This window comes from Sphaerodactylus townsendi, linkage group LG14 (genome assembly GCF_021028975.2).
Source record: "Sphaerodactylus townsendi isolate TG3544 linkage group LG14, MPM_Stown_v2.3, whole genome shotgun sequence".
Lineage (NCBI taxonomy): Eukaryota > Metazoa > Chordata > Lepidosauria > Squamata > Sphaerodactylidae > Sphaerodactylus > Sphaerodactylus townsendi.
Window position 1 is genome coordinate 13662606 of NC_059438.1, and position 144179 is coordinate 13806784.

At 43.0% G+C, this 144179-nt stretch overlaps 3 protein-coding genes across 23 annotated transcripts; 1 reads left to right on the forward strand and 2 right to left on the reverse strand.

Moving 5' to 3' along the window:
* Positions 1-6811: 6811 nt before the first annotated feature.
* LOC125443417 (AKT interacting protein) lies at positions 6812-20318 on the forward strand. Of its 5 annotated transcripts, XM_048515518.1 has the most exons (11): positions 7021-7121; positions 9647-9733; positions 11339-11457; positions 12381-12586; positions 13715-13779; positions 13881-13981; positions 14764-14852; positions 14945-15043; positions 16140-16247; positions 16982-17042; positions 19134-20318. In XM_048515518.1, exons 3-11 carry the CDS (start codon positions 11416-11418, stop codon positions 19239-19241), a joined length of 879 nt encoding a protein of 292 aa, XP_048371475.1. In that variant the 5' UTR covers positions 7021-7121; positions 9647-9733; positions 11339-11415; the 3' UTR covers positions 19242-20318. The 5 variants fall into 5 exon arrangements, with proteins under 5 accessions (XP_048371478.1, XP_048371477.1, XP_048371475.1 ...); XM_048515521.1 differs by lacking the exons at positions 7021-7121; positions 9647-9733 and adding an exon at positions 6812-6906; XM_048515520.1 differs by lacking the exon at positions 9647-9733 and having other exon boundaries at positions 7010-7121.
* Positions 20319-21837: 1519 nt separating this feature from the next.
* Positions 21838-42928, reverse strand: RBL2 (RB transcriptional corepressor like 2). The gene is made up of 22 exons (XM_048515517.1): positions 42529-42928; positions 41272-41402; positions 39052-39252; positions 38353-38417; positions 36562-36690; positions 35750-35910; positions 35595-35659; positions 34257-34443; positions 32863-33029; positions 32492-32601; positions 31850-31953; positions 31265-31402; positions 30928-31092; positions 30475-30586; positions 29126-29401; positions 27705-27982; positions 27210-27386; positions 27028-27099; positions 24682-24775; positions 24121-24326; positions 23563-23727; positions 21838-22988 (listed from the first exon to the last, which is right to left on the reverse strand). The coding sequence occupies exons 1-22, from the start codon at positions 42769-42771 to the stop codon at positions 22818-22820; spliced, it is 3417 nt and encodes a 1138-aa protein (XP_048371474.1). The 5' UTR covers positions 42772-42928; the 3' UTR covers positions 21838-22817.
* A 765-nt stretch (positions 42929-43693) lies between these two features.
* On the reverse strand, positions 43694-117586 carry CHD9 (chromodomain helicase DNA binding protein 9). 17 transcript variants are annotated; one of them, XM_048515501.1, is made up of 40 exons: positions 117155-117586; positions 107823-107914; positions 101255-102836; positions 90270-90607; positions 78525-78636; positions 78268-78414; positions 76814-76882; positions 76666-76721; positions 75429-75546; positions 74951-75037; positions 73706-73855; positions 72995-73116; positions 72294-72537; positions 71407-71583; positions 71074-71217; positions 69955-70210; positions 69126-69336; positions 64859-65054; positions 64274-64441; positions 63483-63656; positions 63094-63204; positions 62169-62365; positions 60635-60834; positions 59960-60119; positions 58950-59039; positions 58391-58494; positions 58187-58304; positions 56823-56880; positions 56544-56586; positions 56214-56424; positions 55402-55604; positions 53805-54707; positions 52719-52882; positions 50876-51148; positions 49986-50154; positions 49445-49584; positions 48911-49132; positions 48147-48275; positions 47843-47947; positions 43694-47096 (listed from the first exon to the last, which is right to left on the reverse strand). In XM_048515501.1, the coding sequence occupies exons 3-40, from the start codon at positions 102680-102682 to the stop codon at positions 46230-46232; spliced, it is 8664 nt and encodes a 2887-aa protein (XP_048371458.1). In that variant the 5' UTR covers positions 102683-102836; positions 107823-107914; positions 117155-117586; the 3' UTR covers positions 43694-46229. The 17 variants fall into 17 exon arrangements, with proteins under 17 accessions (XP_048371458.1, XP_048371457.1, XP_048371461.1 ...); XM_048515500.1 differs by having other exon boundaries at positions 52719-52879; positions 63483-63662; XM_048515504.1 differs by having other exon boundaries at positions 49986-50127; positions 63483-63662; positions 117155-117585.
* Between the last annotated feature and the right edge of the window lie 26593 nt (positions 117587-144179).

Below are 144179 nucleotides of genomic sequence, written 5' to 3' on the forward strand. Positions count from 1 at the left end.
GGGGAATCAAACCCGGTTCCTCCAGATAAGAGTGCACCTGCTCTTAGCCACTGCGCCACTGCTGCTCTTAGGTCACAACATGCCCTTTTAAACTACCTTTTGAAATGGTTGCAGGAATCCAGAATGAAAGAGAATCCATTCAAAAGCGATTCGGCTGGGAAGGGAGACCGGACGTCGGTCTGATTTTTTCCAGAAAAAACTCTCTTGCAAATGCAATAGACGTTCGGCTCGATGTGCATCCAGATGTGATAAAACTGTTGGGTGTAATTCATGGGTGGTGATAGTTATTCTTTTCTCCTAGCCCTGGCATAGTGGAAGCGAACGGGTGTATGGTGAGCGTGTGGCACACGTGCCCAGTGTGTTGTATCCTTGGAGGAAAGTCTCATGCTCGTTCATCAAATCGTTATGCAGCGTTTCTGCATAACACTGCGCGCCTAAGGCAATATAACCTTTTTGCCCATTCTGATTAGCAATAGCATGTCTGCCAAGGGGGGAAATGAATATTAAAAGCGCCGGGAAAAAAAAAAGTTCAACGACTCCAGACCCTTCCATTTTGCAGGAGGCAGCCGCTTGTAGACTCTCCTCTCGGGTTATAAATCCATGTGAACCTCTCTTCTTATTTTGTTCTTACGGGGGCCCATTAAATAGATCATAATCAATTACTCCTACAAGTCTTAATCGATTAAGTGGTCAGTGCAGACTGATGTGTCTGAGAGCAACGGCCTGCACTCAGTCAACCAGTCCCAAAGACTACAGGGCATGAATAGATTGGGCATGAATAGATTACAGGGCATGAATAGATTAGGCCAGGTTGATGCGGGGCAACAGCCGCCAGAAGCCGACCTAGCGTTCACATTCCTGCAGAAGTGAGCTCCCAAAGGCACCTGGTGGGCCACTGCGAGTAGCAGAGAGCTGGACTAGATGGACTCTGGTCTGATCCAGCTGGCTTGTTCTTATGTTCTTATGTTCTTATGACTGTTCTCCCTCATTTGGAAGTAAATCCCGGTGAAGGAAATAAATCTTTCTTCAGGGTTGCGGCTCAGTGGTAGAACATCTGCTAGGCATGGTTCAATCCCTGGCAGCTCCAGTAAAAACAACCAGGCAGTAGGGGATATGAAGGACCTCAGCCAGAGACCCTGGAAAGCAGCTGCCAGCCTGAGGAGACAATACTGATTGTGAGAGACCATGATTCAGCAAGAGACAGCTTCATGTGTTCAAGGAGGTGCTTGTGGCTCAGTGGTAGAGCATTAGATTCAATCCCTAGAGAGGTTAATAAATTTAGAAGACCCCTCACTCTGACCAGATGGGCAGCTCTACCCTCAGATACATCAGTCTACAATGACCACTTAATCGATTAGGAGTAATTGATTATGATCTATTTAATAAATAAGAGAATCTACCCATGTGCTCTTGGAGAAGTTGAAATTAAGGATCATGTATTTTCTCATTGCACCTTTCATAATGACTTGTGTACCAAGATCATTACTCTATTAGTCATGCCAGCTAGGTGACCTTGGGCTAGTCACAGTTCTTAGGAGCTCTGCAGTGGTGGGATCCAAAATTTTTACTAACAGGTTCGGATGTGTTGGTGGGATTCAGAGCAGTGGTGGCACTGCACACCACGCTGCCTCCAGTCCCTATTGGGCAGGGAAGTTGCTTTAGTAACCTCTTCTCGGCACTCAGAAAAAATTAGTAACCACTTCTAGAGAAGTGGTGAGAACTGGTTGGATCCCATCTCTGGAGCTCTGTCAACTCCACCCATTTCACGGGGTGTTTGCTGTGGGGGGTGGGTGGGGAGGAGGAAAGGAGATTGTAAGCCCCTTTGAGTCTCCTCACAGGACAGAAAGGGGGATATAAATCCAAACTCCTTTTTCTAGAAAATACTGATCTTGGTAGACCAAAAGGCAGATTCATGAGCTTTACTGAACTAGATCTTTTCTTTAAATTGTGGTGTTTCCAGTAAACACAACTTTAGGATCCTCTCCATGCCCCTTGCATTTCATTCTGCCTCCACAATGTTCTTTTGGTGCTTTGATCATCAAGATGTGATTTTTAAAAAAAATTATGCAGCTTTTTAAAATTATCAGCCACTTACACGTTGCTTAATATGTCATTTCATGGGAAGGTAATAAAGAGATGAAAGAAGGCAAGTGACTCTTGTGTAAAATTTGGGTTGCACATGTAAGGGAACAAAAGCTAAAAGAGAAGGGAAAAAAGACTGGGAAAAGTTGTCTTATGTCACATCAGCTCTGAAATTATGCAAGCGTGCGTTTTTTAAAAAAAATTATTTTCAGTCAACAAATTAATTTTCACAGGGAACACAGCTTCAAATTGGTTTCCAGTCTGGCTACAACCCGTCATACAATTACACCTATAAATAAACTTGGTAATTATATTAGGGAACACGCTTGATCAAAGGTTGTTTACAAGGTTTGTGTTTGCCAAAGTTGTAGCTGATCACATTCTCATGCAGAAAGGGGGAATTATACAGGTTAAGATGATTAGTCGGGGATATTCAGTTCTAATCTAACCCAAGCATTGTGTGCTTATGTGTGCGTTTAAATTGTATTAACTAAATAATTCAGCAGGGAAATGAGAACAAAAAATGCATTCTGTCTTCAGATTCTATGTCGCGTAATTTAAATTCCAAGTATGAATAGCACATTCTTTGGCATTCAAATACTGAATAATGCAAGGAAGGGTGAGCATTGTAGGTATATCAAATAAGCATATAAAGGGATGGTACTAAAACCGTGATGGAGAGGTCTGTAAGTCTGTGCTTCTTTAGTGAACTTCTGGTAGTAACATTAGAGGTTGTAGCCAGCCAGATTTTCTGCGGGTGAAAGATGGACAGAGGTCCTCTGACCACCAATAGAAAACAGAGAGAGGGAGAGAGACTGTGCTGAGGATAGCAGTAGCCAACCTCCAGATTGGGTTTGGTATTCTCCCAGAATCTCTACACTTCAGAGATCAATTTCTCTGGAGAAAAAGGCACCCTCCTCAATCATGCTCTTGGTAGCCTCTTCAACTGAACTGCAAGGCCAAACAGGGGCATAACGAGGCAAACTGGACCCCTGGGCAAAACTTGAGTTGGATGCCCCCCTCCCCCCCATGGGCAGCCACCCCACAACAACCCAAAACATTTTTTTTTTTGCACCAGGTCATTGGTGCCTGCAGGGGGTGCATTTTTAGACACATCTGCGCCAAAATGACACATGGGCACCCCGCCGGCCAATCAAAGGGCAGGAGGAGGAGGAGGAGGAGGAAGGGCAGCGGCCCAATCGGCGCGCTCTCTCGGGACTCGTCACCCCGGAGGCGACGGGAGGGACGGAGGGGCTCCCGTCATTGGCTTCAAACGCGCCCCCCACTTGGCCTGGCTCCCCCGGGACCCCCCTCCCCCCCCCGTCCTAATCGGGTGCCGCAGCTGAGAAGGAGAATCTGCCCCACAGTGCTCGGGAGAGCTGATCCCTCCCTGGAGAAACACGCCGCCGCTGGCCCCCACCTTCACTTTTGAGGCCGCGCACGTGGATGTTATAGGAGGATTCCGCTATCTTCGAGCATCTCTTTGAGCTTGGCCGTTTGGACAATGGAGCTAGAGCCGCCTAGGGCTCACCTTCGCGAAGTTCCCCACGTGGAGGTTGTAGCGCCTCCGAGCCTCTTTGGGCAGAAGATGCCGCTGGGTATGCTGCTGCTGCCCTCCGAGTGGCCAAAGGGGTGAATTACAAGCAACCCCCCTCCTCCGACCACTCGGCATTTCTGCCAGGTTATGAAGTTGCTGCAATGGCGAATCAGGGCCTCTTTGAGCAGGAGCCGCTGCCGGAGGGCTGCCAGGCGTGAAGTAACGCTTTCCGAGAGAGTTACAGCGCTCTCGAAAAGCGTGCTAACCCTCTTCGAGAGCGTGGTGACGGTCTCGGAAAGCATTACCACGTTCTCGAAGAGGGTTAGCACGCTTTTCGAGAGCGCTGTAACTCTCTCGGAAAGCGTTACCACGCTCTCGGGCAGCCCTCCGCAGCGGCTCCCCTGCTCAAAGAGGCCCCGATTCGCCACTGCCAACCTATAACCTGAGAATACAGTGGTCGGAGAAGAAGGTGCGCTGCTCTTCTGCTGACCCGCTGGAAGAACGGCAGCGGCTTCACCGGAAACTCGAGCACTGGCTGCTCTGCGTGAAGACTCGTGCGAAAATAAACAAGGCGCCTAAGCGCTCTGAGCTCGTGTCAAACGAACCGCCAGCTCAAGGCTTCGAGGAAGATAGCAGAATCCGCCAACATCACGTGCGGCCTTCATCTGCGAAAGAGCCAGTCGCTGCATGGCGTGTCGAGGAGGAACAGAGACTCTCCGGCGAAGACGATCTCCTTCTCGCTGAAACGCCGATAAGGCTGAAGGTCGGAGGCTCAAACCAGTTTGAAGCGGCACGCGTTTATGAACGGAGAATCCAGGCTCCGTTAACCAAACGACGGAGTCCTCGTCGCCTCCAGTGACGAGTCCCGAAGAGCTGCGCCGATTGGGCCGCTACTGCTCCTCCTCCTGCCCTTTGATTGGCCAACACAGGCGAGGCTCCCATCGAAAGCGGAGGCGTCCCGGGGGCCCCGTGAGCGAAGCGGCCGGCGGGGAGAAGGAGGGGACCCTTCTGCAGGGTTGTCGTCGTCGGTGTGGGGACTTGGCCGCCCTCCCTCTCTCCCTCCCTGGCCCTGATGGGCGGGGAGGGGCTGTCAGTGCCACCAAACTAAGATTTCCATCAATTCCAGAAGTTCTGTCCAGCTGTGCCAGTTACCGAAGGAACAATGCCTACTATCAGCTGCACCGACAACAAAATACCGTGGAAATGCTTCAATGGCGAACAAATGAGCAACGGGGCATATGGGATGATCAACTTGAAAGGAAATGGGTATTGCACAAAGAGTAAATCACCTTTTAAACTCATTATATGCAGGGATCACCGAATCATTGATCAGAAATGCTGGCACTGAAAGGTGTTTTTTTTTATCATGCCAGTAGAACAGCTGCAGAAGACCACCTAGTGGTACTGTGAAGATTTAAAAATTTAAATACGTTCAAAATATTTCTTCACATTTTGTTACAATTCTGGATACACATGGGAAAATTGTGACTCTCACCATTATATGGAGGGAGCTGGGGGGGGGGGCAGGAAGCGCTGTCGTGCAACACCAGGAAGTGACATCATGATGCTCAGATTTTCTCTTTGGTGGGGCAGGGAGTGATGTCATGCAACACCAGGAAGTGTACATCAGGAAGTGACATCATGATGCTGAGGACTTGCACATCTATGATTTACCATAGAGACATGTGAATTCCTAGAACACGATGTCATCATTTCAAGGTACAAACTGGAAGTGATGACATACGTTATCATGTGACATCACTCTTCATCTCTTGTTCCCACTGGAACAAAGAGACCTAGTAGGACTCAGAAACCTGGAGTATGGCTGTAGATGCTGCAATATTTTCTTTCTCCTTGCCCTTTGATCATGCTCCTGCTGGTTATGAGAGGCAGTGGTTATGTGGTTATGAGAGGCAGTATGGTATAATGGTTTAAGTATCAGATATGGAAGATATCTGGTTTTTATTTCCACTCAACCATTGAAGCTTTCTGGGTGTTCTTGGGCAAGTCACATACAGTCTTACCTTCTTAACTGGGCTATTGTGAGTATAAAATAGAGGTGCAGGGAACAATGTAAGCTGATTTCCCCTACTGGGGACTAGAGGCAGAATGAAAAGTAAGTAAGTAAATAAATGATTCAGTTGCATGTGAGCATTCATCTCCTTTGATGCTTCGATGCATAGAGGGACAGGATGCTTCCTGTCCCTCTATGCTGATCTTTTTGCTAGTGTTCCAGATCTAGCGTTATACAATGCTGCATCTGTCGTCCCCTGTGGGGGGGGGGGGGCACCAGAAGTCTTCCTTTCCCCATTGGAGCTCCTGTGCTCTGGATGCTGACCTGTGGCATGCTCATCCCTCTCCTCATACCCACCTGCAGGGAGGCTGAAGAGTGGATTATGGTAGTCACTGAATCACAGTTGAACACACTGCTAAGAGGAGGAGCCAGGAAGGAAATACAACTTGTGAAAATTATGGAAACTTCAGAGGATTTGGGAAAATTTCCAGCAACAGAAAACAGATGGCATAAATGTATTGTCGCAGGCTTTCACCGCCGGATTCAACTGGTTGCTGTGGGTTTTCCGGGGGCGGTGTGGCCGTGGTCTGGTGGATCTTGTTCCTAACGTTCCGCCTGCATCTGTGGCCGGCATCTTCAGAGGTGTATCACAGAAGGAAGTCTGTTGCACACTGTGTCTAGTGAGAAGGGAATGCTCATCAGGTCTTGATGAATTTCTCAAGCCAGAGTGGTGAGTTGCACACTCTACGGCAAACATGCAATAATAATAATAATAATAATAATAATAATAATAATAATAATAATAATTAAAAAAAGAAAATGAACTCCTACATTCGCCCTAACTGCCCTGGTCCCACCCCCTTATCAATTTCCACGCTCCCATTTGCAGGCCCCCATGTCTTTTAACGCTTTCTCCCCATCGACTGAGTCCCTCCCGTCAATCAACGCCACTCTCTCTTTTTCCCGCCTCCTCCGACCGGTCAACTGAGGGCATCCAATCCCGAGCCGGCGCTGGGCCCTCGCGCGACGCACTCTGTCGCTTAGCAACCAGGGGCCGGTCCAAGGGTGTCCTTAACTCACAAGGGGTGAGCGGCGTCGATTGGCTAGCGAGGAACAACAAAGCCCCGACGGTGGGCGGGGCCAAGTTTGCGATTGGCTGACGGGCTGGCCAATGGGAGAGTGCTCAACCTCTGCTGGGGTGCGCGCCAGCCGAGGGTGGGCGACGGTGCCAGATGGGGGCGATCAGGAAGAAGGAGGCGGAGCTGCAAAGAGGGTGAGCCGAAGGGGCGGGGAGGAAAGGTCGTTATGTCGGCGCTCCGCCAATAGGCGGTGGGAAGGAGGTTAGCGTCAAAATTGCGCATGCGCGGAGGGGAGCGGCTAACTTTATCTACGGTGGCCGCCTAGGGCCATCCCTCCCATCTTAGGAACGCGTTTGTTTGAGCTGACAGCCCGGCCTGCGCTGGAGGCGCTCCGCGGTGGAGGCGGCAGGTTTGCTTCGGGGCTGGGGGGAAAGGGATGGAGGCTGGTGCCAGGCGGCTGCATTTTAACTCTGCTCTTTGAAGCTTCACAGGCAGAAGTTCTGCTGGTGGAGCTGGCATTTCTTGGAGGAGGTGGGGCGTTCCTTGGAGGAGTTGCACCAGCTGAATGGCTGCCGGTCCCCAGGAGCAGGGCCAGGAATCAGGTTATGGGTGTTTCCATTGTGCAAAAGCCTAGCAGACAGCAAAAACCTTTCCACCAAAAACCTAGCAGACAGAAGTTCGACAGGGGAAGATATTTACCTTCATGATAGATAAGGCAGGAAGGAACAGGCTCATCTGCCGAAATCCTGCAGCACACACTCAAGCATTGGCCCTGCCGCTTTGGCAAGCTGGTGTTCAGCAGGTTTGGCTTCCTCGCCACTGCTACAAATACTTCACCTGTGTAATATCTGCCTGCCCAGTTAAAAGCGAAAAAGTAACACTTTGGGTTTAGAGTCTTTTGGTTTAAAAAGAGAGGGTAGCTTGAATTGGGTCATGTGTCTTTTAAAGGAGCAGTTTGACAAGTGGGGGGGAGGAGGGAGGTGTGTCCTCACCTGGGCAAAGCCTTCTGGCAGGACTGCTTAAAATCAAGCAAGAGGAGGCTGTTTATGCAAGAAAGCTAATGAGAAAGGGACGTGACCCCCCTACCCTCTCAGGGTCAGGGCCATAGTGTACCACGGCATTCTTCTTAGGATCCGTAGTACCCGTCTGATAGAGCATTGAATTAGGAGCAGCGAGACTTGAGTTTGAAGCACCACTTTGCTGTGAAACCCACACTGGGATAACCTTGGACCAAGACCTCCCACAGCTTATTTGAGGCCAAAACAGAGCCTCAGGTACACTGTTCTAATTTCCTGGGAAGAAAGCCTGGCTGAAAACAGGAATCTGTTGGAAGAGGGGCTTCCTCCACCTGCAGCACAGGTGCAGGGCATCTTGCAGGTAAGTAAGGGAAGGCCAGTGAAGAGTGACCATCATACCTGGAGGGCCATTTTTTTGAGATGGAGGCTGGCCTTTTGCTGTGGTGAGTCAGGGGGTTTTGGTTCAGGAAACAGAAGGGATGGGTTGCTAAGGAAAAAGAAAACAGGGGGGGGGGTTCAGCAAGTGATAGTGAGAGACATAGAATTCCCTGAAGAAAAGGTAGAAGCGAAACTAGTGCCTTTTAAATATCGCAGGGGGTGGGGGGGTAGGGGTACTGTAAAGCTACTGCAGGAAGCTACTCTCTTTGTCTGCAGGCAGGGTTTGGAAGAAATAATGGAGCTGGGTGTAAGCAATGAGTAACATCCATCACCTGAATGTGGGGCTAAGTGTCATTGTTCTGTAGTATTGACATAGGACCAGAGAGATTGGGTTCAGAGAGCTCGCTGCGTGACCTTGGTCCTGTCCTTCTCAGCTGACTCTATCTCACAGGGCCGTTGTGAGGCAGGAGAGGTAGAACTCTGTATCCTGGCCTTCTTGGAGGACTTGATTGGATTTTTTTTGGAAGAGTGATTATATGAGGTTTAAGCTTCATTTGGTACAGGTGACCTTTAAACAAAGGATCTTGCAACTAACCACATAGATAGATGTTTAGGCATCACAGTCTGCTCTACAATGGTACTGTGATTTGGCTGTTGTGGGCTTTCCAGGTTGTGTAGCTGTGATCTGGTAGTTTTTGCTCCCAGCTGCATCTATGGCAGGCATCTTTGGAGGCACGCCACTGAGAGAGCAACAATGACCAGACTACAGCCCCACAGCCCAGAAAACCCACAACAAGTCAATTCATTCTGGCCATGAAAGCCTTCAACAATACATTGGACTTGTATTTATTGATTTTAAACAGAAGCTCTCCTTCTGTGGAGGTTTTTAAACAGAGGCTGGATGAACGTATGTTGGGAGTGCTTTGATTGTGTGTTCCCACATGGCAGGGGGTTGGACTTGATGGCCTTTGGGGTCTCTTCCAACTCTATGATTCTATCTGAAGATGGAGGGATGAAAACATCCAGAGGTTGGAGTTTGAGAAGCGTTGCCATAGGAAGTGATAAAAAGAGGCGTGCCAGCGTTGTTTTGTTGCGGAGCCAGCAGACGAGTCTAACCAGTTGACTTTGGCCTATTTTTATGGTGGATGCTCAGGAGGTGAGCTCATACCTCCTGAAGATGGAGTGGTGGATGCAATGCTTGCAGTGAGTATATATAATTCACGGGAGAGGGGGCCAACGCTCAGTAAGGTTTGCCAAAGGGGTTGAATAACCACGTTCAGATGCTGGGTGTGTCTTCTGTCAGTGGTATCCATCTGACATGAATAGCTGCTGGGCAGCAAAATTGCTTACTGCGTTTATGTCTGGTTCCTGCCTTTGCATGGCTGTGTTCCAAGTTCTTTGCAAGCCTTAAGAGAGGCAGTGGAGTGTAATGCTTAGCCTGTTGGACTAGAAGAAGAAGAGTCTGGATTTATACCCCACCTTTCTCTCCTGTAAGGAGACTCAAGGTGACTTACAAACTCCTTTCCTCTCCTTACAACAGCTAGGAGACCGCCAAACAAGTCCAGGGCCACCATGTAGGGACAGGCATGGGTGATCCACCTCTGCTGGCACTCCCTTCCCCCCCGAGGTGAGTGGGTGAGGGCTGCATGGAGAAGAAGAATTTGGATTTATACCCCACCTTTCTCTCTTGTAAGGAGACTCACGGTGGCTTACAAGCTCCTTTCCCTTCCTCTCCCCACAACAGAGGGAGAGGAAGTCGGTGGGGCTGAGAGAGTTCTCAAGAACTCTGACTAGCCCAAGGTCACCCAGCAGGAATGTAGGAATGTGGAAAGACATCTGGTTCACCAGATAAGCCTCTGCCACTCAGGAGGAGGAGTAGGGAATCAAACCCGACTCTCCAGATTGGAATCCACCTGCTCTTAACCACTACACCACGCTGGCTCTCTGTGATAGCCCACGGTTTATGAAACACCCTCCCACAGGACCAGTGGTTAGCACAGAAGCCTTTGAGCAGCTGAGCCCCTTGTCTCATACTTAACAAGTCACTAGTAGTGTTGGACTAAGAGTGGAGAGACCTGGCTTTCGCTCTCCACTGGGTCACTGAATTCCCTCCAGATGGTTAGGCCCAGGAGAGAAGGGGTTAACGATCTGTGCTGTAAACGAGACAGCTCTCAGAACAACAGAGGCTTTTTCCAGAGAGTGCAAGAGTTTGTCAGCGTCCCTGTGCACAGTTGAATTCACCATTGTGAACTGGCCTGCTGAATAATAAAGCCTGACGCATGCAAATTGATACATTAGAGCAGGTCTGCAGTTCAGCTTTTCCCGGAGGTACTGCCTGCCTTTCTTCTAGTTTGGGGAGGAGGCATGAATGTATACCTCTGTGCAAAGCTTTAACAACTTACCTTGCCACGATAGTTAATGCTCTGGGCTGAGAAATGCATAAAATTCCGTGAAAGCGAATCAGCAGGCCCCTCCATTCCAAGACAAAAAGGAAATAAACTTTTTGCTATCTTTTATACAACCCAACTCGGAAAGGCAGTTACCGGTATGTGCCAGTCAGAAAAACTAATACAAAAACATATGATCCTATAAGTGACAGACTACAACTCCCATCATGCTCTACCTTAAACGGAGAATACTACTTGTCCTTGCTTTAACATTGTGACATAAATTCACTAGAAATAACGGCAATCCCTACAGATGCAGCACACCACTTATAGGTGTAGAGAGCCAGCATGGTGGTTAAGAGCAGGTTGATTCTAATCTGGAGAACTGAGTTTGATTCCCCACTCCTCCACCTGAGTGGCGGAGGCTTATCTGATGAACCAGATGTGTTTCCGCATTCCTACATTCCTGCTGGGTGACCTCGGGCTAGTCTCAGTTCTTCAGAGCTCCCTCAGCCCCATCTACCTCACAAGGTGACTGTTGTGGGGAGAAGAAGGGAAAGGAGCTTGAAAGCCCCTTTGAGTCTCCTTATAGAGTAGAAAGGTGGGGTATAAATCCAAACTCTCCTTCTATTTCAGACCATCTGTAAGTATTTCAGGTGGTGGGAACATGTGGTGTGTCTCTTTTTGTCTAAGGCTGGAGTGTCCAACCCTGACCCTCCAGGAGCCAGTGGGAATCATAGTCCGCAAATATCTGGAGGGCCAAGGTTGGACACCCCTAATCTAAGGTGAAATCATTGTATGATGAAGAGGGTACCCAGCTGATTAACTTCACTTTATGTTTCCAGGATAAGAAACCACTCCAGACAGCCAGTCAGTTGGAAAGCGTAGAAAGATTTATCACCCTCTCCTTGGAAGACACGTTATGAATACTTTCTGGAACATGTCTACAAGTTCTGCGCGCAAGGTAGAGTATGAACAACTAGCTTCATGAAACATATTCACGGAAAAACAGACTCCGATGGAATTTAAATTGATTTGTTGACCGGAGTTCAAATAAGTTACGCTTCAGGAATTCATCCTAAAGTTTTCCTGCCCCAACTGTCTCAATGGAAGTTGCTTCTCCAAATAGTCTGTTACTAGGCGACTGCTCCCCCTCTGCATTCACAAGGTTGCTCCATGTACCAAGGCCACACTCCCAGAGAACAGTCTAGATATGCCCAGCCTGGGAAAGGCATTGCTGAATGCCCCCACAACGCGAAGGTCTAAGATAAACTACAAGCAGGAACAGTCAGGATACCACATCGCCCTCTCCTGGAGATATGACAAGACCAATTGGTGCACAGACACGTCTTGACAGCTATCCGGCTCAAAACTTGATCTGAAGTTGCAAGAGAGCTCTGGTGCCATCCCCGACAACTGGGAAGGGTGGGGTTTGGAAGACCCTCAGTGTGGTATAAGGCAATTAAGTCCACCCTCCAGAGCAGCCGTTTTCTCCAGGAGAACTGTTCTCTGTTGTCTGGAGTTGTAAGGCTGGGAAATCTCCGGGGCCCAGCTGGAGGTTGGCAGCCTTCATTCCTGCCCATGAAGTATAGTTCAAAGGGAACATTTGGCATTTAAGAACAGGCCGACCTCCATCTGAAAGGTAGCTCAGAGGCCTTGATCTGGCTGCTGCCAAACCTCAGCAGCTCCCACAGTTTGGCAGAGCAGCCAAATTCAACAAAGTAACCAGATATATGACAGTAATAGTTAGAACTGCCAGAATTTGCTTTATTCACATGAAAGTTCAGATCGGTGTCTTAGCTCTGTGCATGGTTAACTGGAGTCTTCGTCTGTAAATACCACCGGAAACTAACGTTTTCTCTTTCGTGTTTTGCCTTTTTCCAACAGAGGCCTGAAACAGAAGAAAAGGCCCTGGCTGGTGAGCCGAAGAACAGCCCTCCCCGCACCGCCCCCAAAAAGCAGCTGCCGACAATTCCCAAGAATGCCGTGCCCATGACCAAACCCGCTTCTCCTGCCCTTTCTGCTCAGTCAACAAATGGAACGCATGCCTCTTATGGACCTTTCTACTTGGAGTACTCCCTCCTGGCAGAATTGTATGTCCATTGGAACGGAAAAAATGCTATTCTGTGTGACCTCGGCTGTGATGTTTTGTAGCCAATCTATGCTGCTTCTTAAAACGGAAATGTCTAGCATTCTGAATGTCACCCGAGTCTGTTAGTGGCATTTGCACTACTTGAGCTGTGGTGGTTCCCCACGGGTTGATCTTCTCTGTGGGCCTGGAAGCTGGAATTCTTTAGTGCTCTCCTCTTTCCTGCCGAAATGCTGTCTGAAGCTTGACTGCAAAGCTGTAATGGACTAGTCCAGGGGCCATGCTGGCAGGGGCTGATGGGATTTGTAGTCCATGAACATCTGGAGAGCCGCAGGTTGCAGACCCCTGGGCTAGCCCAGCATATTGCCTACGATCCCTTTCCAGGTGCCTGCCAAGTGACTTTAACAGGTGACCCTTGAATGACCAATGAGGGCACACGTTTAATCAGCACTTTCTAGACCTCTGTAGCTACGAATGGACTCCCCCTCCCATACAAAATGACACTTTCTCCAATAATCTCAAAGTAACTAGTTCCAGCTGGGTTCCAGTTAGTGGAGATGAAGAAGAAGAGTTTGGATTTATATCTCCTCTTTCTCTCCTGTAAGGAGACTCAGAAAGGCTTACAAATTCCTTTTCCTTCCCTCTTCACAACAAACACCCTGTGAGGTAGATGGGGAACTGTGACTAGCTCAAGGTCACTCAGCTGGCATGTGTTGGGTGCACAAGCTAATCTAGTTCACCAGATGAGCTTCCACAGCTCAAGTGGCAGAGCGGGGAATCAAACCTGGTTCTCCAGATTAGAGTGCACCTGCTCTCAACCACTACACCACGCTGGCTCTCACACAGTAGCCTTAAGTAGACACACACAGATGACGCACACAGTAACCTTGAATAGGCAAGAATTCACAGAACCAGCCTGTGTTCATGAACTCCAGCAACCAGTCAAGAGAAGCGACATAAGATTTTTCTGCTCGGCTTTTAGCTTTCAAAATGGGCTCTCTACGGATGCCTACCTCACAGAGCTCTTGTGAGGATAAAATGGCAGCGAGGCGAACAACGTCAGCCACTTACGATCACCTTTAGGCACATAAATAAACAGATGCGTAATGAATAACCTTTTTCCCCCCTGCAGCACTCTGGTCGTGAAGCAGAAGCTGCCGGGTGTCTACGTGCAACCCTCTTACCAATCAGCATTAAGTAAGTTTGAAGGTGACTTCTGTTTTTCCCCCCTCCCTGTTTTAAAGCACTTTTCCATTTGCACCTGCTCATTTCCTCCCTCTCCTCCCTGCCCCCTCCAGTGTGGTTTGGAGTGATATTCATACGGCACGGCCTGTATCAGGACGGTGTGTTTAAATTTACAGTCTACATCCCTGACAACTATCCAGACGGCGACTGCCCAGTAAGTAAAGCTGCGTAGGGCTTTCAAGACCTGGGCAATGATAGATTCTATGATAGACTAGCGGTCCATCTACCCTGTTTCCCCTAATATAAGACATCCCCGAAAAATAAGACATAGCAGAGGGTTTGCTGAAGTGCGAAATATAAGGCATCCCCTGAAAGTAAGACGTAGCAAAGTTTTTGTTTGGAAGCATGCCCGACGAACAGAACACAGAAAAAATAAGACATCCCCTGAAAATAAGACATAGCACATCTTTGGGAGCAAAAATTAATATAAGACACTGTCTTATGTTCGGGGAAACATGGTAGGCCAGCATCCTATCTTACGTGGTGGCTGGCCAGTCCTTCTGGAGGTAAACCAACAGAGTCCGAGCCCTTCCCCTAATGTTGCTTCCTGGCACTGGTATTTCAGAAGTTTTACTGTCTCTGAACATGGAGGTTCCCTTTAGTCACCATGTCTAGTAGCCACTGACACTCACAAGGGGATTTTCGGGCAGTCGCGTTCTCTGAGTTTAACCTGTGTCACAGGGCTGTTTGGAGAATAAAATGGAATTGAGACAGCTAACCATGCACAGCAGCCGTGTAGAAATGCCTGGGCCCCTGGGAAGGAAGGCGGGTTTTAAAAATCAAACAGGAGCCACGATTTTGTTGCCCTTGCCCACATCTCCCAGGAGACCAAGAAGTTAAGCAGTTTATGCTTCTTTTCTATTAGACTGTTTAGCCCCCCAGGCAGGCTCGGTTTCAGCTTGATTCTAACATTCCTCTTCCTTTCCACCCCTCCAGCGCCTGGTCTTCGACCTGCCCATTTTCCACCCGCTAGTCGATCCCGTCTCGGGAGAACTGGATGTGAAAAGAGCCTTTGCCAAGTGGAGGTCAGCGGAAGGTCTCGGAAGCTCAGATTTGGAGGCTGGAGCTTTGCCGGGATGCTTCGCTAACCGTGGTTTTCTTGTGCTTCTTCCTAAAGGCGAAACCATAACCACATATGGCAAATCCTGATGTACGCCCGCAGAGTTTTTTATAAAATTGACACTACCAGCCCTCTAAATCCCGAAGCTGCTGTGCTGTAAGTTTCTGGTTTGTGGTTCGGTCAGGCAGACTTGGGTGGGGCAGGCTTGCAAGATCTTGCCAGGGCCTGGAAACCAACCAGGGTTGGACCTGCTTGGATAGGAGACTGCCGAACAAGTCCAGGGCCACTATGTAGGGACAGGCACGGGTGATCCACCTCTGCTGGCACTCCCTCCCCCCCCCCCCGAGGTGAGTGGGTGAGGGCTGCATGGAGAAGAAGAATTTGGATTTATACCCCACCTTTCTCTCTTGTAAGGAGACTCACGGCGGCTTACAAGCTCCTTTCCCTTCCTCTCCCCACAACAGACACCTTGTGAAGTCGGTGGGGCTGAGAGAGTTCTCAAGAACTCTGACTAGCCCAAGGTCACCCAGCAGGAATGTAGGAATGCGGAAATACATCTGGTTCACCAGATAAGCCTCTGCCACTCAGGAGGAGGAGTAGGGAATCAAACCCGACTCTCCAGATTAGAATCCACCTGCTCTTAACCACTACACCATGCTGGCTCTCTGTGATAGCCCCCGGTTTATGAAAAACCCTCCCATTAGAAGTCTGGCAGGCGCCAATATTATACATCTTTCGGTGCTTGCTTAAGTCCTTTGTTTTCACCTGAGGGATTTGACTGATTTCTGCCCTCTGCCCTCAGACTACTGGCTTTTTGGAACTTGCCCTCCCCCTGCACTGGGAGTGTTGGGCTATTGGTTTTAACTGTTCTTCGGTATGCTTTAAGAGATACTTTATATGGGGTTGATGATGATTTTATTGTAATTGTTTGGGCTGCATTTTTGTACTGTGTAATCCGCCCTGAGGCATGAGCATCAACCAGCTGAAGGAAGCAGTACTTAATCGAAAAATGTGGAAAGACCTTGCATATCAGGTCGCCAAGGGTCGAGAACGACTGAACGGATATCATCATAACAATCCGCCCTGGGATGCATTTGAAGGGCAAGATAGCAGTTTACTAAATAAATAATTTATTTTGGGGGGGGGGGTCCAAAAAGCTCCAAAATGTCACCGTTTCTTGCAGCTTCATAATATTCTCAACCAACGGGAAATGTCTCAAAGGCACGTGCTGTTTGTTCTGTTGCTTTCCTAGGTATGAAAAGGACGTCCAGCTTTTCAAAAGCAAGGTGGTTGACAGTGTTAAGCTGTGCAGCAGCCATTTATTTGATCCACCGAAAATAGAGGATCCCTATGCAATTAGGTAAGGGGCTTCATGCCATTTTAATTCGTCGCGTGTGGCTGCATGGGTACAGATGGATGTTCTAGCCTTGCGCAGCCACCAAAGACGAAATGTGGCCATGGACATCGGCGAACTGAGATGGCCTTAATTTCTCTTCACGTGTGCTCACAGGCTTGAAGGACTAAATGTTGCTAATTCTTCAAAGGTGCTTAAAGCTTTTTAAACACTAGCTTACCTTGTGTATTGTGTCATCTTATTGCTAGCTGTTCTACTGGGGGCGGGGTGGGGGGGGATGCCAAAAGTTTATTTAGGAGAAGTTGGTAATTCCCAAGGATGTAATTCGTTTCAGAGAGTTAGCCATATGGGTCTGTGCTGGTAGAAGTAGATTCAAGTCCAGTAGCACCTTGAAGAGCAACAAGGTTTTTTGGGGGAGTGGGTATGAGGTTCTGAGAGTATCTGGTGAACGGTATCTGAGGGCGGAAGTTTTGACTCTTCAAAGCTCACACTATGGAAATCTTGTTGGTTTCTAATTGTTCTTATTTCTTAGGCAATATTGGACTTGAATCAAGATTGGTTTCACAGTCATTCATAGTTCTGTTTACAGAGGGGAATCTGAATCTGGTAGAGGAGTTGTTTTCATGCTCTGTGATGCTGATTTTTATTCTTTTTTTTTTTCACAATGCCTCTTACATTGCTGGTGGTGAATTTGGGGGAAATTCCAATATAATAGGTCTCTGTTTTGCTTGCGTCTTCAGTTTTTCACCGTGGAATCCAGCTATACATGATGAAGCTAGAGAGAAGATGTTGAGCCAGAAGGTATGGAAAAGATCCTGCTTGCTCGCGAGCTGTGGTGACACCCCTCCCCCCTGCTACTCTACACCTTGCTATCACTGTGAGGCAGATTTTCCCAACCAAAATCCTAGGGGTTTTTTTGTGTGTAAAGAGACCCTCTTTAAGCATTGCTGAAATCCTTGTATAATGTAAAGAATAGCTCAACTTTCAGTTTTTCTACTGTCTAATACTGTCTGAAAACTCTCCTAATCAGTACGCAAAAGCAGCCCTTAGCTTTATTCCCTCTGTTGTCCACTCCCCCCATGCTACGCAAAGTAAAAGCAGGACAAGTGGAGGAAAGCACAGACAGAATAAGAAAAGAAATGAAAGATTCAGCAACCCAGAGAGGCTCCTGAAAGGGATGGCCGGGCCCAGACATTAAGCACCCTCAACATACTCCTTCCTTTGCCCTGGAGAGGTATGTTAACTTGGCTTGTAATGAATGGAGTGCCTTTCTGGATCAGTGCTGAAGGAAAGGGTTAACTCTAGCTCTTTCCTCTTCCTTTCAACACTAGTTGTCTTTAATAGGATCATCCGCCAGTCTGGAGAGGATTAACTTGCTCTTGTTTATCATTGCTAGGGTTACATGCATGTCTGTAGCATCCTGCAATTCCCTCTGGGGCTGGGAGGGGGTCCTTACTCCCTCAAACCCTAATCCGAGCTGCCTCCATCCTCAAAGGCTGGAGTCTACTCATTTACCCACTCAGACTGGTGGATGAACATATTATGACCAAATAATCAACAGGTAAGAATTCAGACCGCCCTGTTTCCTGGCAGCATGTCTGAGCTTTTCCCAGGTTGATTTTGCTGGTGGCATTAAATCTTCAAGCAGCCTGCTTCCTAATAACAGTTTCGAACTCTCCCACAACTTTTTTCAAATCTTTTTTTTAAAGGACTCTGCCTCAGTACTACTGGATCACAGTGCCCAAAAATATAGGAGCAAAGGCTTTGGTACGAACGGTCTTGCTTGTTTGTTCAGTTGGACCGGCCTGTCGCTGTGAAGACCAGCATCATGAGAATAGAATCTTTTAATTTTCAGCAATCAGTGCCTATCTTAACTACACGACCATAAAAAAAAACCCCCGTATACGTACAGGTTGCTTTTTTTTGCTGATGTGCTCAATTGACAACGCAAAACATTAGCGGGCGCACAAGAAAGTCAGTCCAGTGGGGAGAAAAGCAAACTCAGATACCAGATTTAGACATGTAGTTCTGTGATGACCAGGCGGAACGGCTGCAGGGGAGACATACTAGCTAATTTAGGGAGGGGCATTTGCTGTCTTGCCTGTATCTCTGCTTCCGGCAGATGGGACGACCCCCGCTAAGGAGCCACATCTGGCTGGGGAGGAGCTAAGCGATAGCTGTTCATCCACTTGGTGTTTGGTCCTACGGTACGCAAGATGGCTTATTAAATGGGCCTAAACGAACCTGCTCTCCAACACAACTCCTAATTCCATTTGAGCAGAGATGTATGGCCTATTACCTCCATACCTTAACGAACCCACGCTCAAGGAGAGCCCTTACCATTGCGTGTTTTAACGTTATGCCCTCTGCCCTATTAAAGGGTAGGTTCAGCAATTTAGATAAATCCACAAGGTTATGCAGTTGCAAACTTAATGTGGTTGAAACGCTGACTCACCAACTCTTCCACTGCACCAGATTTGATAACATCAGATCTAAATATACCAACCTACATTTTTTCTTCCAATCTGGGCTGCCTGATCTGACTAGGTTATCTCTATTGTTAAACAACTTGGACCCTGGTCTTTGTGAAGAGATCGCCAATTTCATTGCGGAGATAGTTGAGAGTTCCCAGTAGAACGTATTTGTTGCGCTCCCCGTGGGGCCTTTTGTCTATCATATATCCATGCAATTGTTCCCAATTCATGTAACTTTTTTCTGACTATGCCAAAAAAGGCTTTTGTATGTATGTATTAAATGGGCCAGGATTAACACTGTATCCGTTAGATTCATCTGAGTCACTTTTAGTTGAAGATCTTAACCTTGGGAGGCCATCTTCTGTACAAGTGGGACATAAATAAACTGGCAACTATTTCTCTTCCTACCACTTCCTAGAAGTCCGAGGATTCACAGTGCAAAAATATGCAAGTGTCTGGCCTGTCGTGGGTAAAGCCCGGCTCGGTGGAGCCTTTCAGCAAAGAGGAGAAGACTCTGCCGACTTAAGTCCTGCAGACCGGGAAGAAAAAGCACTCAACACTTTCTGCAGGAAAACGGAATGTAACAGAGAGCCAGATGGCAAAGCAGTGGATTTTTTTTTTCCTTCTCGACTTTGGATTAGTAAAGAGTAAAACGCTAGCGGTGACTTGAGTAAACCCGCTCAAGCGGATTGGCTTGGACTCTTCTTGATGTTTTCACACGTGTTTTAACTGCAGCCTGCAAGTTGGGAAGTAGCTCATAACTTGGCGGGGCTTTTGGTAGCAGAGTCCACCTTGGGTGGCAGATATCTTCGTATGCTGACATTCTTAAGTGGGTTACTTTTAAGCTTTTATTATTTTTCCTTCAGGACTAGGTGGGTTTTTTTTAATTTAAAAGAGCAGGCAGAAGATACTTTGTTGCAGAGGTAACTTTGTGTTTATGTAAACTAATATAGAGTAAAATACTATATTTAAAAACTTTTAAATGCATTTGGTTTCTACTGTAAATATATTAGGATATGGAATTTGTAAATAGTGGTTTTCGGATTCCTTGCTGCCCCATACAATGGCAATAAGGCTGAAATTGGCATGTACCATGATATGTAAACTGATTTCTAGCATTGTCGCTACAAGCTGCCTTCTAGCGTAGCTTTACCCCCATCTTGAGATCCACAAGTCAATTGCCTGCAACCATCATATTGTGGGGAGAGAACCGAACTAGATCTCGTTCCCTGCAAAGAATGGACACATGGCAAAAGTTTCAACAACGGTCAAGAGAATGCAGTGTTGCCTTTTTAAAATCTTCCTCCTGTTTGTGATATTTGCATGCATCTTAAAATGCCGGTCTTGAGATGTGTTAGGTCTACGCTAGGAGGCAGCCTTAAATTGCTCATTAGTCAGGCTGAACGGCAAATCGTGCCGTCGTGAGTGGACGGTTACCAGGTTTTGTATGACTAGAACAAAAATAAACTCTTTAATAGGGTGAAATTTGTGGCTTAATAAAGTCTTAGAGGGTCTGGGTAGCTTCTTAGCGATGGCAGGCTGACAAGACTAATGTGTGTTTAGTAGTGGCATCTTAAAAATAAAAAGACCAATCATGATAAAACACCTGCGGCTGGTTGTTGTTGTTCAAAAACATACTTTGTATGAAGTCCTTAAATTGGTGCCGGGAAACCCTGCTTCAGACAGGTCACTAGCAAAAACATGGGGTTGTATCTGGCCAGCTCTTCTCCTGCTGGAAAAGGAAAGGAAGGAAGATCCTCTTTGAACACTAAATAGACCTATTTTGAGAAGGGGAAAAAAGTCATTTCCTGCCTCCCCAATGGGATGATGGGAACCACCCACAAGATGTCCTCCATCCCAGGGGAGAACCACATGGACAAAAGCCATGTGGACTGAGGAATTAAAGAAGAGAACTCAGCATGATCGAATGAAAAAGCTGGCTGGATCAATCCTGAGTCAAACAGAGGAAGAAGTATATCCCTGCCTGATCCTGTACTGGTGGAGACCCATGTGGTGTGTCCCTGATGAGCACCCATCTCTTTGAGCTACTTGTAAAAAATCCCTGTTTCTCATTTTGGCATTGATACAATATTGGGGGATTGGGGTGGTAGCAGAACACGTCATTTTGTTTGGTTCAGCTGTACAAGTTGTCTTTCAAAATCTATAAATGCCACAGTTGGCAAACACAAGGCTTTAATTATAACAGGTTGAGTTCCTCTACGCTAGACAGGCAATTTATTGTTTCATGTTAAGAGCTTGTATGGGTATTTAGGACATTGTTTGCTGTCCAGCGTTCGAGAACAGTCTGCTATTGGGTTGGGCTGACTAGTCTTTCCAGTGCTACTCAATCATAAGAACACTGTACCTGCTGTCATTAAATTAATAAAGTTAATCTCCGGTAGAATCCAACCAGAGTTGTGTGGCTTGTCTGGCCCAGAATGTATTATGAGGCTTTTAAAAGACACAATGTCTTCACATTTTCCTGAGAGGAGAAGAATAATTTGGATTTATACCCCACCTTTCTCTCCTGTAAGGAGACTCAAGGTGGCTTACAAACTCCTTTCCCTTCCTCTCCCCACAACAGACACCTTGTGAGGTAGGTGGGGATGAGAGAAGTCTGAAGAACTCTGAGTAGCCCAATCAGCCGGAATGTAAGAGTGTATCCCTGCCTGAAACCCCTCACATCCCCCCAATCCGTGCTTCCACTTGCACAAGACCTTCCACTTGCACAAGTCAACTGATGCTTCTGTTTGCACAATAAGAGACCTGAGCCATCGTTTGTGTCTCTAGCAGTGCCCCTGCCTGTTCTGTGCTACAGACGGTTGTGTCAACAAATGTGGTTTTCTTTTCAGCAACCCTCCTAAAAACTGATCAAATGTCTAATGTATGGTGTTCTTTGTTTCTTCTAGAAGAGTAGACTGAATTAAATGTTAGCTGTCACACCTCAAGTGAATGCTGCTAATCTATATCACCCCAGACACCTCCTCTTCTCCCCACTGCAAAACTTAAAAATTACAAATTTTTGAAACAGCCAGCTAAGCATTTCAATTCATCCGACCACAAGGTGACTGTAATATACAAAAGGTTAACTGGATGGAGGCTAAACAATGATAAGAAAACAATTTGACAGCCCCATAAATGAATATATTTTAAGTTCTAAGTGTAACTACTGCAGACTCAAAATAAATACATTAAGGCCATTTAACACAGGAAAACATGCATTATCTTAGGATGTTGGCTATTAAAATATATTCTCTTAAAAAGTGCCATTGTAAGTAAACAGCAAACTCTTAATCTGCTTCAGAGCTTTCTGCCTAAGAGTTCACTTGACATTGCACAACCAAAAACAACACAGCATTGTATCGGTATAAAAGACCCTACAGTAACCCCTAAAGGGCATCAGGGAAGCAATTAATTTAACCCCCTCCCCAATTGCTGCGGCTGCTACTTCTTGTGTGGTCTTCACTACTGTCCTTCAAGAGTGCTGAAGCTCTCAGGAATCCCTAGATTAAAAAAAACAGCTAAAAAAACCAAAGCCTGGGGTTGAAACAGTTAAGGTCACAGACAGAATTCCATCATTAGGCCGAAAACAAAGATTTGCGAAAAAAAGTGATTATCTTTTTCTGCAATGCAACGTCTTCCAAGCGCAAAAACCACTCGGTTTACCACACAGCTGAAAAACTCAAAATTAATGCTTTCTGTATTAAAAAAAAAAAGCCGGTCATTAAAACACCACCTCCTACTGGATTCATCAACTTTTGCCAATAAGTTAAAAAGTCTGTCACTCGAAACCAAAGCCACTGTTAAAAACGTCCTCCATGTAAAAGCAGGAGGCACAACGTTATTTTGTTCTAGCATCAATGCAGAGGCAAATTTCTACTCCCACCTAACTGGGACCATCGCTGCCGACCCGTCTGAAGCAAGGGAAACTGGAGTCTCTTTACATGTTGCGGTTCCTCATGGGGAAGAAGAAACGCTCCCCCCGCCAAAAAGAGTTAAAAATGCTTCCTCTTGGAAAGTGCCTTGAAAACAGGGAGGGGTTGTAAGCGCTGTCCCTGCTGGCTGAGTGCTAGAAAACAAACTCAGCTCACTGTAACCAGCATCAATGAGCCCCTCGGTCATTGGCCACATCTTGCAGGCGCCGCAGGAGGGCGGTGTGGTTTTCAGGGCACATGCGCTTGGCTGGCGATTCGGCCCCCTCCTCCAAGACGATGCTCCTCTTCTTGGTCACTGTCTCTCCAGTTCTAATCATGCTGTTGATTTCTTGAAGCCTCTGAAACGGAACGGGAAGCAAGAGAAACTTCAGTGTGGCTCCTTGGGGCCCGTTTCGGCAATGTTTGTCTCCCTCCCCAAACACTGGGAAAACTTCCACAGTATAGCTATGCTGTTACCTTAAGCCAGCGTGATGTGGTGGTTAAGAGCAGAACTGTGACTAGCCCAAGGTCACCCAGCAGGAATGTAGGTGTGTGGAAACACACCCGGTTCACCAGATAAGCCTCTGCCACTCAGGTGGAGGAGTGGGGAATCAAATCCGGTTCTCCAGATTAGAATCCACCTGCTCTTAACCACTACACCACGCTGGCTCTTGCCTTACCTTGAACTGGGTGGCTGCGCAAATAAAAATAATGTTGTTTCAGTGGCATGGGGTTGGTTTTATTCTTTTTCTCCTGTCTCAATTTTTAAGTTACCCTCTTTAAGTTACCCTCTCTGCATTTAGCTCTGCCTCTGGTGGCAGCCATTCTGTGGTTGTAACCATCACCCTGTGCCAGAATTCCTAAACTGCCTGCATGCTCAAAAAAGTTCGGGACTCCTTGGGCTACAGGCAGATGCCAGCTCTTGGCTCTCACCTTGGACGGGCTGCTGCTGAAATAGTAGAATATTTTTTCCCGTGGAGAAAGCACAGACTCGTTTTTGTGAGGGGAGATGTAAACAGAGTGGTTCTGAGACAGCTGCACTTTGCGTGGAGAGCTGCTTCTCACAAATGGGTACGGAGACAAGGGGGGAGCTTCACCCTGTGAAGAGAAGGCCACAAAATTAAACGAGAGAAGTCCAAGGCATGCAGCAGTCGGGTCCTTCCAGCTAAGAAAGTATTTTGAACTGTGTATGGATTTGAGCCAATAAAGCTGAAGATCTGCTTCAAATGGCTGTCTTAGTATGCAAAGGGTGGGAAACTATGCTTCTCTTCTTTAAAGTCTCCTTGCTGATATGTCTGCAGGGATGCGTACATATGTTGCTGCTGTGCACACAGAGAAAGTGCACAAGTACACAAAATTTAACTTTTACAGTCAAGATTACAGCTCTTCAAACAGCCTCTCTTGCAGAACTGGAAAACTGTCAGGATAACAATGCTACCTAATATTAAGGCAGAGTTTATTCATTTCTGAGAAGAAGGTACAGTTACTTACTCCACTGGCTGGGGAATACTTTAGGGCAAAGTCTCTAATTCGGTCTGTGTAGACGTTATTGTAAAACTGAATCAGGTCCCCTCGCTCCTCTTCCTCAGTGTCGCTGTTGGCCCCCGTCAGACGCGTTGGAGTCGGGGGAGCGCTGCTGGGCTGGGGAACAGGCAGCGTGCTGCTGGATCTCATCACCGGGCTGGAGTCTCTGCTTGCTACAAAAGGCACAAACTTAAATTATAGTACACCGCAGATCACCCCCTGTAATTCCTTAAAACTCTTCTGAGAAAGCATATAATGTATTTTGTATTCAACCCTTCTGATGTTCTTATTTGGGAAATGAACTCCAGGTGAAAGTTTGTTACCACTGGGGTAACAAACTGGTCCAGTCATCCAGTGAAGCTGACTGAAGTAAGCTTTTAAAAAAGTGGTACAGGGAGAAAAGGGGGCGGGGAAGCATCCTATTTATTTAAACATGTTGCATGTTCATCCAAGTTGCAACAGGTCAGAATGTTCTCCTGTGCTTCTTTTAGCCACAAACCGGAGTGTCATTCAGTTAAAACCACTTACTTCTGTCATTCCTTCCAGCTGGAGAGTTCTGTTGACTGTCGCTGCTCCCTGAACGCCGCCGTCGCCTGCCCTTAATTAAGACGTTTCGATACACCTTCAAAAAGACAACACTAATTTTACCAAACCCCTGTTTCTCCAACCATTATGCCAGACCCATCAGCAGCAATGGAAATCAGCAACTTTACTGCAATGTCTCCTAAGCTACGTAATGCTACCCCTGTGTAAATTAGAAAGTTTTAATTCAATTTTAGGGGTTTGCCAAAAACAAAAAATCTTACTTTTTCAGCAAGCATTTGGTACATTCTGTGCTTTTATTATTATTATTATTGCAGAGATCTTGTTTTAGGCGTCTTAGTCATTAATACTGTGCATCATCAGTTTTAAGATTATTGTTTTTATCTGTGTCTGACTGCCTTGAACTGCTAAGAAGAAAAGGTTTCTACAGAATTTAAATAAATATAACATTATTTATTTATTATTCTACTTGACAACTACATATTATTATTAATTTCATTTCTATACCACTTGTATCTTTATCTTTATCTTTATTAACCTTTAATAGGCATAAATAGATCAAGATTTACACAGACACATTCTTCAGTCTCAAGTATAGTTCAGCAGCAAGGAAACAGACCACATAACCTGATGATTGCCAATCCCCAAGGGGCTCTATACTAAATCACTTCAGATTCTCTTTTTTTAAAAGAAATGTAGCCAGAGCAAATGACAACAAATAATTCCCTACACATCAAAGTGCAAAAATACAATCCAAGTAATATAAAATTGCAATAAAAAATAGATCTGTTTAGCAAGTTAAAAAAGCAAAATGATACATCAATAGGTTTCCTGCCATGCACATTAGATAGATTGGAGACTTTATACTCTCATCTTTTATAAGAAGTTCCTACGTTTGTTCTTTATGTAATCATATTTTATATTTAAAAATTTAATTCTGTGCCAAATAATAAAAAAACCAATTTGGTTTTAGGTGTACTGGTATAATATATGTATATATTTTAAAAAAATACAGTTAAAATTAATAAAATGAGAATAAATTAGCACTTTAAAATGGTTTACTGTCAGGTATAGAGCTACTCATAATGCGTTGTTGTATGAGGCATTGTAATCTCCCTAAGAAGAAAACGTGACATGGCAACAGGTAGGGTTAGAAATTTTCCTCAGCCACTAGTAAAGGGTGAAATTAATCTGAGATCGCTGCGAGATTCTGCATTTATTTATTTTGTGGACACTCCTAGGAGGACATGGGTAAGAGGAGGTCAATGGAGCCACAGCGGCAGTGTCTCTTTGTTGTTTTGGAATTTGGTGATACCTTCTCGTTGGTAGAGGCTGGAAGGAAGACTGTTGAATCTGGCTAACATAAATGCCCGGCGGTGGGCAACCGGTAGAAGTAGCTGCTATGGTAATTGAAACTAAAACTCCATACTTGGGAAGGATGCCCAAAGCCTCGAGGAGAAACAGACTGGAATTTTGGATGAAATTTCAGAAAGCCTGGCGTTCATGGTCTTTCAGTCTGTCTTTGATTTGGCAGAAGATAAAGTTCTCATTGCTGTTTTGAAGGGACAGTTAGGATCTATCTCCAATGTCTCCTAATTTTTTGTTGGTAATAGCCTTCGGATCCATTTGGGAGACAGTAATTATCTTTTAAGTAGGTGTGTAACGGTAATGTCGGCCATCCTTGGATCTAAAGTGGATCTTGAGCTTCAGAATTTTTTATTGTGAAAATCCAAGCTAGGGAGTTTTGACTGTGGATAGTCCACATCTTCAAGACACAGGAGTAGTGAAGGTGATACTATTGGGGACTCCTCATTACTCTTCTCAGAAATGATGGCTTGGATTAGATCCAATTTTCTTGGAGTTGAAAGCGATTGGATCCATATGGGGATCCCACGTAAAGAGATCTTTGGAATCACTCCCTTTGCTTGGAAAATCTTCAGGGCAGCAATGATGGATTGAAAACCCTTCCCGTAATAGAATTGGGCGATACCTGATAGCAGCCTTTTCCCGGAAGTTATGGAGCAAGATCTTTGTAGTGACCACTGGAAATTATATTGGAAATTTAGGCCTAAATATTTAAAAGATTTGACCTGATTAAGATATACCACTTGTAGTCAAAGCTCTATGGACAGTTTACAACCAATATGATCTGACATGCTATTAGACATAGGTGTCAAACTCGCGGCCCTCCAGATGCTATGGACTACAGTTCCCATAGTCCCCTACCATTATCATGCTGGCAGGGGATGATGGGAACTGTAGTCCATAACATCTGGAAGGCCGCGAGTTTGACACCTGTGTGCTAATAATTCAGGCCCAAAATTTGCTTACATGACTCTTAGCTTGTGGTTGGGACCGATAACAGCGCATGATGTTTTGAAATGACGTGTTCTCTTCTGTGACCTAAAAATTCAAGAGGGAAATTGCTTGGGTTATAACTATTACAATTGTTCATAAATCACAAAATCTCTTGTTTTATTTACCATAATCTGTGTGTTTTTGTTAAGCTTTACCTTTGCTATTATGTAAATAGCACACATCAACAGCTGGTCTAAGTGTCGGTCCATCATGAGCTCGGAGCACTGGACCAGGGAGAACTCGAAGCAAGTCCAGATCTTCTTCCTCAGATCATCTGAAATGTCCAATCTGAGACAAAGATCCCGCAGGCGGACACTCGCCAAGTGGAACACCTAATATAAGGAAGGGAGGCCGCGAGAGCTAGTCTATTATTATGCTTTTAAAAACCATCTGCTTCTCCAAAAAAAAAGACAGACACATCTAATTCATCACAAATAACATAGTAAATTAATATAATATAATGTGACTGATAATCTACAGTGAAATGTATTACTTAACAAATGTACAAACTTGCACGAATGCAGAAATTTTATCACATCAGAGTAAACATTCCTCCTTTTCTACAGTCAATGTCTGTACTTTTAACACAGCCCTGCATTTAGAATTCTAGCTCTATACCAAATATACTCTATACCATGAACCGGCTGTACCTTTCTAAAGAAGAGTGAAAGTGAGCCGGCCTTCCGGGACTTTGCACTGCTGCCACCCGGCGGCTGCTTTGCCCGCTGGTCTCCAGGAAGGGCAATCTGTTGGACGGCCACTGGGCCTTGCAACTGCAGGGCTGCCCCAGCCACCTGTTGAGTGCTCAGGGTCCCAGTGAGGCTCTGTGCACTGAGGGGCTGGATGGAGCCGGCCAGCGGCTGAGCCTGCGCACCAACGTTGACCTGGACTGGGATGAAAGTGATTCCTCCGTTTTCATTGGCAATGCCTGCAAAACCAAACAGCACGGAGAAATGAATGCCTGAAACACAAACATGTGAATTTATGTGTTCCGTTCCAGCTCCGCCCCCTCAATATCTTTATTACCATATCCTCCTTTGGATAGGGACCAAGTTGCTTCACCAAACAGAAGAGTTCTCTTTGAGCAACTAATTTCCAAAATAAATAATATACGGCTAATTTATATCCTCCTATTGATTTAGGGTATTTTAACTCGCTTTTCTGCATCTGAGTGTGGCCTCAAAACAGCACCTTATGCTCCCACCCTTCCACACACATTTTTCTTGTTGCTTCATAAAGAGCCATGTAAACTGACCACTCAGTTGCCTATGATCACTGTCATCTTACGGATATGTGATTACCTGTCAGCAGTATATTAGCTTTTGGGGGGAGAGGGGGAAGGAGAGAGAGTCACTAGATCAAAATCACCCAGCAATCACCCATGGCAGAAAGGGGATTTGAAACTGAATCTACCAGATCTTAGTCTACCTCTCTGCCACTCTATGGTTATAATATTTGCCTCTAGAGCCAGGAAGCAGTTTGCAGACTGGAAATCCAAAGTTTAGCAACAGCCCTGACTTGCCCCACATCCTTGGGATCACAATCCAGCATTACAGCTCTTTCGTAAAGAAATGCTAAGAAACATAGTAAAGGATGGTTTCTACAGTTAAGCCGCTGTTCAGAAGTCAGAAACTAACAGGAGCAAGTTGTGTCTACTTCCTGTGCTACACTCCTTATCTTATGTGTTCCTTTTAGGCCATGTTTCTATATTCTGAGCCCACTAACAGTTCTGAGAATTAATGTAAGGGATGTTCCCTTCTACTACAAAGAAGAAGAGTTTGGATTTATACCTCACCTTTTTCTCCTGTAAGGAGACTCAAGATGGCTTACAAGCTCCTTTCCCTTCCTCTCCCCACAACAGACACCTTATGAGGCAGGTGGGGCTGAGAGAGTTCTGAATTAACTGTGACTAGCCCAAGGCCACCCAGCAGGAATGCAGGAGTGCAGAAACACATCTGGTTCACCAGATATGCCTCTGCCACTCAGGCGGAGGAGTGGGGAATCAAATCCGGTTCTCCAGATTAGAATCCACCTGCTCTTAACCACTACACCACGCTGGCTCTTGCCTTACCTTGAACTGGTATCGTAACCGTCTGTCCATTATTTGCTGTTACAGTTGCTGTTGCCACAGTCACTAGAGTCTGCCCGGGCACAGGAGTAATGGGAATCGTATCTGGGGGGACATTCTGCACGGGCACGGTACTGATCACAGGCTGCTGGGAGACCCTCACAGGGGTCCGACTGTTGTCTGCGGGGGTATCATTATCAACAAACAGTCTTCTCCTAGTCGAGTTGCCTGCAGGAGAGCTGTATCTTTCATATAGTGTGGTTGGAGAAGATGCGAGTCCTGGATGGTTAAGAGGAGATGAGAAAAAACAGACCGGGGGAAAAAATCGCATATAATCCAGCAACAGCATCTCCAGTTAATTCCACTCAAGAATTTCAAACAAAACTATCTTGTGAAGTAGTCTGGAAACAACTTTTTGCCCTGGTCATTTCATGCAATGGTATGTTCTCATATGAATATAATCCACAAGGCGAGTCTTGTTATTTGTATCATGCAATCTGTCCTTATCTCTTTCCCCCAACGTGCCCAATACCAGCTACACATGGGTGCATGAATAAGAAATATTCTCTACGTAAAAAATATGAGACATGGTAATCTTGGATAGCTTGTTACAGCAAGAAGTGACAAGCAAATTCAACCACAGACTGACCAGCCCTTAGGTCATACAAAACCATTACTGATATGAAACTGCAGTTAAAGTATTTGGGGGGGAAAATGGAAGTTCTTGGAAACCAAAGAACTGACCGTCAGAAATGGACTGGTGCAAAAGAATCTACAAAGTGGCACTTTAAACAAAAAAATATTTGTTAACAGGGAGAAAAAAGAATATTTTTCAAGTAAGTTGTTAAAAACTGGGGTTTGTTTATAGAACATCAGAATATAACATTTCATGACTAAGTCCAAATTTACAGTTTTCTCTGATATAAAATTTAATAAGAATATATTTTTGTTTTTAAAAAGTATTTACTAAGGCAAAGGCATCTTGTGACATGGATGGATAACCAGGGCTTCCTTTCCAGCCAACTGAGTTTTCACGTAGCCCAAAGAAAGAGAAATTTGCAGAAAACTCTCAGGCTGCTTTTGAATGGGGAGTGTTTGTGTGTCGATGTTGATGCGGGGGTGGGAAACGCCGTCTGCCAAGCAGACACTCTGCTTTGAAACCTTTCTCATATGCATTGAACTAAGTGCCGCGTTGGGGCAGAAACAATGCCACTCAATTCCGGTTCCCAGTATACTTGGGATAATGAGGAGTTTTTGCAACAAACAAGGCAAAAAAATGAGTACTTTGGATAGTCTTTCAAATCCTTGCCGATATGAAAAGCAACTATAAGAATAATAACAATAATAGTTACCCTTTCCCAGAGCTCCAGTTTCAGCACGAACTTCATTTAGTCTCCTAGGAGTTAAAGGAGAACCCAACACACTGTTTCCATCTGGCCTCTCAAAATAGTGAGACGGCATTACCTAAAAACATAAGAAGATTCAAGCAGCTTTAATACTTCCTAGGCCTAATTATTTAGATTTGCTGCCTGCAACCCAGTGCAGATGGTCAGATCAGATTGGTATAAAAAATAAGGACTCCATTTCTCCTCACATTCATCTTTTGGACGTCATAGAATCATAGAGTTGGAAGAGACCCCAAGGGCCATCAAGTCCAACTCCCTGGACTGCAGGAACACACAATCAAAGCACTCCTGACAGATGGCCATCCAGTCTCTCTTTTAAAACCTCCAAAGAAGGAGACGCCACCACACTCCGAGGTAGTGCATTCTACTGTCAAACAGCCCTTACTGTCAGGAAGTTACCTCTTCACAGGTAGGAACTTTATTCTCATTCTCCTTGATCTTTTCCCAGAGTGGGGATTCCACTTTCCATGCCAGGCTTTCTAAAATCTGCTCTTCGATGTGATTCAAATGCTTCACCACTTCTCTGCACAGGCCATCTTCTGCTCTGATTAGAATTTCTATAACCTGCAATAAATATTATGGGCTTAAATACTAAACATGCTTGATTCCATTAAAAACATTACAAATTCAACAGTTTTATTTTTTTCAGTGAACGACATTAAGCTTATTAGCGGCAAACTGAAAATATTTTCTCTTGGTTTGGAAATCAACCTCAAGAACAGTCAAATGAATTTACCTTGTAAAAGTGAAAGACGGGGACGTCAAATATGTCAGTGATTAACGGGAAGCTGTCCGCTGATTTGTAAGAGTAAGTTATTATTTCAAGGCAGCAGGCCAGCAGTGATCTGTGAAACACGTCATGTTCCAGGATTGCCTACAATAAGAAGATATCAGCACAGTATGCAATGAGATAACATGGTGCCACTGGAATTCTGTTTTGCTTTGCTGCAGAATATCAGAGTCTGGGTGGCACTTTAAAGACAGATGAAATTAACTTATGCATTGTTTATAAGAACATAAGAAAGAGCCTTGTTGGATCAGACCAGAGTCCATCTAGTCCAGCACTCTGCTACTCACAGTGACCCACCAGATGCTTTTGGGAGCTCACATGCAGGATGTGAAAGCAATGGCCTTCTGCTGCTGCTGCTCCCAAGCATCTGGATTGCTGGCATTTGCAATCTTAGATCAAGGAGAATCAAGATTGGTAGCCATTGGTAGCCAAGATTGGTAGTTCTTGTTTTGTTTCCTCAGATAGCCCATTTACTTTGAAATAAAGAAGCTGATTATGACTTAGACAAACCACTCCACAAAAATTACTTACAGACAAGTCAGCATCTCCTAGCCTTCTTTTCTCTTGTTCAATGACAGATTCCAACACCTTATAGTAGAGGACCTCAGCAAGACGAAAGTGTTTTCCGACAACATCTGCAAGCATTAAAAAACAAGCAAGCTCTAGTGACATGCACAAAAAAAAAGAACTCCAAAACCTTAATGTAGAGAAAAAAAAGACTGAAATCCACTTATTTTCTAATTCCAAACTGATCTTTAATTCCAAAGTTGCTGAAATAAATTATCTTTTCGAGCACATAATTGAGATTTGGCCTGCATCCAATATCGCCAAAGGGAAAACACGTCCTGAGCCCTTCGGGGGAGGGCGGTATAAAAGTAGAATAATAAATAAATAAATAAATAAATAAATATGATGGGATAAAATAACTTTAAAAGTCACCAGATAAGGATACTTGCCAATTTTCATCCTGAAAGCCAAAGGCATTGTTATCCATCAACCACATTTAAATTCACCCTTCCTCTAAGAAGCTATGAGCAACAAACATGGTGTTTCCCTTTCCCGATTCAGATCTCTTACTGCTACATTCTAAATCCTGGCTGAACTCTGTACAGGCCACACCATGTTCATTAAACACAATAGAAGTGCTTTTATATGACAGCAGGGTTCCTTTACCTTTGGAAAAGGTGCCAGGTTCGCCCTGATGTTGTGTCCTCTGGCAATAAATTTCATACATTTCTTTCACTCTGTTGGCAATCGACAAGGAAGGATCTCTGGAACATGCCCTGTCAAGGAACAAATACATAAGATCTAGATTTGCAAGTGAAGGAGAAAAGGACGAAGTCGTTCCTTATGACACAACAGTCTCCACAGAAACACTGTGTGTAACAGACTTCCCTCTGTGATACACCTCTAAAGATGCCAGTCACAGATGCAGGCAAAACATTAGGAACAAGATGTACCAGACCACAGCCACGCAGTCCGGAAAACCCATAACAACCAATAGTCACAGTGTTCAAAACTGAACACAAAATGGTCCTACTAACCTGAGAATTTGCTCCAGATTTTCGCTGGGGGCATTTTTTAGCCCTGTCAGCATTGTATGAAGCCGGGTCAAGCTGTACGTTGCAATGGAGACGGGGCTCACACAAGAATCACTCTCCTTTACGTACTTTCGGCCAGTAAGAGGGGTGGCTATTCCAAACGATTTCGTCTAATCACAAAAACAAACAAAACATGAAAGGCATTTCTGGAACACAGACTGCTTCAATCAAACATGTTATATGTTAGACCTTTGCAATCTTAAAATAAAAACACAGAGGATTAAGATACCTGCTTGTCAGATACAGTAAAGAGAGCTATTCCTGCTCAATGGAACTATCACGTAGCATCAGCCACATGGGATTTTACTCATAGACGAATTCAGTGTGTACTATCTTTATCTTTAAGTGGGTGAACAGAAACTGCCACTATAGACAGGAGGTGTCAATTCTCAAACATTGTATATTTGTTTAAGCTTTCTTATCTAAACAAATATACATGGTGTCCGTGTAAAACCTTCAACACTTTGAATAAGCACAGCATCCAAATGTGGTCACGCTACACAACAGTTTCTTGCATGCAATAAGACAGCTCAGAAAATCTATTACAGCATTTTTTTAAGTTGACTGTAGCTATCCGAACAACACTACAACAGAAGATTGCTGATACTGTTGCAACATTAGATGCAAATATCCACTTGATATTCTTTGGGAGACAAGGAGAGGATCACATCAAAGTGGAATTTGCATAACTGGATGTAAAAAATTTTGAGATGATATATTCTATTCAATAAAGGAAACTTCATTACTACATACGTTTTTCTTCAGTATTCACCGTGACTGAAAGTTGAAAAGGTTTCATGATTCAAAGTGTTAAAGGTTTTATTTGGACACACAGTATTTTATATAATAAATAAACAAAATTTAGAATCACAAGCATTGCCATTCAACGTGGGTAGATGCTGTTCTGTGCCACTTGTAATCCACCAGACTATTTTGAAGTCAGGGGCAGAGAAAGAAGAAGAGTTTGGATTTATACCCCACCTTTCTCTCCTGAAAGGAGACTCAAAGTGGCTTACAAACTCCTTTCCCTTCCTCTCCCCACAACAGCCACCTTGTGAGGTTGGTAGGGATGAAAGAGTTCAGAGAGAACTGTGATTAGCCCAAGGTCACCCAGCAGGAATGTAGGAGTGTAGAAACACATCTGGTTCACAAGATAAGCCTCTGCCACTCAGGTGAAGGAGTGGGGAATCAAACCTGGCTCTCCAGATTAGAATCCACCTGCTATTAACCACCAGACCATGCTGGCTCTCCACAGAATACATTCCAACCACTCACGGGTGACTATGCCATGCATTAACACAACTACTACGATATGCAACAGATCATGATGTACTCACACGTTCAAAATGTTCCTGCAGACTGTATTTCATTTGTGCTCTTTCTGCTGTTTCCATTCCCGAAGACGTGTTCAGGAACCTCCGCAGAGTTCCTATTTCCTCATCTGCATCATCTCCAAGAAATATACGCTCATCTAGGTTGCCCACTGACAACACATACTCCTCGTAGGCTTTGTTGATAGCTTTACTACAGTGAAGCAGAAAAAGAAAGGGGATGGACATTCAGGTATAAGCTAATAGCCAGCCATGAAGAATGAAACAAGAAGAGGAAGAAGAGGAAGAAGAGGAGTTTGGATTTATAGCCCACCTTTCTCTCCTGTAATGAGACTCAAGGTGGCTTACAAACTCCTTTCCCTTCCTCTCCCCACAACAGCCACCATGTGAGGTTGGTAGGGATGAAAGAGTTCAGAGAAAACTGTGACTAGCCCAAGGTCACCCAGCAGGAATGTAGGAGCGCAGACACACATCTGGTTCACCAGATAAGCCTCCGCCACTCAGGTGGAGGAGTGTGGAATCAAACCTGGTTCTTCAGATTAGAATCCACCTGCTCTTAACCACTACACCACGCTGGCTCTTCAGAGACTCAAGTGAACCAGAAAGGTCTTCCATGTTTGCCTCTGGCTTTCTGTGCCATTGGGAAAGTGACATAGGCTTGGAATCACTTCAAAATAATATTACAGAAGTAGTTCTTTTGCCGGGGGGGGGACAGAGAAGTCAACCTGATCTTCCCCAAAATTAATAAAGCAAAGCCCTGAAATATACACGCAAGATGCGTTTCTCTCCATGGCACATCTTACCATGACAAGCCTCTGAAGATGCCAGCCATAAATGGGTGTGAAAAGTTAGAAGCAAAAACTATCTGACCACAGCCACAAAGCCCAGCAAACCCACAACAGACAGATGATTGTGGATGTGAAAGCCTTCCACAATACCGTCCTCAAAAGATTACACAACCAACCAACCTTTTTAAGCCCTCAACCTGACAATTAGTAACAAAGCTGGTGAGATCTCCTCTCCTGCTGTCTTAGCTATTTACCATTTAATTTCTGAGTTTCAGCAGCGGATTAAAAATGTGCTGACTGAATGGTGAATATAACATAACAGTCTGTTCTGGTTTCAAACAAGTGTCAGACGGGTATGCGGCTTGCAGAGGACTGGATTGAGGGCCCAAGAAAGTATACTAAGGCTAGGATATAAGAGGCAGAGACTTGTTGGGAGTCATATTTAAGAATTAAAACCCAGCCTTCACAAATGAAGGACTTTCGGGAACTAAATTGAAAGAGCTTCAACGTACACCAAATTCTGTTGTTATAAACAATATAGCTCTATCATACTCACAAGCTCTCTCCAAAATGCCCAGGATCTAAAAACCCAGTAAGAGTTTCTTCTTTTCCTTTTAGAATCTAGCCAAAAAAGGAGGACCGGTGTTAAATACAAGAAATGGAACACTGCCAAAATCATTAGGATTGTGCGGTTTTCAACAAGTTGTGTACCTTTTTCTCAAAAAGTTTTCTCACATAAGGCTTCCAGAAATGTTCTTTGATGCCCTTGGCTTCCAATACCAAACCGTCATGCAACGAGCAGAGTTTTTCAATGATGCAAGGAGGCTCAGACATAGGTTTGTAATCTTTGCTATGAATGTCTTCAGGTAACCCTGGATTGGGATGAGGGCAGACAGTAAATATCTTTTCCACTTTTTTGCCCTTCTGAGATTAATATGAAAGCACACACAGCAAATATTATTAAAAAAAAACCCTTGGGCTGCTTATTTTCCCAGTTCATAAAACACAGGAAGTAAGGCTCATTCCGCACAAGCAGAATAATGCACTTTCAAACTGCTTTCAGTGCTCTTTGAAGCTGTGCGGAATGGCAAAATCCACTTGCAAACAGTTGTGAAAGTGGTTTGAAAACGCATTATTTTGCGTGTGCGGAAAGGGCCTAAGAGACTACCTTTCTGTTTTATGGTAGAAATTGGGGGTGGACGGATGGAGTGTTCCTGCGTTAGAAAGTGACACATCCTCCGCCTTTTTGCTTTTCCTCACTTCACTTCCCCAATTTTGTTCTCTCTTAATTATGTTTACAGGAATTGTTATTTTGTCTCATCTTGCTACAGCGAAGTTTGAAAAACAGTAAATATAAAGGGAAAACAAATCCTATGCAATGTTTATTCTTTGCAGAGTCCTTTTCTACACGTCACAACTGCAATATGTTATTTCTTATATTTAATCAAAAAGATCCAATTAAATACTGATTGGCACTTCAGAGCAGTCTCGTAATTTTTTTTTTTACTTTTCACTTTGCTTACCTTTAAAGCTGAGATTCAGAAGATCCTTACGATTTGTGCACTGCAGAGCATTTCCATAGACTAGATCCAGGACACACAACAGAAGGTGGTAGGAATTGACCAAGTCATCACTGATCCTGGGGAAATTGCCTGCAGAAATTGTGATCATGACTCACACTGTATTTGAAGCACAGCATTCTAGGCTTGTTATAAACAAATGCAATGTATGCAAACTGTATAACCATACGATCATATTCTTAAGAGCTCAGTATAACGCATCCATCATCATAACAACCTTATAGCCAAGGTCACCCATGGGAGACAGTAAGCTACAGTTCTCACTGATTATTTAAACTCTGAAAATCAGAATAAAAAATAATCATTAGGCACGAAGTGTGCAGCTTTGCTAGTGCTAGTCTTACCATGCACAATAAGCAGCAAACTAATTCATCTGCACTGAAAGGAGCCAACACGAAAAAACCCGCAAGTCTCTCTGCACTGAAAAAGAAAGTGGTAAATGCTGATCTTGAGACTGGGAAACTTATCATACAGACAAGCCCAAGCTTGTCCTTGAAATGTGGTTGCCGTGATAAAGGCAGCAGAAACTTACAAAAACTCAGTAAACAACTTAACCACTTCCACTAACTGTCAACAGTACATGAAGTCTGCATTCATCAAATCCTGAGCTGCAGAGTTCACAAGTTGCCTACAACAATTCTTCCCTTTTTAAACCTCTGATCTGATACTGCCAACAAAGAATTAGTTGATCATGCAATTTGAACTATAGTTTCTACAGAGTCCACAGTTATTTTCAGTTTTAGTTTCTTCCTCAGTTTTCTCCATGTTTTCTTTCAATTGCACAACTTTTTTTGAAATAGTTTCATTTTTAATGTCTTCTAACCTCTTAACTCAACCTCCTAAACCCAACTCCTCAGCCTAATTTCACAAATCTAAACCTAATCCACAGTAAATCTCCTCTAACCCAGCAGTTCTTAATTTATACTCCACTACCATCCCCCAAGTATGCATCATCATCAAGTTCCCCCAAGCTCCAAGTAAAAATAACAAGGTAATAAAACCCCAAGGTTCATGGTACAATAAACCATGGCAGTAAACGGTTGCAAATCCAATTTTATTTTTATAAACTGTAACAGCAGACTGTATAGCTGTCAAAGAGCTCTGGGAGGTTAGCACATTGAGAATTTTTATCCTATATGGAAATATCAGAACTAATAATGGAAGGACACTTCATTTGCTGCAATTTCAAGTACAAAATAGTGTTGAATGCCTTCCAAGGCAAAAGCACAGTGGGAATTAATTACGAGTTATATAGTTATGAAAAGGCATAGTGCATTTTATTAAACAGTGTTATAATTGGATCATTCAATTCTTACATTTACAGAAAAAATAGGGGAAAGGGTTTTAGTCAGAAGATACTCTGAAAATGGATATGGCACAACAATCCTCCTAGATTAATCTCAACAGAATTAAAAGAAAAAAAATAAGATTCAGAATCAATATTGGACATCATGCAAAACACACTTGACATACAAAACAGACAATGATAAAAGTTGGAGGTGGCATGCTAACAGAGCACGATCTTTTTTAAAAAAAAACCTTTTGTACACATCTTAAAAGTTACCGTAAGCTTTGGAGATTGATACTATGGATCATTTTTCTGAAATTACAAACTATATATTGCCAATTAATGCTTTGCTATAAGGAAGATGACAGATGATATTATTATTCTACTCTAACTCACAAGATTGTATAGTTAAGAACCAAAATTTTAGGCAAATTTTCAATTCTCACCTTTTGCATAAACAAACAGCACCCAGCAAAACTGAAAAACCTCAGAGACTGTGCAAGGTTGTCTCCTTTATAGGAACACAAGCATAAAAACAAGAACAAGTTATTACATTTTTCAACTACACAAGAAGGTACTCCTCATCTATATTCCCTCCCAAGGTCAAGGGGAAATGAAATGCAACACGCCTAGATTTGTTCTATGGAAGCTGCATGCAAATTGTTATCTTGGCCCCTTCCGCACATGCAGAATAATGCACATTCAATCCACTTTCACAATTTTTTGCAAGTGGATTTTGCTATTCCACACAGTGAAATCCAGCTTCAAAGTGCATTGAAAGTGGAATGAAAGTGCATTATTCTGCATGTGTGGAAGGGGCCCTATTTTCTTACTTTAGCTTGAGCACACAGATGTTTTCAGACAAGAGAGACTGAGTAGTATACATAATTTTGACTGCTATGTAGCAAGGGCAGAGTTGTGACAAAATTATCCCTTCGTTTCAGGGTCAAGCTTAGACACATCACTTGGAACAGATAAATGTAACCAAGAATGGAGGTGGGAGATGACCCAATGACCAGGATGGAATATAAAATTATTCGAGCTGCTGAAGTCAGGAGTTACCATGAAATGAGTATGGCATTTAAATCCAAATAACTTCGTTCAGATGGTAAGTGAAATCTTTAGTTAACACAATGAATCCACACCTTTGCTTCCTTCCTCTTTGCTGACGTGGCTGGTCTTCTTGAGGGTGCTTGAAGATATCCTGAAAAATGGGTTCATACTTCTTAAAAATTACAGCAGAAACTGTAAAGTTCCTTTCTAATCTTGCAGTACGTTCTCTGAACTGAGAGGGTAGATTTGCCATATCTTCCCACTTCTTCATCTTGTTAAAAAACTCTATCAAACTGAAGATATTTAGAAGATCAGGCTTATGAAATGACAAATTGAACACATTTTTTTAAAAAAAAAACACAACCTGTCTGAAAATGGCGTGTGATTTTTGTAAGGAAGCACGACTACGACAACAGACATGTATGCTTTCAAGTCTTTCTTTATTAGTCAGCTAGGGAAAACAAAAGTCAGTTTAAGGAGCTCTGACTATATACAGGTGACCTAACCGTTCTCCAAAATGTTTCCCTAATTAGCTCTGCCAATATAGTTATTTATTTAGATTTCTGTACCATCCCTCCCCTTCCAGGCTCTTCTCCCCCTCCCCAACATATGTGCTGTGTTTCTACTTCCAGTATCACTGTACTCTCTAATGGCATTTTGTGTACCTGTTCTGATCATATTGGTACAACATGGCCTAGGAACTTCTTTGTTGGTGGATCCTATGAATGGCTGTGCTATGAAGATGAAACAATTTGTAACATGACAACTATTTTAGATAAATCTGACAAAAAATTAAAAACAACGAAGTGTCAGTATTTAGCTTATTTTATTAATTAGTTGCTCAGTTTTTTGTAACATAAGCATAAGTTTCAGTTTGTACGCAAACTGCACTGGATAGCTTATTCAATAGGCAGGCAAATTCTGAAGAGGAAGGTAAATGTGTGGTGGCTGGGCACAGTGCATCCTTGCTGCCTCTAGAGCAGGGGTAGGGAACCTGCGGCTCTCCAGATGTTCAGGAACTACAATTCCCATCAGCCCCTGCCAGCATGGCCAATTGGCCATGCTGGCAGGGGCTGATGGGAATTGTAGTTCCTGAACATCTGGAGAGCCGCAGGTTCCCTACCCCTGCTCTAGACAGATTCATGGTGCTCAGAAAGAACAGGGGCAACCTCCCTCGACAGCCATGAGAAGTCCCCAATGGGTTGCACTGGACTTTTTGCTGGCAAAAGAGGGTGCTCTCGGGCTAAAAGAGCACAGGAAACTGACTAATTTTGGTTCTGCCTCTGGGAATGTCCCCATCAGCACCAGTTTATGTGCCCCTGAACTAGCATAGATGCCACTTACACCAGCATGAGGGGGCATCTACCCCAGCATAGAAATCACGCTGTTTCCAGAGAAGAAGAGTTTGGATTTATATCCCCCCTTTCTCTCCTGTACAGAGACTCAAAGGGGCTTACACTCTCCTTTCCCTTCCCGCCCCCCACAACAAGCACCCTGTGAGGTGAGTGGGGCTGAGAGAGCACCAAAGAACTGTGACTAGCCCAAAGTCACCCAGCTGGCATGTGTTGCACAAACTAATCTGGCTCACTAGATAAGCCTCCACAGCTCAAGTGGCAGAGTGAGGAATCAAACCCAATTCTCCAGTTTAGAGTGCACGTGCTCTTAACCATTACACCACACTGGTGTAGATGAGGTGGCATCTACGCTGGCACAAAGGTCACGTTGCTTCCAGAGTCCTTTCCCTCTGACTCAGGATTGTACTGTCAAATAGAACTATTTCCTAAAATCCCCTATTAAGATAAACATAAAAAGTTCTGAAACATTTATGTATTACTAGTTGACTTACAGCACCTACATAAGTTTTAAACATTTATTGATAGTGAATTAAAACATGTTGTGATTTTAAAGAGTTAACACCAACAGGTTCCAAGAATAAAATCTTTAATTTGTTTATCGGTCAATTCCAGTAAATCCCACTGTTACAGCAGAGAGTAAGCAAAAGTCATAATAATGGATCTGAGTTACAAAATGACTGAATCTGCATAATAAACATCAAAATTGAGATCTAAATAATTCCAAGGCATGATGCAAAAGCACATAACTTAACAATCTTGAAGACAAGGACGTCCAAGTCAGTTAGCATCTATATCCAAGACCTCCTGAGAACCCAAAATACATCACTTCCACAATGGAAAGCAGAATATAGATGTAATAAATGATAATAATAATCCCTCATTCATATCAAAAAAGTTTCTGCAGCACACGCAATAATCTAAAACTGTTAGGCATTTTTTTAGAAAATGAAAAATTACCTTTGCCCTGAACAGCGTAATATTCTGATTAAGGATACATAGTTTCCTTCAACAGTTCCTCTGCTAACAGTGGGCACCGCTTTTCTGCAAGCCACATACAAGGAGCATGCTAGCCAATGTAGACTGTCCCCCTGTCATATTAAAAAAAATAGGCCTCAGTCATTTCTTAAACACATATACCCACAAGAGTTTCTTCCAGCACAGCCAGGATGAGTGGTTAAGAACCCTGTGATTTAAAGTGCTGCCTCAGGCTTGCTTAGTGACATATTTAATTGGTCCCTGAGAACATGAGAGAACCAGGCCATGTTGAAAATTGTTTTTATAAGTTTCAACTGCTATTTGTCACTGAGAAACACAAATCAGAAGCCTCCTCAGATGCATGAAACGATATGTAACGCATTAGCAAGGACCTGCCAAACAAACGTTATGCAATGCAAAGTTGAGAAATTGTGCTTAGTGCTGGAACGCTACTAAATGTCAAATGCAACCAGAAAATGGTTCACAGAGCCATAGTTGAAAGAAAATATACAGCCATCTTATTAATATAAAGAAGAAGAAGAGTTTGGATTTATATCCCACCTTTCTCTCCTGTAAGGCGACTCAAGGTGGCTTACAAACTCCTTTCCCTTCCTCTCCCCACAACAGACAACTTGTGAGGTAAGTGGGGATGAGAGAGTTCTGAGAGAACTGTGACTAGTCCAAGGTCATCCAACAAGAATGTAAGAGTGCGGAAACAGATCTGGTTCACCAGATAAGCCTCTGCCACTCAGGTGGAGTAGTGGGGATCAAGCCAGGTTCTCCAGATTAGAATCCACCTGCTCTTAACCACTACACCACGCTGAATGAATTAAAATGGTTTTGATGGTTGTTTACCAAAAAGAGCATGATGCTTCTGCTATAGCAAATTCTTTAGTTCTTCTTAGCTGTATATGAAGATGTGATCCACCCAAGGTGAATTTTGCTTCATGCCCCACCCGTTCTTTCCAAGGCTCACCCCTAAAATGCCTATCCACCCCCTCATTACAATTACTTCCTCCACCACATTTGACTCATGCCCCACCCCTTCTCCCCACCTCCAAATGCCCACCTCCTGTCTAATTTCTACTAACTCCTCCCCCAACCCCAAGGTGAATTTTGCATCTGGCCCCACCCCTTCTCCCCAACTTTCGCTCCCAAACACCCCCTCCTTTATACTGACTAGCCCCGCCCCCTCCCGCCTCATGACTGACAACCTTAGGCCCCGCCCCTTCCCCTCACCTCCAGGGTGTAGTTGCGCTTCATGCTCTGGTAATCGAGCCAGGCCTCGGCTCGGGCGCGCTCGTCCATGTTGAGGCTGCCGCACAGCTCCTCGTAGCGCTGCCGGGCGTCCGCCTCTTCTTCCTCCTCCTCCTCCTCCTCCTTCTTCCCCTCCTCCTCTTCCTCTGCTCGCCGGGCGGGGCTGAGGGAAGGGGCGCCCCCTCCGGCCGCCGCCTCGCCTTCCCCTTCGTCGCCTGACAGCATCGCCTCTGAGGGGGGGAACTCGAGCGCCGACGGCTCGAGATGGGGCTGGGGCGCGCACTGCGCCTGCGCCACGGACTTTCTACCCCCCCCCCCGCACCCCCCTGTTGTTTTCTCTGAGCCACCGAAGGGCGTCGCTTTCGTTCCCTCACCCTCAGCCGCGGCGTTCGAATCGGCCACACCGATTGGCCAGTGCGCTTCGCTCTCGGCCCAATCGGCGCACCTGTTTCTGCGCAGGCGCTTCAGCGCGTAAGTAGTTTAAAACTACAATACCCAGAAGGACGGGAAGATAAGGATAAGGCCGGGCCTGTTTGTTGGCTTCACGGCCAGGTGGTCTTGCCTGAGAATGAAAACAAAAAGGGAGACCCCCCCCCCCCTTAGTGTCATCCATCAAAGAAGCGGAGTGGGGAATCCAAGAGGGGACACCGATTATAGAACATTTCCCAGGTCCCCTCCCCTTGGATCCTTAGGAAGCAGTTTTATTTAGGACTATATTAGATTAATTTACTAGCTATCCTAAATTCTGATTTAAAAGTGTGTATCTGTGTGTATATATTTGAAAAACCAAACTTGCATGGACTTATCTCTATAAAATTCTATATCTATATATAATCCTATGTACTTTATATTGTAAGCTACCTTAAATCCTGTAAGAAAGGCACTTACTAAATGTTTTAAACAAATATATTGCTAACAATTTGTGGCAAGTCATTTTGACAGCCCACAGTATTTGAATGTGTAGGTTTTCTCGCTTCTGTTTGCAGAAGGTGATTACCACGTAGCTTACCTGACAGTGAAGTGGCTTCAGGTATTTAAAGCTTTTAAAACGACTACAGTAATTGCACTTCCTTGGTTCTCATGTTTAAACTAAGTTTTGCGAGCCAGGGAATGGCGTTTTAAAATGTACTGAGGCCAACATCATGGGTTGTCAAAGAATATGTTTAATAAAAAATAATTAAACTTCCATTTGCTCTATAGAACATCATAGAAAGTAATTCAATAAATTACAAATGACTTTAAGACGCTTCTTCAACTACAGAAAGCAAATTCAGACTACACAGAACACAACCGGCAAATATTGCAAACGTCCAAAAACAAGAGAACCAAAAAAAAAAACAGGACTTAAACGTGGATCATGAGGCCTGAAACGAAGGGTTAGAAATACAAGGCAATAAACAGCTAAGGTTCTTTTAGTCACTACCAACATACACTTCTTCACCGTCTTCGATATTGTTTGTACTGAAAATTTCAGTATTAATGTGATTCCAATGGGCTGTCTTTACAGCTCTGGACTTGTGCGGCCACATTTTCATAATGTTCAGCTGACGTAGCTACATATTTCTCATCTTCCAACTGATACTGATTAAAATAAACAGGCCTTCAGATTCAAGTCTGTATCAGCTGTACGTTATTTGAAACTGCAAATTGCCTTATTACAGAGAGAGAAGACCACTAGAATGGTAAGCAAATTCACTTGACCATAATTAGGAAAATACTTTATTTCATAAATTTATTAAAAATTATGTTTAGGATTTTCTTCTGGGGGGAGGCATGTAAGGGAGTGGTGCAAAGTGATGGTATTGTTGAAATACTCCATTGACTATGTCAACAACTGTGTCTGGAAAACTTTGGCTATATCATGGATACATACAAGTTAAACAAAAGTGCTATATTACATAGGGAAAATATTAAATATGTAATACATCCTTTCATGATGAAGAATTGCTACCCCTTTCTTGTGGCATGTTTTGACTATTGCTAAGACACTGTATGAAGGACCAACAAAATCAATACTATTTTTCGGGTAGGGTGGGGAATACAGTAACCAGCACAATCAAAATGGTACTTGTATAACTGTGTAAATTACATGTAATACTGCTTCTAGTTAAGGGGTTTATCATTTTGCATGTACAAACTTATTTTAATTGGTAAAGATCTTGGTAAAAAACAACACAGTCTTGTTTACTGTACAAGCAAGCAACAAAACCATATCAAAATACATTTTTAATTATTCCCTTTTTGAAAAGGTTTGCCATCCACTATCAGCTTTTATTCATTCCTTCAACACTTGCCTACTCATGGACCACAAGCAAGATAGCACAAGCTCACACCTACTCTCAGTTCTACCAAGTGGGTGTGCATCTGTGATTCTACCATGTCACAGTAATAGCAGCTTCAGCAGCTCAAGGAATCACACCAAATATCAGATTGATTTTTATACAGTAAGGGTTTAAGGACCTGTCTTCTAACAGATGCTTTTAAAGCACTGTTACCATGGTTTCAAGAAACACATATAATCATTGTTGAAAGTGCTTTTTAGTTAGCGGGCAACTCAGCATAATTATAATAAACTGATAACCCCAAATCTTGATTTTGTGTAACATTTTTTCAATGGAGTCACATCTAAAACCTGTAGAGAAATATAGAAGAGTTTAACGTGCTACATTTCCCCTTACCATTATTAACTGGTAACTACAGATTACATGACAAACACAAATCTAAACGAACACAGCCAACAAGTCATTCGCGCAAGGATATAATCCTTATACATGAAGTATGCAGTGTTGGAAGCGGCACTTTTCGACATTTTTTTTCCAAACTTGGGGCTACAGCTCTGCCACAACATGATTGCTGTAGAAGGAGCAACATTTAAAATTAAACAGGAATCCACGGCGTTGAAATGAAATAGGAAAGGGATATTGTGTGTGTCAAAGTTTCCCTTTACTAAAATTACACAAATGTGCACTAGTACTGAGGAGGGGAAAAAAAATACACCAAGTTAACATACGCAGGGTGCCTTTAAAAAGAAAAACAGGATATATGACGACAAGAGAAACTGATGTAAACTTCCTAAACTAACTCAGCTGAGGTAACAAGTAGCCAATTTAATTGGCTGACGGGGAAACTTTTTTTTTTTAACACAGTTGTACCTGAATCGGATATATCAGCAGTGCATCACAACACTAGAGCATTATCATGTGATTAAAGCAATGGATGGCGATGTAGATTCTACAGCTTTCATGACATTCATTAGCTGCCCAAATTATTGCTGAGTTTTGATCTGTAAATTATAAGCATCAATGAGACTGTAAAACTATATTCAAATTAAATCAATAATGCGCATAAAGAATTCTGTGTTCACTGCAAATATATTAAATATACAGCTCATAGTGAGCGTTTTTTTTGTAAAAATTAACCCCCCCCAAACAAAATTATAATGCCTTTTGCTGTAATTTTTTTAACACAAATGTGTATTCGATAGTACATATAAGTTCAGAAACTTAGGAACTTCAAGAAATTACATGCAAAATGTCTTTGAAAGCAGTTTGCACTTCTAAACAAATACTGAAATGTTCGGTCAGTAAATTATTGATGCACACACTCAACACTGGATTATTTACAATGAAATAATTAAAGAATAGATTCAAAATCAGTTTATAATTTAAGTGCAGAGTCTGGGGTCAGTCTTCATCACTAGAGTCCGAATCCTCAGACGAGGATGATGTACTCTCTGATCCAGAGGAAACCCCGGCTTTCTCTGAACCCTCATCTGTGCTGTTTTCATTGCGAGAGCTAGGCTCCGTTTCCCCTTTTCCTTCTCGATCTTGAACGCTGGAGTTGTCCTCCTTTTTTGTAGACTCAGCTACACCTGTGCCATTGTTTTCATTGTTCTGTACATCAAAAATATTGGACTGGGACAAAGCTGGGATATGGAGATTAAGGCCTGGAGTGAGAAGCATCCCTGGATACAGTATATTGGACAACAGTAAGGGGTTAAGAGCTAAGGGGCTTGCAGCTGCCCCAGCAGTAGAGGACGTGGAAGGAGAACCCGACACAGAGTTTTCTCCACCATTATGTGCGTTTTGGCTCTCTGTCCTCTCTTTTCTTCCATCAGGCTCTCTGGAGTCATTTCCCTTTTTCTCCTCAGGAGCAGATTCGGTAGACTTTGCCAGGAGTCCTCCCATCCCTAGCAAATTTGGTAAGCCAGCCATTCCTGAAAGCAGCATGGGAAACATGGCAGCCATGTTTTTAGCTTCCCCAGTGGTGTTCAGGCCAGTAGGCATCCCCATTAAACCTGCCGTCACTTGCAGCGACTGAAAGTTTTGCAGGTTTCGATGTAAGGCCTGAAGGGTAGATAGATCCACTCCTGAAATTAGCCCGTTGGCTAGCAAAGGGTTGACTGGGACAGTGGCGGCGGTTGAAGCAGCAGCGGCGGCTGCGGTTGCCTTGGCAATCTCACTTTTCGGCCTCCTTCCTCTCCTGCTTACTTCTTCTCGTACAACAGGCCCCGTTAAAATGCGGTCAAACATGCTTTCGGGAAGAAATCCCTAAAGAGAGACATCAAAACTTGGGTTAGCCAATTTACCTTCCAATGTAGCTAAATGTTTCCAAACAAGAATTAAGTGATGAAGTAAGTAACATGAAAGGACATTCCGTTTCAAATTTGACTCATGATCCTGGGCTACACCAACGTTATCTTGCCACTGCGGCAAGGAGACTTCTGCTGGCGCAAGAGGTGCATACCATGTTCAGAAGATTTCTTGTTGAAAGGACTATCAGAACACATTCCTAAGCTCTAACCTACTGTGGGAAGGCTGGTATTAGGAATGTGAAACATGAGGTCCCTGCATGAAATCTCTACCTTAAGACATACAGACACAGTAAACATCTGTATTAGAGCTGGTATTCTTTCAGGCTTCCACATCCTAGCCTCAAACCGTATGAAGATACAGGCAGGGCACAGTCTACAGTACCATTGTAAGTATACTGATACTGCTCATGAATGTTTTAGAATGTGTTTATAACAGGCAATTATAAAACCAGTTACTGGCAAAAGTCCTCTGGATCATTCAAAAACAAATAGTTTTATTCTCAAAAGTCACACATAAACTTAAGTTTAGATATTACCTTTGTTCCCAGATATGGCGTGAAGGCTCACAGATTTTTAGATCACAGAAATGCCCGAGTTAGGAGCTGGCTTATTTGAACATCAGATTTCCTTCTTTGGAAAACACATCTTCTTTGTTATCACACACACCTCCACCCCTGTTTCCAGGCCCACACAAATACTCACAGATTGTTTTACGACGTCTGCCCATTCAGGAGCTACTCCATATTCAGGGTTCTCTTTCAGGAATCTGCACAAGTCCTTCAGTGGAGGCGCGAATGCACCCCCTACCTAAAAGGTAGCAGAGGGAAGCAAACGTTTAGACTGGTGTTTCTCAACTTTGTGACCCAATGCTCAGCTTACAGTCATATCAACAGAGGTGGTTTAAAGAAATCTATTAAAATGATAGCACACTATGGTGACAATGCAGTACAGACAGCTGTACCACTATCAATGATGCTCACCCCAGAAGACAAAGGGAAACAATTACCTTCCTAGCATTTCGCCTGTTGATAAGTTGAACACGTTCTTCTCCAGTAAGGCTGTTAATATCCAGTTTATTAGGATTTCGACAACGGTGCCTTTTTTGTTTGGGTCTGCCCTCGTGAAGCTGAATTTTCTGTTGCAGGAATTTAAAAAAATTAGAGACTTTATTTAACTGTTAAACCTGCTTATTTGATTTCAGACAAGGCAAAGCAAATCTCTCTCTCTCTCTCTCTCTCTCTCTCTCTCTCTCTCTCTCTCTCTCCTGGTCCCACAGCCCTGCCACTCTGCAAATAACACCTTCCCACCATTCTAAAAGAGTTTGTTCATGTGATATGACTACAGTTGAAACACTTGACCATTCTTTGTTTTTATGCCCTAAATACAATAAGATACGCATGAAATACATGAATTCCATTTTCTTGCAATGTTCTCAGTGGCATGAGTGTTATAAGATACCCAATCTCCTGAACAGCTCTGATGTACTCTTTTGTGAAACTGTTGCAAATTTTATACTGGAAATTAGTAATTGTACCTGTATTTCTTAACCTTGTTTTGTTTTAAAATTTTGTCCTGTTTTATATGCCAATAAAGGCTTGTGTTGTTGTGGTACCTTCCCACCATTCTCATAACCCAACCTAACCTCTTAAACTTTACACAATTTTTGTGAACAAAAAAAAACACATTGCAACTAGAAAGTTACCAATCAAACTGTATTGAAATACCACAGCTGAGGAGGCAGGAATAAACTTATTAAAATTAAATACTCACTGGAATAAAAGCCCCTAAATCTTCAACATAGCCAGGGTGTTCTTTAAGCCATTTCTCTAAATCTTTCCTTTTGGGGGCATCATCACCTGCAAGTCTTGTTCCATCTTTCAGATTAATAACTGGAACTGGGTTTTCTGCATCACACAAGCCTTGGGATTGTGTGTATGGAAGAGGTGGGTTTATTCCCGAAGCAACCTGAGGAACACCGATGCTGTGACAAACCTGTGAAAACACAACGGGTTCTGGGAAATCTCTCAAGAAGAGGGGAATGCTTAAAAGAAAGCAATCACCATAACTGCACTTGTAGGTGTCAACGTTGCTGCAAGTGAGGCTTTGGTCCTACAAAAATGTAAGGCACCTATTAATAGCATGCTGGTGGCAGATGTGGCAGAAGGATCATACAGAACAACAACAGCACAAGTAACTGTAGCAGCAATTAGCCAAACTCCGGCCTTGTCCAACTTAAGCCGTAAAGTGAGAAGGTTTACATTGGAAGAGTAAATCTACAGGAAAGATTCAATAGTATTTACTTACGTGGTTGGGTGTTTTATTTTGGTTGACAAACAGAATATCAACTCCTTCCACGTTCTTTCTCCTTCCTCGCCTCTTTTTTATTGCAGGTTGGTCATCAGTGAGTACTCCATTTGCACTAGTTGTTGATTGGTTGGAAGTTCCTAATGAACAAACAATGTAATTGCATTGAATTATACTGAAGACTGAGGATCCTGCTCATAATAAATGTGAGCAGCAAAAAAGTGATCGCAACACCCACATGAAATCAAATGTCTAGAAAAACGCAAGACTCAAGGTGGCTTACAAGCTCCTTTCCCTTCCTCTCCCCACAACAGACACCTAGTGAGGTAGGTGAGGCTGAGAGAGTTCCAAAGAACTGTGACTAGCCCAAGGTCACCCAGGAGCACGGAAACACATCTGGTTCACCAGATAAGCCTCTGCCACTCAGGTGGAGGAGTGGAAAATAAAACCTGGTTCTCCAGATTAGAATTTACCTGCTCTTAACCACCACACTATGCTTGCTCTCTCTGATCAGCCACTATTAAAAACCTACAATGCTTACCTGATTCTGGCAAAGACTTTGGAAAATTAGCAAGGCTCGTCTCTGAGGCATTCTGGAGTTCATGTAGTCGGGCAAGGTATTGCTGCTGTCCTAAAGTGCCTTCTTCACTTTCAAATGGCCTTTTCTGAGAAAGCGCCTGCTTCTGAAAAATTAATTTCAAACCACCTTCCTGTTAAATAAATGTGAGGGTTAGAAGATTTCTTTGGGAAGGAGAAATACATTTAATTAAATTTAGGATGCTGATATGCAGTTTCTCTCTGGAAAAAAAAACTAAAAAACAATTTCCACACGCAGGGAGGTTAGTCATTTCCACTAAGCTGGTTTAGGTAACAAGCACATTTAAAAACCTGCGAACGTATGCACACACGCGCGCACACACACAAGTATCTATACCTGTCTGTATCTTTGTTTAATAAAAAAAAAAACACTAAATATGCAAATGAAAATTTCAGAGAGAATGTATTACCGTTGTTATCTAGCTTAGGTGTGTGCAAGCAGAAGGAAATTAGGAGGGGATAATTATTATTCTGATGGTTGACTCAAAGCATTTAAAAAACTGTAGCTATTTACAAGGTAGCTACATCTGCGTTTAGCAAAGCCAAACAGTCTGGGAAGTAGGCTTTAGTACTAAAAACAGCCCAAGGCAGACCACTGGAGAAAGCACCTTATCAGCAAGGCTTCAAAAGACAAAAAAAAGAGAGAGAAACTAATTTGTTGGAGGATCCTGAAATCATGTTTTTAAAAGAACACGAAATTCCCCAAACTGCCCCCAAATAACCATATATGTGTGGGTGAAGGAAGTAAGATTGAGAGCAGGCAGCTACTTGTAGGTAAGGCATGCCGCACACCGCAATCGCAATCAGGTCCTAGGGCAATAAAAATAAACATACGTCATTGATTTTCACTGTAAACTCCTTTTCCCGTACATGCTTCTTCACCTTTGACATCTGTGGCGATTGATCATTTTCTTCTTTAACATCTGCGCTAGGGGGTGTTGGTACGCAGGGCTCCACGCAGTCTGCAGCGGCACCTGGGCTGTCGAGAAGTTTGGTGGTATAAAAAGAAGCCACGGGGTTGGTGTCGTAACCTCTCCTGGCACACGGCCATTTCCCTTTCAAGACGGTTTGACAAATGCTGTCCAGACGGTTGATCATAACGCGATCCTAGAAGGAACAGAGCAGACTTCAAAAATTCTGCACTTCCCTGTCTCAGCCCTTGAAAAAAAAAGTCATAGTACTTGACAAACAAGAAAAATAACTTTGATAAGCCAGAGGTTCCAATTCTGGAGCCTATGGGCACTGTGGCATCCCTCAACACCTCTTCTGGAGTTCATCAAATGTTTTTCAGAAGGGGGTTGGGTCTTTGCTCATCAGAGTCTCTGAATGGGTACCAGTTATTTGACTGGCTGCACGGATTTTTAAAAACACTGCATTGGTGACAGCAGCAGCTGCTACTACAGCACAAGGATCTTCACTGCAAGAATGAAGTTGTGCATATGCAAGAAAATATTTTTGAATAATATGTTCATTGTAAAAGGCATCCTGTTGAACAATGCTGCTGCACAAAATATTGAAGTGTTAGAGTTATGCACAATCTCACTCCTTGACAGTCTGTGGTGAGTTCTGCCTCCTCAATCAGCCATGCTGTACCCGCACTCACCGCTCTGTGTCACAATTCCAAAGGGTCTGCCAGCTCAAAAAGGTTGGGAACCCTTGCAATAAGCTAGACCTGCCAAGCAGAGTCAGACAGCTTCTTTCAGTTGACAGCAAAACTACATATGTGACATTCTATGACCTCTGGTTCTAGACCAGGGGTCTGCAACCTGTCTCTCTCCAGATGTTCATGGACTACAAATCCCATCAGCCACTGCCAGCATGGCTAATTGGCCATGCTGGCAGGGGCTGATGGGATTCATAGTCCATGAACATCTGGAGAGCCACAACCATGCTGGCAGGGCTGATGGAATTTGTAGTCCATGAACATCTGGAGACCCACAGGTTGCAGACTCCTGGTCTAGACAACGCTCAGGACTTCATTAACATTAGTGAAAATCATGAAGGGAATTTAAAAAAAACTTTTCCTGTCAATGCAAGAGCCATCAATACAGTGGCAAAAGAATAGAGGAAACATCTGTACCCAAGGCTAGCAACATAATATTACTGTCATCAGGGGCAGAAGAAATAGTAACGTTTCAGAAATTGTAGCATAGCTAACTTCTTTCAGACTGAATGACACAAAGAAGCTTTTTGAAGCTCTTTCCAGCAGGATAAGGTACTTCAGCATCTTCAGCATAAAGCAACTATCCTTTCTTATAATAAGTCACAGAATACCCATCCTCGCTTACAACTCAAGATTTAGATGCACTAGGGAAAGGATTTATGGATTTTTGTGTGGGCAGGTATTATTTATTTATTTATTGGGCTTGAAATACTGCCTACCCTCAAAGGGTTCTGGGCGGTGTACAATATAAATTACCATAAAACACTATAAACCCCAATAAATACCGGTATATAGATTAAAACATAACAATCAACACAACCAATTAAAACAGTAGATAAAACAGCAGATGGCAACCCACAATTAGTACAGCCTCTTCCACACATTCTTGGGAGGGGATTGGGCGAAGATGGTAGTAGTCAGATAGTAAAGAATGGTGTCAAAAGCATGCAGGGAACAGCACATCGATGGCCAGCCTCCCCCAAAGCCCAATGATATACATCATTGGTATCTTACCTTTGGCCAGTAGGAAGCAGCCAACATATATCCACCTTGCAAAAGACAATTAGAATTTGGTGTTCCATTGTTCATTTGAAAACTGTCCTGGGTTTCATCCTGCACAGTGCTCAGGGAAGCTACACTCTCTTCATCATACGCTTTCAAGTGAGGAGTTCCTTCTACTGAAAAAATGAAGTTTAGACAATTAGGACTTTAAAACTATGCATTATGTTTTTTTCCAATGGAGCTATATAATGTACACAAATTTGCTTGAAGACTTCCAAAGCTGGTTTTCATAATGACAAGTCATGCTTTTTTATTGCACATGACAAGTTAATGTGTCTGCAGGAGCTCAGGGGCGTAATGACAATTGGGCAAGGTGGGCAGCTGCCCAGGGTGCCACCTTGTGGTGGGCATCAAAAATGCAGAGTTCGTTTTTGGGTATTTTTAGTGGTTTTCCATTTTTTAGGCTAGCAACACCAAAATTTCGGAGTATCTTCGTGAGACCCTACTGATGATACCACCCAGGTTTGGTGAGGTTTGGTTCAGGGAGTCCAAAGTTATGGACTCCCAAAGGGGGTGCCCCAATCCCCCATTGTTTCCAATGGGAGCTAATAGGAGATGGAAGCTACAGTTTGAGGGTCCATAACTTTGGCCCCCCTGAACCAAACTGCACCAAACCTGGGGGGTATCATTAGGGCAGTCTCCTGATGAGATCCTGACAGTTTTGAGACTGTGCCTTCAGAAATGTGCCCCCCGCCCCAGCCTGCAACCCCCATTGACAGGAATGAGGAAAAATCAATACAGAACAAAGATTCTTGGGCAAATTTCTGGGATGCTCCTGCAGGGGGTGCATTTTTGGACATATCGGCACCAAAATTTATCAGACCTCAGTTTGTGGGTCATTTTCACAGTGCATTTCCTTTTGACCCAGTACTGAAGGTAAATTTCTGGGCACCTTGGTGATCTGGTGCTTGGGATTTGTCAAGCCCAGAGGCAAAGTGTCTTACTTCAACCTTCAGCTCTTTCAAATTTAAAAAGAACGCTGCTATTTTTGCATTTCTAATAAGCTTTTCCAACAGTCACATGTCTCTGTGTACTTACCTCTCTTCTGTGCTTCCTCTTCATCACTATCGCTCTCTTCAGATGAAGATGAAGAAGATGAAGATGACGATGATGAAGAGGAAGACGATGACGACGACGCTGAAGAACAAGATGAAGAGGATGAAGAACTGGACCTGGATCGCGAACAGGAGGAGGAAGAAGATGACGAAGATGAGGATGATCTGGAAGAACAGGATGATCTGTCTGAATCTGAGTCTGAATCGGAGCTGGAGTCTGATTCTCTCTTGCTAGCTCTCTGCTTCTTGGAAGCAGCATTCGGAGTTAGGGGCTCTGTCCTTGCCGCAACCATGCGTCTGTCACTGTCTGCTTTCGCAACAGATTTGTGGTCTGCAGAATGCGATGGTGTGCTGTTCTTTGGACTCAAAGGCTCAATCTTTATTCCTATCTGCATATCCTCGGTAGACATGGACTCTTCTCCGGAAGAATGAGCTTCTTCTCGATGCTTTCCGTTCTTCACTTTTGTATCCTCAAGTGTGCTTCCTTTAACATCTAACAGTCTTGCCTGAGGGGTGAGGGGTGAGGCCGACAACGCCATTTGATACTGATGCAAAATCGGGGTAGGAGTTCTTGAAAGTGCTGCTTTGTTTTGACTGTAGTTCCTTTGGGCTGACATGAACGAAAGTTCAGGATCGCGAAGAATGTGGTAGTCTGTTCTGCTAACCCCATGCTTTGCAGCCCCAATCAGCAAATCCCAGTCATGAGTCCCACACTCCCACCAAACTGGTAAGTCGGGATTTGGCTGGCAAAGTTTTAACCGCTCAAACACTTGTGGATGACGAACAGCTTGTTCCCGCACCTTCCTGAGAAGTTCAATCCGATACAAGGTTCGAGATGCACGTTCTTCAGTTATTGGCTGGATGAAAATATTTGGATCCATAGATTCTGCACAGGAAACACACAAACCTCAGCACTTCCCCCCTTTTAACATTTTCCCTTTATCCCCATTTTAAAATAAGCTTCCTGAGAACTAGAAATTGTTTTGCTATTTGGAAGGGTAAAAAAATAAAGCATTTAACATTACAATTAGCAATTTTTTTTAAAAAAAATCTTGCCTAAAGGACTCATTTCTGCCAATAGAAGTATTATTGGCCTGATATAGAAGCACCTCCAATTTACTTCAACACTGGGGGTAGTTGTGATATTAATGGAGCCTTTAGAAGATGAAGAGCTTGGATTTATATTCCCCCTTTCCCTCCTGTAAGGAGACTCAAAGGAGCTTACAATCTCCTTTCCCTCCCCCCCGCCCCACAACAAACACCCTGTGAGGTATGTGGGGCTGAGAGAGCTCAGAAGAACTGTGACTAGCCCAAGGTCACCCAGCTGGCATGTGTTGGAGTGCACAAGCTACTCTGGTTCACCAGATAAGCCTCCAGAGCTCAAGTGGAAGAGCGGGAATTCAAACCCGGTTCTCCAGATTAGAGTGCACCTGCTCTTAACCACTACACCACACTGGCTACTCATGTAATGAGTCATGTGATGATATGACCGCATGCATTTTTAACTGTGCTTCTTCTATACCTGTTTTCATTTCCACAAAGCAAAAAAAAATAAAAATTCAGTTCCACAAGTAACCCACCATCTTTTGAAGGCAGGCGGCAGACTCTTCTGCACATGGCCATAAAAGCGTACAAGTACTTCTCTAAACTCTCGTCCGTTTTCTTATGCAGCCGAGCCATGGCTCTAAACTTGGTCCAATCGAACTGACCCCGATCAGGATCAAATACGACACCAAAGGTGGAAACCACTCTGTAGAAGTCAGCTTCTTCCCTTCGTGTCCATCTAGATTTCAAACAGAAATGAAGCACCACTGAGAAGTCAGTCAGATGATAAGCTGAGGCAACAGCTAGATGTGCTTGTGGGTTGTTATATTTTAATGGAGTATTATTTATTATTGTAACCTACTGTAGATCTGGTTTCAGAGAAAAGTAGGTATGAAATCTCTAAATGAATCAATAAAAACATAAAGAAGAATATGATTTTGGATTTATACCCCACCTCTCTATCCTGTAAGGAGGCTCAAAGGGGATTTCAAACTCCTTTTCTTTCCTCTCCCTACCACAGGTAGGCAGGTGAGGCTGAAAGAGTAAGAACTGTAACTAGCTCAAGGTCACCCAGCAGCAAGCTAGGAGTGGGGAAGCAAAACCAGTTAATCAGGTAAGAGACTGCTGCTCAGGTGGACAAGTGCAAAATCAAACCCAGTTCTCCTGATTAGAGTCCACCTGCTCTTAACTGCTACACTATGCCAATCAACCAATTGACCACCCCCCCAAAAGAAACCACACCCCCAAACCCCTACTGCTAGAAATCATTCAAGTACAGGAAATAAATGCAAATGTTTTTTGTGATCTATATGACCATGGAAACATAATGCTTGTATTTAGAACAGACCTTTGTTGTCTTTCAATTTTGGCAGCCATTTTTGGGTTGACAGACGCTTCTTCATACGGAGTCTGAATCAGACAGGCCTGAACTGGAAACACCGGCTGGATTTGTCGGTTCTTACTGGTACGCTGATGGGCTGTTATTAGGCGGCGCAAACGTGTTGTTAAGGCAGACTGTGTTGGCCAGTAAAGCTTGTCCCCTTCAATCATCTGACCATCTGTAATTGAGAAAACATGAAAGAATAACAACCTTTGATGTTTGTACCATACGAAAGGTAGGCTTGCGTTAGTTTAGAATAGCAAGTGTATGTGGTACCAGTTTATAATAAAATTTTACCTCCATCTGCTATTATGAGGTCCCCCGGTGATGAGGCATCATCCTAAATCACAAATTAAAAATAAACACATGCTCAATTCAGACCATAGGCCACTTGTCCTGCAGATTGTCTTAAAAAAATTTTTAGATCACGACTTCATCCGCAAAAAGTTAATAAACTAAACTAATAAACTAATCCCATAGTTGCTTTGTTACAAGTCTACATTGAAGCATAAAGTATGAGAGCCCACCCCCCCTCCTGTCCCAATTTGTAATAAAAATGAAGTACAAATGTATTACCTCTATGTCATCTTTAAACATGGCTGGTGCTGGTTTATATTCTGGATCATCTACATCTCTGCAGGAATATAGAAGAAGTATAAGCTGTCAAGTATGTCTTTTACCATATAATTTGTTGCTTACTTGATACAAATCACTTCATTTGAGAGAAGAAAGAAACACTGCAAAGCATGGATGTTCCGGTTCTAACCAGTCAAATTATCTTAGATTATGTTAGCAGGACATTAGCTCAATGAAAGACCACTCAAGAGCAATAAGTTCTGGCTCCAATACGTTCATTTTTTTCTACTTCTTGTTGTACAACAGAATCAGACTCTTAGCTCTTGCAATGATTATTTTATGTTTGCAGAGATCTTCCAGTCAACGAAGTCACAGAGCAGTTAGATGTTAAACATCCTTCTAGTTTGCACAGTGTAGTTGCCCTTACTTTAATGTTTCTCAATATTTGATGATGCTACTCTATGAGAAAGCAACTGAGCTCTTCTACATCTTTCAAGTGAGGCACTACATTACAAATGGGCTGGTCTATGAAAAACGTATCCAACATGCAGGGTATAATCTACAGGGTATCCCACAGAGTATAATCCAGCTCGGTTTTGCCTCCAGCCCCACCTCACAAGGGGGACAGGGGCATAAGCATATAGGCAGCACAAGGGAGAAAAAAATCCGAAAATTAGAACTCTGTGTGTCCCTCCCATATAACTACGCTGCCCTCTTCTTGTGCACCATGTAAATTACTAGCAATTGCAAGAGAGATCAAAGCATTTTCTAAAATTATTAGAAGAACTTACTGCAGCCTTTGGGAGTAAATCGAGGCAGAGCTAAGTACTCTACAGCCCTGGGAATTTTAATGGAAAAACTGAACACACGCTTAACGCTCCTTGTAGGGAATTTTTTCACAGATGACAGCTTCTTAAAAGGATGTCATTTCAGGTGAATCATACTCTCTCTCACTTACATGCTCAAATGTTTTTATAAGCACATGAGAAATTCCCCAAAAAAGAGTCTCCTACAGTCCGACCATGTGCACAATGTCAGATCTTCTCTGAGCTCTCTTCTGGCTGTACTCTTCCTTAAATCTATTAGACTTGTGATGGCTTCGATGCAATTTTCTCTGGCTGTAGCACTATGTCACCTCAATTAGCCTTCCCAAGGATGGTTCCTATACTGGCCTAGTTTCAGAGGCAATTTGGCCTGTTTTGTTTTTAATAGGCAGTTGGTGGAGGCTGTTTATTTTCCCACTGCTTTTTGAATTCTTATTATTTATCTACCAAACTTGAATTGTGAGTTGTCTGAACCACTGCGGATGGTGTGAAAGTAGGGGGATATATTTATTGCCAAAATATGTTTGTAGAAAATCATACCCATCAATATAATCATTTGCTCTCTGCTCAGCAGCAACAGCCTTGTCATCGGGTTTTCCTACTCTGTCCAGGAAGCAAAGAGCTGCATCTGCTCGTATTGTATTGTACTTTTCATAACCTGAAAAAGAAACATGCTATGTGAATATGATTTTCAAAACAACCACCATCTGAACAAGAAAAACAAGAAAAAAACACATCACTTACCATGCTTAAAAACTCCTATTAGGAGCGATTTATCTGCCTCAGTATCCCACCACTCTGCCGGCACCTCAGAATGGTCTGGCTCTGGGATCCAGACATCAATTTCACTGAAATGTTTTATCCATAAAAAACAAATGTTACATTTATTTGTTTTTGCATGCACTGACTTGGCCTTTTAAAATAAACATATGGCAGATATCAATACATATACACTGAGCAGCATGCAGGTTGGGAGCAGGAGCACCCCAATTCGAATCATGACAGTCACATGGTATCAGCTAATTCTGGGCAATCGACTCTCATTTGTCTCAACCACCCATTTCTAACATGGGAACAATACTTGCCTGTTGTATGCAGGCTATTATAAGGATAACCAAACAACACTGGATGAGCTACGTAAGTGCAATAGGTTTGGTAGTTACAGGACACTATTCCCCAGTATAAGTAAACATTTATATAGTAAATACTGTCAAAACTCAGCTCATTCAAGTACTCTGCAGAGGAATTTTATTTAACAGCCAGCACAAGTTTAAAAAGAAAGGGGCCCCCAAGCTCAGCTTACCTGGCTTCGACTCCTTCAAAAACCTTTTGGCACTCGTTACCAATGACTTCTTGTTTCAAATAATACAGCATCCTGACTCGAAGTAAGACCCTGAACATAAATACACATGGAGGAAAGGAATTGTTCTTCTATTTTTAACCAACACAATTTTTAGTATTTTAAGAGACAGGAAATACAGCCAGCGTTTTTTTTTTTTCTATCCCCAGGAGTAAGCAATCTCTACAACCAACTCTGATGTAGCATTTACTGTTCATGCGATGCAGAACCAAATTATGTACACGCTGGTTCCACTGGCTTTAAGAGAACTTAAGCATAGCCTGACTCAATGTAAAAACTGCCTCTGAGTACATCTCCAGGCGGTAATACATAGAACTGTATCACTTGCATGGCTAATTTCTACCAATTCCAGATAGTTTCGGGAAGGAAGTTGAATTCTGTAACTAGCATTCTTAAGCTTTAAAACAACTATATATTGTTACTAGACAAACCCCGAGGAAGCCCTCTGAAAAGCACACAATGGAGTGTGTGTCCTTCATGTCCAAACCACAGCCCACTTTAGACTCTGCTATGGAAGGCAATAAAGCAGGCTGCTTGCTCCTGCTTTTAACTTCCAACCAGCTGAGGGTGCTGTTCTCTTGTGAAACATTCTCTGGTGTGGAGGGAACCTAGCGGTCATATCAACCTATAACCCCTGCAATACATTTTGTGAAAAGCTAGAGTATTTCTACCAACTGGAAGAGACTTAGTTTTTACCTCGTTCCCCACACTTCCCCTAAATTCAATTCTGGCTCCCAGTACACCTGCACTCAGAATGCCTGCTTTACTAGTGCAAAGAGTGACATATGACACAGCTACAATGATCATACTACCATTCACACATATAGGCTATTAGCTTTTGATAGGATCACTTATTTGCAGTTCAAAAGGAAGCACATTCAGACCTGAAATGTGACACACGAGCTGTTTACATAAGCTTAAAGACAAACCAAGTTATTTATAGTGTTACTCACTTGTTGCAGTGATGCTTTATGTGCTTTTTATAGCCTTCATCTTGCAATAGATGCTCTGGATTATACTTTCGAAGCCATTCTGCTTTATGTATATCAAAAGTGCTGGTCTGAGTTTTCACTTTCTTTCCTTTTCGGCCCCGGGGGACAGGGGCTGACAAACCTATTAAATGCAAGAACACAGTACAGCGATTGCATGAAACACAGGAAAGGGGAACCATCATGCCACTGCAATCTTCCTTGGCTGTTTGTAACCCATGAATGAACAGCTACAGAATTCCAACCAGCCCAATATATACTGTTTTGTTTGATTTATACTATATCTTTGATCTAAACTACTCCCCTTTTGGAGGAGTGGCGAGGAGTAGAAATTCATGATAAAGTCTTGTTTCATCCATCTAATGCACTAAAAACAGCAAGCCCATAGAGAATAGTCTATTTTCTTTTTAACATTCAATGCTTGCTCCCCCAAAAAGTGTAGATGCTACAAAAGATGGCAATATAATGGCAGAAGCATCTATGCTTATTACAATGTTAAATCAACTTTATCTAATGGATGAAAGACTCTCTGTGCCCTCCTAAGCAGACCTTGTAAGTCCACTGAAGTCCACTGAAGTCCACTGAAGTCAAGATGGGCTCCGAGTGGCCTGCTTAGGGACAGCTCTTCCAGTTCCTTACCTAAGTGGTTCTGCAGCTCCCGAGTCTGCCCATCCTCAGTTGGAGTGATGAGGTCCCATATAAAACTTTTTATCTTTTCATCTCCTCTGTAGTGAACAAGGCAATAAGCTAAGAGTGCTCGGCAAATTATCTCCACATCCTGCTCATTTAGCTGTCTTTTGAACCGTCCGTGGGACAAAATCTCTCTCCAGCGACCCCACCTAGTTAAAATTTAACATCAGTCAACATTTAAAACAAAAAAGAATAGGTCATGCTGAGCACAATCCCTTCCAGGAAGACTCAGATGAGAGTTAAATGTTACAAAGCTAAAACTTCATTCTCCAGCATCTGATTATCCAAAATGCTCGGTTAACTGGCATCATCCATAGGACAAGTTATTCTGCCTCAGTCACAACACTGCTGTGATTTCAGGTGCACATGCACCCTTCTCCTGTTATTCAAGCCAGTTTGATACCTCTGGCTACTTCTGGGCTTCTGACAGCCAATGCTGACATCATCCTTGGGTGCTCCTCTTCTCTCGTTGCCTGTCGAGAGCCACTGGGACCAGTTTTGCCAGATGGCTCCTAGACTGTTGGCCCACTTGTCTGCCTCCCATGCAGGATGGCTCCGTGGCTCAAGAAGGGGAAGAGTTCTGCCAGGTTTGGGGGACTTGGCATTCCCAGTAGGGTGGGGTCTATTTAGCATAGTCTTCTGTGCAGGTGGCAAGCTTCAGTATTCTGCACTTTTGATTAACTGACAACCCTCATTACCCAAGAGAGCCAGGTAGCAGAGCCTTTTACTGTAGTATTTATGTTCTATTTATTTTGGTAAGCAGTCTAAACATCTCCAAAAAAAAAGTTTCTTCTGGCTTTGCAATTCTAATATATAACACAACTAATATTCTCCCACCCCATGAAAGACTATGTCCATGTTCCCAGAGACAGACCGAAACTACCGGTCATATTCTGTTACGTTGTGAACTGTATGCTCTTTTGAGGAATTCCTGTCTCGATGCACACCTTAAGAATGTCTCTGCATTAACCGACAGTGGAAAAGTTCGCTTTCTTTTACTAGACTGCCAGCCTCAGAGAACAGCGGATGTAGCACAATTTCTACTGCAAGCTATGCAACTCCATTTTTCTATGAACCCAACCTTGTAAAATTTTCATTCTTCCTTTTTCCTTTTAACTGTGCCAATAAGAGGTTGATGAACGAACGAACGAACGAACGAATATTCCCCCACACAGCATATTTTGTACTAGCTTACAGTAATTTGTTAAAGAATGTTTAACATATATTTCATATCTTTTGCAATGTTACATTTTTTTTAAATCAATAAGCTCATAAAGAGCTGTACAGCCTCATGCTAAGATTTTCTGAATCCTGGCTGTCATGCTACCTTAAACGCAGCAACAGGCTGCCACAAAACATGGCACTGGAACAGTGCTGCAGCCTCACTACAATATCATTGTTCTGGAGTCAGAGACACCATTAACTGGTAAATCAGCAGCCACATAGGAAAGACAAATTTTCCAAACTAACAGAGCATTTTTACCCGTAGACTAGCAAGTTTTTCTCCACCCTGAAGCATTCTGTTCTTCCATATCCATTGGAGCGGTCATAAGGTCTGCGCAGTTTTGGTTTATCATCCCCTTCGCTCTCAATGTCAGATAATTCAGCAAGCTCATCTTTTGTGGCACTGAATGGCCTTGTTTGTTTCCTAATTCTGGGAGTGTCGATGACCAGGCTGTTCTGTGGAGATCAAATATATATATATATATTTGAGACTAGTCAACAGTTTCAAAGGACACTTTCAAACCTATAGGTTTCAAAAAGACAACTGTTATCAAAAAATTCTATGCATTTCATGTATGAATATTTGACAATTAAATATGGCATTGCTTCTGGAATTATGGTTCTCCAGGTGAAATGATGACTCTGTTATAGAGGAACAGATACTAGATAGATGACTTGAAAACTCCCTCGTGTGCCAACTTGATATCTTCAATTGCAATCGGGGAGGAAGGTAAATTGACATTGCATGCCTGGTAACTGATAACAGAAGCAACACTAAATTGCTTGGCCAGAGAGAGGATTCATGCCATTTCCACGGGTTGGAACTGGTGAAGCAAAGAAGTAAATCAATTCACCTGAGCCTGCCACAAAGTTTAATAACCTTGGCTGCAAAAAAATCAAAGGCAAACATTTTAAATACTCCTAGTTCTACCGGAAGATTAATGCTTATTAGATCTTCCCAGTAAGCAGAAAGAAATCTCCTGAAAGGAGATTTGGGAACCATTTTGGATGAAAGAGTTAAGCCTCCATCATCCCAAAATGTCAGTCTTTCAAGAGTGCTAATTTGACGCTCAATCAGCTACAATTATAATTCTTCAGACTATTAAATGCCTGATTTGGACAATTAAAAATACAAGCATGTTCAAGCCTCTTAAGTTTACTACAAAAACACCATCGATACTTACTCTGCCGCTGATGGCATCTAGGTCTATTTCTGCTTTTTTGGCCCACTTCTGCCAAAAATTGGGATCATCTAATGAAATATCTGTCCTGTTTCCAGATGCAACAAAACTAGCCTGTAACAAATACAGCAGAGTATATAATCAAAACTGAGTCCAATTTTAGGAACTATCCTGCCCCTTATATTTTGAGAGAGAAAGGTCATCTTCCAACCAGCCCCCTTTCATGGCAATTGCGTTAATTACATAATCCCATATTCATACAATTCTGCCTCCAAACAGGTTGCATAAGATGGTGCAGTCACTTACAGACAATTCTGAATGCTTAGATCTCTCTCAGTGTTCTATGCAAAAATGCCACCATGCAAAGATAGCACACCGAAAACTGTACCTACCTTAGCAAATGTTGAGCCCCTCCCTTCAGATTCAATTGTGATTGTTTTTGTGCGACGCTGCAGGATTTGATCAATGTCCTCCTCACAGAATTTAGAGCCCTCGTCTTCCTCATCCATAATGGCTCCATAGGCACCTCTTCGGAGCAGATCCTCTATTTCTTTTTTTGAGAGTTGCTGTATCTGCGCAGAAAACATTTTGATGCCATAAGAGACTTCGATTCAACACAGAAATACATGTCCAGTAACCTATAATTAACCATGCATTTAGACAAGAACAAATTCCTGTCAATAAATCACTATATTTTCGGTAAAGGTATTTCAGGAATTAAAAGAATTTAAATCTTATATGAAGTTCTATATCATTATTTTATTATGGAATGTCTTACTGCCTAGTTTCATTAATATTTGCTGTTTACTTTAGACACGTACAAAAATGGTTTTATTTTGATGATACACACAGAAAGTCTAAAGGAATTCCCAGCCAAATTTTGCGGAGTATTTTTTAAAAAATCATACATCCACTCCTAACAATTCGATGCCCAAAGTGACAGTATTCTCTCTTAATTAGAACCAACTTTCCAATTCAAATCAATCATTTTAAAAAATAGTGTCATGGGAGATGGAAGAGGAGGTTTTACAAAGTTTTATGATGTCATTTAAGTCAATTCTGTACAGCCCTTCCTTACAAAATAACTACACGGGCTGTGCCCAGAAAAAGAGAGAGACAGACAGACAGACAGAGGCAGGAAGAGAGGGAGGAAGGAAGGGGGTCTAGCACAAAAAGTACATACGCCACCAACACTATTCTCCCTTCCACTTATGCTCTGCAAGACAGCCTTGTCCAGGCCCAGCTTTAGACTTGCTCTGTCAAACATTTCTCTTTCATAAGAGTTCCGAGTTATCAACCTGTAGACTTTCACAGCTTTGTTTTGACCAATCCGATGACAACGGGCTTGGGCCTGGAAAAAAAAAAAGGTATATGATCCATCAGATATCAACAGAAAGTATTCTATCATTACTGGTGGTTCATTCTCAAACTTCCCACAGAAATTAAGCAGTTTCAACTAAACTTGTCAGAAGACAGAAAAATAGCAAGTCTTCCAGGTTAAATGATTTACGAGGAAAATAAAAATTTAAAAAAAACCCATTGTGTCCCAACTAAAGGTTGGATCGAAATTAATTTTTTCATCAGAACGAAAATATACCCATCTCCCCTTCCCAAAGGACTCCCCAAAACATAAGAGAACCCTGAAGAACGGCGTGAAGGGAGTTGGGAACAGGAAATGAGAGGAGTCTGGCTCAAACCCTGAGTATATTGTAAGTGTTCCATGCACACTTGCTAGAAATTATAGGGCTAGCTATACAAACAAGATTACCTGCAAATCATTCTGAGGATTCCAATCTGAATCAAAAATTATGCATGTGTCAGCTGCAGTTAGATTAATGCCCAATCCACCAGCTCTGGTGCAGAGAAGGAACACAAACCGATCAGAGTCCGGTTTGCTAAAACGATCAATTGCGGCCTGGCGCAAGTTCCCCCTTACTCTTCCATCAATTCGCTCATACAGGTACCTTTGAAATGCAAAGAAGGAAACCATTAAACATAAGCCTGAAAGTACAACAAACCAGCGTTCCCTTCTGTGCTGTTCAACAGCTATTCAATGCTCCCATGGCAAAACCTCTAATAAGAGTGTGGATCTACTCCCTGTATTCTAAAACATCTCATGCCAACTGCCTCAGGCCTCTGACAAGCCCACACAGCCACTCACCTAACCATCCAACAGAGGTTGCATAAAAGGAGCCAAGAAATAATTCTTCGTGTTCTTGCTCCAAAGAGATTAACAGGCTTGGTAGCTGTCACATTTGTAAATGTTTTAACCCAGCGTTTGGCTTGTCATAAAGCCAACAATAACAACTGATGCATTGTCGAAGGCTTTCACGGCTGGATTCAACTGGTTCTGGTGGGTTTTCCGGGCTGTGTAGCCGTGGTGTGGTGGATTTTGTTCCTAACATTTCGCCTGCATCTGTGGCTGGCATCTTCAGAGATGTATCACAGAGAAAAGTCTGTTTCACACTGTGTCTCAGTGAGAAGGGAAAGTTTAGTGTGGTCCCACGGTGGGGAACCAATCATTAAGTGTTTGGGTGTACAACTGACTGTATCAGATTCCATTCATAGGAACAGAATGCAGTACATGAAGTTTTCTTCCCATCTGAGGAAATTGCAAGGAAATCCTGACCGAGATGATTTTCTGCAGGTGGCACTGTGAGAATGAGCCGAGTATTTATCCCTGCCAAGGGAAGGAGGGATCTCCCAGTTACGGGAAATGTTGTGACAGCAGTAATGGAAAAAGACGGCTTGGTAAAAGACGTGCTGCAACACGCAGGAAAACTATCACCTGTTAAGTAACACAATTAACAGCCTGAAACATGCCAAGCTTCCAGATCAAAATAGAACTCTGGGAGTACTGAAAATAGCATCACTGCCTTCAGTCCTACATCAACAACATCTTGGATGAGGCTGGACATTCTCGGTCCACCAAAAAGAAAGCACCTCAAGTTATAGCAACTACCAGAATTCCATTCTGTGAAATTAAGAGAAGGGAATCCAGGCAAAGATGTTCAACAGTAGCATCTGTTTTTAGGTTAATTTTATTGAACAAAGATCTTAGATAAGGCCCAGATGTAAGAAATATTTTAACTCCCGCTGCTTGGCAAGAGATCTATTTGTGCCTATATCAATGAACATACACTGTTCAGAATGCCCCATACGTATGATCTGGGGAATGCCTGAGTAGCAAAGATGGTGTTCATGATTTCTTTAGGACGCCAACATTATTTATTCCGGTATTTCTATCTCACTTTTCTCTGTACGACTCCCCCACGACATTAGGTACTATGGACTTGGGAAGATAACTGGGACTGTGTTCAGAATGAAATCTGCAAAATAACAAGGTAGTCTATAAAGTCTAGAAATGGCTCCTCAATGACTCAGGAAAAAGGAAGGAATCCATAAAGCATCATCAAGCCACAGAAAAGCTGATGGATTTGAACTGCTGTCTGAACTATTTTTTAAAAATATGGCACCTCTGGAAAAACACATCATATTCCCCTGTTGGAACTGCAGCTTTTTGTAGGCAAGCCCTCTCTTGGATGCAAGACTACTAAAATCTTTGCAAATAGAAGCCTGAGCTCAGGAGGGAATGCTGCCCCTTGACCAATCCCCTCCCTCTCTGTCAGATGGAAAGACAGAAGTTTCTTTCTCATTTGATCGCCCTTAGCAACACCTGGGGCAGTTGCAAAAGGAATTAAGAGACAGTTCTCTGTTTTCATCACAGTAGTGAGGATTGGTAAGGTGCCTGGCTAAAGGTGTACTGATGCAGAAGAGATTATGAGGCAAACAAAAAAAATTACAAGGTAGAGCATCTGAGAGTGTCAAGCTGCAAGGCAGACAGGACTGAACTGGGAGATCCTTCCTCCCATTTGTAAGGGCAAAAGCTGAGCTCATTTGCATAGCTCATTTGCATAGTTTTATCTGAGGAACAAGCTGGAGGAGTAGCCAAGTTTCCGTACCCTGCTCCACTACACAAATACATTACACTGCTGGATTTCCCCAAGATACTCAGAGAACTGCAGACCCAGCAGACAACCAGGAACTCTTCTCTGGCAAAGCAAGCAATCATTTGGCATATAAATCGGAGTGCTTTCTAGGGTGAAACACATTTCCCTTCACAAGTTTTAGCATTAATTATATATGACATTAAACAATGCATATGCCAATAAGACCAGTGAAAACAATACCAGAGAGATTTTCTTCAAGTTAAGGCTAATATAAACCCTTGTAGGAGTGAGAATGTCTAACTGGTTCCCCCTCTATACAAAAACAGTGGCAGGAGCTCTCTGTGTGGGGTCAGCAGACCACTGTATTTATGCAGTATTCAGTCACTAGTTAAAAGGGCCCTACGTTTTCTTCACCACTAATCAGCCATAACGCTGCACAGCAGATAATCTGAAAGGCCGCAGGCATTTGGCAGGCAGCCATGTTCCAGAGTTATGCATTTCCTAACGTGCTGCAATATATTTGCTCTGACAATTCTAACCGAAGGCCAATGTCAAGTGACTTCACACTTCCATGGCTCTGAAGGAGGCGATTCCATCTGCCCGCATGCTGCATGAAGTGCATGGCAAGTATTATGCCTTTCCGCCTAATACAGAAATACAAGTGGGCACCTGCGAGTATCACCGGGGGGGGGGGGGGGATCCTTCACCCCACCTGTGCAACTACTACCATCCCACACAACTCCAACTGTGCTATGGCTCCCTGGCTCCCTCCCACCATCAACATGGCACAGCTCCACAACCAGGCCTGGTACAGGGATGCCCCCATTGGTCTGTAGTGTCTGGGAGAGAGGGGAACCTCCCAATATATTTCTTTTTAAAAATTTCAGGTTTTTTTTTTTTTTTTTTGCAAACCTGCATGGTCTCCCAAGTTTGCAGAACTGTACTGTCAGTGTGTCCCTGATCTGTAGATTCAAGAATATACAGACAGGGCCATACTTTAGGATATTAAGATGACTATGTTATACTCTTATTACCAAAAAGAACTAAGCAGAATTGTAACTTCATCCGTTACCTGCTGGAACATCTTTGTTTATTTTACACTTGGGTTCTAGTGTCTACTTAGTTCTGTTAAGTGGGTATTAGGACCCAAATAGAGGATTCTAGAACAAAGATGGCCCAGCACATGGAGGATTAAGTTTGTTTTGTTGAAAAGGGTATAAATGTAGCCAGGATTAATAACTAGAAACATTTAAAATCAACGCTGCAAGCTAGCAATCCAGTGCCTTAACAAAAATATGTTACACACAGCTAAAGATCTTGCCAAAATATGGGAACCACGTTTCAAACTCTGAAAGTTCAAAAACTCCATCCATATTTTCCACTGGATTGCTTTTCCCCTGTCTGAACTTGATTAAAATATGACAGAAATTGGTTTATTTATACCCCACCTTTGTCCCCAATGGGAAACCCAAACTGGCTTACTCCATTCTCTCTCCTTCATTTTACCCTCACAACAGCCCTGCAAAGTAGTTTAGACTGAAGCATACGACTAGCCCGAGGTCACCCAGAGAGCCTGCGGGGCAACCCTGCATTTCCTACAATCCACTTTATACATCACTGTTCTCTCTCATCCATGGAATTACTAAGGTTCCGACTGAAATGCATTTGACAGTATTAAAATTTTCAGTTGATGCTCCACTGTGCTACTGCTTCAGTTTACAGGGTTGGGCGTTCAGCTGTGATACAAAGCAGAGACTGGTCATTCAGGCCTCGGTCACATGTCGCTTCACTTCTCAGTACCTGGTTACTCACCACTACATGAACAACTCACCACTCATCAAGAGAGGAACAAAGCCATCTAAATAAGTCACCAGCTGTCAATAACCAAGGGACAGGGAATCAAGAGTTGTACAGAGGCAGTATAGCCAGTCAGTACACGCAATCTAAACAAATAATTTTAAGCTAAACAAATAATTTTAAGATACAAATTCTGTCAGCTGAACCTACCTCACCAGGCTTTATTATTGGTAATTATAATACAGGACACAATTAAAATGTACATTTACAATATAAACAGTATCCTACCTTTTATGTATAAGGTAGTCTTCAAGAATATCAAGACAGCGGACCATCTGAGAGAAGATAAGCACTTTATGGCCTCCTGCTTTCATTTTTGGAAGAAGTTTGTCTATGAGAACCAACTTCCCAGCAGACTGGATCATTGCTTGGAGGTGGAAATCAAGAGCAGTTGGACTGTATGTCTCCCTAAATTCTCCAAGGATCTTTTCCTCAGCACCTGCCAGATTGGGTACACACAGAGATAGTAATATGCCTTTTTTTCCACTCTGACTCAGGCATAACTATGCCCATTAAAATCACCACCCTTTGCATTAACATTTTTCACATTAATATGTACTCCCAAAGGGTTGGAACCAAGGGTTCTTTCCTTCTACTAGCTGGAGGGATAGTTACATTTTGCACTAGAACACTGTATGAGAAACAATCAAAGTTAACCCAAAGATGTTCTTCCATTTGCCCAACTTCTTGAAAAGCAGAAGTTCCAAATCTGCACTGTGCAAACTTCACACATGCTTGTTATTGGAGCAGGGCTAGCTGCTGTTTCCCTTCTCCTAATTCTTGGGATCTAACCTATTAGTTATGAGGGTTTCAGTTTCACAATAAGAACAGCATCTACAGTGATTGACTGGATTCAACGTAACATTTACAAAGCCTCTTAAAGAATGTGCAAGGACTTAACTCACCCTAAAAGCAAGGTACAACAGTAAAGCCAATTATTTGATTTATGAATACTTTTCTAAAATCCAACCCAATTATAGTTTTTCAGAGGTCAGCAGTGCTTTATGATACACCAATGGGCCGTGCAGTAACTAAATAACGAAGCTTGACATTTTACCTTTGATAAGATATGGGTGATTGCAGCACTTCCTGAGTTCCATCATAGTGTTAACTAGGTTGGGTACATTAGCTTGGCCAGCACCTTTTGACAAAAATGCAAAGTTCTTCTCTAAAATGGCTCGGTAATACTTTTTCTGGATATTTGTCAGCTCAACTTCAATAATGGTTTCTTCCTTGGGAGCCAACTTTTTCTCTACATCTTCTTTTAACCTTCTCAGCATCATGGGTTTCAAGATAGCTTGCAATTTTTGCACCTATATATATAAAAAACCAAATTAGCTGCAGCCACACATACATATAAACATACACACACACATATTTCATTATATATATAAAACTTAAACTAGCTTCATCCTGTCATGAAGTTCTGAGTCATTTACAACGCAGTGTGGGTTGTACAAGCAGCTTAATTACATCTATCAGAAAACGTTAGAGGGAAACTATTTTGATGGATATTTCCAGCCCCCTCTACACACATGGACAAAAAAGGGGCCTTTCATTGGTTCTGACAAAATCCAGTAAATAACATTTGAAACAGACAGCATGATCTGCAAGAATTATATTTCCATGGTTCAGTCCTTAAGATAAATACATCTTGTCACAAATACAAGCTACAGCCAAAGATCTCTATGCTAATTATGTGCATCCTAGAAGGCACTGCATTTTTAACAGCAACTCCACAAGCTGTATGCCAAGTCACTTTTGAAACAAAGTCCTTCAGCACCTTTTAAAAAAGGTTTCTGTATCCTGGCCAATATATGAATCCCCCATTACATAGCTGATAAATTAGACCCTGCACTGGGAAAAAAAAATGTATGAATTACGATTTTTATCCACAACACCAAATATGGAATAATTTTTATCCACAACACCAAATACCACAACTTCCCAGTTTCTTCATTCTTCATTTGGAAACACTGTAAATTGCATCATTACTACTGAAGACAGTTAAAATAAGGATGCAGTAAGATAGGGTATTTTAGCATTATTTCAAATGAAAACAAAGGAAGAGAGAAGTAACTTATCTACTGCAGTGTGTTGGGCTGACTACCACTGCATTAATAGCCAGCGCATTAATTCTTAATTTTCATTTCTAATGCAATACTTCAGAACATACCTGTTCCTCTGTTTTAAGATCCCCAAATTCCTGCATGAATGTAGATTCAGCTGGAAAACGTAAAGGTTCAAGGAAGTGAAGGAGGCTGAAAAGTTCTTCTACTGTATTCTGCAGTGGTGTGCCTGTCAACAGCACCTTGTGCTCCTATGGAAGATGAATATTTTGCATGATGCTCTAAAATACAGCAGCTACAAAACCACTGAACGTCTTGAACCTTCATTTATTTTATTTATTTATTTTATTCGATTTTTATACCGCCCCATCCCCGAGGGGCTCCGGGCGGTGACACCCCCTCGCCCTCAGCACTTCAAGAAATGAAAAGCAGACACTCACAAGATTCATAAGTTTGAGTCCTTCCAGCAGTTTGCAGTTTTTATTCTTCAGTCTGTGTGCTTCGTCAATAATAACACAGGGCCATTCAATAGCATTGAGTTCTGGACAGCCACCGAGAATCATCTCAAAGGTAGTGATAATGGCTTGGAACTTGTATGTTCCTCTAACAACGCGACCCTAAAACATGGACGAACATTATCTTGAACCTTCTATTTTTTTTGGTGAATTTGCAGCTTTGGAATAAGAAGACTGTAAGTACAGAAGCGCTAGAATAAATACAGTGTGTCGAGCATTCTCTTCCTGCTCTGACCAATGAGATGCCACAGAAGGTCTACAAAGAAGGCATAGTGACCAAATTCCATCCTCTTTCATCCCCCAGCAACTGACATTCAGAAAAATATAGCCTCTGAATATGATCAATCCATTAGTCATCACAAAATAGAGTCATTCGGTGACCTGTGCATGTGTCTAACCCCATTTTAACACCATCAGGGAAGATAATTAGGATCTTCCTAAGAAAGTTTCAGAACAGCTATGTGCGAAACACCACAGAATGAACCTGAAACACATCCCCTAACCCCCCCCCCCCAAAAGGAGGGAAAGAATGAAAAGGCACAACTGTCTTCGCTCATGGCAACCACCATGATGGTAAAGTGCTAGGCTTTCAAATGTCTATTCTGTGCATTCTGTTGTAATACAATATGCAGAGGCAGACCTATTAGATGCCTTCACAATCTAAACGGTTTTCAATGTATTCAGTTAAGGATATGGCCCAATTCTCAATTACGTAAGTAATGCACAAGCAACAGTCTGCTGCATTTATAATGGCCTTTATAATTTTATAATGCATCTCTAATTTTACATAGATGCCAGTGTAAAAAAGTTACCTGCGAGTCCCTGAAGTACATCTCATACTGCTGTATCATTTGTCGACTGATCATACTGCCATGATATACCACAACATTAATATCAGACCATGTGCGGAACTCTCTTTCCCAGTTGGCTATGGTGGAAAGTGGAGCTATGATCAAGAAAGGCCCTCTTATGCCCGTCAGGAGGATTTCATAGAGGAATGTTATTGATTGGATGGTTTTGCCAAGACCCATTTCATCGGCTAGGATGCAGTTTTGTCTGGAGGGGGAAAGCACCAAAAAAATACTTTAAAGCTGCAGAAGAAATATACAATATAATTTTATTTAGAATGGTTCTGGGGTGCTAAGATTGTTAAGCATACATAAGACATGGGAAATCTTAGATGTCTTTGCAGGAAGAGCTTTCTGATGAACCCCAGAACGAATAGCATTGTCAGAGCTAGTAGAAATGAGCTGGGCAATCCTCAAGCTGGAAATCACAATTTGGACGTTCAATGCAACAAACTTTGTGTTGCCCCGTATCCTTGTACCAGTACTGGTATACAATGCATAATAAACAGATGAGGGAAAGTCTATTCCAAAGAGTGAGTAACTAGACCTTTACTCACATTACAAATGTATACAGTTTTCAAGTACCTTCTCTAGATTGACTGCTTGACAACTGAACAAAAGCACAGAAGCTGATAAAACTATTTCACTACGGCCAGAGTACATACCTATTGTACCAGTTGAAAAGAAGCCAGTTGAGTCCTTCCAACTGGTATTCCCTGAGTTGATTGCCATTTTTATAATCCCTGGACTGTTCTATTTTCTTCCATGAATTAGGAGGAGGTCGATCCTTAAGGACAAAGCAAAACATAAATGAAGCATCGCTGCCTCCCACTTGGAGGAATAAACAGGAGGATTTGGGGTTCTTTTGAGAGGAACTTTGTATATGCTTGCAAGTTTGAAGTTTGTTTTGATACTGGAAAAAGTAACGTATGACACATACACGACATCTCTTGAATAACATTTATACGAGGTTAAATATTTGTGACATGTCATGTTAACATTAGAATGACGTTTTTCACTTACCAACTTGATTCGCTCCTGCTCCTTTTCTACAGTTGCTATTATTTATGATCTACTCAGTAATTAAAAGAATTGCATAAAGCTGCAGTTACAAGGAATTGCAGCCTTTCCACATGAATTTTCATCATAGTTATTCGGTCTATTTTGTTGGTATTAATAAGTCATAATCTTTACCGCTCTTGTAAAGCCCTTAATATTCCCACTTGAGAAATGGGAAACAAAGGCCAAGAGGTAATGACTACCCTAAAGCAACATGATTGGATGAAAAAGTCAGGCAAACTGATTGGGTTCAAGGAATCTTACTTGCAAAGGCACAAGGGGAGCCACACATACCTAACTTGAGAGAAATCACGTACATGCTTCCTTACCAGTCGCCTTGAATCGGGTTTTAAAGCATGCAGTTGTTCAAACTCTTCTATTTTCCCTTGATCTACATCTTCTTTTAGCTCCCATGTGCTATCTTCATAGGGTAACGAGCACCACTTTACTAAGTAGTAAGTAACAGGCTGTGGTGGGGGAAAAAACCCAGTTAGGCTCTCAATTTTCCATTTAGTATGCAGAATTCCTGCCCAGCTCCATATATAACTGAACTAGGCACAAAAACAAACAAGATCATTCACATTTTAGGGCATGAATATTTCTGAGGCATATATTGATGGATGGCTGAATGGAACTAGCATTGTACTCCTCAGAAGAGTTACACCTTTTAAAGTTTGTTGAAGTCAACAGGTCGTAACTCCACTTAAAGTAGCAGGAGAAAGATAAAAAACATTATCTGCTCCTTCAATACGGACATGCTCCTTCAATACGGACATCTTCCTTACAATATAAAAAATGACAACCGGAGTATGTATGACAATATAAAAAATGACAACTAGAAATGCAAAGCAAAGTTAAAAAACCACTTAAAGTCAAATCAATGAGTGTTGTTTACACAAAGCAGCCATGATATTACATGGAAGGGGAAAAAAACCCATAGCGGTTTTGATAACTTAGAAAGCGGATAAATTGGTGGTAAAATTTTTAGTAGAAGCAATGATTCAAATAACTTTCAAATAAAGAAGAACTAATTCAGTCCTCAGGAAATCTAACCAGTTAAAATGATGATCCACCATCCTCAACTCCAGGCTGATAGTTCTTACAGCATAGTTCTTACAGCTAAACATAAAATTTTCATGCATTTCCTTTCTTCCCCTCTGGTTTATCTGCGGCTGCTCCCTTTGTCTCCTTCTGCCTCACAACTTCATGTGCAGACTTGACTAGAGATGGCTCAAGGGAAAGGAAGGACGCGCTACTCTCTGCCACTATCCATGTGATTCAAGGGCCACTGGGAAGCTCCATCCCCTTCCGCCCAGGAAGATCACCAACAAGGGAGGCTCAACTGGTCACCTCTCTTTGGTTGTTCTCCTTCCTCTGCCTTTTCCCTTTGTCACTCTTTCCCCAAAACTCAAAGAGCTACGTAGTAAGAACAGAAGACAGAATTTGTATACTCATATATAAATGGCCTTCACATGAGTATATACTACTCCACAGATGACTGTGAAGGATTTGTGGAAAGTGCACTTTAGCTTCCATTAAGTTGTTTCTGTTCAGGTTCATACCTCTCCAGTGTCCTTATCTTCACAAAAGGAGACTTCTAACACCCGATCTACTTCAATATAATCTGGATTGAAAAGTTCTTCCTCCATCTGAAATTAAGGACAACAGAATGATAAGATTACTAACTGCCCTGCAGTAACAGTCACTTCTATAATGCCATACTATATTTATAGCATTTAAAGGCTGTTTTTCTTCTAAAATAGGACTCATTAGCTCTGGATATACACCAACTCTGATATTACTGAAAGTCATAAACAAAACTGTTTATGACTCAAAAGACTCAAAAGCACTGCTTGATAAAATTACCCAAGAGTGACATCATTTCTCTATTTTTAAATCTGAAAATCAACATAATTGCTAAACAGAAGACAAAAAAACCAGAAAGAGAATGGAACAAACTGCTGAATGTCAAGCATACACATAGGCTTCTAGCAACTGAGCTTTCAATTAGCTTTGTAGGGTTTTTAAACACATACTCACATCTGCAAAAAAATGGGCCCTCTGTGCTTGTCGCAGCTTGAAACGCTTGATTTTCTGCTGGATTCTTTTATCCTTTAAAAGTTGTTGTTCTGTGGCCCACTCACAATGGAGGTAGGAGCTAGATTTACAAAAGTACATTAGTGCAAGCACAGGTCATTATATTCATCATCACAATGTTTTGCTTGTTTAATAAGCAGCAAATCCTTTTCTCAAAGAGAAAGGGAGATCAGTTCCTGATATGGTATGTTCCAGAGATTTTATTTGGTATATCTATTTTTCTGCTTTTGTGCTGACGAATGAATTCCCAAGGTCAAGTAGCTCACAGAGTACTGCACACCCCCTTCTTATAGCCTACAATGAAATGTGCACAAGTTAAAGCACACAAACTGATGCCCTGATCCACAACAAGGAGCACCCTCAAAACCTATTTGCAGCGGCATCCAAAACATGTCCCCCCCCCCCCCAGCTCCTCCATACTTTTGAAACAGGGACGCACAGCAGATTATATATGCATAATGCTGAACCTTAGCCTTAGGAGAGCTATCAATGGCTAGGTTTAGTGTTCTGCTCTCAGCGCTGCTATATGGTCGATTTTTTTAAATCTACCATATAGATTCTGCTCCTGTAACTTAAATCAACTGGAAACTTTAGCCCACGTCCTCTTCCATTGCACTAAATATGAGGGAATTAGGGGAAAATATGCAAATGCTCTTCTCTTAAACTGTGACAGGATATCAGATGCTCAAAAGATCTTATACTTGCTAAATAATTCTGATGCTGTAGTTTGTGAATTGTTGGCCAGCCTGTCTTTTTAATTTTGTGGTGTCACTCTGTTAGTGAGAGATTCTCCATTATTATTTTATCTGGGGATTGTTTTAAATTTGTTTTTTGTAACCTACCTGCATCGTCTCATATGCCAATAAAGGCTTGGTTGAAAAAAACAAGGAGCACAATTACACGTTCGACCTGTTAATTGCTGGTCTGAGGCATCCCTAGATAAACAAGGACCTCCAGAACCACTGCTACATAGGATATGCAGCAGCCAGCCTGTTTGGCAATCTCCACAAAAGGGCCATGCCGGAGCAGCATGTGGCAAGGCAGCAGGCAAAGACCCCAAAGCACAACTCCACAACTCTTCCATACAGCCCTCGAGACTTCGTCTCAAGGTGATGTTATAAAAAAGCCCACTAGCTTTTGATACACTGACTCACACACACATTTAAGTGGCAATACTTACTAGTTTTTGTATTTCACAAAAAATTCCTCTGCCTCCACTGTTGCTCCCCCAGGAATCTGAAAGAGTATAAAGCATTCTGTTTTCTAAGATTCATTTATATTTTTATAAAATTATGAGCCAAAATACTCATATTTCCATATTTACTCACTTCTTTCTTGATGATCCTGGAAGATAAAATTTTATCTACAATTGCTGCATCTTCTTCACTTGGATTCTCCTAAATAGATCCGAAAGGGGGAGGGGGGAGGGAGGGAAGTAAAATTCTGTAAATTTCTGAATGTCAATATCAGTTGAGAAATCACCTGATATTGATTTGGATACTGCACAAAAGATAACACTCTCTGACTTCCCCGTTAATTCCTGTCAATGAGCAGGAAGAAGAAGAAGAAGAAGAGGAGGAGGAGGAGGAGGAGGAGGAGGAGTTTGGATTTATATCCCCCCTTTCTCTCCTGCAGGAGACTCAAAGGGGCTTACAATCTCCTTGCCCTTCCCCCCTCACAACAAACACCCTGTGAGGTAGGTGGTGCTGAGAGAGCTCCGAGAAGCTGTGACTAGCCCAAGGTCACCCAGCTGGTGTGTGTGGGAGTGTACAGGTTAATCTGAATTCCCCAGATAAGCCTCCACAGCTCAGGCGGCAGACCTGGGAATCAAACCCGGTTCCTCCAGATTAGATACACGAGCTCTTAACCTCCTACGCCACTGCTGCTCCCAAAAGCACATTATTCATGGAGCAGTTCAGTTCAATCTCACTTGGCTATTGAGAACGTAGCTTTGTTTAATGAAGAAAGCCTTACAAACATGCATCCATTCTATTGCACTGATGTGTCATCCTTAAATTTGCCACATATCAACAATCAAGACTGCTTAACTACTTGCACATAGAATTCTTAGCATCAGTTGGTAATATGCTGCTTAAGAAGAAGAGTTTGGATTTATGCCTCACCTTTCTCTCCTGTAAGGAGACTCAAGGTGGACTACAAGCTCCTTTCCCTTCCTCTCCCCACAACAGACACCTTGTGAGGTAGGTGGGGCTGAGAGAGTTCTGAGAGGACTGTGACTAGTACAAGGTCACCCAGCAGGAATGTAGGTGTGCAGAAACGCATCTGGTTCACCAGATAAGCCTCTGCCACTCAGGTGGAGTGGGGAATGAAACCAGTTCTTCAGATCAAAATCCACCTGATCTTAACCACTAGACCATGCTGGCTCTCAAGCAAGAGAGCTGTATGAATGTATGCACACGAGCTCTCAGTCTCACACCCAGTGTTCCAATCTTTTCACCAAGTATCCTAGACTGCATGGGATACATGACAATACAAGGCTCTCGAGTTTAAGACTGTCTCTTGTGAATTACAGTTTTTACACATTTGCTTTATTCCTCCCACAGCTATAAAGAGGTGAAGTGAGTAGACTGGATCCTCCAAATTCCAGACTGTCTGTGGGCAGTGGTTTGAATAACATATGACAGGAGAAGCGCAATGAACTTAATGGAAAAATGGAATCAAACTGTGTGCATTTGTGTGGCTTAGACAAAGACAACCATGTAAACTAATCCCTTGAAAACAGAGCTGAAAGAGGTAAACACTACAAGTGAATTTCACTTACAATGAATAACTGTAAAGGCTGCTCAGCAGGCAAAGGGGCAGAATTCTTCTTAATTTTCACAGAAACTTTTGCTTCCTCTTCAGATTGTTTTCCTTCGCCTTCTTCTGCATACTTCTTCCGTTTAACCTGACGGTTTGATCTTCTCTTCTACAATGACAGAAAGGGGGACAGGGATATATGTGTGCTGTTTTGCAGTAATGGAACTAAGTTAACATTCCCAGAAATATTTGAAAAGGTACATGTTTGTTTTTGAATACCTGAGAAGTTTCATCTTTGAATGACTGCTGAGAGGCCTGCTTAGCGTCAGACATTTCATCTGAAGAGTCATTTTTCCTCTTCTGCTTTTTACCCAGAGTAATAATAAGCTTGCTGTTCAAAAATAAAAAGAAAATTAATCACGTGCATTAAAAATATTAGGCTTTCAATCTTAATCAGAGGAATTCTGTCAAGATTTAACATTTTAAGTGTTTATTCCTCATCATCCCCAATGTACTGAACCAAGAAGAAAGATCCAGGTTTTTCTTCCTCAAAATATTGCTTACTTTGGCAAGTTAGTAGGTGACAGCAGAAGAATATCTATCCATGTTTGCATATATACTCAGAAATCCTAGTTATATGACACATAAGATCAAATGCTACATTGCAACTGGTATAAAAATTAACACAAATTACATAATTTTAAAGTATTTTTGTACATGTTCCAATAGAACAAATACACCCATAACATTTTCAGCCTCACAGTTTGGATTTCAAAACATCAAGAGTTACAGAAAGCATTTCATCAGTACAGACTGATAATGACTACGGAATTGTAGGGAAAATTATATTCTTAATGTGACAGTGCTAATTATTTCTGAGTTTATAGTCAAAGGGTTGTAGAAAAAGGGGCAATATTAATATCATTCCATCTGGTTTTAATCAGAGGGCTGCAAATGTATATAATTTTCCTTATTTGAAATCTGACAAGTGCTGCTTTTCAAATGCATTCCCAGAATAATCACATTGTGATTACAATCAAACCCAAATTCAGATAAAGAGATGTCCTTACATGCATACTTTTCATAATGTAGATTTGATAATTATATACTAAGCTGCAGTGAGAGAATTGCTTCAGAATTGAATTTTCTGCAGCATCACAGACACCCCCCCCCCCCTCCGCTGCCCTTTATTCATTTGCCTCAATTATTACACAGCAAGAAGCTGTAAACATTACTGGCCACTGGTTGCTAATTTATAGTAGCTCACACAGAAATCAAATAAAGCTGGTTAAATGGGTGATGCGCCACAATTACTACCTGCGCTGCAAGGGCTACCGACCACAATTAAAGCATTTCATTAGAGCTTATGAAATTTACATAACCTTACAACTTCATTTGAGAAAAATATGTACAAAAACAGAGGGTTATGGAAGTTCTCGAGTTATAAACGTGGAAGATGTTATCATCAGCCTCATTATCAGCTATGTAAGCCTAGTTCCAAGCTGAAATACAAATTGGAACTTCTCAAACTAACAAACAAAGCAAACAAAACAAAACAAAAGCCTGGTCTAAGTGGCAGTGCTTTAAATATGAGGAAGTATGTTCGTACACTTATCAGTACGCAATCAAGCTGGTATCAGATTTAAAATCCACTTTTTTCCCCATGAAGACTTCCATAAAATTGTTCAGTTTCCATCTTCCGTTCAAACTAAGCCAAGTACATGCAACTGATAGAAATACGTATTCTTCTGCTGCTTATCTGTCCCTTTGCTGTTCTATAAATAAAAAATGATTAAAACAAATTCAAAAACCCTTTCAAAGAAGTTGCTCTAAACCAAGTTTTCCCTTTGGACATCTAAAAAGAAACCTGAAAATCTAGTGAAAATCATTAGCAGGGCAGATACATGGGATACGATGCAGAAAATCTGAATCTATGACCCTCTTAAGACTGTAGGAAGATCTGGTTTTCAGTGGAGAGACAACACCTTCATCAGTTTTCATACAGAACAAATTTCAACCTTGTGGCCTGAAATCAGGGGCCACAGACTGTGAAGTTAACTGATTCATGTGGGTGAACTTGATTCACTGATTCATGTGACTGGCATTAGTTTCGTTTTATTAGATGTTTTAATTAAATTCTGTAAGCCGCCCTGTACCCTCGGGAAAGGGTGGCCTAGAAATCGAATAAATAAATAGTCCTCTTTATGCCTAATAGGTTTCTGATTTATACAACTGGCTCAGTTCCCTAATTATAATATCATGTGGCACTTCCTATCTTATAAAGAACGTTGATTGACCTATTATGTACCAGCCCTTGCTTCTGACAGAAATTATTTACTTTCATGAGGTGTGGATAGGACAGAGAAGGTCTATGACACGAGAAAAAGAGAAGCCAAAAGAAGAAGAAAAAATATTTTCAACCTGCAGCTGTGCACAAAAATCAATCCTGCCTTCAGGCTGTAAATCAACTCTTAATCAGGTTCACAAGCATTAAGATATTAAAAAATAAACACAGTATGATTTAACAGCTTTACAGTTTTTAGAAAAAGTTCAATATTTAAGGAATTTGCTGGTTATTCTTTAAGATTAAGCTCAATATGACCTTTATCAAAACTAATTTTATGGTTACAGCAATAAATCAGTATGTGCTTTTAGTAAAGAAATATCTAAACAATGAAAACATCTTTAAATCAATTTAAATTGCTGATATACATCAGTCTTGATTTTAAAATTCGTGCACCCTGGCCTGGATCCAACAGAATGTTTTCTTGGATGGCAGAACTTTGGCATGACTTTCCGACCTTTCCCTTCTCACTGCAGCCCAAAATGCTGCCCCATTCTGAGCTGTGGGAGTGGGCTGGGGAGGGGGGGGGGGAGAGAACCAAGAAAGTCCTACTCCATCCCATTATCTTCTCTCTTTAGTTCTTGAAGTACTGAATAGAGATAAAAGTCTTAATGAAAGTACTGGAGGTATAAAAATTAAGAAAGAGACTTATAAAGGAAGAGCATTTGCAGATGACTTGGTACTGGTTAGGGAAAACCCCTTAAAGCAATGGTTCTCAACCTTCCTAATGCCGCGACCCTTTAATACAGTTCCTCATGTTGTGGTGACCCCCAACATTTATCCATTTTACAGATGGAGAACACTGATGCAGAGAGTCTTAGGCGACCCCTGTGAAGGGGTCGTTCAACCCCCAAAGGGGTCCCGACCCACAGGTTGAGAACCGCTGCCTTAAAGAGAGATTAAGAGAGAATTTGTTGCATTAGTAGGTTTCAAAATTAACAGAAAACAAAAGGTTTTCGTAAAAATGAAATTACAAGATGAAATACAGTTGACAAGCAAAATTAGCTTTAAATTGGAAAAAAGTGAGGTATCTGGGTATTGCTTTGACAAATATTAATTATATGTTACTTCAAAATAATTATGTTAAACTAGGGAATGATTTTTTAAACATCTGTCAAGGTGGAATAAACTTCAATTAGTGTTGTTGGATAGAGTTTTTGTGATTAAGATGAATGTACTACCCAGAGTACTGTTTTTGTTCCAAACAATACCTGTGTTGGCAACTGATACTCAATTCAAACATTGGCAGAAGGAATATATCAAATTTTGTTTGGCAAGAGAAAAAGCCTCAGATTAAATATAACACATTACAAGATGCAAAGCAAAGAGGAGATCTAGGTTTACCTGATCTCACATTATATTTTGCTGCCTATTGTTTGGTGTGGTTGAAAGAATGGGTTATGCTGAGAAATAGAAGATTGCTGGAGCTGGTAAGACATGATTTGAGATTTGGATGGCACCCCTATTTATTATATGAAAAAGTTAAAAGGGGGCATTTCCAGGTGTCGGTCCAGCATTAGTCAACTTCCTGAACACTCCCATTTATCAGTCCAGACACGCTGGCAAAATCAGCAGGATGGATTTGATTTAAATCACTAGTCAGTAAGATTTGATTTAAATCACAATTTTATACACCGTCTTATGGTCTGTCGCCATTATAGGTTTTCTTCCTCTAGGGAGAGAATAATGTGATAAACCTCACATACAAAGATTCCAAGACCTGCAGAGTATTCTGCTCAAAGGGTTCACTCTCACTTTTACTGTTTGCTCCTCTCTCCTTATACTTAGATCCTTGTGTAGATCTATTCCACTCTAAACAATCTTAGCACTTAAGAGGTAAGGGCTGAATCTGTGTACATAGATTTGCAAAGGAACAGTAGGATTAAGGTCATTTTCTCAACTCTGCATGTTTATTTTGTAACATTTTCGCATCCTCAGTTTTGAAATCACAAAACTAAGCCGTTGTATTAATATCTTCTAGAGATAAGAATTGCATGGCATTGCAAATGGATTGATGGAATTCAATGATCCCAAAATCTAAACACTGAATGAATATACAGACTCATGTGCCATAATTAAGAACTAATCCTTATTTGTATTGTCGAAGGCTTTCACAACCGGATTCAACTGGTTGTTGTGGGTTTTCCGGGCTGTGTGGCCGTGGTCTAGTAGATCTTGCTCATAACATTTTGCCTGCATCTGTGGCTGGCATCTTCAGAGGTGTACCACGGAGAGAAGTCTGTTACACACTGTGTCCAGTGTGCAGGCACAGATGCAGGCAAAACTTTAGGAACAAGATCTACCAGACCACGGCCACATAGTCCGGAAAACCCACAACAACCAGTAATCCTTATGTCATGATGAATAATCTCTGGACTACAATGTATCTTAAAGAGAAAACTACTTTAGATAGATTTTTCCTCAAAAAGCATTTCATTGAAAAAAATCCAATTTTAAATTTTAAAATAATTGATTTTTATCCACCCTGAAAATTAGTGGTGCAGCTCATTCAGATGCACAGGCCACTTCCACGGGCGAAGGAACAGCACTGCTTTCGGTTTGCAGCGCAACAAGGCTCCTTGGAGGCAGTGTGGCGGTGCTGTCCCGGCCTGCACTGCAACTACTACTCCCGCCCACCCCGGAGTTGCACTGTATGTTCCTCAACGCAGGTTATCGAGTCTTGCAAATCTGTAAAACATTACGCACATAAAATGATGCTCTACAAAACAACTTCCCTCCAGATGTTGAGAGGAACATGTGATTAGGCCAGCACACACACAGCACACACACACACTTACAAACCATACAATTCTTGAACAGAGCACCACAGTATGGAAACCATTTCAAATGGCCTCCATGTGGAGCAACACAAAAAACATTCCTCATTCTTCCAGGTAAGGGGGCCAAGAATCACAGCTGGTTACTCCAATTGTTGCAACAAGTACCTCAACTTCATTGTGCTATGGGGGTGGGTCTTCAGACCCTTCCCCCACGTGAAGAATATCGACACCAGGATTTACTGCCAAAGCCTGTGTGTTTTTGGTAGCAAGATCTTGGTGAAACTCACTGAAGCAGGCAACATTTCTAACAAAACTGTCGACCAGGGCTAGCTAACACAATCACTTATATGCGAAACAGTTATAATACTCATAGGCCCCTTCCACACACGCAAAATAATGCATTTTCAAACCACTTTCACAACTGTTTGCAAGTGGATTTTGCCATTCCGCACAGCTTCAAAGAGCACTGAAAGCAGTTTGAAAGTGCATTATTCTGCATGTGCGGAATGAGCCCTAGTGTGTGTTATTATAATGCATGATGACTCCATCAGGATTCGCCCTCTGTTCTCCTCCTGCTTGTTCACTCTTCCACATGCTCTGCAATCTCAAACTGAAGATTCAATTGCAGCTGCCACAATGCAGGTATTTTTCCTACTAATATATCAGTAATAAACAAAACAGTTACAATCCTTTCAGTTTATGTGGTATGGAACATGGCCTTCACAGCAGAGTAAGTCTGCTTACTCTGGCTCATTCCGCACATGCAGAATAATGCACTTTCAAACTTTTTCAGTGCTCTTTGAAGCTGTGCGGAATAGCAAAATCCACTTGCAAACAGTTGTGAAAGTGGTTTGAAAACACATTGTTTTGTGTGTGCGAAAGGGGCCTCTGTGTACTGTCGAACTGGCTGCTATGGGTTTTCCAGACTGTACCGTCTTCAGAGGCATGTCACAGTGAGACCTTCGACGTGGAGAGAAGTGCATCTTAATGTGACATGCCTCTGAAGATGCCAGACATGGATATGGGCAAAACTAAGAAGCAAAAACTACCACCACACAGTCCACACGACCCACAATAGCCACCTGCTTACTCTATTTTACAGTTTCTCGTGTTAAAGACATCAAAGCTAATAGGTCTGTATTGAATCCCACTTCAGTTCTAACACTGAATCTTGCCCGTGCATTTGCTTTCTTGCAGCCAAAAATATTCACTTCCATCTGGGGTCATCTCCATAAAGAACTGCTAAGCTGGAAAATGTGACTAAGGTATCATGTACAAACGTATAGGGCACCTGAATCTGTGAGGATGATACTGTCAGAAAAACTGCAAAGGCAATCAGATATGCCGCTTTTCTGTTGTTGTTCCCTGGGACCTTTTACATGGAAATAAAAATCCATCTATCAGGTTAAACTTAAGAGGTTCACCTGAGCCACCTGCACTCCTTTTGTTAAACAGAAATACCATGTTCCCCTGAAAATAAGCCCTATCATGATTTTTTGAGGAGGCATAAAATATAAGCCCTATTCCAAAAATAAGCCCCACTGGTAGTTACAGATCAGGATGGTGTGATCCAGCAGGGTGCTCTGGGCCAATGAGCATGCAGCTTGCATCATATGCGATGGGGAAGCAACAGGGCTGCCGAGAGCCCGCCTTATTAAATTGTGAAGGTACCGTATTTCCCCTAAAATAAGCCCTACTCCGAAAATAAGCCTTAATGCATCTTTTGGTGCAAAAATTAATATAAGACCCTGTCTTATTTTCGGGGAAACACAGTACATGACATTTGATTATTGCAGAGCAATCAGGTTTCATCTTTCAACCAACCAACTTATCTCCCCCCCCCCCGCCAATTGTACCTTATAATTGTTTACACATGTCCTTTTGTACCTCCGCATGAGAAGGACAATCTACTTAAATTCTCAAAGGAGAAACGAAATTTTCCACATAACAGTTTTGGCCTTTATTGAAATGGGAAGAATTTCAGCATCTTCTGAAAACTGAAAGACTGCTTTTTATTAATGACCTACATTAAATGAGTCTCTTTGTGCACACCCAGAGGGCTATAATAAGAACAACTGTATTTGAATGTCAAGCCATTTTGAAATGACAAGGCAGGAAACCCATTCAAACATTATTCCAACAGAAGCCTAACTCTGAGACTTTCTGCTGCAACAGCATTACTCTACACATTAATAATGAAGAATCCCACAGAAAATAGATGCCAGCTTTGGACCGAAGCAATAGGAAGCCTAATTAGAGCTACAATAAACTGGATGCTGAAAACATTAAAGACATATGCCATAAAACAAAGATTTCCGCTCAGAACAAGCAAATTAAGGTGGGTTTGTAACCAAATTTAGTTCTTAGATGTCTGAAGGGTACCCAGTCAACCAAATTAATTTCAGCTGGCTTCAAATAAAAAACCATGTCCCTAATTGGGTGGCAAAATCCAATACAACTGGATAAACTGTCTTGCTATGATAAATGGCATTGAGTTCCACATGCAGAAGGAACAAAAGGAAGCTTAATATTCCAATTACTGAAAACAGCAAACAAAAATCTTTGCCCTTCCTGTTTTCTCTCCCAAGTTGAATTCAAAGATCCACAGCATACGCATTATAAATTTTATTATTTAAAATGATAAGGAATAGGACAAGGGAACTGAAAAGGCTTGAAGTCAGTTCAGTTTTTTCAGAAATAACCCTTTTCCAAAATAGGCAGATAAATAATATACTGCAGAACCCAGTATTCAAAGGAATTGTCATTAATATAGGATTATAAATTGACACACCACAAAAGTCAACAAAGCAAAAAAAAGAGAATCAGCAGACCGACTTGCACAAAATGCCTGCTTCGGCCAACGACAGATATCCCCATATCCTCTATACTTCCCCTCCCTTTTTCATTATAAAAGAAAATTGTTCCTTAGTCATCACACTACTGCTGCTGCAGCCTTGCCTTCCTGCCAACTTTATGAGTCATAATTCCAAAATGAAGGTCATCTAGATTCACACAAGCACATGTGGGGATGCTTGAAACAAAGGAACATGAGAGGCCGGCTAGACATTTGTGTGACCATCTCCGTACGTTTACAGTGATTTTCAGCTTGCAAACGTTTTCCCATAACTACCAACACACACAGGAGAGGGTTTTTAAACAGTCACCATGTAGGAGCCAAGATCATGAACTAGAGAGCCCCTAGATTCAAGTCACATCAGTCATAGCCTTACTAGGCAATTGTGAACAGGCCACCTCCTGTCTCCAAGAGCCAGTGCTCAATAGACCGTCCTTTCTATCTTGGTGGCCACGCATGGCCTTTTAAGATCTGTGCAACAAAGCTGACTGTCTTGGTTTGTCAGACCCCATTTTTCTTCACAGATGCCTGTGGCTACACTCTAGATGATGCTGAAATGGAGACTGTCTTACATTGCAGCAGAGAAGTGAGGAACTGGTCTAGTAGTTAAGAGCAGGTGGATTTTAATCTGGAGAACTGGGTTTGATTCCCCACTCCTCCACCTGAGTAGCAGAGGTTTATCTGGTGAACCAGATGTGTTTCCGCACTCCTGCATTCCTGCTAAGTGACCTTGGCCTAGTCCCAGTTCTCTCAGGACTCTCTCAGCCCCACCTACCTCACAAGGTGTCTGCTGTGGGGAGAAGAAAGAAAGGAGCTTGTAAGCCAATTTGAGTCTCCTTGCAGGAGAGAAAGGTGGGTATCAATCCAAACTCTTCTTCTACTACTTCTTTTTTCCACTCTCACCCTAAGATTTTAGTCTTTTGGAAGAGACTGCAGAATCTACTACTAAGCAGACAGGATGGCTCTACTGGACTTCAGTGGCTTGTTGACTCCACCAGGACTCCAAGATACATACTCTGGCAAGGCAGGACATGCAAGAAAGCCCTGCATAGGAAGTTTCAGGGAGAAGTTGAATCATACCAGGGAAACAGGAAGTGGCAAGTCAAGACAATGCAGAGCTATGAAAAGGCACATGGAATATTACAGGAACTGGGAGCTCATCTGTTCTGAAATCACTAAATTAAAAAAAACTATCAGCATTTGGAACTACTGTAATTGTTATAGCATGTTAACATGCTTATTTTTTTACATCATATAGTTTTTTACAGAAGGACAAGTTTTTCAAATGTAAATAACTTACATTAATTTAGAAATTAACCATGAAAGTTTTGGTTCTGCAGGGACAATCTGTAGTTTGGGCCTCTTAATAGGACCAATATTTGATTGCAGTTTGGTTGCAGAGATTGTTTAACTCTGTAAGTTTTCCATCAAGACTTTAAAAAAAATATTTCAACAGGCTTTTAACTGTTTTCTGCATAGGTTTGTCTCTTCTTGAAATATAGATTGATTTGCTGTTTTAGTTGCTGCTGATGCTTTTTACTTAACTTCAAGCTGCTTTAGTTGATATGTTATAATGTTTTAGCGTCTTTAAAGACATACATAAGAACAAAATAGGAAAACAAACAAACCCAAAAAGTAAACAAAAAGTACATAAAAACAAAAAGGACATTAAAAGGTTGCTGATTAATTCTGCACCAAATATAACCTCGTTTTAAAATGTACTACTTGTTTTTGTTCTTTCATTTTAATTATAAAATTAATTCTTAATTATTCTTATTAATAAGGTTCACACTTTTCTTTATCATATCTATTTTCTTGTTCGTCTATTTCTCAAATCCACAAACCATCAATTTATTTTTTCCCATCTGGTACAAAGAAACTATCAAGTGTTTCCAATTATCAACAAATTTAGCTAAATTCTTTTCTCTCATCAAAGGAGTAAGTTTAACTATTTTTGCCAATTCCAACAACTTGCCAAGTCATTCTTCTGTTGTAAGTATAGATGAGGTTTAGAGAGACACAATATGAAATTTGGATGATATGACAAAGTTCAAGTCAATCAGGATTATCATTATATTATACGTGTCATTCTGAGAATATGGAAGAAGTTTAAATCTAAACGGTGTCTAAAAACACCTGTGTGGCTCCTGCCACAATAAGCCTTATATACACGAGAAAAGATATCTGAAAATAAGTAGATAACATATTATTTTAGATTTTATCCACAGGCTTTACTGATACATTTTAGATTAACTGTCCTAGATATGTGTTTTAACACAATAACGACAAAGCGGAATGAGTCAGAGGCAGCTCTGTACTACGTACACAACACTGCATGCTAATATGTTTCTGACTTTCACTTGAGCCAACACTGTGTATGTATAACTGTGTATATAACTATGCAACAATGTACTGACAATCTGTAACTATGTATATATATACACACAGTTACAGATCGTCAGTGCACTGTTGCAAAAATCATAGGAACTCTTACTTGAAATTTACCTACAATGTGAAGAACTGTGTGACAGGTATAGCTCTTTAAAATTGCACAGCATAGGAACATGCTCAGTTCTTTTACACTGACATATGCTAAATCCCACACATTAAAACCCAGCAGATCAGAGATGTAGTTTTAACAGATATCAATGTATGATGGGGTCTGTACTCTGTACTCAAAGAAAAGGACTGAGGCCTTCATCAAGGCCAGAGATGGTGAAGAGCACTTCGGTCCACTTCTGCAATCTGACAGTCCGTTAAGAAAGCAAACCTGGAAGTCTGATTACAGGAGGCAACTCATTTGGTGACATATTACAGCACTTCATTTTAACAGACTGTGAGATCTTACACAGTGCCTTTATTTACATGTTAAGCACATGCATTGATAGAATGGAACTCTATAGGCCTTTACAAAAAAAAAAGATCCCAGGAGAAAAAAAAGCAAATTAAATAATGTGATCAAAACTATAAAATCAAAAGACACTTGAAAAATGATGCAGCTGTAGAAATAATAACGCTAATACTCGTAACTCAGTGCAAGATAGATATCCTCCATTTCAGATAGAAACAGAAGTCTCAGAGTACTACCCTCATTTGTTTTGACAGAAGCTGAAATATGACATTGAAATTTGGGGCAGTGAGATTTCAAATAAAACCACAAAGAGTTAACGCCAGCAAGAACTGAGTTGATTAACAAATACTCCACCGGAATAGAAAGAAAGATAATACAAACCTGAAAATATTTCAGAATGTTGAGAGAATAAAGTATATATTTATGTGGAAGCATGCATGAAAAAATAATTCTTGGAATTCTGATATTTTCCAAACCCTGCCGTTAACCACTGGGAGGGGGGTCATACCCCCCAAAAAAGAATCGTGACTTTTAATCCAGATTCTTCAGTCGTTACTGAAATTCCTATTTTAAGAGCTTTCAGATAATGATACTTAACTTGCCATGTTGCATGGAAACTCTTTTGTCTCAACTTTTTTGTTCAATTTTCTTTCTACAGTACAGTATTCTGTTCCCCTCAAGTGGATCAATTAAAAAAATCAAGAGGTAGGTATTCCCATTATTTTAGTGGCACCAACAGGTTTTGGAAACTTAAGTACACTGTGGACTTTTTGCATGGATGACTTACATTTAGTGTGAGCCAGCAAAACTGAATATGGACACAGGAAATATGCTGAGTGTATTTATTTTGTTTATTTATTATCTCATTCAGTTATTCCTTCTTGAGCCCTTGTGAACAATTCCTCACTGGGATGTCATTCCCAGACTTCCATGGTTGCAGGCTTACACATGTTTGCTTGGATTCAAGTCCCCTGAAAATCTTAGGGCACTTTCACACATTCAATCCAGTTTCACAATTGTTTGCAAGTGGATTTTGCTATTTTGCACAGTAAAATCCAGCTGCAAAGTGCATTGGACGTGCATTATTCTGCATGTGTGAAAGCGCCCTATGTCTCAACATAAACATTGTTACATGTGCAGTTAGGGTACTAAACTTCCAAAAAGAAATTAAAAAAACAAACATTTGTCTACTTACCCAATTTTTGCTCTTTCTTTAGTTTTAGATGAGGAGCCCGTTTTGGGTTTTTTGCTTTCTTTATCTTTAGGTTTCGATTTGATTTTTCTACCTTTCTTCTCTTCTCTTCCTTCTGCTGAAACACTTGGGAAGTTTTCTGGACTCATTACTCGTGGAATGTTTCTCTCCCCTCTCTCTTTTGCTTTTGCTATTGCCTCTGATATGATGCGATTAGCTTTCTCCTGCTTGCTTTCAGATTCCACTTTTTTTTTCTGCTTCTTTTCAGACATGGACTTCACCTGGGTATTTGGCAACTTAGCATATGTCCCAGAACCATCTGCCTTCTTGCTGGAAGGAGGCTGCAAGAGAAAAAATGAGTAGTTTAGACAACTATATTTTCTTATTTTACAGAGATTTTGCGATACACACAAAATGATATTTACACCCAAATTCAAAAATATTTACATTCTAGCTTTACCACCAACTCCTGTAGGAGTCAATATAACACATCAACTGTTTGTAAAACAATATTTTCCAACATGCATAACTTCTCTCTGCAATTTTGTCATTTTTACTAAACCAATTTGAGAAAGGTATAGTTATTGGATTTTTCAGTTATAGCAAAACTGTCACATGTTAAGACACAAAAAGGAGGAAGGGGACACAGAGAAGTCTAAACATTAGGAAAATATATAATCAATCTGCTATTAGTAAAGATGGATGAAGAAGTAACACAGGTTTGTGGGTCCCCAATAGATTGAAATGTTTACAACCTTGTTAAAAGAGGGAGTTAGATACATATACATAACCCACTAGTTTAGCAGTCCTTCAGGAAAGGTTGCAGAACTTCCAGCCTTCAGGCATCAACGCCAATGGACAATAATACCAGGTCTGCTCTGCTGTACTTATCAAGTTACTCCAGTTTTACTCATTTACCCGCCCTGCATTCTCCATTCTTTTTCACTCCAGCTGTAGTAGACACATTATTCTTTCTTCAGGATCAGTAGCATAACATAAATAAAACCACATATCTAAAGAATGTAGCTACTTATCAGAATGACTTTTTCTTTGCTTGTAACTTTCATGTAATATTTTTTCTTTTTAGAACATTTATTTTTAACTCAAAGAAAAACCAACAAACACCATGTAAAAAGACCATCCGAGCGTTTAAAAATGCACAGGGTTACTTTGCTTTAACAATCTTGAACTGGAAAAACAATAGATACAGAACCTACGTAAGTGAACAAGCACACGGCACACAAAGCAACGCCAAATACTAAATTATACAGACTTATATAACATAAAAGCTAGCATCATAACATACTCTGTACCCAAGCACTGTTTTACAGTCAGACTATTTAAGTAAAATTGGCTTGCACAAGAAAACTATGCTTATTATACTAAAATTGTCTTGGTTAATTTGTTACAAAGCACTATTTGTTAAAAATTTCATAACTGATCACATGGAACAGTTAAAACAAAGCCTTTGTTAGGTTGTTGTCTTTAAACATACGCAGATTGAAATTCCTCATTCTAACATAAGCAATTACAGCAGGCTGTCTGAATTTCATGGAGGACATTGAAAAAAAAAACACATAAGGAATTGAAAGAATTTCCTATCCAAACACACACAAACACACACACACAAAAGCAGATATAATTCTGTTAGGTTCTCACCCATAAGTGTGCCTCTGACTACAGCATGGGGGGAAATCACGAGGAATTTCCGAACACATTTTGAGGCCAAATCCAGTTCGCTTCACTGGATGCATTTTCTATATATGCTTCATCAAAGCTGCACAGCGGTGCTGCGGCACCAGGAAAAAAGCAGGGCTTTATGGTAGCAAAGTAAAATGCCACCTCAAGGCCTGCAGGCTACAACAAATCACCAAGACTCGAGAAAACAGCAACAAGCTCAAGATGGCGATGCAGCACGACTCCCGCAGCAGCAGCCAGTAATAAGGAAGGTTATTCAATCCCATTAGCCTTTTAGCCCAAAGAACCCCTCCTCCTCCCACTCATTCAAGCTTTCACTTACCCTTCCTCTTGGCCTCTTCACTGAAGACATTTTTGGCATCAGACAAAGGCTCGCCCTCTGATTTTTCACCACCCCAGGTAGGGCTCAAGAGAAAAGCATTGAAAGAAGATAGCTAAATGGCCTATTTAGCGAGCCGAAAGCCAAGGTGTACACAACCTTCCACAAATAAACATTGTGATTTATCAACATATTCCTTCCTTGACAAACATGCGTCCCCTGTTCTGCCACAGCAGGAAGAACCGGCAACCTCCGCGAAAGAGCGGAATTTCAACAATAGCTGCAAGCAGATAGCCAGATTCCAACAAAACACAGAAAGAAATGAATGCACAAAGCATCAAAATGCATCAGCATGAATATTAGAGATGTCGTTAAAAATACTGACTCCTTCTGCGGAAGTACGCCAGCAGATGGTGCTACCAGTTATTATTCCATTAGACTCTGCAATTTAACCCCCAATGGACTGCTCTTCCCTACATGTGGTACAGTGGTTAACTCTTACTCTTCCAACTCCTGCAGTAGTTATATTTCCATGCATCTGAACTGTATAGGAGTAAGAATACACTAGCTGTTTATTCATTTCAATCCATTCTGTTGTAGCTTCATGTTAATAGCATCTACACAAAACAACATCCTTTAAATCTGAAATTTCAAATACTGTGCAGTTCTAAAATCTAGATTTTTATTAATCATGTGCTTGGTATTCGATTTTTTATTAATCATGTGCTTGGTATTCGAGACGAACGGAATGAGGTTTAACACATCTGCTACTTTGCACCTGAATTTAACATACAGTGATCCCCTCCACATTGCGACTTTCTCCATTGTGGTTTTGATATAAGAAATTGGCATAAGAAATTAAATAGGAATTTTCTGGGAGTTTTGTAGAAGCCGCAAACAACATGTCTAAGCCACCAGATGACACAGAAAAAGTTTAGAAATGCAAAAATGCATAAAATATATGTATAGTATTGTATAATATCCACACATTTTATCTTTTAATACCACCAATTTCTTTTTAAAAGTTAAAAGAAAAGTGAAAAAAATTAGACTCAATCTTTGGTACAAAGGGAGGGCCAAATATTTTATGCAGATTTCTAGATCGCAGGGGGTGCTGCGCCTCTAACCCCAGCAATGTGGAATGGATTACTGTTCTAATGTGTTTTCATGCACACTCTTATATTCCAAATAATTGTTTTTTCTCCCTTCACCCTTTCACTCCTCATGTCAAGTTCACATCACGTACAGCACCCTCTTCTGTCATTACCCTGACGACAAAGGAGCCACTGAGGACGCATCATTGCCAACATGGAAAGAAGCTATGTTGCATGCTCCTCCTATATGACTGGGCCATGTTACTTTCATGACACAACAGTGCACACACTTTAAAAGATAATCTCAGCAAGGACCAGCATACATAAAAATATTTTGAAAACAAGCAAAATTTCAATATAAATGGTGGATAATAAGAATTCTCTATTTTAGAAAGTGGTCGTGTTTTTTTGTACTGAAATTAAAACAGTACAAGATTATTTTCTCCATCCCACCCCCACCAAAAGAAAAAAAAATGAACTAAGGAATGTCAAGGCATGCTTTCAAGTTTCAGTCACAGCTAAGAACTCAATGTATGAAACATCAGATGTTACAGATTATAAAATCTGTGATCTTAATGATAATTCTGCCAAGACAGACCACTGTAGAAATATTAATAACCATGAGCATTCACATGCCTTATTTTGAACATTTCGACCTCTTTGTTAACAGTTCTACTGATTAAGCAGCCATTTACTTCTTGATCCTTAAAAACCGACAACACAATTCATCTGATACAAAGCTCTTTAAAAGAGGATATCTTCATGTCAGCAAACCCTCAGCTACTTTTCTTGATCAGCAGGTTATATCTCATTATATTTATATCCCTCCAATTTATCTCCCTCTTTCTTTCTTTCTTTCTTTCTTTCTTTCTTTCTTTCTTTCTTTCTTTCTTTCTTTCTTTGCTGTCAAGTACAGCAGACTTCTGTCAACCCTGTAGGGTTTTCAAAGCAAGAGATGTCCGGACATGGTTTTGTTACTGCCTGCCTCAATGTAGTGCATTCAAATACTCACCAGTGCTGACCCTGCTTAGCTTCTGAGATCTGACAAGGTCAGGCTATGCTAGGTTACCCTGGTCAGAACAATTTCTCTCTCTAATCTGCTCTAAGATCATTGGGTGATCGTCACTATTTCACAGGTTTCTTAAAAACAAAATGGAGGAGAGAATATAATGTATATAACTGAGCACCTTGAAAGAAGACTGCAATAAACTGACACAGTGATAGCATGCACACTCAGCGTTCACAGGGTTCCCCGGAGTTTCTCTTATCCGGGCCCATTTCTCTTTACCAAGACTGCTGTATTATATGCTTTTCAACCATACTGGTGATCAGGCAATGGACAGTGTCACAGATTCATTCTAACTAGTAAAGGCCCATATTACTTGTAAGAATTGGGGGCTAGCTGAATTGGGGTACCCCTAGGACAGGTCTTAACATGTTTTGTTTGGCTGCAGGAACCAGTCCCAGAATGTAGGAACCATGCTCATTTTTCATCCTTTAGGGTTTCAAATAAATGACCATATTTTTAAATGATGGCTACTCTAAAATCTAATCCTAAGCTTTTCACACTTTATCTAAACATTACTAAAGTTCTGACAGAAGTATTGTAGTATATAAATATATAGCTACCCCTGGTCACCATCATCAAAATAAAAAGCTAACCTCTAACTACAGCCTAACCTTATTCTAGTTTTTCATAATTCCATTGCTGCTTCCAAAAGTTCCATTTAATTGAATAGTGGATCTCGTACAGAAGGCAGTTGGTTATAAAATGAATTAGTCTGCCACCGCTAAATGCTGCAAAGTGAAATGTACAGATAAAAAAGCAATGACAAGAACTTGATGCACAGTTATTTTTGTCATATAACAAAATATTCCGATGCAAAATGATAAATTTTGGGTTGGAGCCAGCTAGATTTTTTTTTGCTCAATCTTAGCTAATTCCAATACAGCTCCTATTCCACATAGGGATTTTCTGTCAAGGACCTATGATCTTATGATCCATTTGGTAATCCTTTCCTCCCCTTTTCAACAGTGGAAAAACTAGTTGGATCCAATCCTTTATGCTTTCGTTGTGGATAGCTGAGAGACACCACAGTAAAATCACCGCTGAAAAATATTAGGTGACGTAAATTCTAGGTGCCAAGCACTCCTAGGATTTTTCAACCCCTGCTCTAGAAGCTAGCCTTATATATAGATTATGGTCCACCAATACATATTTGACAGGATTTGGGGGTAATGGCTACATCTTACTCTCTTGGTTATTTTGCAACCATACATTCATGACAATTTGATGCTTTTGTATTTTAGCTATAGCTTATTTTGTGGGATGAGGAGGAGGTATGGGTTTATACCCAGCCTTTCTGTTCTACAAGGAGTCACAAAGCAGCCTACAATGTCCTTCCCTTCCCACGACACACACCTTGTGAGGTAGGTGGGGCTGAGAGTTCAGAGGGAACTGTGACTAGTCCAAGATCACCCAGCAGGCTTCAGGTGTAGGATCGGGGAAACAAATCCAGTTCGTCAGATTCCATTGCTCATGAAGATCAGTGAGGACTCAAACCTGGTTCTCCAAGATTGGAGTCCACCTCTCATGGCCACTATATCATGTTGGCTGACAGATGTGTTCTTAAAGAATGAAAGGTATATTATTTATCCAACTTGCTCATCCTCTCACCAAAAAGAGATCCATCCACCATACCAAAAACAGTTATGATTAGTTTCCACTGAGAGATCAGGCACTAAGCTGAAAGCATCCTTGGCTTCAATGATCCTCCTTGATTTTCATGTGGGGACTAAGGTCATGGGTATATTTTATTGTTTTTAGCAAATTAAAAGACTGTCCCAACATCTGAAAACAACAGAACTGGCAACCATTGCATAGTCGTAGTCTTAAGGATGAAATACTGTAAGATGCTTTATAAAGGGGCTACCTGCATAAGCAATAAAGCTTTAAACGTTGTCCATCTGGTACACCTTTGCCACATCATCTCCCACTGGATCCTACTTGCTTATTATGGAAGGCCCCTGCTCATGATTCCAGTCTCTCCTCCACTGAAGCACATAAGCAACTGTTATAAGCAATGGCTTTACTGGGTTATACTCTACTTCCTTGGAATTCCATTTCTAAATGGAATAGTCATTGCCTGCAAATAAGCTAAGTCATTTTTGTTTATGCATGTTTTAACTGAACATTAAGAGGGCCAGGCTTATTAATTAGGTGCCTTCATTGTTTAAGAATATAGTTCATTGTTGGAAAACTGTTTGAAGAAAGGCAAGATTGATTATTCTGTTCTGTCTAGTACTGAACGCAAGTTATTAATGTATTATCTACTGAAAATGTTTTTCTATTAAACTCTGTTTCATTAAAGGGTACTAAATCTTATCCCTTACCTGATTTCATTAAATGGGCAGAAAATAAAACCACAAAGCAGTAAACTTCTAAGACTAATCACAATCATAAACCTGTAAAATTAAACAGCATTGTTGGGTTGTTGCAAGTTATTTTTGATGTAAAACAGCATCCTGAATTGTGTTAACACTTTTACAGCAACTTATATTTTGTATATTCATGTTCAATTGAAGTCACAAAACAACAGGTAATTTTCAGCCGGTAAGCTCTAGTTCAACGTGCCGCACCACAACAATACTGGGAGAAGATTAATTCAGATACAAAGCTCCATGATGCTTCATTATCCACATGACACTCAACACGAAGCTCCGCATTAGCAAGAGTTTTTGCTATGCACTTTAGTGTTGGGAAGATTATAGGCCTGAAGGAAATCTCCAATCATTTAGAGTTCCTAATGGGCATCAAAGCCCTCCCATAGACACAATAAAAGTGGCAAATATTAGGATCACAGTTCCCAAACAACAGAAAGCAGATTTCTTCACAGCGCAGTGTTTTTAGAATTCATCTGTTTAAGATGAATCTAACTGGAATACCTTTTTCTTATCAAAATAAAACAGCAGTGAACTTCCAACAGCACACTTCACAATAGCAAAACTAGACACATTCAATATGAAGTCAGGACAATGGTACATGGGAAAAAATAGGGACCTTGTGCTAAATTCATTCAGCACTACAGAAGTAGGGTAACATTACAAAACTTAATGCAAAGGAATTAATATCTGCAAGTGGCACTAAATTGCACACTGAATTTTTAACCCAATAGAATGATTGCAGTCACAATGCTTTTTTTCCACTGGAGGCCTGGAGAGACCAAAATGTATTATGACTTTATTTTATTGGATTAATGAATCATCTGTGCAATTTATTCCCTTAACAGTTCAATAAGCTCCATTTAAACTGGCCAAACACCACAAAGAACACACACAACCACATGTCATTTAACAACCATTGTGAACAGACTTTTGATATGCAAAGGCATACATTATAAAAATGACAAAAGCTTTTAATCTCCTGCACACTAAAAATAAGAACTTTTTAACAGCTTGCTACTTATGCAATATTATTAAATATAATTAAGAGAACTTTCAACAAGTTAACTTTTCATCGGCTCTCTTGGATGAAATCTGTAGTAGGAAGGAAAACATCAAACCACATGTACATGATGAACCTTCACATACTGAAACCTATATATCCTGGGGTACTTAAGTCAGTCACATTTATCATGAATGACAGCAGGCACACCTGTCAGAAGAATTGGCACGATTCAGTTAAATAAGAGACTAATGAACCTTTTTAGGTCTTAGAATTTTTTTTCACATATTTTGGTTTGAGAAAAGAATTTTGCAGCTGAACTATTTTAAAACTGAAATTTAGGACCAATAATGCGTTTAGTAACCTGCAGCTCAAGGGAATTTAAACCCACTATTTAGCCTGGCTTTGATCCCACCATACACTCTGCAGTGATCCATAAATTCTAGCTACCCCATTTCTCCCCTCCTCACTTCCTGGAATCCACTTCCTGTTTGTTCTCTGACTTAAGTAAGCACACAGGAGGCCAATAGCATAAAAGATACTGTTAACAACTCTGCTTTCTGTTAGTTAGTTTCCTGGCACGGTGCTAGGCATCCTTTGCGGTAGAGTCCGCCAAGAAACAGTTCGGATCATATTTCACTGCTGGCTGCCATTCCATGCAAATCCAGGACACAGAGGCTTACTGCTAACAGAGGGCTATAGAAGGAGGCAAACAACCACCATGAACTACCTTGGGGATAGAGAAGTAAATTAAAATTTATATTAATCTTTTCAGCAATTTGTTCCCAAATAATTTTTGTGATGTACAGTATAGCTGGTATACAATACAGCTCAAGAGAAAATGTCTGGTGCCACTTGTACCAGAAGAGTCTGGAAAGAGCACTAAAAGTGAAAACTGGCATCCATTCCACTTAAGGATGGTTAATTATTGGGGATACAAAATTTAATTTAAAGAGATCAAAACTGAAGGGGTCAGATAATAAATCAGAGAGCATGTTGTGTCACAAAAAAATTACTGCAGAATAAAAGAATGTAACCTTAAACCCCCCCTTCCCAAAATAAAGAAATGGGCAAAGAAAAGAACCACTGACATTTTAGGTATAGATTAGAAGCGGTATGCTTTTTAAGACTTTAACTTTGAAAACAGGGTTACTGATGTCTGAATTCCAACAGATATTCATTAACTATAGTAGTGTCTCTCAATCTTCCATAAAAAGGCCTCATTGTCATTGTATGAGTATCATTTCGTAGAATTCATAAATGTCACATATCTCAAAAAATATCTTGTTTAAAGTTTCATCAGACTTCTATGAGACGCTGGAAGCCAATCCCCAGAAACATTAAGACAATAATATTTCAAACAATGGCAATGTCACCTTTTCTCCGTGTGTCTCACGTACAGTGACAGTCTACATATGTAGTAAAGTCTGCTGAACCTTCACTAGTGATTGAATTATTGATAGAAGAGGGCTTCTCTCTTTCCTGAGCTGCCTGGTTTAATTCCTAACAGACACCTCTATGAAGAGCAAGCTTTGTGACTCAGGGCAGAAGTATATGCTGCATGTAACCCTGTGAACCTTTCAAGAGACTCTGCCACCTTTTTGATACAGCGAAACCATTAGGGCTGCAACCGAACAAGTGAGACAGACCAATGGGAAGGGGGGAGAAGCTATTTAACCACTTGTTTGCCCCATTTTTCACCAAAAACATTATTAGAACTATTTAGTCAATCAACGAGCACGTTTTGAAGTATGATAAAAACATCTGAATCTAACAGCAAAGATTCATGAACGAGGGTGTCAGATCAATCGTTGAAAAACATTATCTGCTTTAGGAGCCAGCCCAAAAAATTAGGAGCCATGCTAATTTTTCAGTCTACAGGATTCTGTATTTTTATGGTCATATTTTCTAATGTCAGTCACCACAATGACACTATTGGCAACATGGTGACCTGGTACCTGACATGACTTACAGAGGATGCAGGAGGATGAAGGGAACAATGAAGGTGTGCCAAATAAATATCGAGACTAAAGATTCCATGTTTCTCAGCAGAAAAGCAAGTTCTCCTCTCTCCTATACAGATTTCAATACAATGGCCCCACTAAAAAGCTTTCAAATTTTACCCAACCAGGAAAATCTATTACCTGGTCACACAAAACAAAATTGAAAAAAAAAACCCTTTCAAAATATTTACAGTGACTGCAGTTAAACAACCATTTAAACATCAAAAATGTTTCTTGCTCATTGACATATTAAACACAAAAAGCCACTCTACACCAAATGCTTTTAAAGTAATTAGCAGTTATGCAGCATAAGATCCTTATTCCAAAAGGAAATTTCAACCAAACGTTCCATTACTGACTTCTAGTAACTGTTATTGTTTTTTGCAGGCAAATTAGTCTAACCTAGTAAACAAAGACTGCAAGATAATTATAATATAATAAGGGGCTGTTTAAAAACTTGCAGCTAGTTATAACTTTTACCAGGAGGGTGGAGAGAATAAGCAACATTTCAAAGCTTAACTATCAACTTCTGAGTTTTTCCGCCAGTCTATACAACTGAATTGAACATTTGAAAATATAAAATGAAAACAGATGTCTCCCCTCACACAGCAGCAAGCTGAATGCACGTGTCTGATTTTTGCTAAATGTGGCCGAACGTTTTATTTTTTTCTGATTTGGAAGAACTTAAAATGTGAAGCAAGCAAAGAGCTAGGCTTCACGCTGTGTGTGTCAAGCCACTTCTGACCCCATGAATCAATTACCTCCAAAACATCCTACTGTTCATGTCCAGCAAACTCACGGCCATAGCTTCCTTTATTCTTGCCTCTCATAACGGGTCTTCCTTTTTTCCTGATGCCTTCAACTTTTCCTAAAGTTGTTGTCCTTTCCAGTGAGTCATGTCTTCTCATATGTGACCAAAGGACAATAGAAGTCTTATAATACTGGTTGCTGTGGGCTTTCTGGGCTGTGTGGCCGTGGTCTGGTAGATCTTGTTCCTAACATTTCAGTTGCATCTGTGGCTGGCATCTTTAGAGGTATATCACCTCTGAAGATGCCAGCCACAGATGCAGGTGAAACGTTATGAACAAGATCTACCAGACCACGGCCACTCAACCCAGAAAGCCCACAGCAACCTGTTGAGTCTGGCCGTGAAATCCTTTGACAATTTCTTATAATACTAATTACAATTTTATTCCATCACAGATAGCTAAAAAGTTTAATTTTTTAAAAAATCCCTACAGAATTTTAAAAAACATATTATAGTTAAATGAATACAGCAGGCGCCATTGTGGTAATAGGAATTCTTCTACCTTATGGAATATCACCATCCTCCCAAACATACATAAAACTACTAATTACTTTTGATGTCAACTAAAAAAACATGAACTGGCAACGACACAGCAAAATCCTCTCAGGAAAGTATTACATACCTGCCCTTGAGCATTTACACGCTTTCGCTCTTGTGGATGCTGACTAGAATCAGAAGAATTCCAGGGACTGCAATTTTGAGACTGTGTCCGAATGAGGTGTGACTTTGTTACCTGTGGAGTAACGTTATGTTCTAGGTCATGTTCCAGCTCATTACTTGAACTATCTTGAACAAATGCTGATTCGTCAAACTGCGGAAGAAGATCTTCCTGAAGGAGAGTTTCCGGATCAAGCTCTGTAAAGGATTCGGCTTGAGACTCAACTTGACGAAGCAAGTTCTCGTCCAAAGATGCAAAACCATTGCCTTCTATAGTATCACTGAAATGGCTCATCTGAGGACTGGAGCCAGCAGGGACAGAGAAATTCATATTCACTGCAGATAGCTTTGAACTACTGAAGTTGCCCTGAGGATGTGTTGAACGCAACACATGGAAATTGTCTGAATTCAAAGATGTGCTGGAGTTAAGGATGTTATCTGTGTTTTCAGGCTTGGTCCCTGTCTGAGGTGCAAAGGCATCATTTCCAGCAAAGTCAGATAAAGGATGAGTCTGCTGACTGGTAGAAAGAGCTGCAGAAGGCTGCAGAAGAGTGGTGGGAGAGATGTGATTACTGGAGTAGGAATAAGGAGGAGAAAACTGCGTACTGTTAACCGAGCAGGAAGTTATACTTGGAGAATGTCCACCAAAGCTTCTTTCTTGATTGCCACAATAGTGCGGCGAGTCATTTGCAGTCTGAGAAAATGACTGAATGGAAACAGACGGTTGAGGATTTGATGGGTTAGCAGCTTGAGGTGGGTGGGGAACACTGGTTCTATGTGGAATACACGTATTAACTTCCATGAAGTTGTCTGACGAACTCCGCGTGTCCTCTCCTGTATCGATGCCGTTTCTGTTTTGCTGTGACTGCAGTGAGACACACGGATGGTGCTGCTCGCTGGCCTGAAATAAGGCAAAATCGTGATGTGCTACAAAAGTTTTATTCTGCTGCATAGGCTGGGAATGTCCTTGATGAAAAGGGGATCCATTCTGATTGGAAACACTGCTAGAAGTCTGATGCCCCCACATAGGGCTTCCATCGGCCACATCTGGAAACATCCCATTTGTTTGGCTTTGGGGATGAATGGGGGAGCAATTAAACTGAGAGTGTGGTGATAAAACATTTTCCGCTGGACTGCTAAAGGATTGGCTGACTTGAAGCTTCAGTGAATCATATTGATTAAGCTGTTCAAATTCGTTCATTTTTTGCTGTGTTTGTGTTTCCTGCACATGGTTTAACGAGCCAATGTGCAAAGGCTCAAATTCTGCACCCAAGTTCAATTCATCTACAAGCGAAACAGGTCCAGTTTGTACAAAGGCATCATCTGACAGACCTTCTAAGGTATCACTAAAAAGATTGGCATCATCGAAAAAGTCCATCATAGGATCTGTCATCTTGGTGTATCTGTACTACTTTGATTACTCCAAATGGAGTCTGTCTCTCCGCAGGACACAGCAAGAGGTAATTTGCAGTGGTCAACACCTTATCTAAGCCATGATGATATCCATTAGTACTTTTGAAGCAATGTCTTGGAGCACTTAAAGTATCCTTAAAAAAAGGGAGAAAACACAAACACTTTAAAATGCTAATGCAGAAGGTTTGCTTTTACCAACCAAATCTCTCCTTTTTTTTAGGGTGGGATCATTACCTACCCTATGACACTACGCTACATTTACTTCATTTAACTTTTTCTTTGAGACTCAGCAAGAGTCAAGGTGGATTACAGATTCTTTACAGGGTGAAATGATTTCACTTATATTTCAGTCAAGTTTCCATCTTATTGATTTTTGTATTTCCGGTTTAAGTAGGCACAGTAATTGGCTGCTACACAAATGTATCCATCAGCAGTTAAACAGGGCTATCTAGCAATACAACAGAAGTCACAGTCAGGCACTTCACAGGACTTTTATATCCACTTAGAAGAACAGTTTTGAAATTAAGGATTTCTATTCGCTGTACCTATACATCTCTGTAAGGACTCCATATCAATACCATTTACACCAAAGAGAAGAGTTTAGATTTATACCGCACCTTTTTCAACCATAAGGAGTCTCAAGGCAGCTTACAAACTCCTTCCCTTCTTCTTCCCACAACAGACACCTTGTGAAATAGGTGGGGCTGACAGAGTTCAGAGAGAGCCATGACTAACTCAAGGTCACCCAGAAGGCTTCATGTGGGGGAAAAGGGAAACAACCTGGTTCACCAGACTGGTGTCCATGGCTCTATATCCAGAGCTTCCCATAATCGTTAAGCTCGGTTGCTATAATATACTCTATGCGGGGCCAACACTGGAGACAACTTGGAACCTTCAGATGGTATAAAATGCAGCCACACATTTCATCAGGCACATCCTTGTATCAGCAGATTACACAGCTGCTGAAACAACTATGCTGTTTACTGATTTGCTTCTGAATTCAATTCACCTTTGAAGTTCTTTACAACCAGCGGCCCATGATTCTGAAAAATCACGTTGCCTTCTCTGGTCTAATAAAAGTTTTCCATTGGTCGTCCCATTAGCTTGCATCAGCCCTCTGGCCTCCACCAGAAACTGAGTCTTCTCTTTTGTTACAACTGCCTTGTGCAAATGCTGCTTCCAAAGCTGCACACCTGACTTCTTCTCTACTGTCTTTCAAAAGGCCCTATATATATATGTATGTCTCTGTATTATTTATTTCATTTATGCCCCAACCTACACCGAAGTCCAGGGGCACCTTACATGATGGGGTTAAAAGCCCCCTTAAAAATATAGTGACATATAGCGACATACAGTCGCTGTATGTCGCTGTAGTAGATAGTATTGGGCAGCTTTTTAGACTGATCTGAAACTGAAGATAGTGGTTTAATTGTTTTAGCGTAGTTTTTAAGTATGTAGATGAGATAGTCATGGAAAGTATCTGAATCTTTACATTAATGAGAATGAAATCTCAGGCACAAGGTCTTCAGGACAATCCAGCAACCTTCACAACTTCTAATATGTGTTTATGTTGTTCGGCTAACAAGAACTCAAATGCTGATAATATATGCAATAATGGAATACGATCTATTGTGTCATTGTAATGTTCGCACTTAAAACTCACACTGCTGTTCCTGGCTTGTTTTATTTAGAAGAGCTGGTTTCAGATTCTATGGGTCCAATAAAAGGTCTTGGATTCAGTTAATCCAAATAGACTGGTGAACGGAGCCCTTCGGGGATCGGGCGGTATATAAATTGAATAAATAAATAAATAAGAAATAAAATAAATAAACGTTGGTCTTAAATTCTAGGCCAGATATCTCTAAATCAGATTGATATAACTGAATTTGTTTTTCAGTTAATTTTTACCTGGCCTGCTTTCTTAGAGAACAGAGAAGTTGATTGTGTTTTCTGTGAAAGCTGTAATGCCACACCATCATATTTAGAAAATGTATATGAAGTTTCTTCATAAAACTGCTCACAGGTATATAAAAAAAGATGGGTAAAGTATGATTTTTTTACCAAATCACTACAAAGGACATCCACAGGAAGACTTTTAAGGGGATAACTCCAAAGCAATTTATAAAATTACAGCAATAAGTAACTCATATAAGAGCCCAAACTGGAGTTTAGATAAACAGCAAACAATGAAAGTTTACCTTTCTGACATCTGTAAATAAATGATCAATTTGTCAGTTTCAGCACATATTTTCCCTTAATGTTGCATATTTTATTGCTTTATATTTGCAGCCCACATTGCTACAGAGCTGCAATTTTTTTCTTAAGAACATGAAGAAAGTTCCAATAGAAAAAATGGAAAATTTTGGTTAGTTGAAAAAACTCTCTTTTGAAATATTATCTATTTTGGAACAAGTTATTTTTAAGGCAAGATTTTACTAATTCAAAATGGATGGCATGACATTTTTCTTAAAACTACTTACAACTTTAAATAATGATAATTCCTATGTATATTATAGAGATTTACAACATTGCCGAAAGGTATTTATTGTTTACGTATGAATAATGCTGAAAAAAATTCATGTTATAACAATGCCTGGTAATACTCATTTAAAGGGGTTACTCTTTTAAATATTATAAAGTTAAACTTTTTTATCTAAATATGCTGGTATACTCTATTTCACATAAAGATGTTAGTAGACTGTATATTCCTCCACCACAGAACAAAGCATGCTGGATCTTCTTTGTTGCAGAATGCTTTGCCTGGGTCCTAGTGCCTACCTAGCCCTGCTCTCTCTCTCTGTCTCTCCCCCACCCATTAGTTTAAAAGTAAAAATACATTTTGGCATAAATGCTCTTGTATCAAAGAACCATGTTCAAAAATGCACAAATAATGGTTTGACAAAGGCAGATGGTGTGTAAAAATGAAGAATAATGCTCATATTCACTGGGGACTATATTCTTTTATTTATCTTTTCCTAAGTATTTCATCACAGAGGCTATACTACATTTTTGGAAAACACAAATGTATTCATAGTACACTGGAAAGCAAAATTTAAAAAATAAGGTGAGTTATAGTATTGCTGATAGTAGGATTTTGTTTCAGGTTTCAATAAAGCGCTTAAGCCTTTCCAAGTTACAAAATTCAAACGATAGTTTAGAATGCCATCTTGAAATCAAATCATGTGAATCCACCCATCTTTCATAAAGCCAAAAATTAAAATAATTCTTGCAACGGCATATTTCATGCATTCGTTTTATTAAATACAGTCACAGACCAGCAAAAAAATGGTTTCAACAGGACTGAAGTAATTATAAAAATTGGCTCAACTATCAACAGTGGCTCAAAAACCCTATGGCATTTGATCAGCATGTACTATATTAAAAATAAATATATATATAAAAATAAACACTTCAATTCATACCAGATCAGCAAGTCCAGGTCAATCTGGAAATATCAAGCTCATGAGAGAATAATTTCCTTAATATTTAGCGAGCCCACTGCCTAGGATACTTAATATTATTATTATGTATTTGTGATCACCTCAAACCCCTGCCAATTTCTAATAGCAAGTGTGTCGATCAAAGGTAATCCTACTAATATATTTCACTATTAGTATCAATTCACCATTTACATTAAAGCTGTCAACAATAAATATAGAAGGTTTAGGTTCAAAACCTAAAAATCAAGGATCTTCAATAGGTGGTTCACAAGCTACTAGCAGCTTGCCAGCTAATGCAGAATAGCTCATGCATCACCCAAAGACTAGAATAAGACCACAGAAAAACATGCTCTGGACTTTATTTTTGAAAAGTGTTTATTTCATAGGATTTATCTTAGTACTGTTCAGCAGATACTGTCAGTCCTGGTGTTCTTCCGAGTCCTTGTTCTGCTTCCATCACAGAACAAATCTTAATAACATGCTGGGGAGTTGGAGAGACATATCGGTTTGGAATATTTTTTCCTTACTCAGCTCTCGTTGAAGAAAAGGATGGCAACCCCTCTAGAGATTAACCCACAAAATCAAAATTAGTGGAACGAATGTCACTAGCAATATCTAGAATTCTCACCCAGAGGTTTTTAGGTTCCTTAAGATTGCAACCTATATACCTTCTAAACTGCAACCTGCTTGCAAGTAAGACAGAGCGCTTTTATGTGAAAATAGCTTCCACTGAAACCAACAGAATTTATGACGAGTTAATGGGCAAACTCAGCATGGTTCAGAAGCATTTACACAAGCTTAATGGGATTCGAAAACCATCCATGCCCAGGGCAACAGGCACTAGGATCCAAGCAGAGCATTCTGAAACAAAGACGATCCAACACGTGGCAGATTAAGTTACTTAATTCTTTTTGTTCAAAAGGATATAGCAGAACAAATGCCATAATATCAATCTATAAAAATACATAGACCATTTAAGAAAGTTCCCTGATGATCAATCAGTAATGAAGGGGTCAGATAAACAACCCTATCCAGCAAAAGAAGGAGGAGGAGGAGGAATTTGGATTCATATCCCCCTTTCTCTCCTGTAAGGAGACTCTAAGGGGCTGACAATATCCTTTCCCTTCCCCACCCCCACAACAAACACCCTGTGAGATGGGTGGAGCTGAGCTCCAAAGAACTGTGACTAGCTGGCATATGTTCGAGTGCACAAGCTAATCTAGTTCACCAGATAAGCCTCCACAGCTCTAGTGGCAGAGCGGGGAATCAAACCCGGTTTTCCAGATTAGAGTGCACCTGCTCTTAGCCACTTATACCAGTGGTGGCGAACCTTTGGCACTCCAGATGTTATGGACTACAATTCCCATCAGCCCCTGCCAGCATGGCCAATTGGCAGGGGCTGATGGGAATTGTAGTCCATAACATCTGGAGTGCCAAAGGTTCGCCATCACGGACTTATACCATACCCTTCCAAATTACCCAGCTCCTGGGAAATCCTACATGGCTATTCATAAATCAATCACAGCGGAGAAAAATTGGGCATGTGAATTCATCCAAAGTCAGGTAACATCAAATTGCATGGTGGATCCACAGTAAAAGGGGACAACAGTTGCATAAAATGCTTAGTTGTCAGGTAACTGGGGCTTAATCTTCCGACAGATTAGTAAAAAGTATCCTTACCTCTTAATATGCAGAACATAGCCTTCGCAAAGGTTTTACATAACCCTGAGAAGCACTTGATCCCTGATCGTTAGTTTATTAGCTTTAGGGACCTGAAAGAGAAATCACAGTATTGAAGAAAGGCAATAATCAATTCTCAAAACAATTGCTCGCTATACAATTTTGCCTTCAAGTGCATTCAAATGCCTTAAGTTTGCCCAGAATTACTATATGCTACAACTAAAAAGTTGGATATACATATAGATAGTTACATTTTACATTAGTAGAAATGTGCTAACAGCAGACTGACACTCAGAGATCTGAAATGCAAGTTCTAGTGTACCATGTTTTGTTCTATGAAACTCACAGAACAGCTGCAGCTGAATTATATTCTGAGCATCTATGTGGTATCATCATAAGTATTAACACTCACCTGAAAATCCTATTAACAAATAAAACAAGACACGCTCTGCCTCCTGCAAAAATCGTGCTAACACCATGGTACAGTACAAATGTTATTTGCTGATTTTTAAACCATAGTTATGACACTGCAAATATGCCTTGGCTTTCCCCATCCTGCTTCCAAAAACTTATAACAAAGACTGGTTAGTTGATTTGCAAACTGGTGCAAAGTGATTATTATTAGTCTTACACACAGTATAATGAAATGCTACACCATGGCTAATGTGGTGTAGTGTAGTGGTGAAGAGGAGGTGGTGGTTAAAACCATTGTGTAGTGGTTAAGAGCAGGTGGATTTTAAGCTGGAGAACGGGTTTGATTCCCCACTCCTCCACCTTATCTGGTGAACCAGGTGTGTTTCTGTACTCCTCCATTCCAGCTGGGTGATCTGGGGTAGTCACAGTTCTTCAGAGCTCTCTCAGCCCCACCTACCTCACAAGGTGTCTTGTGGGGAGAGGAAGGAAAAGGAGCTTGTAAGCCACCTTGAGTCTCCTTACAGGAGAGAAAGGTGGGACATAAATCCAAACTCCTCCTCCTGATGTGATAAGCATGAATCCTTGTAGGAGAGGTCACATGTTCTTGGCGTCTCCTAGTCTCTTAATAATGGTTAGGGCTCTTAGCCATTATTGGTACACATCTGCATGACACCTTTCTTTTGAAGCTTTTTTTCAGTGCTGGAAAGGGAGCAGTGAAGCTAAGCTGTTGCTCAGCTTTTCCAGCGCTCGTCATGGGATTATGTACAAACATTCTTCCTTTAAGTCCCAAGTGTAATACATTTTACGATGTTTGCTTTCCAGTCTTGTGTAGGAAGGTCATGCACATTGAGAAACTGTTAAATTGTCACTCAGGATTTCTGCTCAGATCATTTTCACAAACTACATGGAAATCTCAGGGTATATCTGTGGCCGAATTTTTTAAATCTGATCAAGTTAACCTGACCAGCTCCATATGACTGCATTCAAAATCCTATTCACCAGAAACCTTTTGCTGGGTGTGCAAGTAATTTCATTTGTGGATTAGTGTCTGCCACAGAACAGCAGAAACTCCAAACCACATTTCTGCCCTCTTGGCAGATAAGCAGCGATAACTCAGTTTGGAGTGTCTTGTAAATGCTTCAAAGAGATTTCTTCATTCCTGTCAACCAAACATGTGGCAGATAAAGTGCACTATACCTTTCTCTAGTCCATTTTAATACTATGTTCAAAATCTTCTTACATGCTTTAAAAAATATATACATATATATTTTTATCCATGTAAGAACACACATCAAAAAGAAAAATTACAAATAGAACATCAAACCATTTAACAAACAACACATTAATATACACCTATACAAACCAATAACAAAGCGATGGATAGTAATATTCAATACACATTTAAGAGAGTACCTTCCATCTTTTTTATTTTACCTAATGTTATGCTATTCAAACAAGACCTGCTTGTATATATTAAATAAACAATTATTTATGGCCTTGAGTACTAACATATTAAAAACATACTAGCATAATCATATTATTCCTTTGATTCTAATTTTAATCCCCATAGATATTTACAAGATATGAAGATTCCTCAAAATGCATTCCAAGCAAGTTAGGAGAATTTTCTACCGCATTTTTCATGTTTTTGTATTATTTTAGCAGCAATCTTACATTTTATTTTAGAAGGTGAGGTATGAAGTTTCTGTATGATGTATGGTGATGTATGATGGATTTGCCTTGTCTTTCCCATCATTCCTCCATCCACTTGTCACTTGAGGATAGCAGTCTCTGGAATGGCTGCATTAACACCCATCAGCATTAAAGATGCTGATGTTCTGGCACAGAATCTAGGATCTACTTCTGGCACCAGTATACTGCCAGAGGTTCTAACAACATCTCTTTGGGTTAGCAAAATTCTTGAATCATATCACATATAAGCCAGTATACCAGTTTATAGGATTTGGCTGTTACTTATATGTATATGTATCTCCACCTTTCCAGAGAACACAACCCAAGCTTTGAAATGTTTAACACCACCAGTGGGTAGTATAATTCTTAGAATAATACTATGGGCATATTGCCTAGCATCAAGTATACATATTCCTTAGAAATTCTCAACCTGTCACAATGAAAGAACAAGACATAAAAATTTGAGCACTTTGCAAGAGACAAAGTTTCAATAGGCTACATTATCTGCTGTCACACTGACAGCACCTGTTCTCTAGTTTTAACCAAGGTCCTTCTTCACTCTCTCATCTAATTCCACTCCTTGTCACTGCCCTGATCTTACATGGCTTTTGTCCATGCAAATCATACGAGCACTATCATAGCCTTTATGGTCATCAAAAGGGAGCCCTTCAATGGATAAGCTGGTTAGATCCAACCTTGTTGTGTGCTTCCAACCATAAGTCTTACATAGCTAAAAGCTCTGAAATGCTAATCGCGCATGGAAACAAGAGAAAGATGAGACGGTACTCAGTGAAAAATATACGGCTTAAATAAAAGTTCATAAGAAAAAAGGTGCTGTTTTATATATGTCCTCTAACTGATACACTGGAAAGCTGTTGAAAACATAAACTGTTACATCCTTCTAGCCCAGGGGTAGGGAACCTGCAGCTCTCCAGATGTTCAGGAACTACACTCCCGTCATGGCTAATTGGGCTGCCTGGCCAATAGTGGCCATGATGTTAAATCAGCCCTGATAGAGTATGGGACCTAGCCTCTGTACCCCTACCCCTGTTCTAGCCCCTAACTGCAATAGCAGGTTGAGAGTCATTTCTGTGCAAATGTTAGTGAAGAGGTGCTTGTATCACACTGACACCTCTGTAGGCAAAATGAGCAAAAAATGAGACCAAGCAATTCTCTGTGCCAGGACTGTTGGAAGTTTCTAACCATGTCATTGGGATAGGGATAAACCCAGTGAAAAGCGGGACACTGGCAGAAGGAATGTTTAGGTTAGTTGGACAGGGGTGGGGCAGCTCTCTTGGAATGCCAAAGATTTTGGAAGTCAAGCAGTAACATATAGGAAGAAGGAGTGGGGAGTGTTTAGATGTGGGAAAAAGACAAACGGAGAATGAGGGTCAGAGCATTTGCTGAGTAGGCAGTTTGGCCCTCCATCCCATTTCAGCTCCATATCCCTGTTCTACATAGATTTACATAACAGTCACCTTTAATAAATATTAAAATTCTAGTGATATGCAGATACATTCACAACAATTCTTAGCTATACATGGGATGCAATAATTTCTTGTACTGCACCACTAGAAAATTTACAATGTATATTGTAATCCTGTGCTGCTGGTTCAGAACACCAATATGCAAGATTAGCTACATTAAACCTATGAAGCATTTCAGTGCAAGTGCTGGTGAACAGGTGCTTGTATCACAGTGACACCTTTATTAGCAAAGTTAGCAAAAACAGAGACAAAAACCTCTCTTATGCCATATTCCATGCCGTATTCTGAATGGTCAAAGCTAGCCCAATCTTGTCAGATCTCAAACGCTAACCAGGATTGGCTCTGGTCAATATTTGGGCAGGAGGCCACCAAGGAAGTTCAAGGTTGTGACACACAAAGAGGCAATGTCAAACCACCTTGCCTTGAAAACCCCACTGGATCGCCACAGGTCACCTGTGACTTGATAACACTTTCCATCACCAATGTTCTAACGAAGGATAATAACAGGATGTCAACGTTGTGAAGTAATTTTATCTACAGAGTGAAAAAGCGCTCTTCAAGTACTGACCACCAGCAATATATATCAGCACTACTGCAAAAAATAGGGGGCTTACTCAGGAAAGTCCTTCGGTAAAAAACCAAATGGTAGACTCTAAACATGAAGTCCTGCACATCAACATTACAACCAGTCATTGTTAATCAATCGTTCTGCCGGTTAACAAGCTTTAAAAAGTCATTTTGAATCCTTGTGTTTTAAGACTGCAATCCTACAATACTAAGCTAAATTCAGTGGACACAGACTTATTTCCAAATATACATACACAGGAATCCTGTCCCTCCAGTACAAAAAAAAAAAGGCTTCTTAATAGAGGAAGCAAAGTAAGGTGGTAGAGTAGGCTACATTTCAGACTGCAGGGGAAAAGTCTCATATTATACTAAGAATTATACTACCCTGCAAATTAACAATTAGTGTACCAGAGAAAAAGGACGGACTACGGATTATTGCATGCAGTGCTGGATTTCCACTTACTGGAAATTATTAATCTAGAGGAATTGTGAAAAATGTAATCCTTTGCCTGCAGTGATACATTCTACTCTACCACCTCATTCTGCTACATGAGTAGGCCAGGCCTTACAGTGGAGAATTATGGCAAAGGCACAAATTACACACCAAGACTTTGATCTGTAGAACATAAAAGGGAATCAACAGGAAACTGGTTAGTAACTGACTCTTGTATAGATCATATTATTAGTTATTTAATATTCCATGCTATTGCCATGAAGCTTAAAAGTGTTATTTCAGCTCCAGGCTAACCCTGAGCAGTAGAGCACAAAACGGTAATGGCCACAAAGCAAGAATCACAAGCTATCATCCTTAGGACGTTTTCCTGTGAATAAGACCCATAGAATGCCATGAAATTTACATCTGAGCAGATCAGCTTCAGATATCTCCCATCATCAGTTAAGGACAGTGATTTCCCAGGTCCATTGATCTGTAAGATGCAACAAGACCAACATTATGGGAATGAAATATAACCCTACTAAGTTTTTGCTAATTAGATTTTGACATTTTTGCTATCAATTCACTTGGTAAGATGGTACACATTTCACCCTCATGGGACTCACCAAACTCCTCCTTACTCCCCTGCTCTAAGGAACAGAAATTTTCACATGGTTCCAAAACTAGTCAACTATCTCTAGTTGCCAACACCAAACCTGAACCAAATCTGCAGTCCTTAACCCTAGCAGTTCTTCCAATTAGCTATTTTCTGTATAGAATTTTCTACTTGCAGGAGACTGTACCACCAACCTTCATCTTCCATCTACTGAAAATGTCCTATTTCATCAGTCTTTTTACCTGACAAGAAGCCTTCTCCCGTGTTCCAGTATCAACGGTAACTATGAACCCCTCCTCAGTTTTAACCCTTTTTCTACCTCCACATAAACTATCCACTTCAAAAACAGCATTATTATCATCCAGAGAAGGGTACATTCCATTCTGCAAACATTTTACATCTGTGACTGCTTTCCGCCACATAAATCCTTGCTTTTACATCTCTTTAAGTGGCCCAGCATTCTACACTATGCACCAGATATCTCTGGTCCACTTCTGAGCTCAAGCAACATTTTACGTCTTTTAGTAACTCTGCATTTTCCATACGTAAAGATAATGAACAATCAATTTCACAGATGCGGAGATTGTAAAACTCATAAAAGTGTAAAGTAACAGTTATAAAAATTAGAACACTAAAGCTATCACAAACCCTTAAATCTTTCACTATGTTTTCTGCCCCTGCCTAGCACCAAAAAAGTCCACCACCATCATTCCCAGGTATCTGAACAAGTAAGGAGTCTACTAGCCTCATACACCTGCCACTTTCATTTCTAGTGCACAGTTACCTCTAACTTTCCAGAGGTGAGTGCAAAGCTGTCTGCTACCATTCCCGACCTCAGTGAGGTATACCAAACAACCAGCTACTTGGCAGTACAGGACAAAGTTTCTACATCTAGTTTCCACTATGTCCAGCCCATTATGACAGCAATTCTCAGGAGGCTTCACCTGGATATTCAAATGGATTTTTGCAAGGAAGGGTTACCCACACTGCCACTGATGGGACAGAGTCAATACAGTACAAAGTGCTAAGGAGTATTTGGGAGTTCATGCGTGAGAGTCTCTGAGAGAGAGAGAAGACACACGCATATAACGTTAAGGACTGAAGATGTGACCAAGAGGTGGTTACCCTGAGTTACCCTGCTCAGGGTAACCACCTCTTGGTCACATTTCAGTCCTGCCAGCCAATGCGGCAGGCAGCAATGCCAGCCAATGCAGCGAGCAGCAAACTACTTCCATCTTTGCCAAGCAGTAAACCTTGCCTCCTAAACCTGGAAAACAAAAAGAGATTGGTGAGAGAGCTATCTCATATCACCTGTTATAAGAACAGCTCCCATACCACCCTCACCCCAAATACTTCGTATGTACACATTGATACCACCAAAAACACACCAATTGTCACCAGGACATGGCTGGAAGGCACATGATGATATAGAAATGTTGTTAAGACTAAGGAAGTGTGGTCAGTACTGGGATGGGATACCTCCTGGAAGCCTACATATGCTTCCTTGAATTCCTTGATAGAGGAAAGGCAAGATAAAAACATAGCACCAATGGCACAGCCCCAAGGGGGCGGGGGGGTGCATGACAGACCGGGCGTGCACCCCTGCGGGGGCGTGGCAGGGGTACAGGGCACATGCGTGCCCCAGGCACAGTTCCCCCTCACTCCACCCCTGCATAGCACATGCATGTAACAGCTGCCTGCCCTAGCTGAAGCACCTGCTAGTCAGGGCTGTCAACAGCCCCCATGGGCCCCTAGTCAAAAACTGCTCTGGTGCCCCTGTGTCAAATCCAAAAGGCACACTGACTTGCCTGGCTCCATGGTCCCTCCTGGTAAACAAAGGTCCCTGCAATGTTGTCCACAGACCCCACCTCTCAAAAAGCCTGGTTTTGGTTTACTCTGCAATAAATTATTTAGGCATTAAGGTGTTGTGATTCCTTATGAGATGCTGGAAGAGGTCAGTTCCACACAGGTCACTGATCTATTAAAGTCAGTACCATCTAGACTTGCTTTCAGCAACACACTAGAGTCTCAGAATCTTTCGCATTATGTACTACCTGTTACTTTCAGCTGGACATGTTGGAGACTGGACCTGAGACCTTATACATGCAAAATGCTTCAGCACTTAACCCTCGTTCCTCCACCCCTGTGAACCACATGAAACTGTCTTCTATCTAGTAAGCCCATTGGTCCATTAAGGTCATCCCTATCTACTCTGTCTGTGGCACTCCAGGTTCCAATTACAGGTATTTCACATCATCAACAATTCGACTCTCTAGATGCTGCAGTTTGAACCTGAGACCTTGTGCCTGAGACTGCTCTAACAATGTGTGTCAGCCCCTCTGAACAGCACAAAGCTCTCAGACCGCTGGCTGATCAAGGTCAGCCCTGTCTACTTTGACTGGCGGCGGCTCTCCAGGGGTTCAGATGGAAATCTTCCCTATTATCCATTATCTGGGACCTTCTGCATGCAAAGCTGGCACTTGACCTCCAAGGCCCACCCCAGCCTCCAAACCTCACTGTGCTATCAGTTCCCTGCCCCCACCCTGCCGACAGTTTCAACTGGCTACAGAACTCCCTTCACCTCCCATTGTTGATGCCTCAAATGAAGAAGAAGAGTTTGGATATATACCTTACTTTTCTCTACCTTTCAGGAATTTACAATCACTTTCCTTTCTCCTCCCCGCACCAGACACTTTTGTTAGGTAGGTGGGGCTGAGAGTTGTGAGAGAGCTGTAACGGGCCCAAGATCATCCAACAGGCTTCGTGTGGGGGAGTGAGGAATCAAACCTACTTTTCCAGATACAAATCCACTTGATCTTAGTCACTACACCAAAAATGAAGAGCAATTGGGAGGGTGGGAGGGGGGGGGGGGAGAGAGACCCATCTTGAATCTGTTTAAAAGAGATGGGGAAGGGAGGTGATGGGCAGGCCAACACAGAACAAATACTTGGGCAAGCCCAGTGCACATTTACTTACACAGTTGCCCATGCACTCAAGCATGTACACATACAGCCCACCTAGGCAACAGAAGAACCTTGAAGCTAGGGATGCCAGCCTGTGGATGGGGGCTGGGGATCCCCTGCAATGACAGCTCATCTCCAAACTAGAAATCAGTTCCCCTGGAGAAAACGGATGCATTGGAGGATGGACTCTATGGCACTGCACCTCACTGCAGCCCATGCCCTCTCCAACCTCTATCCCCAAATCTCTAGGAGTGTCACATCACCCTGATCTGAGCACCCCAACCTCACATTTCCCCTCGGTGGGAATTTGGCAACCCTAGGAGACCTCCTGAAATTATAACTGATCTCCAGACTACAGCGATCAGTTACCTTGGAGAAAATGGATGCTTTGGAAGGTGGCCTTTATGGCATTTCACCCCACTGAGGTCCCTGTCCCTCACGAGCTGCATCCCCAAATCTCCAGAAGTTTCCCACCTGGATCCGTCAACCTTAACCCCCTGTCGGTGGCAACCCTAGAAGACCTCCTGGAATTACAGCTCATCTCCAGACGACAGAGAGCAGCTCCCCTGGAGAAAATGGATGATTTGGATAACGGACTGCATGGCATTTCACCCCAGCGAGGTCCCCCTCCTCCCCAGGCTGCATCCTCCCATCCCCAGTAGCTTCCCACCTGGATCTGGCCACCATGCATCCCCTGACCCCCCCCCCCCCGTAGGTGGCCAGAAGGGACCTGGCAACCCTAGGAGACCTCTCAGAATTGCAACTAACCTCCAGACGACAGGGTGCAGCTCCCCTGGAGAAAATGGATGCTTTGGAGGGTGGCCTCCACGGCCATGCACCCCAGTGAGGTCCCCGTCTCCCCCCCCCCAGACAGTCAGGAATCCCCCCAGCCTGGCTCTGACCACTCCCTCCCCATCCTATACTGGCGGGCTGCGAAGGGGGGGGGGGGAGCTGACAACCCCCTCCTGACATCCATAGGCAGAGGAGAGCCAGCAAGGCCACGCAGGGCGGAGGAGGGAGGTGTGACCGAGCAGGCCCAGCGACGCCCTCCTCGTGTGCAGGAACCTGGGGAGGGGGGGCGATTGGGGCAGCGCCCCCTCCCCCCGCTGCGACGCCCCCTCCCCCCAAGATGGGCGGGGCCGGGCCGCTCACGTACTCACCAGGCCCGGAGCACGCGGAAGGACCGGCGTGTGCGGCTGAGGCGTCGTCTGAGGCGCTGCCCGGCTTGACAGCTCGGCCCGGGGAGGAACAGGAGGAGGGCGGCGGCCACTCCCCCCTGAGGGGATTTCCGTCCCCCCCTCACGCGCTCCCCTCCCCCCACCCCGTTTCCTTTTCCCGCCCACCGGGGCTCGTCCGTCCTTCCTTCCTTCCCGCCCGCCTGCCTTTCGTAGCCGGAGGGAGGAAGCGCTGACCCACCCAGGGAGGGAGGAAGGGTGGCCGAGGCGCTGCCTGAGGCGGAGGCGGCGGCGGCTGAGGGCGAGCGGTGGGCGGGGCTTGAGGCGCTCCTCACCCGCCCCCTTTTTTTTTTTGCCTCTCTCCCCCGTTTAATCTCGCCGGCGGGAGGCGCGCGCCGCCAACGGCCCCCCTCACGCGACAGCCAACCCGAGGGAGGGAGACATCGGAGGGGCGGTTGGGAACTCGGCTGCGTGCGTGGCCGCGAGGGAGGTGACGGGTGGTGAGGGGGGTCTATTTGCATATTTGTCAGCCGCTCGTTGGTTGGCTGCACCGGGTGGCCGGGGCGGTGGGCGTAGGAAAGGAGGCGAGGATGGGGTTATGAAGCGGAGGCGTTTGGGCCTCGTGTGGCGTGGTCGGTAGGCGGCGGGTTCGAGTCGCCGGCGGGACCGGATGATGTGACATATCTTATAAATAGTTTCGAAAGTCACATGGAGGAGGGGAGGTTTGGCCTTGACCTTGGGCCTATTGCGTTCTTCCTCATAGGGTTGTTGTGAAGGTGAAATGTGAGTGTTCATTCCAGTCACCCACTCAGCTCCTTAAAGGAATGTTAGGGTTTTAAAAGGGGCAAGTGAGAGAAGGTGATGCTGGACCCTACCTGACAAGATATCTCCTGAGTTCAGTAAAGGATGGGGGGGGGGGAGGGGGAGTACTAAAACGATTGGAGGCAGGTAAATGCTGGAAGGATAGACTGCCTTTGAATAGGGAGGCTTTCTCCATCATTTGTAAAAGATCATTGGAGCAGTTTCCCTTTCTCAGGCCAAAGGTCCACAATTTCCACAAAGGCTGGACTGCCTTTGCACATGGAAGTTCTGGTTCTGACCCATCACAACTAATAACATGGAGTTGCTCTGCTGGCTCAGGAGAGTAGCCTAGACTAAAAATCCATCTAGTCTAGCATCGTTCCTATAGTGGCTATCCAAATAAATAAATACCAGTGCAGTCAGGACAGATTGATTATGTATGTTCATAAATAATATTTTGATGTATTCATAATTAATATTTTATTTATTAATATTTATTTATTTATTTACTGCATACTTTGCTCTCTAATGGGAACCCAAAGCAGGCTCTGATATAATTTGCCTCTTCCATTTTATCCTCACAGCAATAGCTTTGTTAGGTAGGTTACATCCAAGAGCGATTGCCAGACCCAGCGAGCTTCCATGACCGGAGTCTCTTGGATCACAGTCTCAAAATTGTCCCCACTAACACATGTCACACCATCATTACATTCACGGGTAGACTGTACCTGAAAATGGAAGTTCCATTACTGATTACTGATGTTACTGATAATCAACTCCTTTGTATGTTGACCCCTCCCTCCCTCCCTTACATGCCACCCCTCCCTCCCTACTCTCTCTACCCTTCCCTTGCATGCCACTCCTCCCCCTCCCTTCCCTCCCACTCGCTCTGCTAGAGTGGGTGGGCCAAGATGCCGGGCATCCTCCCCCTCCCTCCATGCTTCCTTAAAATTACAATATATAACACTCTAACATTGAAATGTATTTAAAATCCATAAAATCTATTAAATATCCCTATCAAAATTCACAAAACTTATTAAAATGAATAAAAACTCATTTAATAATTCATAAAACCTATTTAAAATTTCCTACTATCCGAAGGGGAAACCATATCTTCAGCCAAAGAGAACATAGGGAACATAGGTGCACCTTTACTAGTTTTCCAAATGCATATAAAGAAGATGCTTGATGCACCTCAGGCGAGAGGTTGCCCCCCCCCCCCCGGTCTTGGGGCCCCCACTGAAAAAGCCCTGTCTCAGGCCTCCAGCTTTGTTATTTGTTATTTTTAATTTACTTTCTCAAATATTTGAGATATTATTTTTATTGATGTTGTTGATATTATGATTGTTGTTGCTATTATGCTGATCGAATGTTGCTATTACGTTGTACACCTCCCTGAGCCTTTTGGGGGAGGGCGGTATATAAATTACACTACCATTGAATTTACCTAATCCTAACGCCGGGAAGAACTGGTAAGAAAGGGTAAGTGAAATGTATTTATTTGTATTTTTGATAGCCTATGTTTTTAAACAAAGGAACACCGTGCCTCTAGTCCTAAAATAAAATTGTCCTGAAAATCTTAATAATTAATTTGCTGCTCCATAAACAACAGGGCATCGTATTCAAGTTTTGGCTGGGAACTTCAAAGAGGAAAAATTGCAGGCCAGGAAACCCAGACGGAAAAATAATCCACACCCGCATATACTCCCACCACACAGAACACCCCTTTCTTCCTTTCTGTCCCCTCCAACTGCGGAAACAGTCTGGGCATGCTTATTTAGAAGACTCCGGCCAAGTGGCTGAAGGCGTGCAAGGCTCTGCTTGCAGAACACTTGTGGGTGCAGCTGCCAAGGAAGGGCCACAGCCAAAGGCAGGGGGTGCTTGATTGCGCGCAGGCACCTTTTTGTAGATGCTTAGCAGCCTCCCACTATCACCACCGCTGCCAGACTCACTCCCCCACCCCGAGAATCATTCCTCTGTATTTCTCATGCTGACAGTAACCACACTTCCTGCTGCCTTATTAGCCAAGCTGGAAGCTTTCCCTGGCTCAAGCATGCGCTCCCTGCTGCGACAGTTAAGTGAGAGGCACAGAAGGAGATCCCCCATCTAGGTGTTTTTTTCCCTGCCTGGAGGGAAATATTTTGCTTCCGTGTATGCCTGATGTAGGAGGAGAATATTTTTAGACCAGGCAGCACCCTGTAAAATTAAATCCCCCATTAAAAAAAAAATGCAAAGGTATGCCTTTTAAATCTGTGCGTCATCACAGCTTTGCATAATCGACAAATCCAAAGGCTTCTCCTGCTGTGTGTATAAAAGAGCAAACGCAGAGAGCCCCTGACCTATTCGCAGTCCTCAAATCAGAGGTCTTTTTGAAAGGAGAAGACACGTGTGGAAGCATAACTACAAGAAATAAGCTTTTAAGGATAGGGAAATTAGCCTGAATTTCAGGGGCAGCCAGTGCTGTCCTAAGTAGTGTTGCACTTTTCTCAGCACAGTGCAATCCTAAAAGATCTTACTCCCTTCTAAATATATTGACGTCAGTAGGCTTAGAGGGGTGTTACTCTGCGGGAATGTACTGTCGTCTTTCCCCAAGGAATCATGGGAATTGTAGTTTGGGGAGGTTCTTAGGATGGTGAGGTCTCTGCTGTCCTCTTCTCCATAGAAGTACTCTGAGTAGAAGGCATAATGGGTGAAATTAACTTAAATCTGTTGTGGGGAGATGCTCCCAAAGTTTATAATCTGGAGCAACATTGAATTCAATGGGACATTTTTCTTAGTGGATTTAGGATTACAGTAGTACTGTAGCTGTGAATTTTACATGCTTAGGAATAAGCTGTCATTTCACTTTGGGGTAAAAATATTTAGGATCAGGCCATTAATATTTTCAAGAGTGTGTGTTCAGCCCATATACCATCACATATTTGGTGCAGATGATTTGGTGCTTTGCAAAATAGAGAAAGCTTTTATCCTGGGACCTTTTTTTCTCTATTCAATCATTAATTTTCTGCAGTCAGCGTCACATGGAATTGAAAGTGAAGATGAGTAGGGCTCTTGATTTCGTGCTTTATTCCTCATTTAAAAAATCAGCAATGTCCATCCCGGGGTAAGATCTAACTATTGACTTGTAATAAGCAGAAACAAATCCTGTCCAGCCAAAATTCTGCTTCCTCTTTCCATTTTCCCTTTGTTTCTAATTAATTACTTAGTGTTCTCTCATGGTTAGGGCATTCGTGAATAATTTGATAATTCTCAGATGTTGAGGTGAGGATTCATTGCTGCTTTTATTGCAGCCAGTGAGACTGGGAAATAATCATCCACAAATTAAGTACAGTTACGATCAATAGTTTGGGAAGTGAAATGAGTATTTACTTGCTCTTTTCTCAGCAAGAACTGATCATTATTAAGTTAGGAGAGGAAGGTCATAATTAAACCTAACGGAGCCTACAGGAAGCAATTGATGGAGCTGGAAGTGGGAGGAAAATTTAAAGAAGCCATCAGTGCAATCCTGAATAGAATTAGGCCCTTCTAAACCGTGACATATCCCTGAGAAACTTCACTGCTGCTTTGGCTGGCCGCATCAGACAGTCTTGCATTGCAAATGTGAGTCTTTAAAAACAAATCAGGTTCAAAGTTGGTGGCAAGACAAGTGAAAGAGGAGAAACTTGGGGAGCTGGGGATGTTCAGTTTGGTGCAGAGAAGGTTAAGAGGTGACATGATAGCTGTGTTTAGATATTTGAAGGCACGTCATGTTGGTGAGGGAGCAAGCTTGTTTTCTGCTGCTCCAGAGACTAGGACCAGGAGGAATGGGTCCAAGGTGAAGGAAAAGAGATTCCACCAAAACATCAGGAAAAACTTCCTGACAGTCAGGGCTGTTCGACAATGGAATGCACTACCTCAGGGTGTGGTGGCATCTCCTCCTTTGGAGGTTTTTAAAGAGAGGCTGGATGGCCATCTGTTAGGAGTGCTTTGATTGTGTGTTCCTGCATGGCAGGGGGTTGGACTTGATGGCCCTTGGGGTCTCTTCCAGCTCTATGATTCTATGGAAGAGTAGAGTACGCCACACTGCTCTGTTTGGGAGTTTACTAGCCAGATTTGATGATAAAATATCTGTTCGGGAAGCAAAAGACCAACTGGATGTTAATTATGCGATAAGTTATTTACGTGACACGGATCTTGAATACAGTGAAACGCATTTTAGCAAGGACTTTTCTATCTTGCAATCTTAGAGTTACACCAGAAATAATCTAATTTCAGTTCAGATAATTGAATTAAAGTCATATCCTCTCTTCCTCAGTATTTATCCCTTAGGAAGGCAGAAAAAGAGAAAAATCCTAAACCGGCTCGTGTGCTAAATTACTTCCTGTCTGGTATGAGCTGTTGCTTTATTCTTCATAGAGCAATGACTGCAGAAAGGGAAATTTCAGGCCAGTGTTCATGGTTGCATTTTCCTTCTTGATCCAAACACAAAACAAACAACTGTAAAGGCAAACAGACCTGCCATTTTCTTGAGCTTTACATTTTTCAGCAAAAGCAAACATTACAACTCAGCGATGTGGAGAGGTAACTCTGTCAAAGTCTCTAAGTGCGCTGAGGAACATAACGAGATGAGGAAAACCACAAGGCAGATTTGTGGGAGAGAAAATGTCATTCCCTCCCCTTGTAGGATTGCTAGCTCCAGGTTAGGAAAATCCTGGAGATTTGGGGATGAAGCATTATATCACGTTAAGGTCTTTCTCTTCCCAAATCCTCAGCTTCCTAGATCGAGGGAAGTAACTGTACCACTCTATTCTGCATTGGCTAGACTTCACCTGGAATACTGTGTACAGTTTTTGGCACTGCAATTTAAGAAGGATATTGACAAGCTGGAATGGGTCCAGAGGAGGGCAACCAAAATGGTAAAAAGTCTGGAATCCATGCCCTATGAAGTGAGGCTTAGGAAGCTGGGAATGTTTAGTCTGGAGAAGCAAAGCTTAAGCGGGGGACATGATAGCTATGTTAAGATATTTGAAGGGATGCCATGTCGAAGCTTGTTTTCTGCTGCCTCAGAGACAAGGACCAGGAGTAATGGGTTCAAGGTGAACGAAAAGAGATTCCACCTAAACATTAGGAAGAACTTCCTGACTGGAAGGGCTGTTCGACAGTGGAATGCACTGCTTTGGAGAGTGGTGGAATCTCCTTCTTTGGAGGTTTTTTAAAAGAGACTGGATGAACATATGTCGGGAGTTCTTTGATTGTGTGTTCCTGCATTGCAGGGGGTTGGATGTGATGACCTTTGTGGTCTCTCCCAACTCTATGATTCTGTGATTCCCTAGGCTCCGCTCTCAACATCTTCAAGAGTTTCCCAGGGTTGGCAACATTATGCATGGTTGAGAATCTTTTGGTATTAGGTATAAAGAAGTTCCCGAGTCATCTAAGACACAGCCTCCAATTACGAGACTTAGCATTCAAAGAAGTCAGACATTGTCAAAACCTTTCACAGCTGGAATCTACTGGTCCTTTTGGGTTTTCCGGGCTCTGTGGCTGTGGTATGATAGTTTTTGCTCCTAATGTTTCGCCCGCATCTATAGTTGGCATCTTCAGAGGCATGTCAAGGTAAGTCATGATTTCTTACCAAGAAACACATCTCACCGTGACACACCACTGAATATGCTGGCAAAACATTAGGAGCAAAAACTACCAGACCAAGGCCACACAGCCTGGAAAACCCACAACGGCCAAGTCAGATATCACTAGCTTGGGTCTGTGGTTCTGGATAGTTCAAGACGTGTGTAATGCAGAGATGGGAACGGTGAAAAGAGAGAGACACAATTTTGGAGCACACTGATGTGGAAGTACTTTCCTTTCAGCTCCACTGTGCTATTATCATCAAAACTCTCCAGCTAATTATGAAAGCTCAGAGAAACAGGAGACATATGGGTCCCTCTGGCATCTGCCTCCTTCTCCTCTGACTGCCTGATTTTAGAAGAAACTGAGGAGTCCTGTTCTAATGCTTATGTTGGATTCAAGCCCCAGTCCACAGATCCTTATGCACACATGTGGAGAAGGCACGCATGCCAAGATTCTTCCTGCTTCCATGCCAAAGAGCCAGCTGCCAGTCAGTCGAGGGGCTCTAAAGATCGAGTAAGCCAAGAGGGTGCCCCCTTGTACTAAACTCCCCGAAATGCTGACTTAGGAAATGCTACGATATTTTTAGGATTTTCTCTGCCCCCATGTTATTTGGGGGTTTCGAATAAAGGGAGTGTGAGATTATGGTAAATACTGTGGTCACCCAGATTGGGGGAAGCTTTCTAACACCTTTCTTGATTCCCCTCACCCCTCCTCACACCATGAATACACACACCAGAAAGAGCCAGCGCTTACGCTCGACTTCATGAGCAGAAAAATGTGTTCCGCTCCACATGGACGTGAGATGGCCCTTTCATTTTGCAAACTAGTTTGGGTGTGTGTGGATAAAGCGCTGGCATAAAGCTGACTTACGGCAACCCCTCAGGGTAACAGACATTCAGGTCCCTTCCGCACATGCAGAATAATGCACTTTCAATCCACTCACAATTGTTTGCAAGTGGATTTTGCTATTCCGCACAGGTGCGAAGTTCATTGTAAGTTGATTGAAAGGGCATTATTCTGCATGTGCGGAAGGAACCTCAGGGGCGCCTTGCCATTGCCTGCCTCTGCCTAGTGACCCTGGACTTCCTTGGTGGTCTCCCATCCAAGTACAAACCAGCTTCAGAGATGGGGTCCCCCCCGGATTGAAGTGCCCGATAGAGGAAGGGAGAACCCGGTATGCCATCCCAAGTTCCTTGGAGATAATGTAGCATAAAGATCAATACTTGTCTTCTCATGCTGTTGAAATAATAGTGGGATCTAGAGTATTATTTTTTTATAAAATCAAATCTGGGGAAATCCTGTGAATTCTCTGAATCTTCCCGTGTCCCAAGTATTTATACGAAACTCCAATAAAAACAAATGTTTACCAGCACATATTTACCAAATGCAAGCATTTGCCCTCGACCCCCCTGAATCAACACCAAAAAACATGCACAACATGTGATAAACCAGTCATGTGGAAGGGCTGAATTAATCATCTATTTTTGCATGCTGCATGGAACTGCAACAATCTGGGAGACCCTTATCTGCAAGTGGAGGGCTATATGTGGAAGATTTTGTTCTTCTAGGGCAGTGGTGGCGAACCTTTGGCACTCCAGATGTTATGGACTACAATTCCCATCAGCCCCTGCCAGCATGGTCAATAGGCCATGCTGGGAGGGGCTGATGGGAATTGTAGTCCATAACATCTGGAGTGTCAAAGGTTCGCCACCACGGTTCTAGGGAGCAGGGCTCGCTAATTGTGCTTGCCTCAGATTGGTTGGTTTAATCATTTCAACCCCATTTTCCCCCAAGCCATGATAGTTCAAGAAGAAGAAGAGTTTGGATTTATAACCCACCTTTCTCTCCTGTAAGGAGACTCAAGGTGGACTACAAGCTCCTTTCCCTTCCTCTCCCCACAACAGACACCTTGTGAGGTTGGTGGGGCTCAGAGAGTTCTGAGAGAATTGTGGCTAGCCCAAGGTCACCCAGCAGGAATGAAGGAGTGCAGAAACACATCTGGTTCACCAGATAAGCCTCTGCCACTCAGGCAAAGGAGTTGTGAATCAAACATGGTTCTCCAGATTAGAATCCACCTTCTCTTAATCACTACACCACGCTAGCTCAAGATAGCTTCCTAGTCGGGTGGCTTGGGAAATTGTGGCAAAAGTTGCCATCAGGAAGACAGAGTGACTTCACTTGCAGGACATGCCCTAAAGTGACATTGCAGAAACACTATAAAGAACCAGACACTCTATACTTTGCAGGGTATCACACAAGGACAAATCTAAAAGTGACATGACTGAATCAACACTGCTCTAGGATTCACCAGAAACTCTATGAACCGTAGAGATCTAACCCCTCGAAAGTGGGAAACCAAATTCAGTTTACTCTCAAGAGTAAATGCTCTCAGCACTGTGAATTCTTGACGCCCTCTTGTGTCGATTGCGTAGATTTTCCCAAGCCTCGTTTGTCATCCTGATTCCTGAATATTTGGCATCATCAATGTGCTCTGTCTCCTGTGTTATAGTGAGCATGTTCTTATGAGGATGCCTGGTTGCGTTCGACCCTTGCCAGGACTGTACCGTTCCTATGTTTATTACCGTTCTTGATCAGCACGCACCTGGATGGGTTTGTGCCACTTGTGCAGTAATTCCAGAGGCCTGTAAGTTGCAAATGCAAGTTGCAGAAGAATCGCAATGAATAAGCTGAGTGACTAGGTCACAATCAATCAGGCTCCCAACCACCAGATTGGGCCTGGTGATCTCCCAGGATTCCAACTGTTCTGCTGATGCACAAGTCGGTTCTCTGGAGAAAATGGCTGTGTTGAAGCGTGATCTCTGTGGCAATATACCCTGAAGTCTCTGCTCTCCCAGGTTTCACCCCCGCCCCAAAAAAAGAAATCACCAGGAATTTCCCAACCTGGAACAGACAACCCTACAGAAGTGATAACCCAGAATCCTGACATTTAAAAGCAAGCCGGTAATATATTTATTTCAGTCTATTTCTGTTCTGTGTCTTCAGAAGAAACTGCCCAGTATGGCTCTCAGCAATAACAAAACAAACCCATAAATGAGCAATAAATTTAATCCATGCTCCTCCTTTCTCTGCAGCGGGAACCAAATCCATTTTATCCTCACAACAACCCTGTGAGGTGGTTTAGGCAGATCCAGAGACTACATGTTAGGCCAGGGTCACTTAGCAAGCTCCCATAGCACAACAGGGCGTCAAATCTTCGTCTTTGATCCTAATTTGATGCTATGATAACTGCGCCAGACTTGTGAGCCCAACGGTCAAAAGGGCCTTATGAAACGACTCAAATCATCCTGCGCATCAAACAGTGGCTCACGGAAGAAACCGGGAAATGCCAGCCATATTCTGGATTCTGGTTGCCAATACAAGGAATGACATACTGGCAGGTGTGATGAACCTTTTCCAGGTACTGAAGGAGGAGGAGTAGTAGTTTGTATTTATATTCCATATTTCCTGTAAGGAGATTCAAGGTGGCTTACAAACTCCTTTCCTTTCCCTTCCTCTCCCCACAGCAGACACCTTGTGAGGTAGGTGGGGCTGAGAGAGTTCCGAGAGAACTGTGACTAGCCCACCGTCACCCAGCAGTAACGTAGGGAGTGCAGAAACACATCTGGTTCACCAGATAAGCCTCCGCCACTCAGCACGCTACAGCACATTCAGTCCTCGGATGGGGGCCGGGTCCAACACAAGGACTATAGCTGCCAAGCAGGCCCTGTCAATCTAGAACTACAGTTGATCTCAAGATCACAGATGTGTTCTCACGTAGAAAATGGCAGCTTGGGGATGGAGTGTATGGTTGCCGGAAAACGGGGTAGTAATTTCCTGGCAGTCGGTGATGTGGAACTTCCACGTCGCCTACTGTCTGGTCCTTTTCATGGGAGGTTCCCAGGATTGATCTCGGGATGTTATGTAATCTAGATCAAGGGATGTAATTGCACCTCTCTATTCTGCGTTGGTTAGACCTCACCTGGAATATTGTGTACAGTTCTGGGCACTGCAATTCAAAAAGGATATTGACAAGCTGGAACGGGTCCAGAGGAGGGCGACCAACATGGTCAAAGGTCTAGAATCCATTCCCTACGAGGAGAGACTTAGGGAGCTGGGGATGCTTAGTTTGGTGAAGAGAAGGTTAAGGTTAAGACGTGACATGACATGACGGCCATGTTGAGATATTTGTTGGTGAGGGAGCAAGCTTGTTTTCTGCTGCTCCAGAGACTAGGACCAGGAGTAATGGGTTCAAGGTGAAGGACAAGAGATTCCACCTAAACGTCAGGAAAAACTTCCTGACAGTCAGGGCTGTTGGACAGTGGAATGCACTACCTGGGAGTGTGGTGGAGTCTCCTTCTGTGGAGGTTTTTAAGAGAGGCTGGATGGCCATCTGACAGGAGGGTTTTGATTATGTGTTCCTGCATTGCAGTGGGTTGAACCTTGGTGTCTTTTCCAACTCTATGATTCTATGATCTTCTGCATGCCAATCGAGGCGGGGGGGGGGGAGTCTTCCTCTGAGCCTCAGCCCTCCTCATTGTGAACACTTGAAGGTTCCTTATACAGAATCAGATCATTTGCCCACCAAGGCCAAGCTACTGGTTAACCAAGATAGCACGAAATCCGTTCTGATTAGTTTGCAGAAGTTACTGGCATGCTTACCGCTGCTGCTATCAGTCCCCATAGCCATCTTAGTCATTGACCCGATGATCTGGGCATGAAAAAGACTTTATTTGGGGCTGTTTGTTCGCTTCATCAACCCACCCTGGTAGTATTTAGGCAGTTCTTGCCAGCTGGGCTACCAGGCCGTGGGTTATTTGAAAAATAAAGCTGCTTGATAATGAATCAGACCCTTTTGCTATAAATTCTAGATCAGAGAAAATACCAGAAAGGCCTGCAGGTTTCCCGTTTCTTGGAGCATTCATGGTTAGTCCTACAGTTTCAGAAGAAGTAGAGGAGGAATTTGGACTTATACCCCACCTTTCTCTGCTGGAAGGAGACTCAAGGTGGCTTACAAGCTCCTTTCCCTTCCTCTCCCCACAACAGACACCTTGTGAGGTAGGTGGGGTTGAGAGAGCTCCGAAGAACTGTGACTACCTCAAGGTCACCCAGCAGGAATGCAGGAGTGTGGAAACACATCTGGTTCACCAGACAAGCCTCTGCCACTCAGGAGGAGGAGTGGGGAGTCAAGCCCAGTTCTCCAAATTAGAATCCACCTGCGCTTAACCACTACACCACGCTGACAACAGTGCTAGTGGAGCTGAAAGGGAAGGACTTCCTAATCTACGTGCAGCAAGATTTTGTCTCTACATTCTGAAATCTCTGCCCCATTCCCCTCTCTGCAGTCGCCTCAAAATCACCAGAATTCTCCAGGTCAGATCTGACAAGCCTAATAACGCGTTAATAAACTGAGCTCAGCCTAGACTGCCGTGTCTCTTGTCTTCCTTTGGCGTGGGCAGGTCCAGCGGGTTAATATACTGGATATAATCAACTGCATAGTGAATACATTTGGTAGAAGAGAATTGAATACAGTTTACCAGGAAGTCAGTACGTGTGACGTGACATAAGAATGAGGTAAGAGGTGCGTGAGATTGGAAAATGGTCCTTCCTTTTTACTAGTTCAAGAATATCTTGAAGAAGCGTAATTATGGCTATTCCTCACTTTTTTGCCAAGATTATTTTGTTGGGGGTCCTTCCTTCCTTCCTTCCTTCCTTCCTTCCTTCCTTCCTTCCTTCCTTCCTTCCTTCCTTCCTTCCTTCCTTCCTTCCTTCCTTCCTTCCTTCCTTCCTTCCTTCCTTCCTTCCTTCCTTCCTTCCTTCCTTCCTTCCTTCCTTCCTTCCAGGGGCGTAACAAGGCAGCCCTGGGCAAACTGTAGCCCTGGGCAAAACCTGAGTTGGATGCCCCCCCCCCCCCATGGGCGGCTACTCCACCACGACCAATTTTTTTTGCACCAGGACATTGGTGCCTGCAGGGGGTGCATTTGTAGACATATCAGCACCACAATTTCAGCATATCATCAGGAGACTGTCTTTATGCTACCCCCCAAGTTTGGTGAGGTTTGGTTCAAGGAGTCCAAAGTTATGGACTCCCAAAGGGGGTGCCCCATCCCCCATTGTTTCCAATGAGAGCTAATAGGAGATGGGGGCTACAGTTTTGTGGGTCCACAACTTTGGCCCCCCTGAACCAAACTGCACCAAACTTGGGGGGTGTCATCATCTCCAGATGATACCCTGAAATTTCGGTGCCGATACATCCAAAAATGCACCCCCTGCAGGAACATCCTAGAAATTTGCCCAAGAATCTTTGTTCTGCATTGAGTTTTCTTCATTGCTGTCAATGGGGGTTGCAGGCTGTGGGGGGCACATTTCTGAAGGCACAGTCTCAGAACTTTCAGGGTCTCATCAGGAGACTGCCCTAATGATACCCACCAAGTTTGGTGCAGTTTGGTTCAGGGGGGCAAAAATTATGCACCCTCAAAACTGTAGCCCCCATCTCCTATTAGCTCCCATTGGAAACAATGGGGGATAGGGGCACCCCCTATGGGAGTCCATAACGTTGGACTCCTTGAACCAAACCTCACCAAACTTGGGTGGTAGCATAGGGACAGTCTCCTGATGATACGCTGAAATTTTGGTGCTGCTAGCTTAAAAACTGCGCCCCCTGCAGGCCAAAAATGGAAAACCACTAAAATACCCAAAAACGAACCCAGCATTTTGATGCCCCCCACAAGGTGATGCCCTGGGCAGCTGCCCACCTTGCCCAATGGGCATTACGCCAGTGCTTGCTTGCTTGCTTGCTTGCTTGCTTGCTTCCTTCCTTCCTTCCTTCCTTCCTTCCTTCCTTCCTTCCTTCCTTCCTTCCTTCCTTCCTTCCTTCCTTCCTTCCTTCCTTCCTTCTCACTTCCATTCTTCCTTGCTTTTCTGGTTGCTCTCCTTCCTTCTGTCTCTCTAGCTCTATTAAGCACCAGCGTCATTAACATTCGGCACCTCAGCAGACAACTCATCAGAGGAGAAGGGTTGATTCAGCGGAGATTAATTTTAGCCTCTGGCACACCAATTTGCTCATGTCCAATGAATGCCGTAAACAGCTGGAGGAGCATGTTTTGTCTTTCCACTTGGTAGCCCGCTTGTGCCTCGGGGGCCTGGCTTATTAGAGAGTAATGAGACTTTTCATAGGACGTTGACTTGAGCCTGATTTTAGCTAAAATTCTGCTAGAAATCATAGCTCAATGAAGGACTGCCTAGCATCATACAAGCTAATTCATTCAGGTGGCCTGGGGTAGTGGGATGAATCAGCAATTAGGAAGGGGCGGTGGGAGATCAGGAATACTGAAACAGCTACGGAGGATGCTGTCTCATATCAAATTGGAAAAATTCCTTCCGGTGCAGAACAGAATTGTACCCCACCCCCATTATTTTTGCAAGCATTTGCATTATCTTTGCCACATAGAAACTACAGTAAAAATCCTGCTCCTTGGAGTAAACCTCATCTTTTTCAAATGGGACTTAATCTCAAGCTTGTGGATTTTTTTTCTTTTGAGCATGAACCGGAAGATATTGTGATTATTTGGAGTGTAGGAATCATGTTATCGTTTGCCACCAGAGGGAACCCTTGCATCGCATCCAGCAACATTTTCTATTGGTTCATGGCTGAAAATAATACATGTGTTTTGAAATATTAACTAATATGGAAACTCATATTGTGCAAAGGAAAAAGAGAGAGAAGGGATATCTCAAAGCAAATGAGTAAAGAAACCATAAGAGCTATGAAGAGAAAAGGTACATTAACTGGACAGAAGGGTATCATAACATGTAAATGTAGGATTGCCAGTTCCAAGTTGGGAAATCCATGGAGGTTTGGGGATGTTGGTTGGGGAGGGTAGTATGAGGGGACCTCAGCTGGGTATGATGCTATAAAGTCCACCCTCCAAAGCAGCCATTTTCTCCAGCATGGTGTAGTGGTTAAGAGCAGGTGGGTTCTAATCTGGAGAACCGGATTTTTATTCCCCACTCCTTCACCTGAGTGGTAGAAGCTTATCTGGTGAACCAGATATGTTTCTGCACTCCTACATTCCTGCTGGGTGATCTTGGGCCAGTCACAGTTGTCGCAGAACTCTCTCAGCCCCACCTATGTCACAAGGTGTCTGTTGTGGGGAGAGGAAGGGAAAGGAGCTTGTAAGCCACCTTGAGTCTCCTCACAGGAGAGAAAGGTGGGATATAAATCTGAACTCTTCTTCCAAGGGATTTGACTGCTGTTGCTTGCAGATTAGCCTTAATGCCAAGAGATCTTCAGTCTCCGGCTGGAGGTTGGCAACCCCATGCAAAGTGTGTGTGTGTGTGTGGGGGGGAGGGTTTGAGATCATCTTGTGCCTGAAAAGTGCAAGAACTAATTAAGAAAGCCCAAAATACATAATGAGAAAAGGGATTACCCAGAACATGAATAAAAAGGGACGGGACTTACTTGAAATGAAACGGGCTGAAAAGGAAAAAGCCATCTGACCTCCATGAGACAGTGGAGAGAATTTAATAATGCAAGACACAGCAGTTGGCTGATGATTTTAATATTCTGTCTTCGGAAAAGTGCAGCGAAGATGATGTGGCATCAAATGAGAACGGCGTACGGGTGAGAGGGAGGGGTGGACGGCACACATTCGGGGAAGAAGATCTGTGGCAGAATGAAAAAGTTTCAGCCCAATAAAAATTACATTGAAGAAGTTTCACAGCAATTGCAACTTTCAAATGAAGTTGGTTGCAAGCATAATATGTGTCCAAAACTACAAACATTACACAAGTACCAAAAGGTATCTGAAATACAGACCCTAATAACACTGATAATAAAATCCTGTGCAGTATAACGCCTGGGAGGTGTGTCCGACCCCTGGGAGGTTTGTCCGGCCACCTGGGAGGTTTGTCCCACCACCTGGGAGGTGTGTCCGGCCACCTGGGAGCTATGTCCGGCCACCTGGGAGGTGTGTTCGGCCCCTGGGAGGTGTGTCCGACCACCTGGGAGGTGTGTCCGGCCACCTGGGAGGTATGTCCGGCCCCTGGGAGGTGTGTCCGGCCACTTGGGAGGTGTGTCCGGCTAATGGGAGGTGTGTCCGGCTAATGGGAGGTGTGTCCGGCCACCTGGGAGGTGTGTCCGGCCACCTGGGAGGTATGTCCAGCCCCTGGGAGGTGTGTCCGGCCACCTGGGAGGTGTGTCCGGCCACCTGGGAGGTGTGTCCGGCCCCTGGGAGGTGTGTCCGGCTCCAGGGAGGTGTGTCCGGCCACCTGGGAGATGTGTCCGGCCAACTGGGAGATGTGTCCGGCCCCTGGGAGGTGTGTCCAGCCGCCTGGGAGGTGTGTCCGGCCGCTGGGAGGTGTGTCCGGCCGCTGGGAGGTGTCCGGCCACCTGGGAGGAGTTTGTCCCGGACCCACTTCCCAGGAAGCGTGTCCAGCCACCTGGGAGGGTGTCCACGGCCACCTGGGAGGCGTGTCCAGCAACCTGGGAAGGTGTGGTCCGGCCATCTGAAGGAAGAATGTGGCCCGGCCATCTGGGAGGTGTGTCCGGCCCCTGGGAGGTGTGTTCGGCCCCTGGGAGGTGTGTCCGACCATCTGGGAGGTGTGTCCGGCCACCTGGGAGGTATGTCCGGCCACCTGGGAGGTGTGTCTGGCCACTTGGGAGTTGTGTCCGGCTAGTGGGAGGTTTTTCCGGCCACCTGGGAAGTGTGTCCGGCCACCTGGGAGGTATGTCCAGCCCCTGGGAGGTGTGTCCGGCCACCTGGGAGGTGTGTCCGGCCACCTGGGAGGTGTGTCCGGCCCCTGGGAGGTGTGTCCGGCTCCTGGGAGGTGTGTCCGGCTCCTGGGAGGTGTGTCCGGCTCCTGGGAGGTGTGTCCGGCCACCTGGGAGATGTGTCCGGCCAACTGGGAGATGTGTCCGGCCCCCGGGAGGTGTGTCCAGCCGCCTGGGAGGTGTGTCCGGCCGCTGGGAGGTGTGTCCGGCCGCTGGGAGGTGTCCGGCCACCTGGGAGGTTTGTCCGGCCACCTGGGAAGTGTGTCCGGCCACCTGGGAGGTGTGTCCGGCAACCTGGGAGGTGTGTCCGGCCACCTGGGAGGTGTGTCCGGCCCCCTGGGAGGTGTGTCTGGCCATCTGGGAGGTGTGTCCGGCTCCTGGGAGGTGTGTCCGACCACCTGGGAGGTGTGTCCGGACACCTGGGAGGTGTGTTCGGCCCCTGGGAGGTGTGTCCGACCATCTGGGAGGTGTGTCTGGACACCTGGGAGGTGTGTCCGGACACCTGGGAGGTGTGTCCGGCCACTTGGGAGGTGTGTCCGGCTAGTGGGAGGTGTTTCCGGCCACCTGGGAGGTGTGTCCGGCCACCTGGGAGAGTGTCCGGCCACCTGGGAGGTGTGTCCGGCCCCCTGGGAGGTGTGTCCGGCCGCCAGGGAGGTGTGTCCGACCGCCTGGGAGGTTTGTCCGGCCCCTGGGAGGTGTGTCCGGCCCCTGGGAGGTGTGTCTGGCCACCTGGGAGGTGTGTCCGGCCACCTGGGAGGTGTGTCCGGCTCCTGGGAGGTGTGTCCGGCCACCTGGGAGGTGTGTCCGGCCACCTGGGAGGTGTGTCCGGCTAGTGGGAGGTGTTTCCGGCCACCTGGGAGGTGTGTCCGGCCACCTGGGGAGAAGTGTCCGGCCACCTGGGGAGGTGTGTCCGGCTCACTGGGAGGTGTGTCCGTCCGGACACCACTGGGAAGTGTGTCCGGCCACCTGGGAAGAGTGTGTCCTAAGCTAGTGGGAGGTGTTTCCTGCCACCTAGGGGAGAGTGTCCGCCACCTGGGAGAGTGTCCAAGCCACCCTACAAGGAGGTGTGTCCGCCCCCTAGGGGTGTGGTCCGGCCGCCAGGAGAAGGTGTGGGTCCGACGCCTGGGAGGTTTGTCCGCCCCTAGGAGAGTGTGTCCGGGCCCCCTAGGAGTGCAGGTCTAGCCACCTGGGGAGGTGTGTCCGGCCACCTGGGAGGTGTGTCCGGCTCCCTGGAGGGCGTGTCCGGCCACCTGGGAGGAGTGTGTCCGGCTACCTGGGAGAGTGTCCTGGCCACCTTGGAGGTGTGTCCAGGCTCCCCCCTAGGGAGGTGTGGTCCGATCCCGCCTGGAGAGTGTGTCCGGCCGCCTGGGAAGTGTGTCGGCTGCTCCCTGGGAGGTGTGTGTCCGGCCACCTGGGAAGTGTGTCCGGCCACCTGGGAAAGTGGGTCCGGCCTCCCTGGGAAGGTGTGTCCGGCCCCCTAGGAGGTGTGTCCTCGTCCGCCAGGGAGAGTGTGTCTGGTCTACAACTGGGAGGTTTTGTCCGGCCACCTGGGAAGTGTGCCCGGCCACCTGGGAGGTGTGTCCGGCCCCTGGGAGGTGTGTCTGGCCACCTGGGAGGTGTGTCTAGCCCCTGGGAGGTTTGTCCGGCCACCTGGGAAGTGTGTCCGGCCACCTGGGAAGTGTGTCCGGCCATCTGGGAGGTGTGTCCGGAAACCTGGGAGGTTTCTTCGGCCCCTGGTAGGTGTGTCCGGCCGCCTGGGAGGTGTGTCCGGCCGCCTGGGAGGTGTGTCCGGCCGCCTGGTAGGTGTGTCCGGCCGCCAGGGAGGTGTGTCCGGCCGCCAGGGAGGTGTGTCCGGCCGCCTGGAAGGTGTGTCCGGCCACCTGGGAGGTGTGTCCGGCCGCCTGGGAGGTGTGTCCGGCCCCTGGGAGGTGTGTCCGCCCACCTTGGAGGTGTGTCCGCCCACCTGGGAGGTTTGTCCGGCCGCCTGGGAGGTGTGTCCGGCCATCTGGGAGGTGTGTCCGGAAACCTGGGAGGTGTGTCCGGCCCCTGGGAGGTTTGTCCGGCCACCTTTGTCCGGCCACCTGCAATCCTTGGGCACAAACCTCTCCACTGACCCATCCCCAAATAAGCACGCTTGCAAGATGGAAGATGCTTTTAAATTGATGGAAAGAAACACTGGGGAGTGTCCCGGGTGAGTTAGAGGCCCCTTCCGCACATGCAGAATAATGCACATTCAATCCTCTTTTGCAATTGTCTGAAAGTGGATGTTGCTATTCCGCACAGTGAAATCCAGCTTCAAAGTGCTTTGAAAGTGGATTGAAATTATATTATTCTGCACGTGTGGAAGGGGCCACAGAGTGACTGGCCACCACCTCCACAATGCAACTGTCAATCTCTATACCTCAGTAGGGAACTGAATCCAGGCTCCACCATTCTTACAGCACGCTAAATACTTCACCATAAGTGATTCTTAAAAAACAAGCCTGCTCTTCTCTCACAACTGGTACCAGGCAACACAGCTTACCATCTTAATGGCTTCATAGTTGTTCTGACCTTTACCTTTGCCAATGGGGAAAAAATACACTGAGTGAGGTACAAGCTCAGTCCCCGCCCCTGATTTTTCAAAACTAAACATGTCACATGTTATTAGGCACAGATGATCTGATACAGCAGAGTCGTAAAATATTGACTTGTTTGACAGATTTGTTTCCCCCCCTCCCCTCCCCTCCCCTCAGTTGCGCCAACACAGCTTGTGTTGTTAGAAGGATTGGAACAGACTGTCATAGTTTTCTCTGTGTTCCCCCCTTGGTAAATGTAACTAGAGAAACACACAACAGCAGGAGAGGAACGTGAGGCGCTTTTACATGGAGCGACACTTGAAAAGGACTTGCTGAGGGGCTGTGATCTTTGAAAATAAAGATAAGCAAGCGACAGGTGGGGGTCAAAGTTTCACCACCTTTGGAATACTTCAGAGGAAGCACGGGTCTACCTGAGGGCTGCCAAGCTAGCAGGAGATCAAAAAGGACAGGAACATGAAAGGCAACCATCAGCAACCCTGCGATGTCACTGTCAGGGAAAACCCAGAAGACATGCCTCTCTAGGAATCGCTGAAAACTCTATAGTTTTACCATCATTTCCGATGATTCCTAAAGAGGTGTGCCTTCATTTCCACAGGAAAGCTGCAGCTGCCCTGCCAGATGTGCATCATTGGTAGTCCATCCTCCACTTCCTCTAGAGCAGGGGTCCCCAAACTTTTTAAACAGGGGGCCAGTTCACTGTCCCTCAGACTGTTGGAGGGCCGGACTAAAAAAACCTATGAACAAATTCCTATGCACAAATGATTGTAAAATGTTTGATTTCACCTTTCAGCCTTTCTGTCATGGTCTATTTTTAGAACAGTGACCAAAGTATGTCAAGTACAGAGTGGGCTCCAAATATTGTTGGGGAGGCTGTGGAATACCTTCCCCTGTAAAAAAAAGCAGAACTTTCCCAATGAAGCATTCCATCTAACCCAGGGATCAGGTGTATCCTTCCACAGGTTTCTTTCCTCCTAACTTAGCAGCCATGAAGCGATTCACCAGCCTGGCTGGATGCCAATGGGAGTGAGTATGGAACAGAAAGCCTGAGAGCAACACATGGAGTAGCCGAGAGGGAAGGGCGGAGCAGGAGTTGCCACGTGTGAGGTTTCCAACTCTGGGTCAGAAAATTCATGGAGATTTGGGGGTGCCATCATGTAATTGCAATCAACAGCCGTTGGGGCCGGTTCCTCCTCTCCCTCGAGCCCCCACTGCACATGAATGGAGCCATGCGCCCGCCATGCCCTGGTATTCGGAGCCGGATGGAGGAGAATGCCTTCAGGGGGCCACATTTGGCCCCCGGGCCATAGTTTGGGGACCCCTGCTCTAGAGAATAGATTTCTCAGCAGTGGGAGGTCTTGATTGCTGAATGGGATCTTTATGGTAGAAGCTGTAGGGGCAATCTGAACCAATAGGCAATAAGGAGAGCTGCTCTTGTCCCCATGCTGTGGGGGTCCCCTGATCACCCATTGCAACCTTCACCCCTCAATGGAGGAGGGTGGGGAGAGAAGGAATACAGCAGGTGCCCATCACCAACATTTGTACCCATTCTGTCTGGGGCCCAGACTGTGGGGTCACAGTGACAGCCACTCATTCCTGTCCCTTCTGAGAGTCCGGCAGCCAGCTCAGGCGCTTATTCCCTTCTCTATCGTGGTGTAGTGGTTAAGAGCAGGTGGATTCTATTCTGGAGAACTGGGTTTGATTCCCCACTCCTTCACCTGAGTGGTGAACCAGATGTGTTTCCACACTCCTACATTCCTGCTCAATGACCTTGGACTAGTCACAGTTCTCTCAGAACTCTCTCAGCCCCACCTAACTCACAAGGTGTCTGTTGCAGGGAGAGGAAAGAGAAGGAGTTTATAAGCCACCTGGAGTCTCCTTACAGGAGAGAAAGGTGGATTATAAAGCCAAACTCTTCTTCTTCATCAGAGGCTAGGGCACCTGATCTGCCAATAACTCCTACCAGCAAGGACTACATTCACTTTTCTTCAGCAGGGAGGGCTGGTGGGGGCACCAGTGGGTCTCCTTCCTAGACTTTTCCCCAGGACTCCAGTATTATTAACACAGTTAGGAAGAACTTCCTGACTGTCAGGGCTATTCGACAGTGGAATTCGCTGCTTCGGAGAGTGGTGAAGTCTTCTTCTTTGGAGGCTGGATGAACATATGTCAGGAGTGCTTTGATTGAGTGTTCCTGCATTGCAGGGGGTTGGACTTGATGGCCCTTGGGGTCTCTTCCAATTCTATGATTCTATGACTGCCCCTGAGCAGCAGTTGCATCTCTGAATGAACACCAGCCATTTGCTCCAGGGGAACTGATTTCTCGCCTGGAGATCCATTGTAATTCCGGGAGGACCCCGGTCCCCTCTTGGAGGTTTGCAAACCTGGCTTAGTGTATAGTTTCACGTTGCTTTGAATTGCAGTTGCTGCGATCACAAACTCCAGTTTTTCCGTTCAGAATCCGGATTGCTCTCTGGCACTCTCCCCTTTCATTGGTTACAAACAGAGCTGCAACTGCTTTCCATTTATTTTTTTCCATGGTTTGGGCAGCCTGGCTGCTAGGTAACTCTCTTCCTCCGACAGGCCTGGCGCAAGGATGCCAGGTACTTAATTTCCGATTAGCTGCATGTAAACCCGGGAGGAGAGAAGTCAATTTTTCTTTTTTTCTTTTTTTCTCTTTTAAACAGGAAATTTCTTTTCTCATTTGTCTGCTGATTTTATGTGCTTCCTTTGAGAACTGGAAATGCAGTATGGGAAGTAAGGGGGGTTGAGAGAAAAGGAGTTGTGTTGCTATGGTAACAGGCATTGACTACAGCCAGCTAGAGTCGTCTGTTGCTATACGATGTTTGCAACACGTCACTACACAAAAGTCTGCTTTTCAGGTTTCAGCATCAATAATATACTGTTACAAACGGCGGAGGGAAGAGGAAAGAAAGCATTTGGTGCAAAATGTTGACAAAGTAAAGACTCTGAATGGCCTTTGGTGAGCTGGCTGTAGGATTGCCAACCTCCAGGTAGTACCTGGAAATCTCCCACCACTACAACTGATGTCCAGATGACCAAGATCAGTTGTTCTGGAGAAAGTGGAGGGTGGACACTAGGGCATTATATCCTGCTAAGGCCCGTCCCCACCTGAAACCCCACCCTCTCCAGGCTCTCTCCCCAAATCTCCAGGTATCTCCCAACCCAGAGATGGCAACCCTAGTTGGATACCATCTCACAGAGAATAGTTAAGCACCTTTGCACCTGGGAAGGAGAAGGCTGGGTTAGGCCTGTGGTAGAATCCAGATGGTACAAGTTTTCTCAGACTGTACCATTAAAGGCCAGGTAGGAGGAACCATATTGTTGAATGCTCTCCCATGGTAAATCTGCTGGTTTTGAAGTCAGCTTTGTTAAAAAATGGAAGTTAATTCTGAAGCAGCATCTCAGGGAAACAGAAGGAACTGTTCTGTTCCCCAAGCAAACTAAAATCAGGTGCCTTGCCCTTGGCCAGAACAGAGTGTAAGACCCACAGACAAATAAGCAACAGTTCAGAAAAGGTTTAGTAGTACTGAAAGTTTAGGACTCTGACTCCTCCCGTGAAGTCTAACTAAATAAAGTATACTTGCGATGCTGGAAACTATTGGAGATGGTTTGAAGAACTTGCAGACACCAACTTTTCATTAACTGCTTCTAAGGAAGTCTGTGCTGCTTGTACTGCTTCTGAGATCTCCCGGTGTCCTCTAACTGGACTCTGTTTTCCTGCAATTCTGTTGAAACTTGATTGCTCACATACCACGGATCTTTAACACCTTAAACGTCTGAGATATTGCTGTCTCAGACATGCTGAAAGGATCTGTATGAGATAGCTCTACAGAGTATAATAAACAGATTCCCAGTTGGTTTTCATATCATGTGTTCACGTCTTCGAAGACGGCTCATTGAAAATTTAAAAAGGGGGGAAACTATATATTGCCGGAATTGGCAGGACGAGCTAGTACAGTGATGTACTTTTAGGCTGAAAAGGCACCCAGCAGCGGAGCCTGCAGAGCAGTCATCCCAGGGAGACCTTCCTCAGATAGCTGCAGGAACAGATAATAACTATAGCATCATGAAATGTTGGGTGTGCGCAGCAGAAGAAACTGACGAGAGTGTTAATGATCAGGCAGGGAAAATAAGATGTCTCCTCAGCAAGCAGGAGTCAACTTGCAGACGACTTCAGGGAAAAGGTCCACACAGTGACTTTAAAAGATGTCTTGAGCTGAATAAGACATCCTGAAGATGTCTTGGGGAAAAGGGTGTGTGGAGTTCTTCCCCAAGACACCTTTTTTTTGCATCCTCAGGACGTCTTATTTATGCTGTGCAGAACAAACCTATGTTTCTGTCAGTCAAGGCAAACATTGTCTTTTGGAATGTGCTTACCATTCAGATGCAAAAGAATTATGGATTTTATTGCTTCTTCAAGGGAGGGCAAATATTGGAGATATTGCATGTGCTCCTAGCAGGCATTGAACACAAGGCCATTTTGACTGTTGCATTTCAAGTTATAGCAAGATATACTAATATGAATAAATAAATAAGTTCAAGTCCAGTGTTGGGCTATTAGGATTGCTTTAACTTTATTAATGTATTATTACTCAAGGCCATTGGGCCAAACAAGTAGTTTCATTTAAGATAGCTAAAGAAACTAATATTTTTCAGGCACATGTTCTAACCTGCTGGTTTACCATTGACAACAGTCCGTATAGATTATAGGTCCATTAGACAGAATGATTTCTGGTAACTGTAGCTATATCAATCCCAGAACCATTTCCTTTATAGGAGGCCAACGCTGCTTCAAGGCGAATCCACCACCTGACTATTATGCATGCTCTTTTGTGACTTAAAATATTTGTGCTACATCTCAGATTGTATCGAGATTACAGGCTGCAAATATTTACAAGGTCAGGCGACCATGTCGCTGTGGCAACCATGAATTCTGTACTGTGTCGCCTGTGTTTGTTGTTAGCTAGGGCTTTTTAAAAAAAAAGAAAAGAAAAGAAGTTAAAACTAAACAGAAGTCTTTGGAGCATGACAATTGGGAACCAGTGGGCTGGAACTTGTGCTGTTGAAAAAGAATCACTTCTTAGCATTCATACCTGCTTTGTGGGAGAGGAAGGCCTGAAGGCCTTTATGAAGGACCATTTGACGAGTAGCTTCCAGGTTGTCACAGAAACACAAACACTTGTGAGCTCCATAGCGCGACAGGAAATGCTATTTAGCTCTGAACGAGAAGGGAAGCCACACGTACGCTTCTGGTCTTCTTGTTTCTGAGGGGCGCGGGTCTCCAGAAGACATCCTGTCCTTTGGCTTATTGGTGAAAGTGAGGTCCAGGATGGGATGCACCACCAGCAAGAGCGCTGCCGTCGTGGAGATGGATCAAAAGCCTGGAGAACCACCTCAGGAAAAAGATGATCAAAGGTCAGATGATGGAAAAGAGGCCAATCCCAGCCCCACAGCCCCCGCTCAGGATGGGGCTGACAACAGCTGAAACAGAGAAAATCTCTCATCTGCAAAATGGGCCGCGTGACTGGAGAGATTAACTTATTTGTTCAGTTCTCTTGGCCTGCACATTGACCAAAAAAATGTTCACGTTCATTTTCTTGCCAGTTCAGAGATGAGAGAAGTGGGGAAAACTTGTCTTGAATGACGCTTTCTATAAAAACCGATCAAAGGAACCTCTTTGGAAGTCTCTGTTTTACGTTCTGTCTGGATTGCTACTTTTAGCCCAACACCTTCCTTTAACCAAAAAAAGGACCTTCGGTTACTGCTAGGAACCAACTGATTTTGATGTCGGGGTATCCAGAGAAGCCGCCGAATTTTGCCCAAAGCAGAACGCGAAGCACATTTGGGAGTTCTTGCTCATACAAAACGTCCGAGGAATGTCAAGAGAAACCCTGCAAGCACCCATTACTTTATCTACATTTCTCCTATTGGTTCCACATCTCTTTCAGTTGTTGCAAGATTTGCCTCAACAGTGAAACTGGAGAAGGATGTTGAGGTTTGTTTTGGGGGAAGATCATCATCTTAGGAACTTTAAAAGGAAGTCAGAAAACGTTTGAACAAGTGACAGAAGTAATACTTCTCAGAGGGCTGCTAAAGATCACTAAAATTCTCTTTCTGCTCACTTAGGCCAATTTTGAAATAAATGGACTCCCCAGGGACAAATATGTCACCATCTCTGATCAAAGGTAACCCATATTCTGGTACTAATTCTCTGCAATACTTGGTTTTGCTTGGCTGCTGAAGGTTAAATGGCAACATTACAAGTTTAAAGAAGTGCATGTGTGCTCTTTGAAAGTCTGCTTTAATTGCTCTTTTAGAAATAGTGTAATGTCATGGTTGAGTTCTGTTGCTTAATTCTAATGAAAACTCTGGAGATTCGAAAAGTCTTTAATTTCATGTTTGGATACAATCGCTGGCCCGATTCCAACCATATTGGAAAAACTAAAGCACCCCTCGGTTTTCTTAAGAGGGCTGCGATTTCCACCGATTTCCACTTCTCACTTCAGACCCCCACTATGCGATCTGTGAGAGTTTAGGGCTGTGGTGGCGAACCTATGGCACTCCAGATGTTCATGGACTACAATTCCCATCAGCCCCTGCCAGTTGGTCATGCTGGCAGGGACTGATGGGAATTGTAGTTCATGAACATCTGGAGTGCCATAGGTTCGCCACCACTGGTTTAGGTGAATGAGTGAACTCCAGCAGGAAAAGGGAATGGGAAGAAGTCTTAAAGGCATTGAAGTTTTCTTAACTCTGTGGTTGGGCCAATAAGTGCAGTCAGCCATAAGTTCAAATGTTAAAATTTATGAATACCCTCAGAATCAACTTCATGCAGTTTATGGAGACTGTCAGCCCTCCACAGTCGCTGGATATAACCGACTGTATTTGTCAATTGACACAATCAACCCTATAACTGACAGACACACTCCGTGGATACAGTCAACACTATACTGTCGATGGATACCATCAATCCTATACAGTTGATGGACACAGTCAGTGCTGTGCAATCAAGGGACACAATCAACATTATACTGTCGATGGATACAATCAACCCTATACAGTCAATGGATACAGTCTAAAATATACTGTTGATGGACACAGTCAACCCTATGTTCAAATGTTAAAATACAGTCATGAATCATAGATAGGTGAAGGAGTATGGGTGCTACCTGATCTCCCAAGTTCTCAATTGTCAATGTTCAAGAGCTTCCTAGATATGTAATGTGATTAAAGATTTCAGACTTCTCCTTTTCTTTTTGTTAATAAAGCTTGTCGGTATCAAACAAAGTCTTTATCGTTCAAAACAACTACATTTCCGTATGATAATTTCAGAGGGTTAGCCCCTTTGAGTCTCTCACAGGAGAGAAAGGGGGGTATAAATCCAAACACTTCTTCTTCTCTCTTTGCAGTAAGGTCCAGATCCACATCAGACACCTGTGCAGGTGATAGCGACACAGCAAAATACGCCTAGGAACTGTTCAGAAGGATTTCACAGTGTCTTTGGCATCAGTAATTCTTGCAACAGCACTGTAAATTGGGTTGGTATTATTTTGGGAGTTTTTGTTTTTGGTGGGAGCTTCTGGGATAGATTGCTATGCCAGAGGCCGCCAGATGAATTCAGGTAGTGTTGAAACATGAGCCAAGGGCTTCCTGGTTTACCCCTCAACACCTTAGCCAGGTATACACTATAAAAATGAAACATATGAGCACAACGAAGGATTATCTGAAATTGTTGACATTGTTCAAGCAAGCATAGCCGATTATTGAGGAAAGAACTGGAAACATCTCTAGTTTCCTTCTTCCTCATTCATGCGGTGTTGGAGACACAATCCAAGCAAACAAAACAAAAAGGGGAGGGGAGAACAGAACAGAACAGAGCAATACTTCTAAAACCTGTCCATTTTTTCACCTTTAAAAATGTAAATCACACAAGTCTTCATAGCTCAAAGGATTTCCTTCTTTGAATTTGTTTCAGATACAAATGTTTCTTTATTTTACTTTTTATCCCTTCTTTTTTTTAGCACAGGTGTCAAACTCGCAGCCCTCCATGATGCTGGGCAGGGGATGATGGGAACTGTAGTCCATAGCATCTGGTGGGCCGCGAGTTTGACAACTATGACCCAGGCAGAGGGTCTGGTTTCCCTCCCAGAGTTATATTCACAGCAGTCCTGCAGGTAGGGCCTGCATTGCAGGTAGGGCCTCATCTTGCATTGAGTCAAGTGGGGAAATTCCTGAA

Excerpts from the sequence above, each read along its gene's own strand:
- CHD9 (XM_048515499.1), bottom strand. The coding sequence starts at position 102,682 with ATGACAGATCCTATGATGGACTTTTTCGATGATGCCAATCTTTTTAGT. Across the intron at positions 76,883-78,267 it reads AGCCTTTACAGTTATTCATT|GAGAATCCAAGTGAAGAAGA; the intron begins GTAAGTGAAATT and ends GGATCTATTTAG. Across the intron at positions 71,218-71,406 it reads GACTCAAACTTATGAATCTT|GAGCACAAGGTGCTGTTGAC; the intron begins GTGAGTGTCTGC and ends CATCTTCCATAG.
- LOC125443417 (XM_048515521.1), top strand. The coding sequence starts at position 11,416 with ATGAATACTTTCTGGAACATGTCTACAAGTTCTGCGCGCAAG. Across the intron at positions 14,853-14,944 it reads AGAGCCTTTGCCAAGTGGAG|GCGAAACCATAACCACATAT; the intron begins GTCAGCGGAAGG and ends TTCTTCCTAAAG. Across the intron at positions 16,248-16,981 it reads GAGGATCCCTATGCAATTAG|TTTTTCACCGTGGAATCCAG; the intron begins GTAAGGGGCTTC and ends TTGCGTCTTCAG.
- RBL2 (XM_048515517.1), bottom strand. The coding sequence starts at position 42,771 with ATGCTGTCAGGCGACGAAGGGGAAGGCGAGGCGGCGGCCGGAGGGGGC. Across the intron at positions 39,253-41,271 it reads TTACGCTGTTCAGGGCAAAG|TTTGATAGAGTTTTTTAACA; the intron begins GTAATTTTTCAT and ends AAATATCTTCAG. Across the intron at positions 35,911-36,561 it reads TCTGAATCTCAGCTTTAAAG|GGTTACCTGAAGACATTCAT; the intron begins GTAAGCAAAGTG and ends ATCCCAATCCAG.